This window comes from Schistocerca serialis, chromosome 5 (assembly GCF_023864345.2).
Source record: "Schistocerca serialis cubense isolate TAMUIC-IGC-003099 chromosome 5, iqSchSeri2.2, whole genome shotgun sequence".
NCBI classification, from domain to species: domain Eukaryota; kingdom Metazoa; phylum Arthropoda; class Insecta; order Orthoptera; family Acrididae; genus Schistocerca; species Schistocerca serialis.
Window position 1 is genome coordinate 838,718,340 of NC_064642.1, and position 121,896 is coordinate 838,840,235.

Here is a 121,896-nt window from a genome sequence, read left to right on the forward strand (position 1 = left end):
GATGCAATTTCTGTCTTTCATCGGCAATAAGAAGGTCCAAGGGATACAGTAAACCTGAAGTGAAGCATCGGAAACTAAACCTGGTCTCACAGGAATGGTTCAAAACATACACAGTAAGAGGAGTCCGTCTTCTTGTACGTAAGTCGGCATTGTGCCTTTCATATTTGTTTCCGATTCAATTTCTGTGTTTCATCGTCAATAAGAAGGTCCAAGGGATACATTAACCCTGAAGTGAAGCATAGGAAACTAAAACTGGTCTCACAGGAAAGGTTCAATTGATAGAATGTAAGAAGAGTCAGTCTTCTATTACTTAAGTAGGCATTGTGCCTTTTGTATTTAGTTCCGATGCAATTTCTATGTTCCATCGTCAATAAGATGGTCCAAGGGATACAGTAAACGTGAAGTAAAGCATCGGCATCTAAAACTGGTCTCACAGGATAGGTTCAAAACATAGACAGTAAGAAGAGTCAGTCTTCTTGTACTTATGTCGGCATTGTGCCTTTTGTATTTAATTCCGATGCGATTTCTGTGTTTCATCGTCAATAAGAAGGTCCAAGGGATACAGTAAACCTGAAGTGAAGCATCGGAATCTAAAACTGGTTTCACAGTAAAGATTCAGAACATAGACAGTAAGAAGAGTCAGTCCTCTTGTACTTAAGGCGGCATTGTGCCTTTTGTTTTTAATTCCAATGCAACTTCTGTGGTTCCTCGTCAGTCAGAAGGTCCAAGGGATACAGTAAACCTGAAGTGAAACATCGTAATCTAAAACAGGTCTCGCAGGAAAGGTTCAAAACATAGACACTAAGAAGAGTCAGTCTTCTTGTACTTAAGTCGGCACTGTGCATTTTGTATTTAATTTCGATGCAATTTCTGTGTTTGATCGTCATTAAGAAGGTCCAAGGTTCAAATGGTTCTAATGGCTCTAAACACTATGGGACTCAACTGCTCAGGTCATTAGTCCCCTAGAACATAGATCTAGTTAAACCTAACTAACCTAAGGACATCACAAACAACCATGCCTAAGGCTGGATTCGAACCTGCGACCATAGCGGTTTAGCGGTTCCAGACTGCAGCGCCTATAACCGCACAGCCACTTCGGCTGGCCAAGGTCCAAGGGATACAGTAAACCTGAAGTGAAGCATCGGTATCAAAACTGGTCTCACAGCAAAGGTTCAAAACATAGACAGTAAGAGGAGTCAGTCTTCTTGTACTTAAGTCGGCATTGTGCCTTTTTTATTTAATTCCGATGCGATTTCTGTGTTTCATCGTCAATAAGAAGGTCCAAGGGATACAGTAAACCTGAAGTGAAGCATCGGAATCTAAAACTGGTTTCACAGTAAAGATTCAGAACATAGACAGTAAGAAGAGTCAGTCCTCTTGTACTTAAGGCGGCATTGTGCCTTTTGTTTTTAATTCCAATGCAACTTCTGTGGTTCCTCGTCAGTCAGAAGGTCCAAGGGATACAGTAAACCTGAAGTGAAACATCGTAATCTAAAACAGGTCTCGCAGGAAAGGTTCAAAACATAGACAGTAAGAAGAGTCAGTCTTCTTGTACTTAAGTCGGCACTGTGCATTTTGTATTTAATTTCGATGCAATTTCTGTCTTTCATCGGCAATAAGAAGGTCCAAGGGATACAGTAAACCTGAAGTGAAACATCGGAAACTAAACCTGGTCTCACAGGAATGGTTCAAAACATAGACAGTAAGAGGAGTCCGTCTTCTTGTACTTAAGTCGGCATTGTGCCTTTTATATTTATTTCCGATGCAATTTCTGTGTTTCATCGTCAATAAGAAGGTACCAGGGATACAGTAAACCTGAAGTGAAGCATAGGAATCTAAAACTGGTCTCACAGGAAAGTTCAAATCATAGACAGTAAGGAGACTCACTCTTCTTGTACTTATGTTGGCATTGTGCCTTTTGCATTTAATTCCGATGCAATTTCTGTGTTTCATCGGCAATAAGAAGGTACAAGGGACACAGTACCCTGAAATTAAGCATAGGAATCTAAAACTGGTCTCACAGGAAAGGTTTAAATCATAGACAGTAAGAAGACTCAGTCTTCTTGTACTTAGGTCGGCAATGTGCCTTTTGTATTGATTTCCGATGCAATTACTGTGTTCATCGTCAATATGAAGGTCCTTGAGATACAGCAATACCAAAGTGAAGCATCGGAACCTAAAATTGGTCTCACAGGAAATTTTCATAACATAGACAGTAAGAAGAGTCAGTCTTCTTGTACGTAAGTCAGCATTTTGACTTTTGTATTTAATTCCGATGCAATTTCTCTGTTTCATCGTCAATAAGAAGGTCAGAGGGAAACATTAACCATGAAGTGAAGTATCGGAATCTAAAACTGGTCTCACAGTAACGGTCAAAAACATAGACAGCAAGAAGAGTCAGTCTTCTTGTACTTAAGTCGGCATTGTGCCTTTTGTATTTAATTCCGATGCAATTTCTGTGTTTCATCGTCAATAAGAAGGTCCAAGGGATACATTAACCCTGAAGTGAAGCATCGGAAACTAAAACTGGTCTCACAGAAGAGGTTCAATTCATAGAATGTAAGAAAAGTCAGTCCTCTTGTACTTAAGTCGGCATTGCGCTTTTTGTATTTAGTTCCGATGCAATTGCTATGTTCCATCGTCAATAAGAAGGTCCAAGGGATACAGTAAACCTGAAGTAAAGCATCGGCATCTAAAACTGGTCTCACAGGATAGGTTCAAAACATAGACAGTAAGAAGAGTCAGTCTTCTTGTTTTTAAGGGGGCATTGTGGCTTTTGTATTTAATTCCGACGCAATATATGAGTTTCATCGGCAATAAAAGAGTCCAAGGGAAACAGTAAACCTGAAGTGAAGCATCGGAATCAAAACTGGTCTCACAGGAATGGTTCAAAACATAGACAGTAAGAGGAGTTAGTTTTCTTGTTCTTAAGTCGGCATTGTTCCTTTTGTATTTAATTCCAATGCCACTTCTGTGGTTCATCGTCAGTCAGAAGGTCCAAGGAATACTGTAAACCTGAAGTGAAGCATCGTAATCTAAAACAGGTCTCGTAGGAAAGGTTCAAAACATAGACAGTAAGAAGAGTCAGTCTTTTTGAACTTAAGTCGGCATTGTGCATTTTGTATTTAATTCCGATGCAATTTCTGTCTTTCATCGTCAATAAGAAGGTCCAAGGGATAGAGTAAACCTGAAGTGAAGCATCGGAAACTAAAACTGGTCTCACAGGAATGGTTCAAAACATAGACAGTAAGAAGAGTCAGTCTTCTTGTACTTAAGTCGGAATTGTGCCTTTTGTGTTTAATTCCGATGCAATTTCTGTGTTTCATCATCAATAAAAAGGACCAACTGATACAGTAAACCTGAAGTGAAGCATCGGAATCTAAAACTGGTCTCACAGGAAAGGTTCAAATCATAGAATGTCAGAAGAGTCAGTCCTCTTGTACTTAAGTCGGCGTTGTGCCTATTGTATTTAATTCCGATGCAATTTCTGTGATTCATCGTCAATATGAAGATCCAATTGATACAGTAAACCTGAAGTGAAACATCGGAATCAAAACTGGTCTCACAGGAAAGGTTCAAATCGTGGAACGTAAGAAGAGTCTCTTGTACTTAAGTCGGCATTGTGCCTTTTGTATTTAATTCCGATGCAATTTCTGTGTTTGATCGTCATTAAGAAGGTCCAAGGTTCAAATGGTTCAAATTGCTCTGAGCACTATGGGACTCAACTGCTGAGGTCATTAGTCCCCTAGAACTTAGGACTAGTTAAACCTAACTAACCTAAGGACATCACAAACATCCATGCCTGAGGCAGGATTCGAACCTGCGACCATAGCGGTCTAGCGGTTCCAGACTGCAGCGCCTATAACCGCACGGCCACTTCGGCTGGCCAAGGTCCAAGGGATACAGTAAACCTGAAGTGAAGCATCGGTATCAAAACTGGTCTCACAGCAAAGGTTCAAAACATAGACAGTAAGAGGAGTCAGTCTTCTTGTACTTAAGTCGGCATTGTGCCTTTTGTATTTAATTCCGATGCGATTTCTGTGTTTCATCGTCAATAAGAAGGTCCAAGGGATACAGTAAACCTGAAGTGAAGCATCGGAATCTAAAACTGGTCGCACAGTAAAGATTCAAAACATAGACAGTAAGAAGAGTCAGTCTTCTTGTACTTAAGGCGGCATTGTGCCTTTTGTTTTTAATTCCAATGCAACTTCTGTGGTTCCTCGTCAGTCAGAAGGTCCAAGGGATACAGTAAACCTGAAGTGAAACATCGTAATCTAAAACAGGTCTCGCAGGAAAGGTTCAAAACATAGACAGTAAGAAGAGTCAGTCTTCTTGTACTTAAGTCGGCACTGTGCATTTTGTATTTAATTCCGATGCAATTTCTGTCTTTCACCGGCAATAAGAAGGTCCAAGGGATACAGTAAACCTGAAGTGAAGCATCGGAAACTAAACCTGGTCTCACAGGAATGGTTCAAAACATAGACAGTAAGAGGAGTCCGTCTTCTTGTACGTAAGTCGGCATTGTGCCTTTTATATTTGTTTCCGATGCAATTTCTGTGTTTCATCGTCAATAAGAAGGTACCAGGGATACAGTAAACCTGAAGTGAAGCATAGGAAGCTAAAACTGGTCTCACAGGAAAGTTCAAATCATAGACAGTAAGGAGACTCAGTCTTCTTGTAGTTAAGTCGGCATTGTGCCTTTTGCATTTAATTCCGATGCAATTTCTGTGTTTCATCGGCAATAAGAAGGTACAAGGGATACAGTAACCTGAAATTAAGAATAGGAATCTAAAACTGGTCTCACAGGAAAGGTTTAAATCATAGACAGTTAGAAGACTCAGTCTTCTTGTACTTAGGTCGGCAATGTGCTTTTGGATTGATTTCCGATGCAATTACTGTGTTCATCGTCAATATGAAGGTCCTTGAGATACAGCAATACCAAAGTGAAGCATCGGAACCTAAAATTGGTCTCACAGGAAATTTTCAAAACATAGACAGTAAGAAGAGTCAGTCTTCTTGTACGTAAGGCAGCATTTTGACTTTTGTATTTAATTCCGATGCAATTTCTCTGTTTCATCGTCAATAAGAAGGTCAGAGGGATACATTAACCATGAAGTGAAGCATCGGAATCTAAAACTGGTCTCACAGTAAAGGTCAAAAACATAGACAGCAAGAAGAGTCAGTCTTCTTGTACTTAAGTCGGCATTGTGCCTTTTGTATTTAATTCCGATGCAATTTCTGTGTTTCATCGTCAATAAGAAGGTCCAAGGGATACATTAACCCTGAAGTGAAGCATCGGAAACTAAAACTGGTCTCACAGAAGAGGTTCAATTCATAGAATGTAAGAAGAGTCAGTCCTCTTGTACTTAAGTCGGCATTGCGCCTTTTGTATATAATTCCGATGCGATTTCTGTGTTTCATCGTCAATAAGAAAGTCCAAGGGAAACACTAAACCTGAAGTGAAGCATCGGAATCAAAACTGGTCTCACAGGAATGGTTCAAAACATAGACAGTAAGAAGAGTCAGTCTTCTTGTACTTAAGGCGACATTGTGCCTTTTGTTTTTAATTCCAATGCAACTTCTGTGGTTCCTCGTCAGTCAAAAGGTCCAAGGGATACAGTAAACCTGAAGTGAAGCATCGTAATCTAAAACAGGTCTCGCAGGAAAGGTTCAAAACATAGACAGTAAGAAGAGTCAGTCTTCTTGTACTTAAGTCGGCATTGTGCATTTTGTATTTAATTCCGATGCAATTTCTGTCTTTCATCGTCAATAAGAAGGTCCAAGGGATACAGTAAACCTGAAGTGAAGCATCGGAAACTAAAACTGGCCTCACAGGAATGGTTCAAAACATAGACAGTAAGAAGAGTCAGTCTTCTTGTACTTAAGTCGGAATTGTGCCTTTTGTGTTTAATTCCGATGCAATTTCTGTGTTTCATCATCAATAAAAAGGACCAACTGATACAGTAAACCTGAAGTGAAGCATCGGAATCTAAAACTGGTCTCACAGGAAAGGTTCAAATCATAGAATGTCAGAAGAGTCAGTCCTCTTGTACTTAAGTCGGCGTTGTGCCTATTGTATTTAATTCCGATGCAATTTCTGTGATTCATCGTCAATAAGAAGATCCAATTGATACAGTAAACCTGAAGTGAAACATCGGAATCAAAACTGGTCTCACAGGAAAGGTTCAAATCGTAGAACGTAAGAAGAGTCTCTTGTACTTAAGTCGGCATTGTGCCTTTTGTATTTAATTCCGATGCAATTTCTGTGTTTGATCGTCATTAAGAAGGTCCATGGTTCAAATGGTTCAAATTGCTCTGAGCACTATGGGACTCAACTGCTGAGGTCATTAGTCCCCTAGAACTTAGAACTAGTTAAACCTAACTAACCTAAGGACATCACAAACATCCATGCCTGAGGCAGGATTCGAACCTGCGACCGTAGCGGTCTAGCGGTCCAGACTGCAGCGCCTATAACCGCACGGCCACTTTGGCTGGCCAAGGTCCAAGGGATACAGTAACCTGAAATGAAGCATAGGAATCTAAAACTGGTTTCACAGGAAAGGTTTAAATCATAGACAGTAAGAAGACTCAGTCTTCTTGTACTTAGGTCGGCAATGTTCCTTTTGTATTTATTTCCGATGCAATTTCTGTGTTTCATCATCAATATGAAGGTGCAATGGATACAGTAAACCAAAGTGAAGCATCGGAATCTAAAACTGGTCTCACAGGAAAGGTTCAAAGCATAGACTGTAAGAAGAGTAAGTCTTCTTGTAGTTAGGTCGGCATTTTGGCTTTTGTATTTACTTCCGATGCAATTTCTGTGTTTCGTAGTCAATAAGAAGGTCCAAGGGATACATTAACACTGAAGTGAAGCATCGGAATCTAAAACTGGTCTCACAGTAAAGGTTCAAAATCATAGACATCATGAAGAGTCAGTCTTCTTGTACTTAAGTCGGCACTGTGCCTCTTGTATTTAATACCAATTCAATTTCTGTGTTTCATCGTCAATAAGAAGGTTCAAGGGATACAGTAAACCTGAAGTGAAGCACCGTAATCTTAAACAGGTCTCACAGGAAAGGTTCAAATCATAGACAGTAAGAAGAGTCAGTCTTCTTGACTTAAATCGGCATTGTTCATTTTGTATTTAATGCCGATGCTATTTCTGTGTTTCTTCGTCAATAAGAAGGTCCAAGGGATACAGTAAACCTGAAGTGAAGAATCGGAATCAAAACTGGTCTCACAGGAAACTTTCAAAACATAGACAATAAGAACAGTCGGTCTACTTGTTTTTAAGTCGGCATTGTGCCTTTTGTATTTACTTCCGATGCAATTTCTGTGTTTCATCGTCAACAAGAAAGTCTGAGGGATACAGTAAACCTGAAGTGAAGCATCAGAATCAAAACTGGTCTCACAGGAAAGGTTCAAATTATAGTCAGTAAGAAGAGACAGCCTTCTTGTACTTAAGTCGGCATTCTACCTTTTGTATTTAGTTCCTATGCAATTTCTGTGTTTCATCGACAATAAGAAGGTCCAAGGGATACAGTAAACCTGAAGTGAAGCATCCGAATCGAAACTGGTCTCACAGCAAAGGTTCAAATCATAGACAAAAAGAAGAGTCAGTCTTCTTGTACTTAAATCGGCATTGTGCCTTTTGTATTTAATTCTAATTCAATTTCTGCGGTTCTTCGTCAATAAGAAGGTCCAAGGGATACAGTAAACCTGAACTGATGTATCGGAATCTAAAACTGGTCTCACAGGAAAAGTTCAAATCTTAGAATGTAAGAAGAGTCAGTCCTCTGGTTCTTAAGTCGGCATTGTGCCTTTTGTATTTAATTCCGATGTAATATCGGTGGCTCATCGTCAATAAGAAGGTCCAAGAGATACAGTAAACTTGTTGTGAAGCATCGTAATCAAAACTGGTCCCACAGGAATGGTTCAAAACATAGAGAGTAAGACGAGTCAGTCGTCTTGTACTTAGGTCGGCATTGTGACTTTTACATTAATTTCCAATAAAATTTCTGTGTTTCATCGTCAATAAGAAGTTCCAAGGGATACAGTAAACCTGAAATGAAGCATAGGAATCAAAAATTGGTCTCACAGGAAAGGTTCAAAATATAGACAGTAAGAGGAGGCAGTCTTCTTGTACCTATGTCGGCATTGTGCGTCTTGTATTTAATTCCGATGCAATTTCTGTGTATCATTGTCAATATGCAGGCCCAAGGGATACAGTGAGCCTGAATTGAAGCATCGGAATCTAAAACTGATCTCACAGGAATGGTTCAATTCATGGAATGCAAGAAGAGTCAGTCCTCTTGTACTTAAGTCGGCATTGTGATTTTTGAATTCAATCCCGATGCAATTTCTGTGTTTCATGGTCAATATGAAGGTCGAAGGAATACAGTAAACCCTCACTGGTGCATCGGAATCTAATATTGGTCTCCCAGGAGCCGCACAAAGCACAAATTCTTAGCATATTCTTTCTTCTAGTACTAAAGTTAGCATTGTGCCTTTGGTATTCAATCCCGATGCAGTTTTTGAATTTAATGGTAATTGTGAAGGTCCAAGAGATACAGGAAACCTGCACTGGTGTATTGGAATCTAATACTGGACTCCCAGTAGCCGCTGTAAGCACAAATTCTTCGAAGATTCACTCTTCTTGTACTTAAGGCGGCATTGTGCCTTTTGTATTCAATCCCGATGCAATTTCTGTGTCTCATGGTCAATGTGAGTGTCCAAGGGATTTACTAAACCTGTACTGGTGCATCGGAATCTAATACTGGTCTCCCAGGAGCCGGTCAAAGCACAAGCTCTTAGAAGATTCACTCTTCTTGTACTTAAGTTGGCATTGTCCCTTTTGTATTCAATCCCGATGGAATTTCTGTGTTTCATGGTCAATGTGAAGGTCCAAGGGATACAGTAAACCTGTACTGGTGCATCGGAATCTAATACTGGTTTCACAGGAGCCGCCCAAAGCAGAAACTCCTAGATGATTCTTTCTTCTTGTACTTAAGTCGGCATTGTGCCTTTTGTATTCAATCACAATGCAATTTCTGTGTTTCATGGTCAATGTGAAGGTCCAAGGGATTCACTGAACCTGCACTGGTGCATCTGAATCGAATGCTGGTCTCTTAGGAGCCCCTCAAATCACAAAGTTTTAGAAGATTCACTCTTCTTGTACTTAAGTCGGCATTGTGCCTTTTGTATTCAATCGCCATACAATTTCTGTGTTTCATGGTTAATGTGAAGGTCCATGGTATACAGTAAACCTGCACTGGTGCATCGGAAATAAATACTGGTCTCCCAGGAGCCGCTCAAAGCACAAACTCTTAGATGATTGACTCTTCTTGTACTTAAGTCGGCATTGTGCCTGTTGTATTCAATCCCAATGCTTTTTCTGTGTTTCATGGTCAATGTGAAAGTCCATGGGATACAGTAAACCTGCACTGGTGCATCGATATCTAATACTGGTCTCCCAGGTGCCGCTGAAATCAGAAACTCTTAGAAGATTCGTTCTTCTTGTACTTAATTTATTTATTTATTTATTTATTGATTTATTTAACCTGGCAAGATTAGGGCCATCATGCCCTCTCTTACATCTATCCAGGCATCCTACTTATTTTACATTCATATGTTTAAGTAGGCATGTTAAACTACATTTCTACAAAAAGTGAAATAAACAATTAGAAAGGTACACCTGGAAAAATATATACATATAGAGTTTATATTCGAAGATCATAAGTACTGTTATAATTAGACATTATTGAAGAGACAAATTTTAGATAGGAGTGCTGGCAGCAGGGAGTATGAGGGACACTCATTGTGAACGGAGGAGAAGAATACACATGATGAAACATAATTAAGGAAATATAAAGGAAAAGAAGATTGCCTGGCTAATAGAGATAGATGAATGGGAAGGCATCTCAGGAGCAAGATCGGAGACGCTAGCTTTGCTATTTGACAGATGAGAGGATTGGCCTGGTACATTAATTTTGTGGAGAACTTTATGAGGATGATAGTACGAAATGCTTCAACTTCTTCTTAAAAGCAGCAGGAGATTGATTTTTGCGCAAGGTAAGGGGCAGTTTGTTCCGGATGCTGACAGCGGCAACTGAGAAGGAGTTTGCAAAAGTTTTTGTTTTGTGAGTGGGCACAGTTAGGATACCAAATAAGAGTGACCTCGTGTTTCGATTATGATGGCACGACAGGTTTTTCATCTCTGAAGCAAGGTACTGGGGTGCTTGCGCGACGAAGAGTTTGTGAAGTAGACATAGAGTGTGGTAGTCACGCAATTTGTCCGGCCGCAGCCACTTTAGCTCGGAGTATGAAGCACTAACATGATCATATCGGCGAATGTTGCAGGTGTAATGCACACAGGCATTCATGGTTATCTCTAGCCGTATTTTCTTTTCACTACCCGTGCCTTGTTGAATCACATCACAATAGTGGAGGTTCGGTAGAAAGAGTGCTTGCACGAGCTGGCGTTTCAAGTCCAGTGGAAATATGTTCTGAAACTTTTTGAGAGCATAGAGACAAGCAGACGTCTTTCGGCACACTGCGACTGTATTCTCCGCCCAGTTGAGATGCTCATCCAAAGTTACACCCAATTTTTCACTGTTTTCTGATATGGTATTGGAGTACCATCGAGCAGAATAGAAGGTAGCCATTCGCGGAGATCTGAACTTATTAATTTCTGATGGGCTATTAAGATTACTTGCGTCTTCTTTGCATTTAGTTTAAGCCCCAGGCTTTTCGCCCATGTCACTACCGAAGACAGATCATCATTCATCTGAGCGTTTGCAGTGTTTACGTTTTCAGGTCTGACGCTTAGGTAGAGCTGGAGGTCGTCGGAATAGAAATGATATTTACAGGACAGAACCGACGAAATATAGTTGACATATAAAGAAAACAAAAGTGGTCCTAAGACTGATCCTTGTGGCAGTCCCGAGGAAAGATGTTTCCAGGAAGATTTTTCATTTACGCAGCCAACACATTGCTGTCTGTCTTTTAAGTAGCTTTCAAACCATCTCACTGCACTAACAGAGAAATTAAGCTGTTGCATTTTTTTGAGCAATATGTCAAAGTTACCAGTGTCAAAAGCTTTGCTGAAGTCCAGTAGCGTCAATATTGCTGCCTTTAGATTGTCAATGGCACATTTCAGGTCATCTAATACTTTAATTAGAGCAGTGTTTGTGCTGTGATGTTTACGGAAACCGGATTGAAATTTGTGATATAGGCTGAATTCGTGCAAGTGTTCAGTGATTTGGTCATGAACAATATATTCGAGTGCTTTGGAAACAGCAGGCAGTATGCTAATTGGTTGGTGCCTTTTGTATCCAATCCCGATGCAATTTCTGTGTTTCATGGTCAATGTGAAGGTCCATGGGATACAGTAAACTTGCACTGCTGCATCGGACTCTAATACTGGTGTCCCAGGAGCCGCTCAAATTACAAACTCATAAAATTCACTCTTCTTGTACTTAAGTCGGCATTGTGCCTTTTACATTCAATCCCGATGCATTTTCTGTGTTTCATAGTCAATATGAAAGTCCAAGCGATACAGTAAATCTGCACTGGTGCATTGGAAACTAATACTGGTCTCCCAGGAGCCGCTCAAAACACAAATTCTTAGAAGATTCACTCTTGTTGTACTTAAGTCGGCATTGTGCATGTTGTATTCAATCCCGATGCATTTTCAGTGCTTCATGGTCAATGTGAAGGTCCAAGGTATACAGTAACCTGCACTGGTGCATCGGAATCTAATACTTGACCCACAGGGGCCGCTCAAAGCACAAACTCTTAGAAGATTAACTCTAATTGCAGTTATGTAGGCATTGTGCATTTGGTATTCAATCGCGATGCAATTTCTGTGTTTCATGCACAATGTGAAGGTCCGAGGGTTACAGTAACCCTGCACTGGTGCATCGGAATCTAATACTGGTCTCCCAGCAGCCGCTCAAAGCACAAACTCGTAGAAGATTCACTCTTCTTGTATTTAGGTCGGCATTCAGCTTTTTGTATTCAATCCCGATGCACTATCTGTGTTTCGTGGTCAATGTGAAAGTCCAAGGGATACAGTTAACCCACACTGGTGCATCAGAATCTAATACTGGTCTCCCACGAGCCGCTCAAAGCGCAAACTCTTAGAAGATTCACTCTTCTTGTACTTAAGTCGGCATTGAGCCTTTTGTATTCAATCCTGATGCAATTTCGGTACATCATGGGCAATGTGAAGGTCCAAGGGATTCAGTAAACCTGCACTGGTGCATGGGAATCAAATACAGGTCTCCCAGAAGTGTCTCAAAGAAGAAACACTTGGAAGATTCACACTACTTGGACTTAAGTCGGCATTGTGCCTTATGTATTCAATCCCGATGCAATTTCTGTGTTTCATGGTCAACGCGAAAGTCGAATGGATACAGTAAACCAGCACTGGTGCATCGAAATCTAATACTGGTCTGCCAGGAGCCGCTCAAAGCAGAAACTTTTAGAAGTTTCACTCTTCTTGTACTTAAATCGGCTTTGTGCCTTTTGTTTTCAATCCCAATGCATTTTCTGTGTTTCATGGGCACTGTGAAGGTCCAAGGGATACAGTAAATCTGCACTGGTGCATTGGAATCTAATAATGGTCTCCAAGGAGCCGCTCAAAGCACAAACTCTTAGAAGATTCACACTTCTTGTACTTAAGTCGGCATTGTGCATATTGTATTCAATCCCGATTCAATTTCTGTGTTTCATGGTCAATGTGAATGTCCAACGAATGCTTTAAAGCAGCACTTGTGCTTCGGAATTTAGATCGGGTCTCCCAGTAGCAGCTCAAACCACAAACTCTGAGAAGATTCACTCTTCTTGTACTTAAGTTGGCATTGTGCCTTTTGTATTCAATCCCAATGCATTTTCAGTGCTTCATGGTTAATGTGAAGTTCCAAGGTATACAGTAACATGCACTGGTGAATTGGAATCTAATACTTGCCCCCCAGGGGCCGCTCAAAGCACAAACACTTAGAACATTAACTACAATTGTAGATAAGTCGGCATTGTGCCATTGGTATTCAATCGCGATGCAATTTCTGTGTTTCATGCCCAATGTGAAGGTCCAAGACATTCAGTAATCCTGCACTGGTGCATCGGAATCTAATACTGGTCTACCAGGACAAACTCAAAACACAAACTCTTAGACAATTCACTCTTCATGTATTTAAGGCGGCATTGTGCCTTTTGTATTCAATCCTGATGCATTTTCTGTGTTTCATGGTCAATGTGAAGGTCAAAGGTGTACTGTACAGCTGCACAGGTGCATCGGAATCTAATACTTTACCCATCAGGAATCGCTCAAAGCACAAATTCTTAGAAGATTCACTCATCTTGTACATAAGGCGGCATAGAGCCTATTGTATTTAATCCCGATGAAATTTCTGTGTTTCATGGTCAATGTGAAAGTCAAAGGGATACAGTAAACCTGCACTGGTGCATCGGAATTTAATACTGGTCTCCCAGGAGTCGCTTAAAGTAGAAACTCTTTCAAGATTCACTCTTCTTGTACATAAGTCGGCATTGTGCATTTTGTATTCAATCCCGATGTAGTTTCTGTGTCTCATGGTCAATGTGAAGGTCAAAGAGTTACAGTAACCTTCACTAGTGCATCGGAATCTTATACCTGACCCCCAGGGTCCGCTCAAAGCACAAACTCTTAGAAGATTATCTCTAATTGTACTAAAGTCGGCATTGTGCCTTTGGTATTCAATCGCGATGCAATTTCTGTGTTTCATGCACAATGTGAAGGTCCGAGGGATACAGTAAACCTGCATTGGTGCATCGGAATCAAAAACTGGTCTCCCAGGAGCCGCTCAAACCACAAACTCTTAGAAGATTCAATCTTCATGTACTTACGTCGGCATTGTGCCTTTTCAATTTAATTGCGATGCAATCTCTGTGTTTCATGGTCAATAGGTAGGTCCAAAGTATACCGTAAACCAGAACTGGTGCATCGGAATCTAATACTGGTCTCCCAGGAGTTGCTAAAAGCGCAAAATCTTAGAAGATTCACTCTTCTTGTAGTTATGTTGGCATTGTGCCTTTTGTATTCAATCCCGATGCAATTTCTGTGCTTCATGGTCAATGTGAATGTCCAAGGGTTACTGTAAACCTGCACTGGTGCATCAGAATCTAATACTGGTGCCCCAGGAGCCGCTCAAACCACAAACTCTTAGAAGATTCATTCCTCTTGTACTTAAGTCGGCATTGTGCCTTTTGTATTCAATCCGGATGCATTTTCTGTGTTTCATGGTCAATGTGAAGGTCCAAGAATACAGTAAACCTGCACTGGTGCATCGGAATCTAATCCTGGTCTCCCAGGAGATGCTCAAAGCACAAACTCATAGCAGATTCACTCTTCTTGTACTTAAGTCGGCATTGTGCCTTTGTATGCAATCCCGATTCATTTTCTGTGTTTCATGGTCATTGTGAAGGTCCAAAGGATACAGTAAACCTACACTGTGCATCGGAATGTAATACTGGTCTCCCAGGAGCCGCACAAAGCAGAAACTCTTAGAAGCTTCACACCTCTTGTACTTGAGTCGGCATTGTGCCATTTGTTTTCAATCCCGATGTAATTTATGTCTCTCAAGGTCAATGTCAAGGTCCCAGGGATTCAGTAAACCTGCACTGGTGCATCGGAATCTAATACTGGTCTCCCAGGAGCCGCTCAAATCACAAACTCTTAGAAGATTCACTCTTATTGTAATTAATGCGGCATTGTGTCTTTTGTATTCAATCGTGGTGCAATTTCTGTGTTTCATGGTCAATGTGAAAGTCCAAGGGATACAGTAAGCCTGCATTGGTGCATCGGAATCTAATACTGGTCTCCCAGTAGCTGAACATGGCAGAAACTCTTAGAAGATTCACTATTCTTGTACTTAAGTCGGCATTGAGCCTTCTGTATTCAATCCCGATGCATCTTCTGTGCATCATGGTCAATGTGAAGGTCCAAGGGATTCAGTAATTCTGCAACGGTGCATGGGAATCTAAAACTGGTCTCCCAGGAGCCACTCAAAGCACATACACTTGGAAGATTCACACTTCTTGTACTTAAGTCGGCATTGTGCCTTATGTATTCAATCCCGATGCAATTTCTGTGTTTCATGGTAAACGCGAAAGTCGAAGGGATACAGTAAACCAGCACTGGTGCATCGGCATCTAACACTGGTCACCAAGGAGCGGCTCAAAGCACAAACTCTTAGAAGATTCACTCTTCTTGTACTTAAGTCGGCATTGTGCCATTTGTATTCAATCCCGAAGCAAATTCTATGTTTCATGGTCAATGTGAAAGTCCAAGGGATAAAGTAAACCAGCACTGATGCATCGGAAACTAATACTGGTCTCCCAGGAGCCGCACAAAGCACAAACTCTTGAAACATTCACTCTTCTTGCACTTAAGTCGGCATTTTGCCTTTGGAATTCAATCTCGATGCAATTTCTGTGTTTCATGATTAATGTGAAGTTCCAAGGGATACAGTAAACCTCGATTGGTGCACTGGAATTTAATACTGGTCTCCCAGGAGCCGCTCAAAGCACAAACTCTTAGATGATTGACTCTTCTTGTACTTAAGTCGGCATTGTGCCTGTTGTATTCAATCCCAATGCTTTTTCTGTGTTTCATGGTCAATGTGAAAGTCCATGGGATACAGTAAACCTGCACTGGTGCATCGATATCTAATACTGGTCTCCCAGGTGCCGCTGAAATCAGAAACTCTTAGAAGATTCGTTCTTCTTGTACTTAATTTATTTATTTATTTATTTATTGATTTATTTAACCTGGCAAGATTAGGGCCATCAGGCCCTCTCTTACATCTATCCAGGCATCCTACTTATTTTACATTCATATGTTTAAGTAGGCATGTTAAACTACATTTCTACAAAAAGTGAAATAAACAATTAGAAAGGTACACCTGGAAAAATATATACATATAGAGTTTATATTCGAAGATCGTAAGTACTGTTATAATTAGACATTATTGAAGAGACAAATTTTAGATAGTAGTGCTGGCAGCAGGGAGTATGAGGGACACTCATTGTGAACGGAGGAGAAGAATACACATGATGAAACATAATTAAGGAAATATAAAGGAAAAGAAGATTGCCTGGCTAATAGAGATAGATGAATGGGAAGGCATCTCAGGAGCAAGATCGGAGACGCTAGCTTTGCTATTTGACAGATGAGAGGATTGGCCTGGTACATTAATTTTGTGGAGAACTTTATGAGGATGATAGTACGAAATGCTTCAACTTCTTCTTAAAAGCAGCAGGAGATTGATTTTTGCGCAAGGTAAGGGGCAGTTTGTTCCGGATGCTGACAGCGGCAACTGAGAAGGAGTTTGCAAAAGTTTTTGTTTTGTGAGTGGGCACAGTTAGGATACCAAATAAGAGTGACCTCGTGTTTCGATTATGATGGCACGACAGGTTTTTCATCTCTGAAGCAAGGTACTGGGGTGCTTGCGCGACGAAGAGTTTGTGAAGTAGACATAGAGTGTGGTAGTCACGCAATTTGTCCGGCCGCAGCCACTTTAGCTCGGAGTATGAAGCACTAACATGATCATATCGGCGAATGTTGCAGGTGTAATGCACACAGGCATTCATGGTTATCTCTAGCCGTATTTTCTTTTCACTACCCGTGCCTTGTTGAATCACATCACAATAGTGGAGGTTCGGTAGAAAGAGTGCTTGCACGAGCTGGCGTTTCAAGTCCAGTGGAAATATGTTCTGAAACTTTTTGAGAGCATAGAGACAAGCAGACGTCTTTCGGCACACTGCGACTGTATTCTCCGCCCAGTTGAGATGCTCATCCAAAGTTACACCCAATTTTTCACTGTTTTCTGATATGGTATTGGAGTACCATCGAGCAGAATAGAAGGTAGCCATTCGCGGAGATCTGAACTTATTAATTTCTGATGGGCTATTAAGATTACTTGCGTCTTCTTTGCATTTAGTTTAAGCCCCAGGCTTTTCGCCCATGTCACTACCGAAGACAGATCATCATTCATCTGAGCGTTTGCAGTGTTTACGTTTTCAGGTCTGACGCTTAGGTAGAGCTGGAGGTCGTCGGAATAGAAATGATATTTACAGGACAGAACCGACGAAATATAGTTGACATATAAAGAAAACAAAAGTGGTCCTAAGACTGATCCTTGTGGCAGTCCCGAGGAAAGATGTTTCCAGGAAGATTTTTCATTTACGCAGCCAACACATTGCTGTCTGTCTTTTAAGTAGCTTTCAAACCATCTCACTGCACTAACAGAGAAATTAAGCTGTTGCATTTTTTTGAGCAATATGTCAAAGTTACCAGTGTCAAAAGCTTTGCTGAAGTCCAGTAGCGTCAATATTGCTGCCTTTAGATTGTCAATGGCACATTTCAGGTCATCTAATACTTTAATTAGAGCAGTGTTTGTGCTGTGATGTTTACGGAAACCGGATTGAAATTTGTGATATAGGCTGAATTCGTGCAAGTGTTCAGTGATTTGGTCATGAACAATATATTCGAGTGCTTTGGAAACAGCAGGCAGTATGCTAATTGGTTGGTGCCTTTTGTATCCAATCCCGATGCAATTTCTGTGTTTCATGGTCAATGTGAAGGTCCATGGGATACAGTAAACTTGCACTGCTGCATCGGACTCTAATACTGGTGTCCCAGGAGCCGCTCAAATTACAAACTCATAAAATTCACTCTTCTTGTACTTAAGTCGGCATTGTGCCTTTTACATTCAATCCCGATGCATTTTCTGTGTTTCATAGTCAATATGAAAGTCCAAGCGATACAGTAAATCTGCACTGGTGCATTGCAAACTAATACTGGTCTCCCAGGAGCCGCTCAAAACACAAATTCTTAGAAGATTCACTCTTGTTGTACTTAAGTCGGCATTGTGCATGTTGTATTCAATCCCGATGCATTTTCAGTGCTTCATGGTCAATGTGAAGGTCCAAGGTATACAGTAACCTGCACTGGTGCATCGGAATCTAATACTTGACCCACAGGGGCCGCTCAAAGCACAAACTCTTAGAAGATTAACTCTAATTGCAGTTATGTAGGCATTGTGCCTTTGGTATTCAATCGCGATGCAATTTCTGTGTTTCATGCACAATGTGAAGGTCCGAGGGTTACAGTAACCCTGCACTGGTGCATCGGAATCTAATACTGGTCTCCCAGCAGCCGCTCAAAGCACAAACTCGTAGAAGATTCACTCTTCTTGTATTTAGGTCGGCATTCAGCTTTTTGTATTCAATCCCGATGCACTATCTGTGTTTCGTGGTCAATGTGAAAGTCCAAGGGATACAGTTAACCCACACTGGTGCATCAGAATCTAATACTGGTCTCCCACGAGCCGCTCAAAGCGCAAACTCTTAGAAGATTCACTCTTCTTGTACTTAAGTCGGCATTGAGCCTTTTGTATTCAATCCTGATGCAATTTCGGTACATCATGGGCAATGTGAAGGTCCAAGGGATTCAGTAAACCTGCACTGGTGCATGGGAATCAAATACAGGTCTCCCAGAAGTGTCTCAAAGAAGAAACACTTGGAAGATTCACACTACTTGGACTTAAGTCGGCATTGTGCCTTATGTATTCAATCCCGATGCAATTTCTGTGTTTCATGGTCAACGCGAAAGTCGAATGGATACAGTAAACCAGCACTGGTGCATCGAAATCTAATACTGGTCTGCCAGGAGCCGCTCAAAGCAGAAACTTTTAGAAGTTTCACTCTTCTTGTACTTAAATCGGCTTTGTGCCTTTTGTTTTCAATCCCAATGCATTTTCTGTGTTTCATGGGCACTGTGAAGGTCCAAGGGATACAGTAAATCTGCACTGGTGCATTGGAATCTAATAATGGTCTCCAAGGAGCCGCTCAAAGCACAAACTCTTAGAAGATTCACACTTCTTGTACTTAAGTCGGCATTGTGCATATTGTATTCAATCCCGATTCAATTTCTGTGTTTCATGGTCAATGTGAATGTCCAACGAATGCTTTAAAGCAGCACTTGTGCTTCGGAATTTAGATCGGGTCTCCCAGTAGCAGCTCAAACCACAAACTCTGAGAAGATTCACTCTTCTTGTACTTAAGTTGGCATTGTGCCTTTTGTATTCAATCCCAATGCATTTTCAGTGCTTCATGGTTAATGTGAAGTTCCAAGGTATACAGTAACATGCACTGGTGAATTGGAATCTAATACTTGCCCCCCAGGGGCCGCTCAAAGCACAAACACTTAGAACATTAACTACAATTGTAGATAAGTCGGCATTGTGCCATTGGTATTCAATCGCGATGCAATTTCTGTGTTTCATGCCCAATGTGAAGGTCCAAGACATTCAGTAATCCTGCACTGGTGCATCGGAATCTAATACTGGTCTACCAGGACAAACTCAAAACACAAACTCTTAGACAATTCACTCTTCATGTATTTAAGGCGGCATTGTGCCTTTTGTATTCAATCCTGATGCATTTTCTGTGTTTCATGGTCAATGTGAAGGTCAAAGGTGTACTGTACAGCTGCACAGGTGCATCGGAATCTAATACTTTACCCATCAGGAATCGCTCAAAGCACAAATTCTTAGAAGATTCACTCATCTTGTACATAAGGCGGCATAGAGCCTATTGTATTTAATCCCGATGAAATTTCTGTGTTTCATGGTCAATGTGAAAGTCAAAGGGATACAGTAAACCTGCACTGGTGCATCGGAATTTAATACTGGTCTCCCAGGAGTCGCTTAAAGTAGAAACTCTTTCAAGATTCACTCTTCTTGTACATAAGTCGGCATTGTGCATTTTGTATTCAATCCCGATGTAGTTTCTGTGTCTCATGGTCAATGTGAAGGTCAAAGAGTTACAGTAACCTGCACTAGTGCATCGGAATCTTATACCTGACCCCCAGGGTCCGCTCAAAGCACAAACTCTTAGAAGATTATCTCTAATTGTACTAAAGTCGGCATTGTGCCTTTGGTATTCAATCGCGATGCAATTTCTGTGTTTCATGCACAATGTGAAGGTCCGAGGGATACAGTAAACCTGCATTGGTGCATCGGAATCAAAAACTGGTCTCCCAGGAGCCGCTCAAACCACAAACTCTTAGAAGATTCAATCTTCATGTACTTACGTCGGCATTGTGCCTTTTCAATTTAATTGCGATGCAATCTCTGTGTTTCATGGTCAATAGGTAGGTCCAAAGTATACCGTAAACCTGAACTGGTGCATCGGAATCTAATACTGGTCTCCCAGGAGTTGCTAAAAGCGCAAAATCTTAGAAGATTCACTCTTCTTGTAGTTATGTTGGCATTGTGCCTTTTGTATTCAATCCCGATGCAATTTCTGTGCTTCATGGTCAATGTGAATGTCCAAGGGTTACTGTAAACCTGCACTGGTGCATCAGAATCTAATACTGGTGCCCCAGGAGCCGCTCAAACCACAAACTCTTAGAAGATTCATTCCTCTTGTACTTAAGTCGGCATTGTGCCTTTTGTATTCAATCCGGATGCATTTTCTGTGTTTCATGGTCAATGTGAAGGTCCAAGGGATTCAGTAAACCTGCACTGGTGCATCGGAATCTAATCCTGGTCTCCCAGGAGATGCTCAAAGCACAAACTCATAGCAGATTCACTCTTCTTGTACTTAAGTCGGCATTGTGCCTTTGTATGCAATCCCGATTCATTTTCTGTGTTTCATGGTCATTGTGAAGGTCCAAAGGATACAGTAAACCTACACTGTGCATCGGAATGTAATACTGGTCTCCCAGGAGCCGCACAAAGCAGAAACTCTTAGAAGCTTCACACCTCTTGTACTTGAGTCGGCATTGTGCCATTTGTTTTCAATCCCGATGTAATTTATGTCTCTCAAGGTCAATGTCAAGGTCCCAGGGATTCAGTAAACCTGCACTGGTGCATCGGAATCTAATACTGGTCTCCCAGGAGCGGCTCAAATCACAAACTCTTAGAAGATTCACTCTTATTGTAATTAATGCGGCATTGTGTCTTTTGTATTCAATCGTGGTGCAATTTCTGTGTTTCATGGTCAATGTGAAAGTCCAAGGGATACAGTAAGCCTGCATTGGTGCATCGGAATCTAATACTGGTCTCCCAGTAGCTGAACATGGCAGAAACTCTTAGAAGATTCACTATTCTTGTACTTAAGTCGGCATTGAGCCTTCTGTATTCAATCCCGATGCATCTTCTGTGCATCATGGTCAATGTGAAGGTCCAAGGGATTCAGTAATTCTGCAACGGTGCATGGGAATCTAAAACTGGTCTCCCAGGAGCCACTCAAAGCACATACACTTGGAAGATTCACACTTCTTGTACTTAAGTCGGCATTGTGCCTTATGTATTCAATCCCGATGCAATTTCTGTGTTTCATGGTAAACGCGAAAGTTGAAGGGATACAGTAAACCAGCACTGGTGCATCGGCATCTAACACTGGTCACCAAGGAGCGGCTCAAAGCACAAACTCTTAGAAGATTCACTCTTCTTGTACTTAAGTCGGCATTGTGCCATTTGTATTCAATCCCGAAGCAAATTCTATGTTTCATGGTCAATGTGAAAGTCCAAGGGATAAAGTAAACCAGCACTGATGCATCGGAAACTAATACTGGTCTCCCAGGAGCCGCACAAAGCACAAACTCTTGAAACATTCACTCTTCTTGCACTTAAGTCGGCATTTTGCCTTTGGAATTCAATCTCGATGCAATTTCTGTGTTTCATGATTAATGTGAAGTTCCAAGGGATACAGTAAACCTCGATTGGTGCACTGGAATTTAATACTGGTCTCCCAGGAGCCGCTCAAAGCACAATCTCTTAGAAGATTCACTCTTCTTGTACTTAAGTCGGCATTGTGCGTTTTGTGTTCAATCCTGATGTAATTTATGTGTCTCAACGTCAATGTGAGGGTCCAACGGATTCAGTAAACCTGCACTGGTGCATCGGAATCTAATACTGGTCTCCCAGGAGCCGCTCAAATCACATACTCTTAGAAGATTAACTGTTATTGTAATTAATGCGGCATTGTGTCTTTTGTATTCAATCGCGGTGCAATTTCTGTGTTTCATGGTCAATGTGAAGGTCCAGGGGAGACAGTAAGCCTGCATTGGTGCATCGGAATCTAATACTGGTCTCCCAGCAGCCGTACATGGCAGAGACTCTTAGAAGATTCACTCTTCTCCTACTTAAATCATTGAGCGTTTTGTATTCAATCCCGATGCATCTTCTGTGCATCATGGTCAATGTGAAGGTCCAAGGGATTCAGTAACCCTGCAACGGTGCGTGGGAATCTAAAACTGGTCTCCCAGGAGCCACTCAAAGCACATACACTTGGAAGATTCACACTTCTTGTACTTAAGTCGGCATTGTGCCTTGTGTATTCAATCCCGATGCAATTTCTGTGTTTCATGGTAAACGCGAGAGTCGAAGGGATACAGTAAACCAGCACTGGTGCATAGGAATCTAATACTGGTCACCAAGGAGCCGCTCAAAGCACAAACTCTTAGAAGATTCACTATACTTGTATTTAAGTCGTCATTGTGACTTTTGTATTCAATCCCGATGCATTTGCAGTGTTTCATGGTCAATGTTAGGGTCCAAGGGATTCACTAAACCTGCACTGGTGCATCGGAATCTAATACTGGACCAAAGGAGATGCTCAAAGCACAAACTCTTAGAAGATTCACTCTCCTTGTACTTAAGTCGGCATTGTGCCTTTTGTTTTCAATCCCGACGCAATTTCTGTGTTTCATGTTCAATTTGGAGGTCCAAGGAATTCAATAAACCTGTACTGGTGCATCGGAATCTAATACTGGTCTCCCAGCAGCTGCTCAAAGCACAAACTCGTAGAAGATTCTATCTTCTTGTACACTCCTGGAAATTGAAATAAGAACACCGTGAATTCATTGTCCCAGGAAGAGGAAATTTTATTGACACATTCCTGGGGTCAGATACATCACATGATCACACTGACAGAACCACAGGCACATAGACACAGGCAACAGAGCATGCACAATGTCGGCACTAGTACAGTGTATATCCAACTTTCGCAGCAATGCAGGCTTCTATTCTCCCATGGAGACGATCGTAGAGATGCTGGATGTAGTCCTGTGGAACGGCTTGCCATGCCATTTCCACCTGGCGCCTCAGTTGGACCAGCGTTCGTGCTGGACGTGCAGACCGCGTGAGACGACGTTTCATCCAGTCCCAAACATGCTCAATGGGGTACAGATCTGGAGATCTTGCTGGCCAGGGTAGTTGACTTACACCTTCTAGAGCACGTTGGGTGGCACGGGATACATGCGGATGTGCATTGTCCTGTTGGAACAGCAAGTTCCCTTGCCGGTCTAGGAATGGTAGAACGATGGGTTCGATGACGGTTTGGATGTACCGTGCACTATTCAGTGTCCCCTCGACGATCACCAGTGGTGTACGGCCAGTGTAGGAGATCGCTCCCCACACCATGATGCCGGGTGTTGGCCCTGTGTGCCTCGGTCGTATGCAGTCCTGATTGTGGCGCTCACCTGCACGGCGCCAAACACGCATACGACCATCATTGGCACCAAGGCAGAAGCGACTCTCATCGCTGAAGACGACACGTCTCCATTCGTCCCTCCATTCACGCCTGTCGCGACACCCCTGGAGGCGGGCTGCACGATGTTGGGGCGTGAGCGGAAGACGGCCTAACGGTGTGCGGGACCGTAGCCCAGCTTCATGGAGACGGTTGCGAATGGTCCTCGCCGATACCCCAGGAGCAACAGTGTCCCTAATTTGCTGGGAAGTGGCGGTGCGGTCCTTTACGGCACTGCGTAGGATCCTACGGTCTTGGCGTGCATCCGTGCGTCGCTGCGGTCCGGTCCCAGGTCGACGGGCACGTGCACCTTCCGCCGACCACTGGTGACAACATCGATGTACTGTGGAGACCTCACGCCCCACGTGTTGAGCAATTCGGCGGTACGTCCGCCCTGCCTCCCGCATGCCCACTATACGCCCTCGCTCAAAGTCCGTCAACTGCACATACGGTTCACGTCCACGCTGTCGCGGCATGCTACCAGTGTTAAAGACTGCGATGGAGCTCCGTATGCCACGGCAAACTGGCTGACACTGACGGCGGCGGTGCACAAATGCTGCGCAGCTAGCGCCATTCGACGGCCAACACCGCGGTTCCTGGTGTGTCCGCTGTGCCGTGCGTGTGATCATTGCTTGCACAGCCCTTTCGCAGTGTCCGGAGCAAGTATGGTGAGTCTGACACACCGGTGTCAATGTGTTCTTTTTTCCATTTCCAGGAGTGTATTTAAGTCGGCATTCTGCCTTTTGTATTCAATCCCGATGCACTATCTGTGTTTCATGCTCAATGTGAAAGCCCAAGGGATTTAGTTAACCCACACTGGTGCATCAGAATCTAATACTGGTCTCCCACGAGCCGCTCAAAGCAGAAACTCTTAGAAGTTTCAGTATTCTTGTAGTTAAGTCGGCATTGTGTCTTTTGTATTCAATCCTGATCTAATTTCTGTGTTTTTTGGTCAATGTGAAGGTCCAAGGTATACAGAAACATGCACTGGTGCATAGGAATCTAATACTTGACCCCCAGGGGCCGCTCAAAGCACAAACTCTTAGATGATTAACTCTAATTGTACTTAAGGCGGAATTATGCCTTTGGTATTCAATCGCGATGCATTATCTGTGTTTCATGCACAATGTGACCGTCCGAGGGATACAGTAAACCTGCACTGGTGCATCGGAAACTAATACTGGTCTGCCAGGACAAATTCAAAGCACAATCTCTTAGACGATTCACTCTTCATGTACATAAGTCGGAATGGGCCTTTTGTATTCAATCCTGATGCATTTTCTGTGTTTCATGGTCAATGTGAATGTTTAAGCGCTACAGTAAATCAGCACTGGTGCAATGGAATCTAATACTCGTCTCCCAGGAGGCGCTCAAAGCACAACCTCTTAGGAGATTCACTATTCTTGTAGTTAAGTCGGCATTGTGCCTTTTGTATTCAATCCTGATCCAATTTCTGTGTTCCTCGGTCAATGTGAAGGTCCAAGGGATACAGTAAACCTGTACTGGTGCATCTGAATCTAATACTGGTCTCCCAGGAGCCGCTCAAAGCACAAACACTTAGAAGATTCACTCTTCTTGTACTTAAGTCGGCATTGTGCCTATTGTATTCAATCCCGATTCAATTCCTGTGTTTCATGGTCAATGAGAATGTCCAAGGAATGCTGCAAACCTGCACTTGTGCATCGGAATTTAATTCTGGTCTCCCTGGAGCAGCTCAAAACACAAACCCTTAGAAGATTCACTCTTCTTGTACTTAAGTGGGCATTGTGCATTTTGTATTCAATCCCAATGCATTTTCAGTGTCTCATGGTCAATGCGAAGGTCCAAGGTATACAGTAACCTGCACTGGTGCATCGGAATCTAATACTTGACCCCCAGGGTCCGCTCAAAGCACAAACTCTTAGAGGATTAACTCTAATTGTACTAAAGTCGGCATTGTGCCTTTGGTATTCAATCGCGATGCAATTTCTGTGTTTCATGCACAATGTGAAGGTCCGAGGGATACACTAAACCTGCATTGGTGCATCGGAATCAATAACTGGTCTCCCAGGAGCCGCTCAAACCACAAACTCTTAGAAGATTCACTCTTCTTGTACTTAAGTCGGCATTGTGCCTTCTGTATTTCATCGCGATGCAATTTCAGTGTTTCATGGTCAATAGGAAGCTCCAAAGTATACAGTAAACCTGAACTGGTGCTTTGGAATCTTATACTGGTCTCGCAGGAGTTGCCCATAGCACAAATTCTTAGAAGATTCACTCTTCTTGTACTTAGGTCGGCATTAAGGATTTGGTATTCAATCCCCATGCGATTTCTGTTTTTCATGGTCAATGTGACAGTCGAAGGGATACAGTAAATCTGCACAGGTGCATCGGAAACTAATACTGGTCTCCCAGGAGCAGCTCAAAACACAAGCTCTTAGCAGATTCACTCTTCTTGTACTTGAGTCGGCATTGTGCCTTTTGTATTCAATCCCGATGCATTTTCTGTGTTTCATGGTCAATGTGAAGGTCCAAGGTATACTGTAAACCTGCACTGGTGCACTGGAATCTAACACTGGTCTCCCAGGAGTCGCTTAAAGCAGAAACTCTTAGAAGATTCACTCTTCTTGTACTTAAGTCGGCATTGTGATTTTTGTATTCAATCCCGATGTAGTTTCTGTCTCTCATGGTCAATGTGAAGGTCCAAGGGATTCATTAAACCTGCACTGGTGCATCGGAATCTAATACTGGTCTCCCAGGAGCCGCTCAAATCACAAACCCTTAGAAGATTCACTCTTCTTGTACTTAATACGGCATTGTGTCTTTTGTATCAAATCACGGTGCAATTTCTGTGTTTCATGGTCAACATGAAGGTCCAAGGGATACAGTTAAGCTAGAATAGCGCATCGGATTGTAATAATGGTCTAAAGGGAGCCGCGCAAAGCACAAAGTCGTAGAAGATTCACTCTACTTGTACTTAAGTCGGCATTGTGCCTTTGAATGCAATCCCGATTCAATTTCTGTGTTTCATGGTCAATGTGAAGGTCCAAAGGATACAGTAAACCTACACTGGTGCATCGGAATCTAATACTGGTCTCCCAGGAGCCGCTCAAATCACAAACTCTTAGAAGGTTCACTCTTATTGTAATTAATGCTGCATTGTGTCTTTTGTATTCAATCGCGGTGCAATTTCTTTGTTTCATGGTCAATGTGAAAGTCCAAGGTATACAGTAAGCCTGCATTGGTGCATTGGAATCTAATACTGGTCTCCCAGTAGCCGTACATGGCAGAAGCTTTTAGAAGATTCACTCTTCTTGTACATAAGTCAGCATTGAGTCTTTTGTATTCAATTCCGATGCATTTTCTGTGCATCATGGTCAATGTGAAGGTCCAAGGGATTCAGTAACCCTGCACTGGTGCATGGGAATCTAAAACTGGTCTCCCAGGAGCCACTCAAAGCACATACACTTGGAAGATACACACTTGTTGTACTTAAGTCGGCATTGTGCCTTATGTATTCAATCCCGATGCGATTTCTGTATTTCATGGTAAACGCGAAAGTCGAAGCGATACAGTAAAATAGCACTGGTGCAACGGAATCTAATACTGGTCATCAAGGAGCCGCTCATAGCACAAACTCTTAGAAGATTCACTCTCCTTGTACTTAAGTCGGCATTGTGCAATTTGTATTCAATCCCGAAGCAAATTCTATGTTTCATGGTCAATGCGAAAGTCCAAGGAATAAAGTAAACCAGCACTGATGCATCGGAAACTAATACTGGTCTCCCAGGAGCCGCACAAAGCACAAACTCTTAATACATTCACTCTTCTTGCGCTTAAGTCGGCATTTTGCCTTTTGAATTCAATCTCGATGCAATTTCTGTGTTTTATGATCAATGTGAAGTTATAAGGGATACAGTAAAAATCGATTGGTGCATTGGAATCTAATACTGGTCTCCCAGGAGCCGCTCAAAGCACAAACTCTTAGAAGACTCACTCTTCTTGTACTGAAGTCGGCATTGTGCCTTTTGTATTCAATACCGATGCATTTTCAGTGCTTCATGGTCAATGCGAAGGTCCAAGGTATACAGTAACATGCACTGGTGCATTGGAATCTAATACTTGCCCCCCAGGGACCGCTCAAAGCACAAACACTTAGAAGATAAACTACAATTGTAGATAAGTCGGCATTGTGCCATTGGTATTCAATCGTGATGCAATTTCTGTGTTTCATGCCCAATGTGAAGGTCCAAGTCGTTCAGTAAACCTGCACTGGTGCATCGGAATCTAATACTGGTCTACCAGGACAAACTCAAAGCACATACTCTTAGACGATTCACTCTTCATGTCTTTAAATCGGCATTGTGCCTTTTGTATTCAATCCCGATGCATTTTCTGTGTTTCATGGTCAATGTGAATGTTTAAGCGCTACAGTAAATCAGCACTTGTGCAATGGAATCTAATACTGGTCTCCCAGGAGCCGCTCAAAGCACAAACTCTTAGAAGATTCACTATTCTTGTAGTTAAGTCGGCATTGTGCTTTTTTGTATTCACTCCTGATCCAATTTCTGTGTTTCTTGGTCAATGTGAAGGTCCAAGGGATACAGTAAACCTGTACTGGTGCATCGGAATCTAATACTGGTCTCCCAGGAGCCGCTCAAAGCACAAACACTTAGAAGATTCACTCTTCTTGTACTTAAGTCGGCATTGTGCATTTTGTATTGAATCCCGATGCATTTTCAGTGTCTCAAGGTCAATGAGAAGGTCCAAGGAATGCTGCAAACCTGCACTTGTGCATCGGAATTTAATTCTTGTCTCCCAGGAGCAGCTCAAAACACAAGCTCTTAGAAGATTCACTCTTCTTGTACCTAAGTCTGCATTGTGCCTTTTGTATTCAATCCCGATGTTTTTCTGTGTTTCATGGTCAATATGAAGGTCCAAGCGATACTGTAAAGCTAGAATAGTGCATCGGATTCTAATACTGGTCTCCAGGGAGCCGCTCAAAGCACAAAGTCGTAGAAGATTCACTCTTCTTGTACTTAAGTCGGCATTGTGCCTTTAGTATTCAATCCCAATGCAATTTCTGTGCTTCATGGTCAATGTGAGAGTCGGAGGGATACAGCAAACCTGCAGTGGTGCATTGGAATATAATACTGGTCTCCCAGGGAGCGCTCAAACCACAAACTCTTAGAAGATTCACACTTCTTTTACTTAAGTCGGCATTGTGCCTTTTGTATTTAATCGAGATGCAATTTCTGTGTTTCATGGTCAATAGGAAGGTCCAAAGTATACAGTAAACCTGAACTGGTGCATCCGAATCTAATACTGGTCTCCCAGGAGCCGCACAAAGCAGACACTCTTAGAAGCTTCACTCTTCTTGTACTTGAGTCGGCACTGTGCTTTTGTATTCAATCCCGATGTAATTTACGTCTCTCAAGGTCAATTTGAAGGTCCAAGGGATAAAGTAAACCAGCACTGATGCATCGGAAACTAATACTGGTCTCCCAGGAGCCGCACAAAGCACAAACTCTTAAAACATTCTTTCTTCTTGCACTTAAGTCGGCATTTTGCCTTTTGAATTCAATCCCGATGCAATTTCTGTGTTTCATGGTAAACGCAAAAGTCGAAGGGATACAGTAAACCAGCACTGGTGCATAGGAATCTACTACTGGTCACCAAGGAGCCGTTCAAAGCACAAACTATTAGAAGATTTACTATTCTTGTACTTAAGTCGGCATTGTGACTTTTGTATTCAATCCCGATGCATTTTCAGTGTTTCATGGTCAATGTTAGGGTCCAAGGGATTCACTAAACCTGCACTGGTACATCGGAATCTAATACTGGACTCCAGGAGATTCTCAAAGCACAAACTCTTAGAAGATTCACTCTCCTTGTACTTAATTCGGCATTGTGCCTTTTGTTCTCAATCCCGACGCAATTTCTGTGTTTTATGTTCGATTTGAAGGTCCAAGGGATTCAATAAACCTGCACTGGTGCATCGGAATCTAATACTGGTCTCCCAGCAGCCGCTCAAAGCAGAAACTCTTAAAAGCTTCACTATTCTTGTACTAAAGTCGGCATTTTGCATTTTGTATTCAACCCCGATGCAATTTCTGTGCCTCATGGTGAATGCGAAGGTCCAAGGGATACAGTAAACCTGCATTGGTGCATCGGAATCTAATACTGGTCTCCCAGGAGCCGCTCATGCACAATCTCTTAGAAGATTCACTCTTCTTGCACTTTAGCCGGTATTGTGCCTGTTGTATTCAATCGCGATGCCATTTGCTCAAATTCATGATCAATGTGAGTGTTCAAGGGATACTGTTAGCCTGAACTGGTGCATCGGAATCTAATACTGGTCTACCAGTTGACGCTCAAAGCTCAAACTCTTAGATGATTCACTCTTCTTGTACTTAAGTCGGCATTGTGCCTTTTGTTTTCAATCCCGATGCAATTTCTGTGTCTCATGGTCAATGTGAAGGTCCAAGGGATACAGTAAACCTGCATTGGTGCATCGGAATCTAATACTGGTCTCCAAGGAGCCGCTCATACACAAAATCGTAGAAGAATCCCTCTTCTTGTACTTAAGTCGGCATTGTGTGTTTTGTATTCAATCCCGATGTAATTTCTATGTCTCATGATCAATGTGAAAGTCCAAGGGAATCGATAAACCTGCACTGGTGCTTCGGAATTTAATACTGGTCCCCCAGGAGCCGCTCAAATCACAAACTCTTAGAAGATTCTCTCTTCTAGTACTTAAGTCGTCATTGTTCCATTTGAATTCAATCCCGATGCAATTTCTGTGTTTCATGGTCAATGTGAATGTCGAAGGGATACAGTAAACCTGCATTGATGCATTGGAATCTAATTCTGGTCTCCCAGGAGCCGCTCAAAACTCAAATTCTTACATGATTCACTCTTGTACTTAAGAGGCATTAAGCCGTTTGTATTCAATAGCGATCCAATTTCTGTGTTACATGGTCAATGTGACAGTCCAAGGGATAGAATAAACCTGCATTGGTGCAGCAGAATCTAATACTGGTCTCCCAGGAGACGCTCTAAGCACAACCTCTTAGGAGATTCACTCCTCTTGTACTTAAGTCGGCATTCGGTGTTTTGTATTCAATTATGATGCAATTTCTGTGTTTCATGGTCAATGTTAAAGTCCAAGGGACACAGTAAAACTGCACTGGTGCATCGGGATCCAATACTGGTCTCCCAGTAGTCGCTCAAAACTCATATTCTTAGATGATTCACTCTTCTTGTACTTATGTCGGCATTAAGCCTTTTGTATTCAATCCCGATGCAATTTCTGTGTTTCATAGTCAATGTGAAGGTCCAAGGTATACAGTATACCTGCACTGGAGCATCGGAATCTAATACTTTACCCATTAGGAGTCGCTCAAAGCACAAACTCTTAGAAGATTCACTCATCTTGTACATAAGGCGGCGTAGAGCCTATCGTATTCAATGCAGATGAAATTTCTGTGTTTCGTGGTTAATGTGAAAGTCGAAAGGATACAGTAAACCTGCGCTGGTGCATCGGAATCTAATACTGGTCCCCCATGAGCCGCTCAAATCACAAACTCTTAGAAGATTCATTCTTCTTGTACTTAATTCGGCATTGTGTCTTTTGTATTCAATTGCGGTGCAATTTCTGCGTTTCATGGTCAATATGAAGGTCAAAGGGATACAGTAAACCTGAACTGGTGCATCGGAATGTAATACTGGTCTCCCAGGATACGCTCAAAGCAGAAACGCATGGAAGATACACTCTTCTTGTACTTAAGTCGGCATTGTTCCATTTCAATTCAATCCCGATGCGTTTTCTGTGTATCATGGTCAATGTGAAAGTCGAAGGGATACAGTAAACCTGCATTGATGCATTGGAATCTAATACTGGTCTCCCAGGAGCCGCTCAAAACTCAATTTCTTAGATGATTCACTCTTCTTGTACTTAGGTCGGCATTAAGCCGTTTGTATTCAATCCCGCTCCAATTTCTGTGTTACATGGTCAATGTGACAGTCCAAGGGATAGAGTAAACCTGCATTGGTGCAGCGGAATCTAATACTGGTCTCCCAGGAGACGCTCTAAGCACAACCACTTAGGAGATTCACTCCTCATGTACTTAAGTCGGCATTGGGTGTTTTGTATTCAATCCCGATGCAATTTCTGTGCATCCTGGCCATGTGAAGGTCCAAAGGATTCAGTAAACCTGCACTGGTGCATGGGAATCTAATACACGTATTACAGGAGCCACTCAAAGCACAAACATTTGGAAGATTCACTCCTCTTGTACTTAAGTCGGCATTGTGCCTTTTGTATTCAATCCTGATGCAATATCTGTGTTTCATGCACATTGTGAAGGTCCAAGACATTCAGTAAACCTGCACTGGTGCATCGGAATCTAATACTGGTCTCCCAGGAGCCGTTCAAAGTTCAAAATCTTAGAAGATTCAGTCTTCTTGTACCTAAGTCGGAATTGTGCCTTTTGTATTCAATCCCGATCCAATTTCTGTGTGTCACGGTCAGTGAGAAGGTCCAAGGGATACAGGAAACCTGCACTGCTGCATCGGAATCTAATACTGGTCTCCCAGAAGCCGCTCAAAGAACAAACTCTCAGAAGATTCACTCTTCTTGTACTTAAATCGGCATTGTGCCTTTTGTATTCAATCCCGATGCAATTTCTGCGTTTCATGATCAATGTGAGGGTCCAAAGGATTCAGTAAACCTGCACTGGTGAATCGGAGTCTATTACTGGTCTCCCAGGAGACGCCCAAACTACAAACTCATAGACGTTTCACTGTTTCTGTACTTAAGTCGTAAATGTGCCATTAGTATTCAATCCCAATGCAATTTCTGTGTTACACGGTCACTGTGAAAGTCCAAGGGATACAGTAATCCTGCACTGGTGCATTGGAATATAATACTGGTCTGCCACGAGCAGCTCAAACACAAACTCTTAGAAGTTTCACTCTTCTTGTACTTAAGTCGTCATTGTGCCTATTCTATTCAATCCCTATCCAATTTTTGTGTTTCATGGTCAAAGTGAAGGTACAAGGCATACAGTAAACCTGCACTGGTGCAACGGAATCTAATACTTTACCCCCAGGAGTCGCTCAAAGCACAAACTCTTAGAAGATTCACTCTTCTTGTACATAAGTCGGATTAGAGCCAATTGTATTCAATCACGATGGAATTTCGGAGTTTCATGGTCAATGTGAACGTCCAAGGGATTCTGCAGACCTGCACTGGTGCATCGCAATCTAATACTGGTCTTCCATAATCTGTATAAAGCAGAAACTCTTAGAAGATTCACTCTTCTTGTACTTATGCCGGCATTGTGCCTTTTGTATTCAATCCTGATGCATTTCTGTGTCTCATGGTCAATGTGAAGGTCCAAGGGATTCAGCAAACCTGCACTGGTGAGACGGAATCTAATACTGGTCTCCCAGGAACCGCTCAAATCACAAACTCTTAGAAGATTCACTCTTCTTGTATTTAAGTCGGCATTCTGCCTTTTGTATTCAGCCCCGATGCAATTTATGTGTTCCATGTCAATCTGAAAGTCCAATGGATACAGTAAACCTGCACTGGTGTATCTGAATCTAATACTGGTCTCCCAGGAGCCACTCAAAGCACAAAATCTTAGAAGATTCACTCTTCTTGTACTTAAGTCGTCATAGTGCCTATTCTATTCAATCCCGATCCAATTTCTGTGTTTCATGGTCAATGTGAAGGTACAAGGGATACAGTAAACCTGCACTGGTTCGTCGGAATCTAATACTGGTCTCCCAGGAGCCGCTCAAATCACAAAGTCTTAGAAGATTCACTCTTCTTGTACTTAAGTCGGCATCGTGCCATTTTTATTCAATCACGATGCAATTTCTGTGTTTCACGGTCAATATGAAAGTCCAAGGGATACAGTAAACCTGCACTGGTGCATCGGAATCTAATACTGGTCTACCAGGAGCCGCTGGAAGCACAAACTCTTAGAAGATTCACTCTTCTTGTACTTAACTTGGCATTGTGTGTTTTGTATTCAATCCCGATGCAATCTCTGTTTTTCACGGTCAATGTCCTGCAAAGTAGTGTTCCACGGCCTGCACAATCTAGAGAACATACTTGTCCGCCACTAATCCTGTGAGTGACCCAGGTGCAAGACCTGTCCCACAAATCCACCCACCACCTCCTACAGCAGTCCAGTCGCAGGCATCTCCCACCATATAAAAGGCACGATCATGTGCAAAAGCAACCTGTTAAAAATCAGCTATGCTGCAATTACCATACAATTTTCCATGTAGGGATGACAAGTAACCAACTGTTCACTCGCAGTAATGTCTAGCACCAAACTGTGGCAAACCACAGACTTGACATTGCAGTTGCCAAGAGGCTGTACACCACTTCAACAACTGCTTCACTAGACATACCATTTGGATATTCCCTTCCAGTGCAAGTTTCTCTGAACTACACAGGTGGAAATTGTCTCTCCAGCACATCTAGTGCCATTCACCTGACCTAAACCTCTGCTAATTTGTTTCCCACTGTATCACTTTACCTTTTCCCTTCTCTCTTCTGTACCCATCAATCTTTTCCCATTCAGACCATGTACTGTCTTCTCCAATCACTCTGCCCCCCCCCCCCCCACCCCTAGCAGCTACTGCGGGTGTGTACATTTGGCTGTTTGTGTGGTTTCCAAACTAAACCATGTGCATTTTAGATATGTTAGACCCATATACTTTACCTGAAACTAATTCTCTGAGGTACTGAGACTACTGCTTCCTGGCTCAGGGTTTCTATTTTCAGCTAACACAGTAGTATTGTCTACAAACAAAAGTGTATGGGACAGGATATTTACCAGTGAATCATTCACACTGGACACCAAAAAGACTGTTGTGGGGCATGTAGACAACCCCTGAGATGGTGCACCAAGGCTGTGTGACTGCAGGAGCAGACAGCAAAAACTCTACACAAAAGATGGTCTAGCACGTCTCAGAGCTTACAGTCAAAAATTATCAGGCAAGGTGTCCATATTATGCAAATTAACGTAGGATTAACAAGTGACAAATGCAGTTACCAAAGCAAATTAAATGATGAGCATGCCATCAGTATTATAGCTCTAAAGGAAATGCATTTAGGTGATAATTCAGCAGCTACATGCAAGATTACGCAATATAAAGCAATATCAATACTCCTCTCAATTGTTAGGTGCATCCACAATAAATGAAAAAAGAAACAGCTCTTGGATTATGCTGGCTTAAGCTGTCAGAAAATTAGTGATGTAGAAGTAATTAGGATAAAACTCAAAGGCCTGGTTATTACATCAGTCCACAAATCACCTAACGGAAAGTGTCTGACACTAGTCTTACACTCAGCAACTAGACAGCACGTATATGTTTAAGATTTTAATTCCAAAACACAACCTGGAGATACATAAATAGAGACAAAAATAGAGAACCATTGTTCGAATGGATCAACACACAAGAAATTATCTAAGTTTGATGCCAAGGAATTTAAAAAGTTTTGGGCAGGCAGATGGAAACTGATACAAAACCTGACCCATCCATCTTTTCCACTGATGAGAACAAATTACCACTGAATCACTCAATAGTAGTACCTAAACATTTTTCAAGGAGTGTACATTGGCTCACAAAAGTTATCATTGGTGCTGAAATATCAGTTACAAAATACATTGATAAACCCTCACGGAAATTTGAAAAAGCTAACTAGATACAATACACCCAGGAAGTGGAGAGCAACCCACACTGGACACCTCAAAAGTCAGAACATTGGGAATTATTGTAGATGTAGCTAAATGGAATATCTGAAGGGAAGTAACAAAATAATGTGTACTAGGATGGGACAAACCTGCCCAAGTCCTCTACAAAGGATACCAAGTGTCTAAATAATGTTTTGATAACATTTTGTATTTAAAAATATGTGTGTGTATAAATTGTTCATGTTGATGTAAATTTGACAATTTAAGAAATGGTCACGCTTAGAAACAATGTAAGAAATAGGTGTTATGTAAAAACCAGTGTGCTTTTGTTTGAAACGAAAATGGCTGTGGCGCACGGAAGAGGTGCGAAAGGCGAATTGGCGTGCTACCTTGAGCAAGTTCGGGAAGTAAGTCACACAGTCTGAAGGCAGCAGTGATTGAGGTAACTCCTTTGTGGAGCAGAAGCTTTGCCTGCAAATTTTCATAAAAATGCCTCGGTTGAAGACTGCAAACAGCTTACAGCATAGCTGCGAGTTGTTGAGCTACTGTATGTAAAACTGAATGAAGCCAAGAAGAGAAATTGAGCCCATACAGCAAGAAACTTGCAGGCCGTAGTGTGGGTAGTGTAGCCATCATAACTGTTCACCACACTCAAGCCTACAGCCACCAGATAAGATTTTTTTCTATTTTTACCTTTGTACAGCATGAACCATTAATTTAAACTGTGTTTTAATAATCATTCTTGAACTTTACGGAAACTGGCTCACCCTGTTATTTCATCCTAATCATACATCTGTATAGGGTTCCTTCCTGGTGTTTGATTAATCCGAGTGTCCTGTTTTACAGACTTATGAAGTGCCAAGTTAATATAAAGAGGCACCATTTAAATTGCTTTAGTGTAAATAATAAAAATGTTTTCTTAACTATTGCAAAGTGTTATGGTTTGCTTACATAAAATTCAATCAGAGTGAAGCCAAGTTACTAGAACCTGTTAGATGGCTACACAGAATTATTTCAAACAATAATAGCTTTTGAAAGTAAATTCCACCAAGAAAGAGGTTTTCTTTAAGTGAAATGTTCAGTTAAAAAGTGTGTGCTGTAGTGTCTAAGTATTTAAGTTTCTTGATTATGGAAAGTGCTTTTCTAAAGGTAGTCCCCCCCACCCCGGCTAATTTTTTTTACCTTCCTTGAAGTTATCTACTGGGCTTTTTCTTTTTTAAAAACATAATGTATAAAGATGCAGCCCAAAATTGTTTAAGTGGGGTAATTTATTTGAAGAGCCAAACTAAACAGTAACAAGAAAGTAGGCAAAATTCACATTTCTGCTTCTCCAATACTTCACTATTTCATTGCCAGGATAGGTTGGTGACCATTAAGTACATGTTTTAAACCACTAAATGAACTTGGAAATGAGTTTTCCTAGCTTCAGTATATTATTATTCATACTGTGTTCCTATCTTGCCACTGGGTAAGATCTTAGGAAAAGAAGTGAATAGTCCAATTTACTTATCCATTAGACGCAACACACGGTAAATCCTGTAAGAAGGATAACTCTATTGATTATCTTTTCCTGTAAACAGGACTATCCTTCGATAGTGTATTTTATTTTAAAACTAAACTAAATTTTAGTAAGAGGGTTATACGTGGCAACATAGAGACAGGGTTTCTGTTATTTACGTAAAAGCATACTAATATCATAATGGTAGTGTTATAAGGTCCTATTAATGTGTGGTCATGACATTTATTAAATGTCTCACCACATTCCTATTGAAACTACTTACTCTTCTTGTAAATAACACCTATGACAATTTTATACAAATGTCCACTAAGACTTTGCCCGTCAACTTTCATTTAGGTAACAGCGATCTTTTAGATGTATTTAAATCAGTACTGTTAAGAAATACTGACTAGCTTTATTTTCAAGAATCTCAAGTTTAAGTTATACATACTGTTATCCTCCAATAAGAATCATTGGCCGATTCTTCATCTTTGACAGGTTCATCATGCCTGCAATGCAAAACATTATCTTTTGTATTAACAGATGAAATCCAACTTTTTAAATTTAATAAATGCTTATACAAACATAAAGTTTCTTCAAAAAATGTATTTATGACAACTTCCTGTCACAGATAATTTTCACTGAATGTTGCAACCCAGTTATAATGCTGATGAGAAGCAAATGTTGTTCTTTTCCCTCTCTTCCTTCACCATCTCCTGTTTTGTTCACCTTGACATATTTCTACCAAACAGACTACCCCAATGGATCCACTGCTTATATTTAACACACAGTAAATTCAGTGCAAATATTTCCTTAACACAGGATGTGCATTGACGAGCTTGAATTAATCAGAAAAATATAAACAGATACTAACCGTTCCACAGCTCTTACAAAATACTTGCATTAAGTAATCATCAAAGCTACTTTTTGTATAGCAAGAGGACTAAAAGTCAAAATGGTGCTACATGCTACAGGCAGTGCAATACAATTTATTTTACTCATTGCTACAGCAATAAATGTACTTATAAAAATATTCAGACTTAGACTATAATCAAATACAGAGAGAGAAAATATTCTAACTAAAGAGATATAGCAGCCATAGGCAGAAACAAATAAAAAAACTGATACTAATCTTAGCTTTGAGGACCAAAAGTTTCTTCATCTGGAAAACACAAAAAGGGAAATGAGACTGTTCAAGAATTAAGGGTGAAAATTCAGGATCTTGAGTCAAGGAAGATGGACATGATGAAATTCAGTTGCGAAAGAGCAGCAGATGATGTAATTTTAAATGCTGAGAAATAAGATCTCTTCAAGAGGAGCCACCAAAAGGTCAAATAAGTGAAGAACAAGCTGAAAATACCGGTAAATGGGCTAAAATGGCGGCAAATAGATAAAGGAAACAGAAAGAAAGTGCTGAAGAACAGGCAACCAAACAACAACAACAACAATAATAACAGCACATTGTAGCAATATATAATAGCAGTCCCACAACATCTGGAGGAAGATTTTCCACTAACAGAGCAATAAATTCATGAAGCCATCAAATCTTCCAAAACTTCAAAGCAACAAATGAAGACTCCACTACAGCAAAATTATTGAAATAGTCAGAACACACAAATGATCTACAACTGCTGTTTGAGAACATTTGGAAAGCTGAAGAGATTATTGAAAGCATTAATCCACAGCTATGAAAAAAAGGGGACACTCAAAATGTCAACAATGGCAGAGATGCCTCACTTCTGCCAGTGGTATACAAAATATTATCAAAAATTCTCTGGACAGAGTTGTAGAAACTTTAGACAAATAACTGGGAGAATCTCAAGGAGCTCTAGAAAGGGAAGACCCTGTACAGAGCAGATGTTTATTAGAAAATCGATAATCCTCCACAGACTGCTAATCACCAAACCTATAATAGTATCATGTATTGGTTTCAAGAAAACTTTTGATTTGGTAGGCAGAGAAATTATAGGTAAAATCATCAAAGAATTTTGTATTAAAGCAAACATAATCCTCAAAACACTAGCAAATAGGATGACTGAAGCTAAATTTATGGGAGAAGTATCTCAACCATTTGAAATAAAAACTGGTGTTAGACAAGGGGACAGTTTATCACCTTTACTGTAACACTGCATTCTAGAAAAAATAGAAAGTATCTGGAATTTGGAGAAAAAAAAATTACAAAATTGAACCAATAATTTTAGGACGAATAACAAATGGAATTAAGGTAAACTGCCTGGCTTCTGCAGATGATTCTGATATACTTTCAAAAAATCTGACAGACAGTTATTGAAAGAAATCTTTTGGAAGAAATAGCAAAGAGAGCTGGTCCCAAAATTTCAGCCGAAAAAACAACATTGATGACAATTTCAAACAATGCATCAACATTCTTAGAAAAACAAAAATGTAAAATAGCATTAGTAAGTAAATTTAAATATATTGGACAAACTGTACAACAAAATGGACTAGAAGAATTAACAGTAGATGCAAGAGTCAGCAAACTGGAGAGAGCAAATCGTTTTACAAAGGATATTTACAACAAGAAATGTACAACTAAAAAAACAAAACTAAAACACTATCCCACAGTGGTATGACCAGGATGTTTATATGGATGAGGATGCCTAATGATGAACTATAAGCTGGACAGAACAGAGGTTCCTCAAAGGAGCATTATTAGAAAATAATGGTTGCAATACAAGCTACAGATGGCTGGAAAATGAGAAGTAATGAGGAGATCTACAAAAATTTTGAGAAAATATCAGAAGTAATGGCTAAAAGAAGATTATTCTTTTTTTAGAGACCTCTACTGAATGAGTAGTACTGGAAGAAGGACTCAATGATAGCATGGATTACAGAAATAAGAAAGAAACAACATCAAACAATCAGAAATAATAGAAAGAAACCTTTTTACAGATAAAATACTGAATTTAAAAGGATCATCACCTCTCCAAGATCAAAATTAATTTCATCCCTCTCAATAAGACCGTGAAAACCGGAAATAAAATTCATAAATATGATATTGCGAAGATCAAAATCAATCAAAACATATTGGAACAATGCCACCAGTAACTGACAGTTGAATCCCATAAATGGGCAGACATTGCCTCCATGATCCAACAAGCAGCTAATACTACAATCCTGACAGCTAAAAAGAGGAATCATACATGGTGGAATGAGGTTTGTGGTGAGGTGGTGGCCTAAACAGCAAGTGCATGGAAAAAGTGGAATTCTACCAGGAGTCCTGATGATTTTGATGTATTCCATGAAGTTCGAAAATATGCAGCCAGAACTCTATGAAGGTCTAAGCAATTGCATGAGAAACAGCAGTTAGAATAGATCGATCAGCGTTTCCAGATAAACAATGTCAGAGACTTCTATCAGACGTTCAAATCGAACTTGAAAGGATACCAAGCCCCTAGTTTTTGTTTTAGAGACGAAAATGGAAAGCTCAGTGTTGTGTACATAGTTCTGCATATTCAGCGCGTACACAAATTTCCCACTAGAGTGCGCCCCGCTAAGCAAAACAGCGCAGGCGCAGCGCTCGTCCATCTCCGCACTATGAGATGGCGCTGCCATAGAGACGGACAAAATTCTGCTTCCGCCGATCCGCGTATTAATATGTAACGCAGCCAATGAGATTGCTGCTAACATAGAACATTTTCTCCTCGCGCATCACACTCGCGCAGTGATACATGAACGTGCGAGGTATTATAACGAGTGTAAAGACCTTCGATCAGTCAGTCTGCATTTGTCTGCACCAGTCTGTATGAGTCTGCATTAGTCTGTACCAGTCTGCATTAGTCTGTACCAGTCCGTCGAGTTCTACAATTGTCTGTACCAGTCCATAGTCAAGATTCAGTCTGCGCCTGATAAGATTACCATATTCCTGTACATAGCCATGAAGATAAATGTATAGACACTTTTGTCAAGTATCTGAGATATATGTGAGAATAAGATTAACGTACCAATCCCAAAGAACTTCAGATTGTCAATTGTAAATAGCATCCAGAACCAAGTTAAGTAATTTTTATATTTGTTATTATTTTAGTAAATGTGTGTGAAAATTAATCAAATTCTGTTTAAAGTTGGTCACCGTCAATCTGCTACTCTAAGCATGCAAGTGGCATTTCTATCATCTGACCGAATGGCAGAAGATAAACACACCATGATAAGACCACGAGACATATTGCTGACACTCGCTTACTTCGTTAGAGCAACAAGTCAAATAATCTGATGGTGTGTGTACTGAAGGTCTTACAGTATGCACACCACACTCGGCCTGACCAACAAAGAAAACTGCAAGATCATGTCTCGTTACTTTGAAAACCTACTTAATTGTGATGAACCGAAAGAAAGATTCCCTGCATGTGCCCCAATCCACAAACTACCCCTAATCTCCATCTAGTAAAGAGGAGACCAAAGAGATCATCAACAACTTTAAGAATAATAAGGCAGCTGGAGAGGATTCAATAGTGGTGGAACTACTGAAGCTGGCAAATAATGAAACTCTAGATATACTAGTCCAACTTTTTGAGGAGATCTGGAGAGCTGGGATGATACCAACTGAATGGCAGTCAGCTTTAATCCATCGTCTACACAAAAAAGGTGATAAATAGAATGTCAATAACTATAGGGGTACCTCATTAGTATCTGTTCCATATAAGATTCTCTCCAAAGTGATACAGAATAGAATAGAAGGTCATTGTAACCAACTGATTGGGGACTATCAAGCTGGTTTCCGAAAGGGCGATTCTTGCGCAGAACAGATCTTTAGCCTGAAGAACATCATCAGGTCCAAAAAACTGGAAGAAATAACTATGTGGTCATGTTTGTTGATTTTCAAAAAGTATATGACTCCATCGACTGACAGGCATTAATGAATATTTTGGAAAAGTTTGGGATGGATAATACCTCAAGAAAGCTGATCAAACAAACTCTTACTAACACAGCGTCAAAATTTAAATTTATGGGTGAGGTATCTAAACCCTTTACAATCAGAACGGACATAAGACGAGGAGATGGACTATCCCTCTCCTTTTCAATTGTGTCTTGGAAAAGGTCACTCGAGAGTGGAGAAAGTTATTAGCCCAAGAAGAAACAAATGAAGAGTGGTTCAGACTTGGTCCTAAGAACAAAGGGGTGTGCATTGACTGCTTAGATTTTGCGGCTGACCTGGCCATTTTTGCTAACAACATAGAGTCAGCAGTCAACAAGATAAATAGGCTGTCAGAAATTGCTGAAAAAAGTTAGACTCCAGATCTCTATTCAAAAGACAAAATATATGACGAACATCTGTGATGGACCTGAATGGATGATAACCAACCTGGGAAAAAATCGGATGAGTTAAGAATTTCAGGTATCTCGGTGAAGTCATCCACCAGGAGAATGGATTAAAAGAAGAAGCAATTGCCAGGATGAGGAAGTTAGACCAAGCATACCAACTGACAAAGAATACTTATAACAAAAAGTCTATGAGTATGTGGGCCAAGTTCCAACATTATAATACAGTTGTAAAACCTGAGGGCTTATAAGCATCCAAAACTTTGACCACGAATAGACAAGGTCAAGCTGAGCGGCTGGAAAAGCGTGAGTGTAGGATATTAAGGAAAATCCTAAGGTAATAGATGGGTCGATGGACAATGGCGAATGAGAGCAAATGAGGAATCGTGCAGCAAGACAGAACCTATCACAGCATCCATTACAAAGAAATGATTGTTATTTTATGGTCATCTCATGAAAATGGACGGTGATCGACTATCAAAAAGAATACAGAGTTTCATCCCATCTAAGAAAACGAGGCCGAGATGGTTCAAAGAATGTGAAAAAGATCTTAAGCAGATTGGTATCTCAGAGAGAAATTCCTGAAAGGAACAAATTTAGAAGATTGGTGACCAACTACCAAGGTTTTAACATGGCATCAACATCCGAAAGACAGTGAGGACCCTTATCTGAAGGGCATAAAAAGGTACTTCTTGGAGGGGCTCAGAAGATACTGGCAGGAAGTCAAAGCTGGAGCAAGAACAAGACCTGGACACTACAGTGAAGTCGGTTGTTACCACGCAGTCCATAAAGACTCACCTCGATAAAAAAAAAAAAAAATAAAAATAAAAATAAAAGGCTTTCGATGCAGAAGAAATAGGGGATTGAGAACAACACGAATAGAATAAAGGGGGAAAAACATGAGGAGGAGATGGATGAGTACTGGAAAAACAGGAGACGACAAGGGAAGAAGAAGAAGTGAAGTTATTACATGATGAGAGATGGTGATTGCATTTGATTTGATTCAGTTTTCGTTACATACACCGAAAAAATGAGATGATTCTCAAGGGTGTGGAACATGTCAGAATGTATAACACAAAACATTTTAATATAATGAATACTACCCTGATCATTTGTCACGAGATTGTCAAAATAGGTGAATACAATACAGTAAACTGGAGAAGCTAATATTTACAGAATTAATACGCTGTCAGAATGAAATATTGTTGTTGTTGTTGTTGTTGTTGTTGTTGTTGTTGTGGTCTTCAGTCCTGAGACTGGTTTGATGCAGCTCTCCATGCTACTCTATCCTGTGCAAGCTTTTTCATCTCCCAGTACCTACTGCAACCTACATCCTTCTGAATCTGCTTAGTGTATTCATCTCTTGGTCTCCCTCTACGATTTTTACCCTCCACGCTGCCCTCCAATACTAAATTGGTGATCCCTTGATGCCTCAGAACATGTCCTACCAACCGATCCCTTCTTCTGGTCAAGTTGTGCCACAAACTTCTCTTCTCCCCAATCCTATTCAATACTTCCTTATTAGTTATGTGATCTACCCATCTAATCTTCAGCATTCTTCTGTAGCACCACATTTCAAAAGCTTCTATTCTCTTCTTGTCCAAACTATTTATCATCCATGTTTCACTTCCATACATGGCTACACTCCATACGAATACTTTCAGAAATGACTTCCTGACACTTAAATCTATACTGGATGTTAACAAATTTCTCTTCTTCAGAAACGCTTTCCTTGCCATTGCCAGCCTACATGTTATATCCTCTCTACTTCGACCATCATCAGTTATTTTGCTCCCCAAATAGCAAAACTCCTTTACTACTTTAAGTGCCTCATTTCCTAATCTAATTCCCTCAGCATCACCCGACTTAATTAGACTACATTCCATTATCCTTGTTTTCCTTTTGTTGATGTTCATCTTATATCCTCCTTTCAAGACACTGTCCATTCCATTCAACTGCTCTTCCAAGTCCTTTGCTGTCTCTGACAGAATTACAATGTCATCGGCGAACCTCAAAGTTTTTATTTCTTCTCCATGAATTTTAATACCTACCCCGAATTTTTCTTTTGTTTCCTTTACTGCTTGCTCAATATACAGATTGAACAACATCGGGGAGAGGCTACAACCCTGTCTTACTCCCTTCCCAACCACTGCTTCCCTTTCATGTCCCTTGACTCTTATAACTGCCATCTGGTTTCTGTACAAATTGTAAATAGCCTTTCGCTCCCTGTATTTTACCCCTGACACCTTTAGAATTTGAAAGAGAGTATTCCAGTCAACATTGTCAAAAGCTTTCTCTAAGTCTACAAATGCTAGAAACATAGGTTTGCCTTTCCTTAATCTTTCTTCTAAGATAAGTCGTAAGGTCAGTATTGCCTCACGTGTTCCAGTGTTTCTACGGAATCCAAACTGATCTTCCCCGAGGTTGGCTTCTACTAGTTTTTCCATTCGTCTGTAAAGAATTCGTGTTAGTATTTTGCAGCTGTGACTTATTAAGCTGATAGTTCGGTAATTTTCACATCTGTCAACACCTGCTTTCTTTGGGATTGGAATTATTATATTCTTCTTGAAGTCTGAGGGTATTTCGCCTGTTTCATACATCTTGCTCACCAGATGGTAGAGTTTTGTCAGGACTGGCTCTCCCATGGCCGTCAGTAGTTCCAATGGAATATTGTCTACTCCGGGGGCCTTGTTTCGACTCAGGTCTTTCAGTGCTCTGTCAAACTCTTCACGCAGTATCATATCTCCCATTTCATCTTCATCTACATCCTCTTCCATTTCCATAATATTGTCCTCAAGTACATCACCCTTGTATAGACCCTCTATATACTCCTTCCACCTTTCTGCTTTCCCTTCTTTGCTTAGAACTGGGTTTCCATCTGAGGTCTTGATATTCATACAAGTCGTTCTCTTATCTCCAAAGGTCTCTTTAATTTTCCTGTAGGCGGTATCTATCTTACCCCTAGTGAGATAGGCCTCTACATCTTTACATTTGTCCTCTAGCCATCCCTGCTTAGCCATTTTGCACTTCCTGTCGATCTCATTTTTGAGACGTTTGTATTCCTTTTTGCCTGTTTCACTTACTGCATTTTTATATTTTCTCCTTTCATCAATTAAATTCAATATTTCTTCTGTTACCCAAGGATTTCTACTAGCTCTCGTCTTTTTACCTACTTGATCCTCTGCTGCCTTCACTACTTCATCCCTCAAAGCTACCCATTCTTCTTCTACTGTATTTATTTCGCCCATTCCTGTCAATTGCTCCCTTATGCTCTCCCTGAATCTCTGTACAACCTCTGGTTCTTTTAGTTTATCCAGGTCCCATCTCCTTAAATTCCCACCTTTTTGCAGTTTCTTCAGTTTTAATCTACAGGCCATAACCAATAGATTGTGGTCAGAGTCTACATCTGCCCCTGGAAATGTCTTACAATTTAAAACCTGGTTCCTAAATCTCTGTCTTACCATTATATAATCTATCTGATACCTTTTAGTATCGCCAGGGTTCTTCCATGTATACAACCTTCTTTCATGATTCTTAAACCAAGTGTTAGTTATGATTATGTTGTGCTCTGTGCAAAATTCGACCAGGCGGCTTCCTCTTTCATTTCTGTCCCCCAGTCCATATTCACCTACTATGTTTCCTTCTCTCCCTTTTCCTACACTCGAATTCCAGTCACCCATGACTATTAAATTTTCGTCTCCCTTCACAATCTGAATAATTTCTTTTATTTCATCATACATTTCTTCAGTTTCTTCGTCATCTGCAGAGCTAGTTGGCATATAAACTTGTACTACTGTAGTAGGCGTGGGCTTCGTATCTATCTTGGCCACAATAATGCATTCACTATGCTGTTTGTAGTAGCTTACCCGCATTCCTATTATCCTATTCATTATTAAACCTACTCCTGCATTACCCCTATTTGATTTTGTGTTTAGAACCCTGTAGTCACCTGACCAGAAGTCTTGTTCCTCCTGCCACCGAACTTCACTAATTCCCACTATATCTAACTTCAACCTATCCATTTCCCTTTTTAAATTTTCTAACCTACCTGCCCGATTAAGGGATCTGACATTCCACGCTCCGATCCGTAGAACACCAGTTTTCTTTCTCCTGATAACGACATCCTCTTGCGTAGTCCCCGCCCGGAGATCCGAATGGGGGACTATTTTACCTCCGGAATATTTTACCCAAGAGGACGCCATCATCATGTAATCATACAGTAAAGCTGCATGCCCTCGGGAAAAATTACAGCTGTAGTTTCCCCTTGCTTTCAGCCGTTCGCAGTACCAGCACAGCAAGGCCGTTTTGGTTATTGTTACAAGGCCAGATCAGTCAATCATCCAGACTGTTGCCCTTGCAACTACTGAAAAGGCTGCTGCCCCTCTTCAGGAACCACACGTTTGTCTGGCCTCTCAACAGATACCCCTCCATTGTGGTTGCACCTACGGTACGGCTATCTGTATCGCTGAGGCACGCAAGCCTCCCCACCAACGGCAAGGTCCATGGTTCATAGGGGGGGGGGGGGGGGGGGGGGGGGGGGGGGGGGGGAACATTGTTATGCACTATTAATAAATTTATGTTATGCACTATTAATAAATTTAGCATACACAAAATACCTAATATTGACTGTTGCAACCAAGTACTGTCAAAACTTAAATCTAACATATTTTTACTTACGCTGGCCTAACAGTCTCTGTTAGGAAATTCATCTGTAGAGTAGAAGGCATTGCCTATCAAAAAGTCATTCAAACTCTGTTTAAACTGTGCTTTATCTGAAACCAAGTTTTTAATGGTTGCTGGTAATTTATTGAAAATGTGTGTTCCTGAATATTGGGCCCCCTTTTGGACCAACATAAGTGATTTTAGGTCTTTATGTAGATTGTTCTTATTCCTAGTATTGATAATATGTATTGAGCTATTTGTTGGAAATATAGATATATAACTTGCATCAAATTTCATTGAGGAGTAAGTATACTGAGAAGCAATGGTTGGAATTCAAAGTTCCTCGAATAAGTTCTACACGATGTTCTTCAAAGACTGGTCCCAGATACTCCATTGCACCATTCACCGAACCTGATAACCCCGAGCCGTCAGTAACAAAAATTAAGTCTTGCTTAAGAGATTTACAGCACTACATGCACTTGTTACCAAAGTCTCATTTACTTTTAGAGCTATCTGTTCCACTTCCTTTTTGGCCCCACTTCTCTCTGTCTTCACTATATCCCATACAGTTCTTATTTTGTTGCCAGATACAATCATCTTTTTCTCTTAATAAAGTTACTTCGATTTCTGGATTACTTGATTCAATATTTTGCAGTATTCTTTGCAATGCATTACAATTCTAATATCAGAAATGTTCCTAGATAGTAGATACAGTCTCCTTTTTGCCCCACATGATATCTTTATTCCTTGTGTAATCCATGGTTTATCTTTTGACTTCTGTGTGATCTGAGTTACCTTTAGGGGAAAACAATTTTCAAAAGAGGAGGTAACTTTATTAATAAATGCTTTGTATTTTCCATTTGAGTCAGGTAAACATCTCTCCAGTTCATGTCTTTGAGCAATTTCCTGAATTCCTCAATTTCTGGCTTATTTATTATCCTCCTGTACTCAGATTTAATATTTTTTATCCTGACAAGTTTCAACATTTAACACAAGATGCTGCACGTCGTGATCAGATAGTCCATTTACTATTGGTTTTGTGATATGACTTTTTTCCCCTAGATTTGTTCATAAAGATATTATCAATAGCAGTCTCAGAGCATTTACATATCCTAGCTGCAAAGTTCACAGTAGGAACTAAATTGAATGATAGTGTTAAAAACACCAGCAACCACTATTTCCTCTTCTTTTTTTTTTTACACAAGCTATTCCTTTCGCTTTGTGAAATGAAGCACTGCCTAGTTCCAAAACACAGGACTACTATGACAAGGTGAAATGTTCTCAGAGTGCTACATGTATGATAGTAAATGTAATCCGCACTATAGTTGTTTTCTGAGTAGTTATGCTGTGTGTGTTTCATTCAATCAGATGAAATGGAATAAAATCATCAATTTATTTATTTTGGCTCTTTATCACCAAGATACATTCAATGTTGGTTGAGGTTTATCTTTTGAATTCACTCCAGTGTAGATTGTCAAAATTTTATCAGTTGTCAAAGTACTTGTAACACAGTTTCCGAATTTACTGCCATCCAGGAAAGTTTCCCACTCAAATTATTCTCAGAGACTGAGAGCTGGCTGAAACCCAGAGTAGAAAGCTCTCACATATTTAGTGATTAATGGAATATATATCGGAAAGGCAGGTTAGACACTGTAGGAGAGGGAGTGTCCATTGTCTCTATTGAGGTCAAAGCTGATTGTGACAGTGAAGTTACCTGGTTGCCTATAACAAGTCTATGTGAAATCACGTTAATTAATGGATGTTTTAATCATCCACCCAGTTCTGCTATGACAGTTTTGGAGCCATTCAAAGAAAGTCTACAGACAGTAGCACGTAAATACCTAGATCATGCAATGCTAGTTGGAGGTTAATTTAGCCTACTGAGTATAGATGGTAGCCTATGGCTTTATTTCAGGGGGTGCAGTCAATCTTGTGAAGCACTTTTGAATGTGGTTTTCGAAAATTGTCTTGAGCACCTAGTTTGGCATGCCACATGCAATGGAAATATCTTAGACCTTGTAGTTACAAACAGCCCAGATATCATCAATGGCTTCAGCATAGAGATGGGGATTAATAATCATGATAACATCAGAACAACTAAGATTACAAAAATTAATAAATCAGTCAAGAAGGCTAGGAAAATGTTCATGCCAGAAAGAGCAGATAAGCAGATGTTAGCATCTCACTTAGACAGAACTGACATCACTTAGTTCCATTAAGATGGACATAGAGAGATTATGGTCAAAGCTTAAATAGATCGTGAATTGCACTCTCAACAAGTCTGTACCTAGTAAACGAATTATGGATGCAAAAGAGCCACTGTGGTTTAACAATGAAATTCAGAAAATACTGAGGAAGGAAAAGCTACTGCACTCTTAGTTCAAAAGAGAATGCCAAATGCCAACAAGGAAAGGTTACTACCACTGTCATACCTCAGCAAAAGATCTGGCTGAGAAGCAGGGGAAATTATTGTCCTATGTAAAATCACTAAGTGAGTCAAAGTTTTCCATCAAGTCACTTGACCAGTCTGGTGTGGCAGTAGGAGATAAATGTTTTAAATTTTGCATTCAAGAAATCATTCATGCAAGAGAATCATATAAACATACCGTCATTTGACAATAGCACAAAGACACCTAACAACAATCACCACAAGAGGCCAGCGCTAGCACAAGTTGTTCACATGATATTCGTTGGACTGTTGCCTGTAAACACATGCCATGTCAGTGCTCTTGGAAGAGAGCTGTGGCAGTGACACGGCTCTGTTGTTGTTCCTGTGTAGTGATCTGCAATGACGAGACGGTACAGGGGGGGGGTCGAGATTCAAGCAGTAATTAAGAACTTCATAAAGAAAGGTATGAAAGCGAAGGACATTCATGCCGATTTCCAGAATACACCAGGGGACTCTGCTCCTTTGTCTTCAACTGTTGCCAAGTGGATAAATGAATTTAAATTTGGTCAGGAGAGCTTAGATGATGATCATCCATGAATAGGTCAGCCAAGATGTGTCACTACTCTAGAAATCATTGCAAAAGTGCGCATAATGATCAAGGAGGATCACCAATTTAGAGGGCATGAAATTGCTCACGCTTGCCAGATGTATCTGAAAGGTATTCACAAGATGGGTGCCGCGACTCTTGACGCTGGGTCAAAAACGCATGAGAATGGACATATCACAACAATGTTTGGCCTGTTTTAGGAGAAACAAACAAGATCTCTTGTGCTGGTTTGTGACAACGAAGAAACTTTGTTTTACTACTATACCCCAGAGACAAAGCAACAATCAAAGCAGTGGAAACATGCTGAATCTCCGCCGCCAAACTCCTTCAGCGGGGAAGGACTTGGCGTCAGTGTTCTGGGATGCGCCACCAAATTCCTTCAGCGGGGAAGATCATGGCATCAGTGTTCTGGGATGAGAAGGGGATTCTGTTTGTACATTGTCTCCCCACTGGGCAAACAATTACTGGAGAATACTATGCTAACCTTCTGGACAAATTATAACAAAAGGTATGCGAAAAAGGCCAGGTTTAATAAGGAAGAAAGTCATCTAGCATCAAGCCAATGCACGCTCACACGCGTGTGCCATCGCCATGGTAAAATTACACAAACTAAGGTATGAATTGTTGCCACACGTGCCTCTTCCCTAAACTGAAAATTTTTCTTTGTGGATGAAGATTCACTTAAATGAAGAATTGGTAGCCTGAGTTGACAACTATTTTGTAGGCCTGGAGGAAAATCATTGTCGAGATGGGATCAAGGTATTGGAACACTGCTGGACCAAGTGAATTAATCTACAAGCAGGGTACATTGAAAAACAAAAAAGTTTCAGTGACATAAGTACTTTTTTTCTATTCTGTTTCAAGAACTTTTCAAACCACCCTCGTAAGCATCCCTGACACCTGAAATAATTAAAAACAAATAAGTCGCCAGTTGCAGATGGAATCTCAATTTGGTTTTACAAAGAGTGCTATATGGCACTAGACCCTTACTTAGCTTGTATTTATTGTGAATCTCTCACCCAGCAGAAAGACCTAAGCAACTGGGGAAAAAAATACAGAGGCGTCTCCTGTAAATACGAAGGGCGAAAGAACAGACCTACGAAATTACAGACCAATCCGTAACATCAGTTTGCTGCAGAATTCTTGTACATATTCTGGGTTTGAATCTAATCAGTTTCATAGTGACCAATAAGTTTATGTCCACAAATCAGTACAAAGCATCACTCATGGGCAACTCAGCATGCTCTTTTGTCATACGACGTCTGTTCAAAAAATTCCAGAACTTTGTCCACAAAATTTTCTATGCTTATCTTTTAGTTACTATGGATTGTCTCCTTCGAAATACTCTCCTCCACAATTGATACACTGCTCCCAATATCATTTCCACTTCCAGGAGCAGTCTTGACACACCTCTTGCTGGGTCGCATAAAGTGCTGTCTGCGAATTTTCTTTTATCTCATCTACCATTGCAAAACTTCATCCTTTTCAACTTTGGAAATAAAAAGAAGTCTGCAGGGGTCATACTATTCTCACATGGAACATCTCATTCTCTTTTGTGAGATCCAAAAAGTTTTTTTGGTTTTGACTCATGAACCGTGGAATGAACTTGGCGGCAACACAATGCATTCCAAGATGCTGTGTCATTTCATAACATGATCCAATTGAAATGTTACATTCTTCTACAATCTCTCGGACAGTGAATCTTCGACTGGCACACACAATTTCGTTGACGTTCCTGACACAAGCGTCATCAGGGGACATCTAAGAGCGTCCTGAACAAGGATCATTTTTGACTTTTGTAAAGCCATTTTTAAAACGTGTGAATAATACGTAACACCGAGTATGGCTTAAGCACTCATCGCTATAGGCTCCCTGCATCATTTGGTGTGTCTCTGTAAAGGTTTTCTTGAGTTTCACGCAAAATTTAATGCAGATGCATTGCTCCTCTAACTTTGCCATCACAAAATTCACAAACCCAGATTCCATATTTCTTGATTTCCGAGAAGCATTTGACATAGTGCCTCACTGCAGACTTTTAACAAAGGTACAAGCACATGGAATAGGTTCCCAGACATGTGAGTGGCTCAAAGACTTCTGAAGTAATAGAACCCACTACATTATCCCGACGGTGAGTGTCCATCAGTGACTAGGGTATCATTAGGATCGTTCCAGGGATGTGTGCTAGGAGCGCTATTACTCATATTTTCTATGTGCATAACTGATCTGATGGACAAAGTGGACAGTAATCTATGGTTGTTTGCTGATGATGATGTGGTGTATGGAAGGTGTCATTGTTGAGTGATTTAGGAGGATAAAAGATGACTTGGACAAAGTTCCCAGTTGGTGCAATAAATGACAGCTAACCCTAAATGTAGAAAAGTATAAGTTACTGCAAATGAGTTGGAAAAACAAATCCATAATGCCAGAATCCTGCATTAGTAGTGTCATGAATGAAGAAGTCATATTGTTTCAATATCTGGACATAACTTTGCAATGTGATATGAAATGGAACAAACTTGTGAGGGTCATGGTAGGGAAGGTGAATAATCATCTTTCGTTTGTTGGGTGGATTTTACTAGTGTGGCTCAGCTGTGATGGACATCACATATAGGGTGCTAGTGTGATCTCTTCTTGAGTACAGTTTGAGTGTCTGGGATCCACAAGGGGTCAAATTAAAGCAGACATTGAGGTATTTCAGAGGCAGGATACTAGATTTGTTAACAGTAGGTTGAAACAACAACATACAAGTATTATGGAGATGTTTCTGGAACTCAAATGGGAATCCCTGGAGGGATTTTGAGGAACACTGTGCTGACTGCAGAACAATTCTGCTTGCACCAACATACATTACGCATAGGGACCACGAAGATAAGAGATGACAAATTAGGACTCATAGAGAGGCATATAGACATTCACTTTTTCCCCACTCGATTGGCAGATGGAACGGGAAAGGAACTGACTACAGTCGAATTAAAATTACTTGATAGTTGGCACTTCAAACGCCAATAAGAGTTGTCAGCGTCACACTTGAACTGTCTGCTGTTGCCAAACTCCACCAAAATTGTCCAGTCACTTCCAATTCCTGGTACAGCATTCTTTCTTGATGTATTTGTATCCCGAATTATGAGCCCGACACTTTTATTATGTATTTCATGACACATGATAACTACACCAAAAACAACACACATTAACAATGCTAATGAAAGACACATATTTCATTCATAGCACTAACCAAACACTACTGAATAAATCAGCACAAGGTGTAATTCAGTATCATACTTATAGTTATCATATTCACAGAGATCATCTTACATTAGATAAGCTTTTCACTATACTGCGTGAAACTGAAATTTTTAAGGTTGCAATTCATAGTTGGAACTGGGTCACTACATTCACATATATAAATACTTCATGCAGTGCTGTGGCATAGCACAATGGTTGGCAGATTAATCTAATGTGTAGCATGTCGTAGGTTTGAATCTCATCAATGTAGCAAAATTTTTAATTCTAAATCTAACCAAATGAGTGTGATTATTATTTTCATTCAATTAATTGGTTTAAATGTATTTTTTTATTTTTAATACTTCGCTGCATCATTTTTCATCATTGTTTTGACTGTTCTATTTGGTCTTATTTTTCATCTTGTCATTATTTCTTCATTTGGAATCTGTCTCAGTCATCTATAATCCACGACTAAGGGCCCACACGGACTGTTCACTGGTTTCAAACATGGCAGCATGTGCAGCTAGTTTAAGGATAGTTACAGGTAACAAATGACACGGAGAAATTTCAATTTGCTTTCAGCCCTGAAATTGAGTTTTTGTTGTCTTGAGTTTACCCTTAAGGGTTAGCTTTAATTGCCATGAACAAAGCGATAATGATATTAGTACTGCTGCAGACTGTTGACCACAATTTTCTCAGCTGGGTTAGGACACAAGTTTACAGTCAGGGATACAAAACGCGTTGTCTGCCCCAGTTCAGTCACTGGTCACTTTAAATCAATAGTCAACAGAGTATCCAACATTTCTGACATACCTTGCACCAGCCACTAGAAAAATTGCTCTGTGTTAAACATTTAACATAATTTGTGAAGTGAGCCGCTTGTTTGTTGTCACCTGTAACCAAATGGTAGCTGGTAGCCAATATGGCAACATTGTTGCAGCAAGTGATTGATGTCAACTATCAAGTAATTTTATTCAGACTATTGTAGTGAGACAGGGTACCTTCAGCCATGCACCATATGGTGGCTAGTGGAGTATGTATGTAGATGTGGAATCAGTCTTTCCTTCTCATCCCATCTGGAAAGTCTCCCCTGATCTGCAGTTCTGGGTAACTTTCTCAAAATCTAACCTTTTTCCTAGACCTATCCTTCACCCCTCTTCCTTCCACTTCAACCCTTCTGCCTGAAGAATGAGCTACTGGCTCTGAAAGCTCGCCTAATTATAATCTTCTTTTATGTGTGTGTTCTGCCGCCACTTAGCGAGTAGATTGTTTATCTATCCAATTCAATTATCATGTAATCAAAAGCTGCATTTAACACGCCAAGTCTCTTTTACCAATCATTTTTAATATGTCCTACAGAATGTGCTGTCTACCCTGTCCTTTTTTGAGATTACTGTTTTGCTGTACTTTTCTACAGGCATCATCTTACTTATTAGGAGTCAGTTCATTCATGTTATTGTTGTTGTGGTCTTCAGTCCTGAGACTGGTTTGATGCAGCTCTCCATGCTACTCTATCCTGTGCGAGCTTCTTCATCTCCCAGTACCTCCTGCAACCTACATCCTTCTGAATCTGCTTAGTGTATTCATCTCTTGGTCTCCCTCTACGATTTTCACCCTCCATGCTGCCTTCCAATGCTAAATTTGTGATGCCTTGATGCCTCAAAACATGTCCTACCAACCGATCTCTTCTTCTAGTCTAGTTGTAGAGCTGCATGTCCTCGGGAAAAATTATGGCTGTAGTTTCCCCTTGCTTTCAGCCGTTCGCAGTACCAGCACAGCAAGGCCATTTTGGTTAATGTTACAAAGCCAGATCAGTCAATCATCCAGACTGTTGCCCCTGCAACTACTGAAAAGGCTGCTGCCCCTCTTCAGGAACCACATGTTTGTCTGGCCTCTCAACGGATACCCCTCCATTGTGGTTGCACCTACGGTACGGCCATCTGTATCGCTGAGGCACGCAAGCCTCCCCACCAACGGTAAGGTCCATGGTTCATGAGGGGAGTTCCTTCATAGTCAACAGTTAAGGAATGGGTGGCTGAATTCATATGTGGCATATGTCTGTAAGATGACTCATGAACAATTTCCTAGAATTACAATCAAATATGAAAATGCTGAGAAAGAACACAGTGTGATATTGCAAGATCAGTAATTAAAAAGATGTGCAAAACAGTTGATACCGTGGCTGTACCAGAAAGTGAGTGGCATATCTGTTGAAGCCTCACTACAACCTAATGTGAAAAACAATTTGGGACAATCTGACACACAACTGATTCTACGCACCAATCTGTTCCCGTGGATGAGAGATGACCGAAATGAAACAGCAGTTGCACAAAAATAGCCAAGGTGACTTCATCAGAGAGAAAGAGTGGTCATTGTTTTCTAGGATGCAAAAGGGATTTGTATTTTAGATTAGCTTGCAAGACTGAAACAATACCTCACAAATACTATGCAAGTATTCTGACTCAACTGGATGAAAAAATATGGAGCCAAGACCCAGGGGGAAAAAAAAAAGTTTATCGTCAGTCAAATGCATATGGTCACAAAGGCACTTTCACAATAGGAAAACTGGGAGTTTCAAGTGTGAAGTCTTCAAATATCTATTCCATTCTCCAATTTTTTCACATTCTGACTTTAGCTTCTTCTTCTTTTCTTTTTGTATGAATGATTCACTTAAGACTATATGCGTCACAGCTCAAAACCATTTTGTGAGTCAACAACTGGATATGTTTTCACTGCTCTGTCTCTTGTAACTCCGTTGGACATGGAGGTAGCAAATGAGGATGTAGGATGTTCATGACATACTGCTGTGCTGTCAGAGTGACCTGAAGTCATATCCGATGCTGCCCCACACGCCCTCTCCCTATGTCGTTGTCATACTGACTGACAACTGCAATCGCGGGTCTTGCAGAATGTGACTCACTGCTGATCACATGACAGGTGCAGGTGTGAAAGGGTTACAATGTGCTCAGTGTACATTACAGCGATTCTCCCATGGGCTCGTCAGACACGGTCAACTGGAAGCTTGCTGACAAGCACGCTGCCCTTACGTTCCCAAGCAGTCCAACATGGGGCCACTACCACATCTGAATGTCTCACAAATCTGCATATTGCATAATTCAATCAGCCTGGCAAATGGAGACACACAATTAGGCCCCTTCAAATTTTGTTACATGCTGATAATGCTGACTCACAGAAGTACAGGGCATCTGTGTCCTTCACAGGGATCACTCAACATCTTACACTCTTCACATCTCTTATAGCTCCTACCATTCATGGTAACAATCCAAGACACAAACAAAGCTAATGCAATCTGGTGGCCTTTGTATCCATTTCAGAGAGTTGCGACTCTCATAATTTACCACTGGTATGCACACTCGTGAAACTACGTTGCTTCAGGGAGCTTCCCTTTTTTTTCTTCAAGCAGTTTAGTTCTTTGAATCCATTTTTCTTGTAGCTCAGAATAATTATTTTATTGTGTAGCAAACTTACAGACTAGCATTCTGCTCTGAGCTGTCGGAGTTGGCGGTCATGTGTGTGTGAGGTGTGCTTGCTTGTGTGAATGAATGGTGTGTATTTCTATTTCTTTTTCTGATGAAGGTTGTGGCCAAAAGCTTATGTGTAAGTGTCTTAACTGTGCCTGTCTGCATTTTAACGTGCCATCTTTATGGTAATTAGCACTCTATCTTTTCCTACACTGCTGATATTCCAACCTGGAGTTTCCATTGTTTGAACTTACGGTCTACTGTTTTATTTTGCAGTGCACTTCTACAAGTGTAATACACAAATGTTGCCTTAGGAAAGAGTCACAATAACATCCATGTCTACCGTTTGCTATTTTTTACTAAATAGCATGTCACACTCGAAATTTAACTTAGCCAATGAAATAAGTTTGAAGATTTATTGTGTGTAAAAGACACTATGGCCCACTGTGTGGGAAATGTGGGAAGTTCTGTGCAGAGACGGAGTTATCCACAGACGTGGTAAGTCTGGGGAGCTATACGGGTGTTAAAACATCGCCACCTGCTGGGATGAGGGGCCACTTACTCTGTGGTGGCGCTGTGCCAGCAACGAGCTCGACCCATTGATTAGCACCACACATGACAATGACCAACCAGCTGCTTCTCTGTGCAGAGATATAAAATTTATCGATTTTGGACGTCGGGTGACAATCTGTCACATGGAGAACAATGTTTACTCTGGCAATTTTAACACTAATCTAGTGTTCTGCAACATATTAATGTGAAATGTTGTCTATGATGTTGAAGCGTGTAAGTTAAACTGATATCTGAGAATTTGTTGTTTTTGTGGCACTATCTGCAAAATGACCTCTCTTGCAGCTCCAAGCATAAATGTCAAGTGAAGAAGAATAATTAGCACAGCACACTGGAACCGAGTAGGGATCCGGTTTACTGCTCGGCCACTAAATTAGCATATTGTGAGTACACCAGAATAGACGCTGTACACACTTGCATATACTACATACACAAGTACAAGCATCGATCAAGCTACTGTGAAACTGCACTCTGTGTGACTCATCACTACATCAGAATACTGTAAATGTAGTGATTCCAATTTCTTAAGGTCTCTTCCTGTTTGTTTTCATCAGTTGGATCTTATTTTTCAAGTATGTGGGAATCCAATGAGCTGCCTGTTTGGACACATTCTTTCTGTATGTCCCACAAGTTGGATTCTTTGGAGACACATTGTAACAAGAGTTTTTTAGGAATTTGATGGAGATTTCACGCTGGGTTCTGTGTGATGTGTTCCATCTTTTATTCTTGGGCCTAAGATTTTTACTACAATTTTACATTCTTCTAATTCAGTTTGCTGTTTTCATGTCTTGTGTTGGACAAAGAGTCTCTCTCATGCATAAAGAAATTCTAATTTGATCACTGTTGTACAATGTTAGATTTTAAAGTTCCAGGAAAAATACTTTTAGTTAACTGAGAGACAGTTTGTATTTTCTGAAGTCTGTATTCTATGGCCTTCTTTTCATTATGATGTTCAGTGGTCTTTTTCACCTAATTATTTAAACTCTTTAACACCAAATACTATGTTGTTGCCTATATAAGTTCAACTAGTGCCATTTTGGTATCAGCCAAGAATTTTTTCTCCAGGTGAAATTAGTAGTCCAATTTTCCTAGCTTGCTCCCTTAATATTTCAAATTGCTTTAGCACATCAGTAATGTTTTTGTCAATTAGTATTATGTCATCGGTATAGGTTACACAATATAATTCTATCTTTAAGTTTACGTTCTAGTCAGTGTAATAGTGCACCTGCTCTTCTCCATTACCTTACCATTTTCTTAGGGGCATAGTTGAATAGCAATGTGATATGCCATCCCATTTTCATATTCTTATGTCTGTCTTAAATTACACTGCTTGAAAAAAAGTGAGACACTCAGAAGGTGGGGAGAAAACAAATTGAAACATAGCGAATTTAGAGGATATGTGATGTTATTTCAGTGATAACAAAACAGAGTCAAATTTACACAGAACTTATCAGTTTGAGCCCACTTATCAATACAGCAATGCACCCTGTCTGGCCTGGACAGTGCGGGAGGATGTCGTAAAGCTGCTGCATACCCTCCTGAGAAAGGTGATCCACAACTGTTGTAACTGGACATTGCAATCATGGATACAGGCAGTGGGACGGAGTTGACGTCCATGTTGGTCCCATAATGTTCTATCGGGGACAGATGTGGGGATTTTGCTGGCCACAGGAGTATATCAACATCACACAGACAATTTAAAGAGACACATACTACATGTGGACAAGCACTGGCCTGTTGAAAAATAGCACCACAATACTATTACACACTGCTGTACCATCAGAGTTCCCTCGGCCATTACAAGCCGTGACTTGAAGTCATACCCAATGGCTCCCCACACCATGGGACTCCTTTGTGACCCCCCCCCCCCCAAAAATGTGGAAGAATGGGACCTCTCCCAATCTCCCCGGGTCACTGTCAAACTTCTCCACGATAGTCATTTGGAGCAGTGCAGGACTGGGACTCATTAGTGAACATAATGTGACACCATTCATTAGCAGTCCATACTTCTCGATCATGGCACCACTTCGCATGCAGTCATTTGCTTAAGTGTTAATGGCAGCCTATGTGCAGGATGGCAATGCCATAGTCTGGCTGCTCCTAGCTGTATGACACAGCATGTTGCAAGGAGTCTATTACAGTGAACTCCTGTTTATCCGAAATGATCAGGACGGTGGCCGGTTCCGATAACGAAAATTTCAGATAAATCAAAGTCCCCCTGTTTTCACATGTGAACACTACAAATTGTGTCAATATTGCGAAATACGATCGTAAAACGTGCGTAGGGTATGTAAAACGTTTCTGATACGGTTGCAAATAACCCTGTACTTTTTTACTGAAAAAATTGTGTTGACATGTTAAAAAGGCACCAAACTATGATTGAAAACTCAAAGTTTTTAAATGCTGTATAACAAAGCTCGTTTATTTTGCATTCTTACAGAAAAAAATCTCCCTTATTTGGCAGCAGGAAAAAACAGGAGTTTTAATTTTATTACCTGCTCTTTTGAATAAAAAATAAACTACTGAACAAAATTGTGAAACAAATCTAGAGATTACTCAAAGGAACGAAAAGTCTGTCTAGAGGAACTTTCAAGAAAATTAAAAAAAAGAAACCTTTTAAGTTATGGACATAGAAGTTCTAGGATGCTTCATTAGAGTTTATTTTTTGGTAACGAAGTCACGAATGTCTTTTTTTTTGTTTTTTTGCTTGAGAAACTATTGCTGCAACAATACATCTCCAACATTGAAATCAAACTATTTCAGGATAAATCGTCTCCTCCTGTTGGCTGATGTACTCCAGGGCAGTTTGGATCACTTCGTAACAGAATGTGTGAGGAATATTTTTCTCTGATTCATCATCAGAAACATAGTCTTCTAACGCTTTATGATCGGTCACAATTTGGACGATTTCATCCTCAGTCACATGAAAAAATGCCATTTTCCATCCACTCTTCAATGTCTTCGAAGTGTGTGTCTTTACAACCAGCTTCTCCAGTAAATTCACCAAAATTATGTCAGCTTGAGTTTCGGTGTTGCCTCCTCCTTCCCACCACTTAGGTTGCCTTACGATCTAAGAGTTTTTTCCAAGACCTAACAAGAGGAACTGGAGGAATTAGATTCCAAGCTTCAGCAATCAATGAATGACACTTAAAACATCGATTTTTTTAAGAGCTTCCACAAAATCATCTGCAGCATCAATCACACCTATTAAGTATTCCAGCATCTTGCGTCTGTAATGTTTTTCTATCGCCTCAAGAATACCTTGGTCCATCGGTTGACATAGAGATGTGACATTTTGTGGGAGAAATACAACTTTGATATCCCCATCTTGCAGATCACCTGGGTGATAAGGAGCATTATCCACAAGAAGTAGCGCTTTTCAAGGAAGTCCTTTTCCTTCCATGTAATTTACTACAGCTGGAACAAACTCTGCCTGGAACCACTCTCTGAAGATGGCACTGTTCATACATGCCTTAAGACTGATTCGTGTACCTCAGTGGCAAAGCTGGTTGGTTGGTGTCTAAATGCTCTTGGTGTTTTGGATTTGCCAATTAAAGTAAGACACAGTTTATGATTGCCAGTGGCATTCCTGCAAGTGAGGACAGTAAATCTTTCTTTGATTTTTTTGTACCCGGAAGCCATTTCTTCTTCTTTAGAGGCAAGGGTTTTCGTTGGCAGCATTTTGTAATTCAACTCAGTCTCATCACATTTGTAAAGTTGATTGCCAGTATAACCTCCTTTGTCAATGATTGTGTGCAGTTTCTTCTTAAAATCAGCGTAGCAGCTTCATCCCCAGATAATGATTTGGCACTGATGGCAATTTCATGAATGCCATGCCGCTTCTTGAAACAATCCTGCCGGCCATTACTTCCGAGGAATTCTTGCTTCTTTCCTTCAATCAGCTCATCAGCTCATTTTGACAAAGTAGAGGACGTGAAACTGACACATCTTTGGCTCTTATTTATTCGTGCCACAAAAATAATGCCTCTTCTAACTGAGGATGTGCACCTTTTCTCATTGTTTTTCAAGATTTCACTGTGCTGCCCAATGCTTGGATGGAACAAAATTTTTCAATTCCTGATCGATTTGTCTTCCGATCAGTAATTGTACTCCTACTCTGCAGCAACTTTTGTGGGTGGCTCACCAGCATCAATTCTCTGCAAAGTGTGAAGCTCTTTTTCCAACAAGATCACATTCGTTTTATGTTTTGTGCCCGTAGTCACGTTCAGTGTTCTTTTTACAGACACTCGACTGAGTCCTTTATGGTTTTTGGCCCCTTTTATCTCTGGACACTTTAAGGCACATAGTGGGAGCACAAAACCTCAAATCAGAAACACACAGATGCAAAACTTGACAACACTCGAGATGCACTAGACAAACTTTTGATTTTTGAAACCAGGCTGTGGCAGCCATCAAATGAAAGCATTCGATACATCTATGCCATTTCCTCTGTTCTACCCAAGCCCACGTGGCAACACAACAGGGTGTTGTACGTTCACTGTTAAACACTCAGCTTTGGTGTACCGACAACAAGTGGAAAGTGTTAGGCGGCGCACTCTAATTGTCGGTTTCGACAGGGCTACGTTGCGCTGCATAGAACAATACTGTATGTACTGTACTTCCAAGGAGTTCCAATAGATGGCAGTGGCATACGAATAAGAAACACACTAGAGCTTCAACCAACACACGCACGAATTGATGATACTTGGACTTTTGACAAGCACCAGTGCACTGATTAGCAGTAGATTGCCAAAAAACACTAGCAAATGCTTGGCTCCAGGTGCATGCAAATTGAAACTTGTCAAGCGTCAATCTAGCTAGCCAAAAGTGTAGCTGCACGAGAGTTTACTGTACTTGTTCTCAGATGGCAGTCACAGACATGAACAGATTACAATGTACTCAGTACACTACACAGTGATGCTCCCTTGTAGCGGTCTGATGTAGTCAACTGGAAGATTGATGATGAGTATGCCCTTACTTTCCAACATCAGGCCACTGTCAGATCCAAATACTCCAAAAATACAGATGTTGCAAGGTTTAACCAGGCGACCAAATGGACATCCACAATGAGGTTTCTTTCAAACTCTCATCAGATAATGCTGTCTCACACCAATATGCAGCACCTTCATATCCTCCAGAGTGATGATTCAACATCTGACGCTATTCACATCCCTTATGTACCACACGATGCTTGCTAAACAGCAATAAAAACAAAGAACACTAATGAATAATGAAGGAAAAGACAGACTGTTACTTACCATAAAGAAGATACCTTAGGCTGCAGATGGGCAGAATTAAAAGAAACTTACACAAAGCTTTCAGCCACAGCCTTCATCAGTAAGTAGTAATCTGTCTTTTCCAACATTGTTGATATTCCTACTGGAGTTTCCATTGTTTCAAGGACACTGACGCTTTTCTGTGAGTGTTTCCTTTATGATGTTTTCTGCATTTTAGCTATTTTTAAAAAAAGAAAAAAAAAAGAAAGAAAGAAAAAAAAAAGATTTGTTGCTGGAAAACTTCTGAAGTCCAATAAAGGAGTTACAACAGCCATATATGGTTATCTGGTGGACCTTGCAGAACCAAATTCTAGGGCTGAAATGTACTGTTGACCAATGGGCATTAATCAGAATGAATACTAAATAAAAAATTAAATCCAATTTTACACAAAAAACTCAGGTTCTATCACTGTTGTTTTTCGTTCTGTTTTGCTCTTATGTTTGCTATGACTTGTTAAGCAGAAATTTTCTTTCTATCTATAGAGTTACATTTGCTGTAATGTATCTTACCTGCATGTTGTTTCTTCTTTCTTCTCACTGCTGCCCCAATCATGGCAAGCAAGTCATCCTCACTGCATTTGCTTCGTATTGCATCTCTGAAACAACAGTTAAAACACCCGTTAAACAGTACCAGGCCAACACCACACAGTGAAATGTTGGTACACTAAAAAGGAAGAAAAACTTTGCAGAAATCTTCAACAGTAATCTTGTAGTCTGCAGTAGGCAACAGCAGGATAACAAACCCACTGGACAAAAATGGGAAAGTCATGATAGAAGTTACTTTTATTTTTATAAATAAACAGGTATCTTACACAAATGCTCAAGAGTATACATAGGATCTCGGGCTGAAGAGGTGGAGCAGAAACTGACATTAGTTTTGTTGAAGAGGGAGTAGTGGAACACAGCACAATTTCTTGCAAAATGAAGCCAAATTTATTGATAAACTGTTAATTAATTGCGAAGCTCACTAATGTGACCATTTTACAATAGGTACTTACTGCTTGGAGTATATGTGGCTTTTCAGGCTTGCCTGATAGATCTGTTGCAAAAACACTTTGGGTTCCCCACCAGATAACATTATGCAAGTCCCTCCCTCAATATTTCAGTGACACAACGTTTTGGCATCTTCAGGTGATGGTGATTTCCACCATCACTGCTGCAAGATGGAACTGGCAATTTCCACATGACAGCTTTGAAATTTATCATGTGGATGACTATGACCATCATATTTAGAATTCAGAGGATTTCATAGAATACCTGAAAATGCTTAAACTAGAACTTTCAGATCTTTTAGTTAGCTCAAATGTTATATCATTACTTACAAAAGTGCCCTGCAGCCCTCATTAGAGGTTATTAGCAGCAAGTTTGAGAAAGAAATTGTGGTGCTGTTTAAAAATGTGCATACCTCATCCTATTTCTTATGTAACACCAACTACTTTAATCAAGTGGACAGTGTTCCCATGGGAGATCCTGTATTTCCCTTAGTAAATATCCAACATTCCTCCTTCTGGCAGAATGCTGAAGAGACATTTGTGGTGTGGCCCACATAATACAGACACTACCTATGTTCCTGCAGCATTTGCACTCGGTCCATCTAAATATTCAGTTCACTGTGGAAGTACAAAAAGATAGCAGCTTACCATTCCTGGATGTCACGGTTAGAAGAAAAGCTGACAGAACACTGGGGCTTAGTCTCTACTGCAAACTGATACACGCAGAGTTATATTTGCGGTCCAAAAGTTGCCGTCACCCTGCACAATGTGGTGGTGTCTTACACTCCCTGGCACATAGAGCACACGTGTTCTCAGATACCGACAGTCTGCCTGGTGAACTGTAACACCTAAGAACAGTGTTCCAGCAGAATGTTTATTCTTGTAAACAGATTTGCAATGTGTTCTGAGCAAAGCAAGTTCAGTGTAGGGATGTAAATGAAGTTACTTAGACAAGCACTGCAAATGGCTTTCCTACCATATTTCAGCGGCATGTTTTCAAAAATAGAAAGAATCACTAAGAGAAACAGAATCAAGTGTGTTTTTTGTCTACCAGCAAAACTAAGGAATTGTTTGTGTTCAGTTAAAGACAATCTTGACCTTAGAAAACACAGATCATATATAAGATCTGATGCCATTATGGGAAATCTTATATAGGGCAGACACCTCACATTGTGCAAGAACACTGTGTTCAACAGCGCTGACAAAAATGCCACCCAGTAAATTAGTGGTAGCAGAGCACTGCCTGAATACAGGGCACCACATGTTTCCCAAGAGGACTGAAATTTTATTCTCAGGATCATCACTCTAGGATTGTGTTTTTAAGAATGAGGCATGTATCCATACGGTGGGCAATCTTACCAACAGGAATATGGAATTTTGACTAAGCACTGCCCAGAATCCAGCACTGACTGCCATGAAATTAAAACAGTAGAAACCAGATCCTCCGATGTATGACCTGATGCAGCACCTTGCAGAGAGTTAATTCAGCGTTTAACCACACGAGTGTCCAGAAGTGCAGTCATTGCCCACAACACATAAGCAGAAGGCTACTATGAATGGCATTTCCATCCAACTGGGAGTGCCTTCGTACTCCTGCTTCTAGCCTGACAAATTTCAATTCTGCTGTGCAAATATCACCAGTCACATCTTGCAGCAGTGATGACAGGACCCACCACTACCTGAAGATGACGAACAGTTGTGTTGCTGAAATATTGTGAGGCTTGCACAAAGTTATTCAGTGGAAAATCTGAGAAGATTCGTATACATTATTTTTCTGTGACGCAGGTAATGTGCAGCCAAATGTGATAATTTTCTGCATTTGCCTTTTTGTACATTTCAAAATACCCCAAAAATTGGCGAGAAACACTGAACATATGACATAACCAGATGACATACCCCACAGCATGTGCAGCAGTCGGGGTTGAGTGTAAAGGAATGATTGAGCAGTGCAATACTTTCATTTGAGCAAACAGAGCAAATTTCGAAAACATTTTGTAAATATGATCTGTTGTAAATGTAGATGTTACAAAATTACTGTCCCTGCTGTAATCAAGCAAAAGCAGTTCTGATTTTGTGTTTTTTGCTTCTGTCCTCTTTTTGTTTACAGACATTAGTTAGTAAAGAAAACATAGGTCATTTAATGGCAATGATGCTATTCTGAAGTTTATACTCATCTACTTTTTATGCAATACGGTAGGTTTTGATTTCTACTGTACTTTGCAAGAAATCAAGGAAACTGCAAGATCGGTAAATAAAATAATAAACTTCAATATAAATACATAATTGTTAAACACAATGAAAAAATACTGCCTGCCAGATGCAAGACTCAAATCCTGAACGCCATCACTAAAGTCGCACATGTGTGTCCGTAGCCACAATGATATGAATACTTGACTTGGGTTGGGATGATCAAGTGTGACAGACCGAGAGGCTCTACCACTGCAAGCATGACAAGGTACATCATCTGGTGACATTTATCATTCACTTTTGACACATTTCCCAACATTTGTATCGTATCCAACATTTGTGATCCCATGTGTCTTGTATTAAATTACTTGTCTCAGGGTCATCTACAGTGCTTTGGAGGTTTTTAAATGTTAATACGCATCACCCTGTCTGTGTGTGTGTGTGTGTGTGTGTGTGTGTGTGTGTGTGTGTGCGTGTGTGTGTTTATATATATGAAACAAATACTAACAAAGAGATAGAGGGCCTGGCCAGTACTTACCTCAGCTCAGTACAGCCGATACATACACAAAACAGAACAGAAAATTGACGTATCCTAGCTTTCGGAACTTCGTTCCTTCATCAGGGAGGAGAGAGGGGAAAAAAGGGGAAGAAGGGAAAGTGGATTCAGGTTTTGCATCGGGGTCGGTTACAGGGGTAGGAACCACTGGGTAGAGAAGGTGGTCTGGGAATATTGTAGGGTTTGACAAGGATGATACGGAGGTTAGGGGGTTGGCAAAAGGCAACTCTGGGTGGTGTGGGGAGAATATTGTCAAGGGATGATCTCATTTCAGGGCTTGACTTGAGAAAGTCATATCCCTGGCGGAGTAATTAGTTGATGTATTCGAGGCCAGGATAATATTGGGTGACAAGGGGGATGCTTCTGTGTGGTCTGGGGGTAGTACCATTGTTGTTGGGTGGGGAGGAATGTATTGCTTGGGAGATCTGTTTGTGGACAAGGTCTGCAGGATAGTTGTGGGAGAGGAAAGCACTGATATATAACATAATACAGGGAAACATTCCAAATGGGAAAAATATATCTAAAAACAAAGATGATGTAACTTACCAAACGAAAGCATTGGTATGTTGATAGACACACAAACAAACACACACACAAAATTCAAGCTTTCGCAACCCACAGTTGCTTCATCAGCAAAGAGGGAAGGAGAGGGAAAGACGAAAGGATGTGGGTTTTAAGGGAGAGGGTAAGGAGTCATTCCAATCCTGGGAGTGGAAAGACTTACCTTAGGGGGGAAAAAGGACAGGTATACACTCGCACACACACACACACATATATCCATCCGCACATATACAGACACAAGCAGGGTATATGTGTGGATGGATATGTGTGTGTGTGTGTTTGTGTGTGTGTGTGTGTGTGTGTGTGTGTGTGTGTGTGTGTGTGTGTGTGTGTGGCATACTGATCTGATCTGAACTATGCAGCCTTAAAATGGAAGTTTTTTGATCACTCCTTATTTTGCTCCCTGCCACCTTGGCAATATGTACCGCAAATCATCAGACAGACGACCTTCCTGCATGCTTCATGTTGTGTCTAGACAAGACAGCCTAGACACAATGAGAGGAAGCCGAAAGGCATGCTCTAAGTTAAAAAAGGAGGGCGTGAGGTCTGAAACAGGATACATAATGAATGCTATAAAGAAAAGTACGTAGCTTCTGGAATACTTAACTTTAATCCATCCTTTTGGTACATCTGGAGATTGTGGTGATACAAGTGAGACTCTTTATATACATGCAATGTTACTAATGGCGCCTTGCTAGGTCGTAGCCATTGACTTAGCTGAAGGCTATTCTAACTATCGGCTCGGCTAATGAGCAATGCTTCGTCCATGTAGTCGCTAGCAAAGTCGTCCGTACAACTGGGGTGAGTGCTAGTCCGTATCTCGAGACCTGCCTTGTGGTGGCGCTCGGTCTGCAATCACACAGTGGCGACACGCGGGTCCGACATGTACTAATGGACCCTGGCCAATTTAAAGCTACCACCTAGCAAGTGTGGTGTCTGGTGGTGACACCACATTCCTCCCCTGCAAATCGGCGAATGGTCGTGTTATAAGGCTTCCGCCCGCCGTGGGGAGAACCCCATGTTGACGTATGCGATGAGGTGGGGAGCCTAACAACAGGCGAGGCTGTGCCACCCGCACGCGGCCATTCGGTCCAAGGGGAGCTAGGAAACACCTGAAAACCTAGTCCAGGGTGCACGTCAACATGCGGTGTATGTGCCCGTAAAGAGACAGGAGAGGCCGAAGGGTCGACCTCCATTGCGTCGGGGTACCCGACGCGCGAAGACGCCATGTGGTCCGGAGCGGGCAAGAGTTCCATGGCGGAGGACAGCTGGTCACGGGAAGCGATCGGCGGCGTGTGACCCAGGGAGGCGCTTGGTGGCTGCAGCGAAGCGTCCACTGCGGGCGGCACCAGCTGGACAGGCGGCGGCGGCGGAGGCGGCAGCGGCGCGTCGCCATGGGGCAAAATGGAAGGCATCGTTGGTAACACCTGGGGATGAGGCGAGCCAGTAGATGGGTCCCCAGGGCGCTGACCGGATGGCACCGTCACTGAAAGCAGACGGGGAGCGGCAGAACCCGTGCGACGACAGAGGTGCAGCTGATTGAGATGCCGACGCACCTCACCAGAGGCCCCCAAAACCAAATACATCACGCGGCCGAGGCAGCAAAGAATGTGCACTGCGAGCCAACGCCGTGAACCTCGATAGTTGCGATAAAATACAATGTCGCCTGGAGCAAAAGCAGAAGTCTGCCGCTGCACAGGAACCTGATGCGGCGGGTGCAGCAAAGACATCAAGGTTCGATGAGGACGACTGTGGAGCAACTCAGCTGGCGAGCGACCATCTCGGGGCTGAGAGCGATACAAAGACAAAATGAGCAACAACGCGTCCTCCCGAGAATGCGACTCTTTCAACTTCAACATCTGTGACTTGAAAGTCCGGACCAATCGTTCAGCGGCACCGTTTGACTGAGGCGAAAACGGCGCGGATGTCAGATGTTGAATACCATTGGCCTGGCAGAATGACTGAAATTCTGCGGACATGAATTGTGAGCCATTGTCGGAAACAATAGTCTGCGGAAGACCTTCAATGCAAAAGATGCAGACAACGCTTGGATGGTGGCAGTTGATGTCGTGGAAGACATCCGGACAACAAAAGGAAAATTACTGAAGGCATCTACCAGAACAAACCACCGAGCATACCAGAATGGACCAGCAAAATCGATGTGCAAGCGTTGCCAAGGGGAAGTGGCTTTTGGCCATGCAAAGACTTTCCGCGGCAGTGCGGATTGTTCTTTGGCACACGCCACGCAAGAAGAACACATATTCGTAATCGCAGCATCGATTCCGAACCAAGTACAGTGCTGACGAGGAAGTTGTTTCGTTTGCACTATACCCCAATGTCCTCGGTGAAGAAGCCGTAAAACAGAGGACTGTAACGAACGTGGGACCACGATTCTGGACTGATCATTATCAGAACGCAACAACAAAACACCGCGTCGAACAAAAAGTCTCTCCTTGTGAGCAAAAAATCAGCAAACCAACGGATCCTCGATCCGAGACTTTGACAAAGGCCATTGCGTAGCAACAAAATGCAAAACGGTAGCAAGGACCGGGTCAGCAGCTGTGGCTGTAGCTACACGACGAAAATCAATCGGAAACGAGTCGACCACGTCATCGGTTTCCGAATCAATGAACATGCAAGCAAGTTCAGAAGAATCGAATGCTCTATCCTCAGCAACAGGCAAACGGGACAACGCATCGGCGTTTCCGTGCTTAGCAGTGGACCGATACAAGATATCGTAGCGGTACTGCGAGAGGAAAATAGACCAGCGAATGAATTTCTGCGCTGTACGCGGAGGTACAGGCTTGTTCGGATGAAAAAGCGACATCAAAGGTTTGTGGTCTGTGATGATGGTAAAGTGACGACCATACAAGAAATCATGGAACTTAGTAACACCAAACACGAGAGCCAAAGCTTCTTTCTCTATCTGTGAATAATTTCTTTGCGCAGACGAGAGCAATTTGGATGCAAAGGCAATAGGGCGATCATGCGACCCATCTTTGTGCGCAAGCACAGCACCGATCCCGAAATGCGATGCATCTACCATCAACAAAAGGGGTTTCTGGGGATTGAATGGTGTAAGGCAAGTATTAGAAAGCAACGCCGATTTCAACTGGCGAAAGGCGCGTTCGCATTCCGTCGTCCAGACGAACGGAACACCCTTACGGCGTAAGCTATGAATCGTAGCTGAAATGGAAGAGGCATTGCGCAGAAAGCGATGATAATAGTTAATTTTACCCAACACACTCTGTAGCTGCTTCAAATTCTGCGGCAAAGGCAAGTCTTGTATGGCACGGAGGTGCTCTGGACTCGGATGTATGCCTTGGGCATTGATGACATGTCCCAGGTATGGTAAGTCACGAGCAAAAAACACACATTTGTCCTTCCGCAAGCGAAGACCATTTTGTCGCAATACCTGAAATAATGTTCGTAGGTGTGCTAAATGCTCGTCTGCTGTCTTTCCGGAGATCACAATATCGTCCAGATAGTTCGCAGCAGTTGGGACTGATGCACAAACAGTTTGTAAATATTGCTGAAACAATGCAGGGGCGGATGCACACCCGAATGGCAGTCTTTTGAATCGGTACAAACCAAGATGCGTGTTAACCACCAAGACGCGCTGGGATTCTTCGTCCACTGGTATTTGGAAGTACGCATCTGTGACGTCCAACTTTGAAAAATATTTACCCGGGCACAGTTTGTCAAAAAGATCTTCCAGGCGGGGTAATGGAAAAGTTGCAAACACTAGTTGTGGATTCACAGTGGCCTTGAAGTCCACACAAAGTCTCAGTTTTCCGGAAGGTTTGGGCAAAATTACTAATGGTGAGGCCCAGAGAGAAGCCTGCACACGTTCAATTACACCTTGTGATTCTAAATTGTGTAATATTCTTGCAACCTCATCATGCAATGCGTGAGGAACATTGCACGCTCTGAAAAATTTCGGTTGCCCGTTGACTTTCAGTTCCAAATGTGCTTCATAGTTTTTAGCGCAACCTAAGCCCAGCGCAAAAATGTCTGCAAATTCTTCACACAGACGAGAAACACTGTCTGAAGGCACAGTCTGATTCACTGATAGGACCTGATTTACTATAGACATGTTAAACAACTGAAGTAAATCGAAACCAAACAAGTTCACTGCAGTAGAAGAACGAAGAACGTAAAATGAGACAAGTTTTGTTTGTCCCTTGTATGTTGCAAGAAGGCTGCACTGTCCTAACACAGAGGATATTCTGACCTGAATAACTATTTAACTTAACATTTGCGGCATGCAACGGAGGTTTGCCCAGTTGTTTGTACGTGTCGTGATTGAGCAACGAAACTGCAGCTCCGGTATTGAGCTGGAATGGTATGACCATTCCATTAAAATCCAAATCTACAAAAAGTTTATTGTCCTGCTGACGACAAGAGCAACTGTCTCGTGCAATTTGAACTGATACAGGTACAGCATTACTTGCTAATTGACGTGATTTCCGGCGACGTCGACGCACACTTTGTGTGGGACGAACACTGTCACTGTTTGAGAAAGTGGCACTGGACGGGGTGGAATTCACTACATGAATGTCCATGGGCGAAGGTCCACGAGCCTGAGTGTCCTTGGTTCGATTCCGGCGCGAAGCAAAAGGCCTGGAATGGTTGTGATTGTCTGATCTGAGCTTTTTCTGGCAAACACTTTGAACATGTCCTTTCTTATTACAGAAAAAGCAAATAGCTTGGCGTGACGGGCAATTTTCACGCGAATGTCTAGTAGCACACCGCGGGCATGATTTTACTGCAGTTGTATGCTGTCGCGGCACACCTGGTTTAGAGCGTAGTGGCAGCTGCGTGGACGTGCGCGAGGGCAGTTTACCGGGCCGTGCAGCGCGCCCGGCGGGCTGGTTAATGTTACACACGGCTGGCGAAGTTGCAAATGATTCCTGAGCAAAGTGAAGTGTGTCTTGTCTATCTAATATGTCTATCACTTGCTGAAGGGAGGGATTAACTAGTTTCAAAATCTGTTCCCATATACGAACATCAGAAACGTTCTGTGCAATTGCATCACGGACCATTGTATCTGAATAAGGGAGTCCACATTCACACTCAAAAGCACAATCCCTTGTAGGCCTTGCAATGTTGCAACCCACTCCCTATTAGTTTGACCGGCCGTACGTTTTGTACGAAAGAACGTATACCTTTTTGCAACTACATTAACTGTTTCCTTGAAATAGGCATCTAAAGCAGACAAAAGTTCTTCGTAGGACAGAGTTGCTACGTCGCATTGGGGAAATAATTTCACTATCACACGGTACGTTTGCACCCCTACACATGCCAATAAATGAGGCTGCCGCTCGTTACCTTGAATTCTGTAGGCGGCGAGATGAAATCCAAACTGGCATGACCACTCCGTCCATGTTTCCTTAGCTGGGTCAAACGGCCTAAAAGGCGATGCAACTGCGAGTTGTGGCTGCGGTAGTAGTAGAGCGGTGGCTGCCGCATCGTTGTGCAGTTCACGTTGACCCTGGACGAGCCGTCCAAGGGCATCCAATAACGCCTGCGTCTGCTGATTCTGCAAGTGATAAAATTCGGACAGTACATCTGGCGAAGCCATGACACAAGTAAATGTAAGCAATTTGAAAGAACAAGACCCTTTCCGTTGACTTGTCGCCAAAAATTGTTGTGTCTAGACAAGACAGCCTAGACACAATGAGAGGAAGCCGAAAGGCACGCGCTAAGTTAAAAAAGGAGGGCGTGAGGTCTGAAACAGGATACGTAATGATTGCTTGTGTGTTGTGCCTGGTGCAACTTTGTTTTCTTTATGGTAAATAGTGATCTATCTTTCCCTGCACACACACAGAGAAAAAAAACTGCCAAGTCCAGCAGCTAGGGGCAAGCTGCTGGAGTTGGCAGTCATATGTGTGTGACATGTGCTTGCCTGTGTGTATGAATGTGTGTGTTTCTCTGTATCTCTTTTGCTGATGAAGGCTGTGGCCGAAAGCTTTGTGTAAGTGCCTTTTTAATTGTGCCTGTCTACAATGTAACATGTCTCCTTTACAGTAAGCAGCAATCTATGTTTTCCTATATTTTTCATTTACACAGATGTAATTAACAAATCAGAGTCTATTTATTCCAGAGAAGTGACAGTTTGTTCATGACAGTTCAGCACAAATCTGATTTTTTATATACAGCAAGGCTACCTATAAATTATTCTGTGTGCCAGTATTCATGCTGACTATAGGGATTCACACTGATCATGTGTAATTTGACACCTGGTCCTGTAAAGTTACTTCTGCTCAACGTGAAAAATTCTCCAATTCACATTTTGTAATTAACCTTAACATATCAAATAATGCACCCTTCGATATAACTGCTTATTGTCCACTTCCCATCACTCTATTCCCAATGTCAACCCAGCTGACCTCTACTTCTAATCCAAAAACCATGGTTGACTCAATGTTTGCTATTGCAAGCTATTGCTATTGCAACACAAAAGTGCCAGAGGCACCAGTAATGATATACAATTAAAAATACTAGAAAGTAAGGCACACCGGTTAGTACATGCTAAGACAAACACTACAAGTGTCTAAGACACTGCGCTCTCACACAACAAGTACGAGGTCTGAATACATTACAGTTATGATACACTAAACTGTTTCATTCACAGTGGCTATATACATACTCTCTCCCCAATAAACAGAATAGTTATAACTCAATTGTTCACAAGTGTATATTATGACTCTTGCCACAGCCACACAGTCAGTATGCCACAGGCGTGCCATAGAAAGCGATCAGGTTCAATTCCTTGTAGAGCCGGGAAATTCTGCTCGGTGGACAGACTGGAATAGGGTACACTCTGCTTGTAGTTCCAGCTGAGGAGATACTCAAGTGAGAAGTAGTGTCTTCAACTTCTGGAAGTTGATAACAGCCTGGAGAGTTGTATACTGACCCCCTAACTCTCCATAGATTTATAGTAGAGGACATCTCTCGAAGAGCATTGCGTGGTCTTCTGGGCCCAATGCAGAGTTCCTTTATCTATGTATATTGTATATCACCACTTGTACACACTCATCAGCACAGTATCATATTGTCCCTTCACATGGCAAATTTTTATTCCCTTGTTTCCAGATCAAGACTTTTCCTCTTCCTCTTCTTCGTTTTTTTTTTTTTTTTTTTTTTTTTTTTACTATTACTTGTACCACACACATTCCACACGGTTTATGCTCACTCCTTCAATGATACTTCCCATCCTCCTCTAGTGTGCGAGTTGTCCCTGCTTTCCTGCGTGTTTCTTGGTTTAAACACCCTTGTTTCAAAAGAGAGTGACAGCTTAGATACAGTCTTGTCAACATTTTGTAATTTTATTTAGCAATTATTGTTTGAGCCTTATAGGCGAATGTCACAAGATATTGTCAACCACTGGATTCACTAGATTGGAATGGGGTTCATGGTAACTTATCAATTCATTTTTTAAGTTGCTGTTATCTTTTTCATCCTATCTTGGACTAGCTTTTCCATACTCCCACTCTATTTTACGTAGCCAAACAGTTATCTGCCCTTGCAAACTTGCTCCTTTACTACCAAGTTAACTAATACTGGGCAGCCTAACAGAAGTTCCAATATCCAGTCTTTCACCACAATTCACCTACACACACTTTTCACTCATTGATTTTCTTTTTTCAATGTCATAAATATTTTGCTTTCACAGGCTGCTGTGCTTTGAACATAAAATTGTAGGAACATCTGCCTCACATGTCACTTTTTTTTTTTTATTAAAGAATATGTTCCTTGCTTATTCCTATTTGCTTCTGATACATTTCCATTCTCACTTTTATTTTCTTTTGATCCATTTCTTTTTTCTTTGATAGACAAGTCAAACAACAATGGCAATATGTTGCAGCCCCCTGTGTTTCACCCTACTTACTACGAACTTACTTTTCTTAGCTTCCAATTTTATTAGTCATTTGGTTTTTAAGATACTTAAATTAATTGTTTGACCCTGTATTTTTATATCTTATTTTACCTTCGGTTGATAAAGGATTTCTGGTATGCTCACAAAGAGAGAGCTGATTTTCCCACCCCTCACCCCCCTTACCTTGTCCTGAAACAAACTTATCGCCAAGTATCTTGCAGTTTTTTTCCTATTATTAATCTCTTAGTCTAGTCATCAATTTAAAAGTGTCAGTTGTTGGTCCCATTGTCTAATAATTTGTACATTTATACACATGAAGTTCCAATTTTTATTTGGAACATATAGACTCTGATAATCATGAATCACAGTTCAAATGGCTCTGGGCACTATGGGACTTAACATCTGAGCCAAGGCAGGATTCAAACCTGCGACCGTAGCAGTCGCGCAGTTCTGGACTGAAGCGCCTAGAACCGCTCGGCAACGGTGGCTGGCGAATCATAGTTACCATCACACGGGCAGAAATACTGTGTTAACTTTAATACAACATAGGGACATAGCTAAAAATGTCTTTACATAATTTCCAGTTCTGATTACTTTCCTTTAATTTAATCTAACAAATAGGTTAGTGTAACATGATGTTGACAGAGGCAAATTATATATACTCACAAATTATTTAGCTAGAGGTATCTGGTTTGTATGTCTGGGAGGGAGGAGGGTGCAAGCTGAAAACTTCAAGAAAAGATTACTCATTTCATACCTGCTGGATTTAACTGCAGTTTATCTCTTCCATATACCAACCACATACCTAATGTGCATGGCAAACAGTTTGAAAGTATTATTCTATACTCAGCATTTGGAACTATCAGTTCCTTCATGAGAGAGGAAAGAGGGATAAGTTTCTGAAGGTCTGGAAGGTCACTCGGACTCCACAACTAATGTGAGGACAAGAGGAACAAATGTGTCTATAAGAAGTTTTGGAATTTCACCTCCTGAAGGTAAAATACTGATCAGTCTGTCAGTCTTCTAGTAATTTTATGGTTTCCTCGCATGAATTTTCACTTGGACGTGATTATTCTATGTTTCATCACTCACCTGAGAGATATCTCTGAATTCCCAAAGAGACACACCTTCAAATTGCCATCAGCTGTTATCGGTAAACGGTTGCACGTGCCACAGAAGTGTTCACTCATTGAGGTAATAAATCCCACACGTCCCTTGAAGCCCGGGACATGGTATGCCTGCAAAAAGAAATTGTAAGAAAATAGGTACTGCTGTTGTGAAAATACTATAAATGTGTTGCTCACCAAGTGGAGGAAGGAGAAAATGTGCATTAAGGGGAGTTTGAACGCCCTATCCTGACAATGTTACATTTAGTGACTTAACTTTCCCGTACTTCAGGAACAACTGTAGCCATTGACAAGAAACTTTTACAGGACATTAAACTATATGTTCTGAGTCTTACAATAATTGCATTTCAGCCACTGCTTTTGGAAATACAATTTTTTAATTACACAGTTAAAATTTTGTGTACCTTTTTGTATGTTATTCTAAATAATTTTATTTATACATAACATTATGTTTTTCTTTTAGTTCAGAAGACTCAGGATACATATGTCATTACTCCCTGAAAATTTGAATTCGCTACTTGCCGTAGTTTCGGAGATTTAGGGAAAAATGCAAGAGAAAATGTAAATTTTCAGGAAGAGTTTTTAAAGTTTCAATAGACTGTAACTCAATATATGCTTAACATTTTATTTTTAGTCACTCAGAAGCACCCTGCACCATACTGTATATCATCCTCTTGATCTTTTTTAAGTTTTTTTTTGTTTTCTTCTTTCTGGACTCCGTAGTGGCCAACTGTGCTGCATACTCTGCTTTACCAGTGCAAACCTTGTCCATCCCTTCAAATTCTCTGATGCAGTTTGCTCCAGAATTAATTCCCATATGTTGTAGCACTTTCACGCTACCAATGTTGCCATCATTAAAAGCAATAACAGCATGACTGACCCCCACTTTAGTGTCTTCATTACAAGAAAAACATTTTTTGGTCTACATCTACATCTACATCCATACTCCTCAAGCCACCTGATGGTGTAGGCTACCTTGAGTACCTCTATTGGTTCTCCCTTCTATTCCAGTCTCGTATTGTTCGTGGAAAGAAGGATTGTCGGTATGCCTCTGTGCGGGCTCTAATCTCTCTCATTTTATCCTCATGGTCTCTTCGTGAGATATACGTAGGAGGGAGAAATATACTGCTTGACTCCTCAGTGAAGGTATGTTCTCGAAACTTCAACAAAAGCCCATACCGAGCTACTGAGCGTCTCTCCCGCAGAGTCTTCCACTGGAGTTTATCTAACATCTCCGTAATGCTTTCATGATTACTAAATGATCCTATAACGAAGCATGCTGCTCTCTGTTGGATCTTCTCTATCTCTTCTATCAACCCTATCTGGTACAGATCCCACACTGCTGAGCAGTATTCAAACATTGGGGGAACAAGTGTACTGTAACCTAATTCCTTTGTTTTTGGATTGCATTTCCTTAGGATTCTTCCAATGAATCTCAGTCTGGCATCTGATTTACCGATGATCAACTTTATATGATCATTCCATTTTAAATCACTCCTAATGCATACTCCCAGATAATTTATGGAATTAACTGCTTCCAATTGCTGACCTGCTATATTGTAGCTAAATGATATGGGATCTTTCTTTCTATGTATTCGCAGCACATTACACTTGTCTACATTGAGATTCGATTGCCATTCCCTGCACCATGCATCAATTCGCTGCAGATCATCCTGCATTTCAGTGCAATTTTCCATTGTTGCAACCTCTCGATATACCACAGCATCATCCGCAAAAAGCCTCAGTGAACTTCTGATGTCATTCACAAGGTCATTTATGTGTATTGTGAATAGCAACGGTCCTACGACACTCCCCTGCAGCACACCTGAAATCACTCTTACTTTGGAAGACTTCTCTCCATTGAGAATGACAGGCTGCGTTCTGTTATCTAGCAACTCTTCAATCCAATCACATAATTGGTCTGATAGCCCATATGCTCTTACTTTGTTCATTAAATGATTGCGGGGAACTGTATCGAACACCTTGCGGAAGTCAAGAAACACAGCATCTACCTGGGAACCCGTGTCTATGGCCCTCTGAGTCTCGTGGACGAATAGTGCGAGCTGGGTTTCACACGATCGTCTTTTTCGAAACCCATGCTGATTCCTACAGAGTAGATTTCTAGTTTACAGAAAAATCATAATACTCGAACATAATACATGTTCTGAAATTCTACAACTGATCGACATTAGAGATATAGGTCTATAGTTCTGCACATCTGTTCGACGTCCCTTCTTGAAAACGGGGATGACCTGTGCCCTTTTCCAATTCTTTGGAATGCTACGCTCTTGTAGAGACCTACGGTACACTGCTGCAAGAAGGGGTGTAAGTTCCTTCGCATACTCTGTGTAAAATTGAACTGGTATCCCATCAGGTCAGCGGCCTTCCCTCTTTTGAGTGATTTTAATTGTTTCTCTATCCCTCTGTCATCTATTTCAATATCTACCATTTTGTCATCTGTGCGACAATCTAGAGAAGGAACTACAGTGCAATCTTCCTCTGTGAAACAGCTTTGGAAAAAGACATTTAGTATTTCAGCCTTCAGTCCATCATCCTCTGTTTCAGTACCTTTTTGGTCACAGAGTGTCTGGACATTTTGTTTTGATCCACCTACCGCCTTGACATAAGAGCAAAATTTCTTAGGATTTTCTGCCAAGTCAGTACATAGAACTTTACTTTCGAATTCATTTAACGCCTCTCGCATGGCCCTCCTCACATTACATTTCACTTCACGTAATTTTTGTTTGTCTGCAAGGTGTTGGCTACGTTTATGTTTGCTGTGAAGTTCCCTTTGCTTCCGCAGCAGTTTTCTAACTCGGTTGTTGTACCAAGCTGGCTCTTTTCCATCTCTTACGATCTTGCTTGGCACATACTCATCTAACGCATATTGTACGATGGTTTTGAACTTTGTCCACTGATCCTCAACACTATCTGTACTTAAAACAAAACTTTTGTGTTGAGGCATTAGGTACTCTGATATCTGATTTTTGTCACTTTTGCTAACCAGAAAAATCTTCGTACCTTTTTTTAATATTTCTATTTACGGCTGAAATCATCGCTGCAGTAACCGCTTTATGATCGCTGATTCCCTGTTCTGCGTTAATTGTTTCAAATAGTTCGGGTCTGTTTGTCACTAGAAGGTCTAATATGTTATCGCCACGAGTCAGTTCTCTGTTTAACTGCTCAAGGTAGTTATCAGATAAAGCTCTTAAAAAATTTCACTGGATTCTTTGTCCCTGCCACCCATTATGAAAGTTTGAGTCTCCCAGTCTATATCCGGCAAATTAAAATCTCCACCCAGAACTATAACATGGTGGGCAAATCTACTCGAAATATTTTCCAAATTATCCTTCAGGTGCTCAGCCACAACAGCTGCTGAGCCAGGGGGCCTATAGAGACATCCAATTACCATGTCTGAGCCTGCTTTAACCATGACCTTCACCCAAATTATTTCACATTTCGGATCTCCATCAATTTCCTTCGATACTATTGCACTTCTTATCGCATTAAACATGCCTCCCCCTTCACTGTCCAGCCTGTCTCTGCGGTATACATTCCAATCTGAGTTTAGAATTTCATTACTGTTTACATCTGGTTTCAGCCTACTTTCTGTCCCTAGTACTATGTGGGCATTGTGACCATTTATTAATGAGAGCAGTTCTGGGACCTTTCTATAGACGCTCCTGCAGTTTACTATTAGCACATTAATATTGTTATTCCCTGCTGCATTTTGTCTACTCCTACATTGCCGCATCTCAGGAGGTGTCTTGTCGGGCCTAGGGAGGGAGTTCTCTAACTTAAAAAACCCACATGTGCACTCCACACATACTCCGCTACCCTTGTAGCCGCTTCCTGCATGTAGTGCACGCGTGACCTATTCAGGGGGACCCTACATTTCTGCACCCGATAGCGGAGGTCAAGAAATTTGCACCCCAGATCTCCGCAGAATCGTCTGAGCCCCTGGTTTAAGCCTTCCACTCGGCTCCAAACCAGAGGACCACTATCGGTTCTGGGAACGATACAACAAGTAGCTAGCTCAGATTCCACCCCGCGAGGCTTTCCGCCTACACCAACTCCGCTAACTGCCTGTACGAACTGAGGATGACCTCTGAACCCAGACGGCAGGAGTCATTGGTGCCGACATGAGCAACAATTTGCAGTCGGGTGCACCCAGTGCTCTCTATCACTGCCAGCACGGCCTCCTCCACATCTCGGATGAGACCCCCGGCAAGCAGACAGAGTGAACACTGACCTTCTTCCCCGACCTTTCCGCTATTTCCCTAAGGGGCTCCATCACCCGCCTAACGTTGGAGCTCCCAATAACTAATATACCCCTCCCCCCATGTGCCTCCTCGGACCTTGCTGAAGGAGTGGCCACATGTCCACTCACAGGCAGAACGGGCGATGCCACACGGCCAGCCTCCACACTGACCCTCCGCCTCATGCGCCGCGAATGCCGCTGAACCCGCCACTCCCCTTGGGAAGAGGGTGGCCCAACCGTGCCCGGTAGCCGCAAAGATGTCTTGACAGCAGGGTCAGTGGGTGAAGCATGTAATGTAACACCTGGTGTGTACCATGCAACGCACCAGACTCCCCACTGCCGCTACACTCTGAGGCAGCAGCCTGAAGATGGCTAACCGCGGCTTCAACACATTCAGCTGTTTGCGAACAGTGGCCAGCTCCTCCTGTGTCCGTACACAGCAGTCACACATCCTATCCATCATAAGAAATCAATTTACTGTAGAGAGTTAATCAACTTATAACTAGACTGCTAATTCACTAAAGGCGGCTGATAGTTGACTAAACTGTGGTTACTAGACACTTCCTGTAGAAAACAATGAAAATAGCACTACCTGTCTCTGGACTGTATTGAAAACAAACACTAGCACTACTGGCACTATGGCTGACTAAACGGACTCTCTCTGACTGTATTCAAAACAAACACGAAATCTATGGAACACTATTACTAGCACCCGACAATTAAAGCTTCCTAAAAGCAAAAACACACGGAAAAGGAAGTGACAAGTAAGAAAAATAGAGTTAATACTTCAATTAGCATAGCTCGCTGCACAGCAGACGTGACGCAGATGGCAGTTACAACGACACTGACACAATAAGATTATTGAACGACTCACTGGGATTTTGAGTCTGACAATGCAGACACTTCTTCAATAATTCAGGATTGCCAGGTCTCTGTAAACAGGTTTTATGATATCCACAACTGCTGCTGGGATAGAATGTTTATGGCTGTATGACCTGTTTGAGTACTGGGCATTGCGGTAATTGCACCATGAACCAGATCTAGGAGGGCAAAGATGGTGTACTGGTTTATCATCAGCTGACAGTCTCTGGAAGAAGGTAGCCCATACTGCCTGCTTCATTTTCAACAAATCCTCAGTATTATTTCTAATGGCAATCTCATAATACTGTTGTAGTTCATCAATCATGTTGTCTGTCAGCCTGCTTCTTATGGTCTTACCACCTGAAAGTTTCTTGTCTCTCAAACTTTGTTTCAACTTCCTCAATCTGGTATCCATCCTCTTCTGGACATGAGCAACACATTCCAGTTCTGTGATAAGCTTCTCACCATAAGGCTGAGTGGCTACTACACTGTTATATGCATTTGAGTCTGCATAACCTAAGAACTTAGTGTAACACACTCACCTTTAGTTTACAGATCGATTATAAATTTCAACAGCTGCACAGGCCTCCGTACGACTAGTTGTCCTTCATAATTTCTGTCACAGATATGCCCTTCTTCATTCCCTGATTTATACTTATAACAATGTTTGGTTAAAATCTGGAAATCTATTAGCTTTCCAGTATCAACACTGGTCACTGTAGCAACAGAATTCTTAGAACTGCAGCTGCGCTTCTACCAAGTGCCCCAAAAGCTACTGATATGACAATCATACCATCGTTTATTTCAGCAGCTTCATTTGTAGCACCCTTAATTGACTCACATGCAGTGGATTTCACAGCAGCTCCAATAAATCCTGCATACTTGTCCATTTTACAAAGTGGGCGTGGCATATACATCACGACACACATTGTTTCTGCTGCAGTGTGTCCTTTGCCAATAGCTCTCAATCCATAAAACCACCTAACATTTACGTCAAAATAATTATCTTTACACTTATCAGAATTCCAAAATGAATGAGTGTATTTACAAATGGCAGAATTAATGGTAAGTTTCCTGGCTAGTCCATTTGATACCTCAATGTCTTCATGTAAACTAACTGGCCCTCCACATACATACAGCACACACATTCACATAACACCCCTGTTAGGATGTGTAAATGTATCAGAATATAACCTAACCTACCGTTTACATGAGTTTTGTTTTGAGATAACTGTGTTATCACTATGTTTTATTTTAATCTTCGAAGCACTAATGGGTGTTTCGCTAGATACTCATGAGTTTGCCAGTATTTCATTGTCTGCAACTTCACACACCACATGCTGAACACAATGTTTCTCTTTATTCAAAAATTTATTACCATGAAACCCACATTTCTTAAAAACACTTCATTTTGGAGTCATACTTTTTGAGAGATTTACCAGTCTATTCATCACTTCTCCTCGGAAAACGTTAGCACTTTGATATACAAAGCATGTTTATACTATGAAAAGATACGATACTATTTTTGACAGTGCTACCAATGCAAACACATAATTTAACCTTTATAACACAGCAATCCACAGCTTTCTACAGGGTAGTCCATTGATAGTGACCGGGCCAAATATCTCACGAAATAAGCATGAAATGAAAAAACTACAAAGAACGAAATTCGTCTAGCTTGAAGGGAGAAACCAGATGGCGCTATGGTTGGCCTGCTAAATGGCACTGCCATAGGTCAAACTCATATCAACTGCATTTTTTAAAAATAGGAGCCCCCATTTTTTATTACATATTCATGTAGTACGTAAAGAAATGTGAATGTTTTAGCTGGACCCCTTTTTCACTTTGGGATAGATGAAGCTGTAATAGTCAAAAATGGTTCAAATGGCTCTGAGCACTATGGGACTTAACTTCTGAGGTCATCAGTCCCCTAGAACTTAAAACTACTTAAACCCAACTAACCTAAGGACATTACACACATCCATGCCCAAGGCAGGATTCGAACCTGCGACCGTAGCGGTCGTGCGTTTCCAGACTGTAGCGCCTAGCACCGCTCGGCCACTTCGGCCAGCTGCTGTAATAGTCACAAACATATAAGTATGTAGTATCACATAACTTTCCGCCAGTGCGGACGGTATTTGCTTCGTGATACATTACCCGTGTTAAAATGGACCGTTTACCAATTGCGGAAAAGGTCGGTATCGTGTTGATGTATGGCTATTGTGATCAAAATGCCCAAGGGGCGTGTGCTATGTATGCTGCTCGGTATCCTGGACAACATCATTGAAGTGTCGGGACCATTCGCCGGATAGTTACATTATTTAAGGAAACAGGAAGTGTCCAGTCACATGTGAAACATCAACCATGACCTGCAACAAATGATGATGCCCTAGTAGGTGTTTCAGCTGCTGGGGCAGCTAATCCACACATCAGTAGCAGACAAATTGCGCGAGAATTGGGAATCTCAAAAACGTCGGTGTTGAGAATGCTACATCAACATTGATTGCACCCGTACCATATTTCAATGCACCAGGAATTGCATGCCAATGACTTTGAATGTCATGAACAGTTCTGCCACTGGGCACAAGAGAAATTACGAGACGATGAAAGATTTTTTGCATGTGTTCTATTTTGCGATGAAGCATCATTCACCAACAGCGGTAACCTAAACCGCCATAATATGCACTATTGGACAACGGAAAATCTACGATGGCAGCGACAAGTGGAACAGCAGCGACCTTGGCAAGTTAATGTATGGTGTGGCATTAAGGGAGGAAGGTTAATTGGCCCCCATTTTATCCATGGCAATCTAAATGGTGCAATGTATGCAGATTTCCTGCGTAATGTTCTACCAATGTTACTACAAGATGTTTCACTGCATGACAGAATGGCGATGTACTTCCAACATGATGGATGTCCGGCACATAGTTTGCGTGCGGTTGAAGCAGTATTGAATAGCACATTTCATGACAGGTGGATTGGTCGTCAAAGCACCATACCATGGCCCGCACGTTCACCGGATCTGACGTCCCCGGATTTCTTTCTGTGGGGAAAGTTGAAGGATATTTGCTATCGTGATCCACCGACAATGCCTGACAACATGCGTCAGTACATTATCAATGCATGTGCGAACATTACGGAAGGCAAACTACTCACTGTTGAGAGGAATGTCATTACACGTATTGCCAAAGGCATTGAGGTTGACAGACATCATTTTGAGCATTTATTGCATTAATGTGGTATTCACAGGTAATCACGCCGTAACAGCATGCGTTCTCACAAATGATAAGTTCACAAAGGTACATGTATCACATTGGAACAACCGAAATAAAATGTTCAAATGTACCTAGGTTCTGTATTTTAATTTAAAAAACCTACCTGTTACCAACTGTTCGTCTAAAATTATGAGACATATGTTTGTGACTATTACAGTGCCATCTATCACAAACTGAAAAAAGTGGTCCAACTAAAACATTCATATTTCTTTATGTATTACACGAATATGTAATAAAAAATGGGGTTCCTATTTTAAAAAACACAGTTGATATCAGTTTGAGCTATGGCAGCGCCTTATAGCAGGCCAACCATTGCGCCAGCTGGTTTCCCCCTTCGAGCTAGACAAATTTCGTTCTTTGTAGTTTTTTCGTTTGACACTTATTTCGTGAGATATTTGGCCCGGTCACGATCAATGGACTACCCTGTATATAAAAAATTACCGATTTTATTAGGTCTTGAAGTAATGCATGTAAAAATTTTAACATTTTCAACTGGTGTATATTATATTTTAGAAAATAAAATGAAATACTTCTCACACAAGTTTATAAGTAATATACATATCATTTTATTTGGAAAATGGCAAATTATATAATCAGATAAAAACCCGAAAAAGTGAAAAAGAATGTTTTCCCCTTCTAACTCCCCTTAAAGTTATGGAAATGTGTAAGCTTTCGGAGCCAGTGGCTTCTTCTTCTGGCAGAAACAATAAGGGGAAGGAAAAGGGAAGAAAGAAAAGGATTGTCAAGGTTTAGGAAATGGGGAGAGTTGCAGAAAAGCTGCAGAGAAACCCAGGCCAGGACAGACTTACTGAATGGGATGAGAAATATGTAACTAAACTAGTCTATCTCTCATACCACCAGCAGATATGAAGTATTCTTGTGATTGGTAGTAAGTCATAAACATTAAATTATTTTCAATGTATGTTCATACGTATTACTGCACGTACCTTTGAGGTATCATTGGGCCCATTGGGAAGAGGATCAAAATTAGGCCACTGCTTTCTAATTATTTGGAGCATTTCACAAAATGAGACCATCTTCCCATCATTCCATTTGTTGCCGCTGAAAGGCATGTACTCGATAAATCTTACATCAACATTTTTCTCTTTTGTTAACTCCACAAAACTGCACACTTCATCTTCATTAAAACTTCGCATTACAACACAATTTATCTGTGGAAGAAAGACACCATTAAAAACTTGGTATCAGATAAAGCATGGTTTAAACAGAGTTTGAAAGACTTTTTGATAGATAACTCATCCTACTCGATAGATGAATATCTTAACAGTGGCTGTTAGGCCAGCTTAAATAAGAATGTCTGTTAGATTTCAGTTCTGAGAGCACTTTGCCATAACAGTCAAGATTATGTACTTTATGTTTGATAAATTTATTAATAGTGCATAACAATGTTTCAGTCTGACAGCGTATCAATTCTGAAAATATTAGCTGTTCCAGTTTGTATTGTATTCACCTAGTTTGACAATCTCCTGACAAATGATCAGGGTATTCAAATGTTTTATATTTTTTATGTTATACTTTCTGGCATGTTACTCACCCATGAGAATCGTCTCATGTTTTGGGTCTTGGAACAAAAGCTGAATCTAATCTAATCTAACCTACAAAATAATGGTTCTACAAGTCTGTTGTTATATTTGTATACCTCACTGATTCTGTTAAATTAATCTTTTTCTCTCTTTTTAGAGAATGTCTGAATTTATCTTAGCATGCCAAGCTGTTAACCTTCTTAACAATTTATGAAAATTAAACTACATACATCTTCAATCTTTTTCCCCACTCCAACGCACACATCTTTTGCTGAAGGTATTATTTTAACTATTACATGAAATTAAGAAGCTTTCTTGAAACTGTGCTGCCATTTGTGAAACAAAGTTAAAAGTGTTCTCAAGATAAAAGGTCTTCACAAAAGGAGCATTTAGTATCTGTGCAGGTGGTAATACTGACAGCCATCATATAAACAAGCCCAAATGGTAGAACATCCTGCTTTACACATACACGCAATGGCAGAAAAAAGGAAAAGAGCACACCTTTCATTCAAGCATTGAATATATAAACTGATGAGACAAAACACTATGACCTCATGTTTGATAATGTGTTTGTCCACTGTTGGAACACAATACAGCAGTGATTTTGTGTGGGACAAGTTCAACAAATTTCAGGTATGTTCCCAGCATTATGTGAGGTATGTTCCCAGCATTATGCAGCACCGCATGTCTAAGCACAGGTCATGTAATTCCCATAAATTGCAGATCAGTGGTTTCTGGGTGCAGAACTGGTATCTGATAGCATTGCAGATGTATTCCATCAGATTCAGAAGGGGTGAATTTGATTCTGGCCTCGTGTCACTGAAAGTCATATTGTTGAAACATGTCACCTTCATTAGGGACAGGGTGCGGACAGTGCACAATAATGTTCACACAGAACAAAGCTGTTATGGAGCCTTCAGTTACTACCACAGGACCCATAGAAGACCAGGTGAATGTCCTCCATAGCATAATATTGCTCCCACTGGCCTAAGTCTGAAGCAAAGTGCACCTTTCAAGCACCAATTCACTCTGTTGACAGTGTATGTGCACAAAACCGTCACGCAGGTGTAATGCGAAACCCGAATGATTCAACCGGATGACACATTTCTATTGATTCACTGCCCAATCTCAATGCTCCTGAGCCACAGAAATTGTAATTCAACTGTGTTGTCAACATGGGAACATACAGGGGTTGTCTGCAGCAGAGCCCTATGTTTAACAATGTGCAATGGATGGTGTGCTCTGAAATACTCGTGCTTCCACCAGCACTGTGTAGCTTCCTCAGCTGAATGTCATCTTTTTCAAAGGAACCATCCCAGAATTTGTCTTAAATCATTTAGGGAAATCAAGGAAAACCCAAATTTTGGTGGCCCGGTGGGACTCGGGTCCGTTGTCCTCTCGAAGGCAAGTCCACTGTTTGACCACTGTGGTGGCATGACCTAGTCTTAATTAAGCCAGAAAATCTTGGGAAATGCTGACAGATTTAAGATATAACAATTTAAAACAATCCTTTCATGAATTTCACTACAATTTTCTGCTCTTTTGAAAAACAATTTCTTTTGACTGTTTTGATGTTGTTTAGTATGTTTAAATAATGATGGCAGGCTCTATAAAAGGGCAGTTCAGCTTTTAAGTTTAGTTATACTGTTTTAAACTACATCCTTCATCTATTTGTCCACCCAGAAGTGCTATAGGATGTAACTTGAAGACTATGGTGAGGTGGTGGGGGACAGTCATGTGTTGAGGAGGAGGTGCTGCCAGAAATGAAGTGTGTGAGGTGACGTTATTGACACTGCATACAGGGAGAATAAAAATACTCTATTCCATATTCATTCACAATCTACGTCTGCCCCCATATGGTTTTACTTTTCTCCAATAAGAAAAAAGAAATTGTCAGTAACTGTCTCTATAAGGTCTTAAAAGGAAACAAACAATAGAAAATCTAGGCTGGAATAATGACCATATTATAAAAAAGATCCATTGCTATTCACTGTACACAGGAAATGTTAGGTCACAGACAAGCACAACAAAAAGACTACTAAACACGTAAGCATTCGATCAGAAAGTCTTCTTCGTAAGTGGACAAAACACACACACACACACACACACACACACATATGACTGTTGTTTCTCCCATGATGCGCAGTTGCTCCCAGTCTGGCCCTAGCAGCCAGAGACCGTGGTCATGTATGTGTGATCTGCATTTGCGCGCATGTGTGTGTGTGTGTGTGTGTGTGTGTGTGTGTGTGTGTGTGTGTGCGTGTGTGTGTGGGAGGGGGGGGGAGGGGGAGGTTTGCACCAAAAGCTTACGTGTTTAATGGGTGGTGTATTTTTTTTTTTTTTCCCCTGCCTGCAACACAACATCTACACTATACAGTGAGTGCCAATCTATCCTTTTCATAATACTGTCGTTACCACCTTGCCAAGAGGCATATTGTGGAGTAATCCGAAGGGCTCTACTAATTTGTACAAGAGGAAGGAGAGCACAATCTCAATGTAAGTTTTTAGAAAACTGGTATGTGCATTACTTCTGCAAACCTTTCAGAAAGGACACAGTATGCACTTCATCCAGCAAGATGAGTAATAAACAATATTAGCAATACTGCATCAAACTTGTTCACTTTCATCTTTGGATTAAACATTTGATTTCAGAGAGTACAGAATTTGGCAGAATCAAATTTTGGGGATATGTGGAACTGGGACAACGGCATATTTTTTACCCATTCACAAACTAAGCACTGCTGATTGCTACTTTTATTGTGTCTGCTGCTGCAATGCATATATGAAACTGTAAGTGCAGCATCTATGATGGAATAAAATGTTATACAAATGAAACAAACAGGCACAGTGAAATAGAGTAGTATGGCTCATCATTTCGGTCTCACAGATTAGCAGGTGTTGACTTGAAAGATAATACTTAAGAAGTTGAATCCAAAGGAGAGGATGTACCGTATTTACTCAAATGTAAGCCCCATTTTTTCTGGTTTTTGTAATCCAAAAAACCGCCTGCGGCTTAGAATCGAGTGCAAAGCAAGTGGAAGTTCTGAAAAATGTCGGTAGGTGCTGCCACAACTAACTTTTGCCGTCGAATATATGTAGCGCAACACAGGCATGCTTCGTAGGCACAAAGATAAATACTTGCGCCAAAACCTCTGCGTCAGTAAATAAATTAAAAAAAAAAGGTGGAAGACGATTTTCACACATTATCCAACGAAGTAAATATAAATTCCGTATTGTTCATCTTCGAATGTAGCAGAACTTCAATGTATTACGAAAATCCGACTGGCAAGACTGTTTCAGATGTTTGTCAATATGGCCAACTCTACGTTCTGAATTTTTTCCTACCTGTGAGAAGAGATGGTTGCTTATAGGAACCTGATGAAATGTGAATCACATGCAGTATTCTCTTCATCATAAGAGTAATACGAATATAAACATGTTGCCACGTATTCTTTCGTGTTTGCTGCTATCTTATTTAAATCCTGTCTGCCTAATAAACTACGAAACTAGAGTGAGACAACAGCAAATGTGGAAGAATATACGTATCGTGTCATGTTTATATTCGTATTATTCTTATGCCTAATAGTGATACAGTCAGAACTGAAGCACGGCAACTGACTAGATTTTTAAATCTAAGATGACTCTAATTTCTGTGCAGAATTTGATGTACTAAAGAAGCGGCCGCAAAGATTTTCAAACGGAGATAAATTTTCGCCTAACTCTCGTTCAGAACATGTTCTATCATACGCAGTCTATTATTTGGTTCTTGTTGATCATTATCAAAGAAAGCAGCAGTGTAAGTAACAACAAATAGTCTCTTGCCATTGTTTCGCTAATGAGATGATTTCTCTCTCTTTTTTTTTTTTTTTTTTTTTTTTAATTGTAGGCGGTGGTAGCGTGCATAAAAGCAAGCCATGCCGCGAGTGACGACAGGCCGCAAACACGCACTATCAGAATGCGACAAACAATGCATGACACAGTACAGTAATGTATTTTCAGCTTAGAGTGACATAAACGCCTATAACAAGGAAAACGGCACTTATCAGATCAAAGCAAAATAAGCAATTGATTCAAACCAGACGAAGCACGTGAAAAAGGAAGGGTACCAGTATAAATACGGACGGAGGGCCTGACGCATAGCAAAGGCTACCTGGTAAAGCTTAAGTGCTAAGCTTACGACTCGAACCAAACTACTGTAGCTGTATCGTCATTCATTCGACCTAAATTGTGTCTCATATTACAATGGACCGACTTTGTTTTGATTTGGAGGTGCAGCCTAAAACTTTTCTCTCCCCTTGAACTTCGAGTCTCAAATTTCAGGTGCGGCTTAGATTCGGGAATTTTTTTTTTTCCTTCCTTTATTTCGAGTCTCATTTTTCAGGTTTGAGTGCAGCTTAGATTTGAGTAAATACGGTAGGTGGTATTTCACCTAATTCTGACTATGAAATAAAACAAAGTACGGCAGGGAGCTCTGACGAATCAAAGAGCAGCGATGAAGATTCTGATGAATAGTAAAGTATGAGTTAAGAAACAAGATGCTACTGAGATCGTAAATTTTTGTTGTGTTGATGAATCTGTTAACAAACATATTCAAAAATGCACTGAAACATTGGCACATGTAGTGTTGGGAGGTGATAAACTGTCATAACGGTTAGAGGAGCTACGTATTTCTTGCTGTTCTACTCCTACATGACACTGTATCTGAAGGTACAGAATGAATCTTCACTGGCTAGAGAAATGGGTAACACAATTTTACAAGTCTCTGCTGTCATGTAATCTCTTCAGGGAAATCATGACTGTACTGAGATTCGGTTTGTGGTTGACAAGGTCAGAGTCATTAAGAAATGCAAGGCAGCTACCATGTCAGTCCTAGAAGAGAGAGACGTAGCAAACTGTCAAAGCATGTACATTCCCGGTCCATATGTTTGTGGTGATGTAATAACCAAGTAATACTGAAGTGTGATCCAAGTCGCACAAATATGGCTTTAATAATAACCTCCGAACAATATGCCTCTAAGGACTCAACAAGACACAGAACACTGATGTGCACATTACAAACTAGAATCACACAGAGAATCAGTCAGCACTGTTCCACACTAATATATGTGCGAGTCACCAGCAGATGGCATGGCAGCGACCGCGCCACACGCTTGGCTCCCAGAGACAGAATCCAGCAGCCAGCCTGCAATGATCAGTGGGTGACCAATTTAAAGACGCATGTACGGCAACACCACTCTCGGTGCACTCACACTGACATGTACTAGTAGCACGATACAGCAGTGATGAGCAGTAGTACCCCTCCTGTCTTGCGCGCCTTTTATCTGGCTCTACAATTTACTTTCCTAGACCCACACAAATGCCTGATCCTCCTAATTCAATTTGCTCTGCAGACTATTTAAAATTCACAAAGAAAAAGGAGCCAAAATTGCACTTTGTGTGCCAGTTACTTTCCAATACATTGCCACCAGCTGATCTTATTTAAGAATACTCAACTTTCGTAGCCATACTTACAGCACATCCTTTGCTTCCTGGCCTAAATCCAAGTTAACTACCAGCCCCCCTGCCCCCTCCCCCCCCCACACACACACACACACGCCCCTGCCCCCCCCTCCCCCCCCCCCCTCTCCCCCCTTCCCAATCAGCTAGTTGTGTGCTGTTATCTCATGTCACACCCTAGTCTATGAGTGCCCAGCTGTCTGTCGCCTGACCCCTCTACCTGCACCCCTAGCTAACCCACAGATGGCTCCCCACTCTCCCACGAGCCACTAAATGCTGCCCTCCAAACCCCTCCCATCTCTCTCCATCCCTCACATTGCCTCAACCCACCCCATCCTACCCCACTCTAAAGCCCTACCTCACTCCAGAACACTCACCATGGGCCAGTAAAGAGCTGGCAGTTGAGCGACCACAACATAAGGAGACATGCATGTGCATGTGAGTGAGTGTGTGTGTGTGTGTGTGTGTGTGTGTGTGTGTGTGTGTGTGTGTGTGTGTGTGTGCACGCGCGCGCATGTTTTCCCTACAGCTAGAAAAAGAAAGTGCATTCTGGAAGCTCGCCAAGCAACGTACCTTTTAGCTTGGAAGGTAGAAGACGAGGTACTGGTGGAAGTAAAGCTGTGAGTACGGGTCGTGAGTCATGCATGGATAGCTCAGATGGTAGAGCACTTGCCCACAAAAGGCAAAGGTCCCAAGTTTGACTCTTAGTCCGGCACACACTTTTAATCTGCCACGAAGTTTCATATCAGTGCACACTCCACTGCACAGTGAAAATCTCATTCTACAAACCTTTTGTTCGTGTGCCTATCAATGAGACAGTGCTTCTGCCTTTTGGTGAGCCATCTGCTTTATTCCTAAATAATTCGTAATTTTCAACAGAAACTTTCCGTACGTTATTATTGCATCCTACATTACAATATGCAATTTCCACAATATGTGGTCATCTGTGAATATAATGGGGGTAACAACTGTAGGAGACCAAAAACTGACTGCAGTAAGCAAGTTCAAGTTATTGTACGCTGTAGTAGTTACGCAGAGGTGAAGAGGGTCACACAGGATAGGCTAGCATGGGCAACTCCATGAAACCAATCTTCAGATGGAAGATCACAACAATAAAAACATTTGATTCAGCATACACCAGACTCCAAACAGCGTACACAACCTGTATGCTCAGAAACACAGAAAATCATATTGGTTCCATCAGCAGGAAACTTCAACCCGTAATTGTTGTGGAACACTGTGGCGATTTTGTTCATTAATAAAACCCAAAACTGGGGAGTAATAAGAAAGTATTGTTGTAACTTCTTATCAACCTCATTACCAAAATACATATTAAGAAGACTGGTAAATTTTTATTTTAAAGGGGTCACTCCAAAGCGCCACGAAAGTATTTGAGCAATGTATAAAATTAGAGAATAGGTGCACAATATTGAAAGCCTATCTACATTATCTATATCTGCATGACTAGTCTGTAATTCACAATTGAATGCTGGCAGAGGGTTCAGAGAACCACCCTCAACCTATTTATCTACCATTCCACTCCCCTACAGCATTTGAGGAAAAACAAACACTTCAATATTTCCGTACAAGCTCTGATTTCTCTTATTTCATTACAATGATCATTTCTCCCTATGTAAGAGGGCTCTAACAAAATATTTTCACATTCGGAGGAGAAAGTTGATGATTGAAATTTTAAGAACCTGCTCCAGCAAAATGCTTTTGCTTTAATGACTGCCACCCCAATTCACATGTGATATCTGTGGCATGCACTTTCCTGTTTCCCAATAATACAAAATGAGCTGCCTTTCTTTGAACTTTTAAATGATGTCCTCTGTCAGTCCAATCTGGTAAGGATCCCACACCATGCAGAATACTCCAAAAAAGGACAGACAAGTATAGTTGTAGATAGTCTCTTTAGTAATCCTAATCTTCTAAATGTTTTACTATTAAATCACAGTCTTTTGTTTGCTTTGCCACCGCATTATCTATGTGAGCATTCCAATTTAAGTTATTTGTAAATGTAATTCCTAAGTATTCAGTAGACTTCACAGCCTTTAGATCTGTGTGAATTATCATGTAAACAAAATTTAGTAGATGCCTTTTACTACTCGTGCAGATGACATAAAAATTTTTATTATTTAAGGTCAGTTACCACTTTTTGCATCATATGGATAGGTAGCCTAAATCATTTTGCAGTTCATTTTGATCATCTGATCACTTTACAAGACAGTAAATGATTTGCGAGACTGTAAATGATAGCATCATCTAAGAGGACTGCTCAGATTCTCTCTTAAATTGTTAATGTAGATCGGCAACAGCAGGTGGTCTATAACACTTCCTTGAGGAATGTCAGATATCACTTCTGTTTTACTTGACGATTTTCCATCAATTGCTATGAACTGTGACCTTTCTGACAGGAAACCACACATCCAGTTGTACAACTCAGACAATACTCCATAGGCACACAATATGATTAGAAAATGCTTGTGAGGAACTGTTTCAAAAAGTCTTCTGGAAATCTACAAATATGGAATCAATTTGAGATCCCCAGTCGACAGCACTTATTACTTTGTGTGACTAAAGAGCTAGCTGTGTTTTAAAAGGTCGATATTTCTGAATCTATCTTAGCTATTTATCAATGAATCATTACCTTTGAGATAATTCAAAATATTCAAACACAATATATGTTCCAAAATCCTAATGCAAATCAACATTAGTGATATGAGTCTGTTATTTAGTAGATTACTCCTCTTTTCTTTCTTGAGCATTGGTGTGACCTGAGCAACTTTTCAGTCTCTAGGTATGGATCTTTATCAAATGAGCGGCTATATATGATTTCTAATGGAGCTATTGTATCAACATTCTCTGAAAGAAACATAAATGGTTTATGACACTGAGGAGAGCTACTACTAAGTTACTCACAGTTGCAGTTGTTCTTGATTTGAATACTGCAATATTTACTTTGTTGTCTTTGGTGAAGAAATTTCAGAAATCCGTGTTTAGTAACTCTACTTTAGTAGCACTGTCATCAGTAACATTACCACAGCTATTGCGCAGTGAAGGTATTGGTTGTGTCTTGCCATTGGTGTACTATACATTCAACCAGAACCTCTTTGGATTTTCTTCCAGATTTCAAAACGAAGTTTCACTATGGGAATTATTAAACACATCTTCCACTGAAACCCACCCTAAGTTTCGAGCCTCAGTAAAACATCGCTAATCTTGGAGATTTTGCATTCTTTTAAATTTTGACATGCTTTTTTTCATTGCTTCTGCAGCTGAGTTTTGACATATTTTGTGCACCACCCTTTTAATTTATTTGGTATCCATTCAATTTATTTGGTATATATCTCTTAATTGATGTCAATACTATTTCTCTGAATTTAAACCATCTCTGGTCTACACTTACATAGTCAGACTTGAAGGAGTAGAGACTTAGTAGAGACCGTCACCTTGGAAGGCATCAAGTTAATTTTTATCTGCTTTCTCATTAAATGCCCTATTGTGTACGGCTGAAAATTAATAGAGATAAGGCAAACAGAATGTGCAAAGTAAGTGGAAATTACTCGTCTCTTCCCCGATTACAGTGCAATAGAAGATACTACAAGATGTTGACAGATTGCCATATCTCGGTAGCTTTATATGTAATAATGAGGTCACAGATGCAGAAATCACCAGCAGAACTGGAAAATCAGTCCATATGGCAATTAGGTCTGTAATATGTCAACAAAGCTTTGCCTGTACTCCTTTATTGTTTATATTTGTGAGACTTGGAAAATGTCAGTAAAATCAGCACACAGTCTCCATATTTTTCACCAACAATGCTAGAGATGAATTCTGAAGATGTTAACCCGACCAAGTTACAAACGATGTAGTGCTGAGAATACGAGGTCTACACAGCCTGCACAAAATTATTGTTGAAAGAAGACTGAAGATTGCAGGTTATGTTCTACACATGTAAGGTGGAAGAATCCCAAAATCAACACTGTTGTGGAAATCAATGGACAGATACAGATGTACAGGAAGACCTTTTAACACCTGGAACTTTTGCAATGAATCTTCAATGCATGGACACAAACTTGGAGGAAGGTGAGAACTTGGCAGCTGATTGAGTGAACTCTGTGAAACCAGTTCCTTGTATGGTACACAGCAAATCTGAGTAAGTTAGTAAGTAAGTAAGTAAAGTAAGTACAACTGGGGATTTTGCAAAACTGTTGGATGATCGATATTATTGTCTAGATTTGACACTGTTGGACTTCTACCTTTTCCTTGATGTGTATTCTTCAAATTGTGAGTTTTATGAGAAAGCTGATAGGTACTTACCAATCAACCTTCCCTCACATGAACTGACATTGTCTCTTTATAAATTCTACTGTGCTAACAATTATCTACTGAGAATCCTCGACTAGGTCTCCACAGCTCAAATGAGCCAGTTTCTTTTAAATTTCTGTCTTTGGCTATAATTGTCTTCCAAGTATGGTGACACAACATCCTGTCATGAAACTTTTGCCTTTACATTTGTTTACTTTTCTGGACACTGCCTTTTTCTGCACTGTGCACCAAATACACTATGTGAGTAACGCCCAAGCTCCAACAACCAATCGTGAGCTGTAAACAGTTGTACACTCTACCAGGGCACATAACAAACAATTAACATTTGTTTTTTAGTGTTCTAAGCTGTGAGGTCATCAGCGGACAAATAATTTAGTACCTATTCCTAGGCAGCCGGAGTGGCCATGCGGTTCTAGGCGCTACAGTCTGGAACCGAGTGACCGCTACGTTCGCAGGTTCGAATCCTGCCTCGGGCATGGATGTGTGTGATGTCCTTAGGTTAGTTAGGTTTAATTAGTTCTAAGTTCTAGGCGACTGATGACCTCAGAAGTTAAGTTGCATAGTGCTCAGAGCCATTTGAACCTATTCCTGACGTGCAGTTGTTTGGAACAACGACTGACATGATCCAAAATATTACTTTCTTTTATTATAGCTTCACTTTTATTTTGTCTAATGATTACTAATTTCAGTATCAAATTCCATCATCAAGCCACTATATGATCAGAAAGCATAGTGTATCATTAAAATATTGTTTAATAAACAGATTACCATTATATCATCATTCCTTAAAGTAATGTCCAAACTGGAAGGACAGATGATTAATTTTGAGTATATACAAAAGTCAGAGTACTGAACCGGATATGAAAGAAGGAAAACCAGAAGGGCAGTGAGAGACGGGTGCCTTCTATCACCTTACTTCCTTAATATGTTCATCAAGGAAGTAATAACAACAACAAAGAAAAGATGACAAGAATCAAAAGGTAATTTCTGGAATACTCCAAGGAAATGTGATAGGGCCATTACATTTACAATGTATATAAATGATCCAGTAGAAAGTGTCAGAGGCTCCTTAATATTGTTCACAGGTATTACACTTGTCCATAAGAAAGTGTCAACAACAGAAGACAGTATCAATTTGCACAATGACCTGCAAAGGATTGGTGAATGATGCAGGCTCTGGCAGTTGACCCTGCACATAAATAAATGTAACATATCACACACACACACACACACACACACACACACACAGGAAAAGAAATCCAATACTGTACAACTACACTATTAATGACAAATTGCTGGAAACAGAATCTACCACAAAATATCTAGAAGTAACTATTCAGAGCAACCTTAAAGCGGAATGATCACACAAAACAGCAATAGAAAAGCAGATGCCAGACTAACATCCACAGGAAGAATCTTAAGTGAATGTAAATTACCCCTGTGTCCTTACCCTGTACGACTGACAGAAGAGAGAAAGAAGATCCAATGAAGTGCGGAGTGTTTTGTCACAGAATCATTTAGTCACTGTGAGATCATTACAGAGATGCTCAGCAACTCCAGTGGTAGATGCCATAAGAGAGCAGTTGTGCATCACGGAAAGATTTACTACCCATGTTTCGAGAGAGTAGTTTCCGAGAAGAGTCTGACAACATAATAGTTTCTCTCATATACAATTCACGAAATGATCACGAGAAGAAAATTTGAGAAGTTAGAGATAATACAGAAGCGTACTGACAGTCATTCTTCCCAAACACTGTTCACAAGTGGAACAAGGCAGAGGGGGTCAGTTGGTGGCATGAGACGTACCCCCTGTCACACACAGTTAGGTGGTTTTTGGAGCATGATGTCGATATGGAGACTTAATTGCATGCATATACACTGCAGACTGACGACATCACAATAGTAAATCAGAATAGGAACTAAATAAAATGTTTCAGGCCTTAAATCAAGAAATGGTAAAACTAAAGCTAAAAATGAATACAAAGAAGACAAAATTTATGGCTACAGACAAGAAAGGAGGTGGAGGCAGGACTGACGCAAGAACAGGCAATGAGCAACTCAAGAAAGGAACTGAAATTCACTATCTCAGTAGCATTTTGCAAGAAAACAATCAATATTTCAAGGCATTCAAGAAAAGAATAGCACAGGTGAAGAGTTCCTTCCAAAATAAGAAGAAGCTGCAACTGAATAAACATATCAGCTCCCACATTAAGAAAATATTTGTAAAGACCTTTGTGTGGAGTGTTCTGACACACAGATGCAAAATCTGTACATTAGAAAAGCCAAAGGAAGCTCACCTCAAACCTGCTGAAATGTGGTTCTGGAGGAGAAGTACAAGAACTAGCTGCATTGACAGAAAAATTAAAGGAAATAGGAGAGAAGAAGGAACCACTGAAAGTTATAGGCCAGAGCAAAGCAAAATACACTGGACACTTAACTGGAGATGGTAATCTTTTAAAAAACATTTCTGAAGGCAAGATCATAGGTAAGAAAACAAGGGGATGACTGAGAACATCCTACTTAAACAATATGATCAATGAATGGGATTTTCTTCACACATGGAGATGAAAACAACTGCTGAAGAGAGGAAGCTGTGGCTGCAGAGACAAGGTTTAACCTTTTGGAAGAGTAAGGACAAACTAATACAAAATATGATTCTGCATGGCAGCTACATATGGAATAAATGACAACTTCTTGTGTGCATTCATCAAGTCACTTACCCCAGTAGGTGTCTTATCTACTAAAAGTAAAGGTCACTGTTGTGCTTTCAATAGATGTGAACTGCACCCTGAAAATGGTATGTCTAGTTTGCAGTTGTACAGAAGCTTTTTATTTTGCAAAATGGTTCAAATGGCTCTAAGCACTATGGGACTTAACATCTGAGGTCATCAGTCCCCCAGACTTAGAAGTACTTAAACCTAACTAACCTAAGGACATCCCTGCCTGAGGCAGGATTCGAACCTGCGACCGTAGCAGCAGCATGGTTCCGGACTGAAGTGCCTAGAACCGCTCGGCCACAGTGGTCAGCTTTTATTTTGCAAAGAAATTTTTGATAATAAGATGAACTGATGCTGGTACTCGCTACTGAAACCAGTAGTACTTAGACACAACAAAAGTGTGACTACAGAATTAAGAATAATTTTTCCAAACAATTGAGTATTTTTTTCAAAACAACACCACAATAGAGGAAACTTATTTTAAACTAAAGACACAAAAGAAAAAAAGAGAAACTGTAAAGATCTTGAGTCTCATAAGACTCTCTTGGGAGGAAAATATAAGATATTTAATAGGTAAACTTGCAAGGCATACTTTTTTATGTTGTATAAACTACGAAACTGTTAGCATCTTCAGCTAAAATTTACTTCTTCTGTCTTAATATACCTTCCTTCACTTTCAGCTGCAGTGTGGAGACAGGGGTGAGGGTGGGAGCGGGGATGGAGTCGAGGGTGAGGGCGTACTGCTTTAAAATGGTGATTCTTGTATTGATATTCTTAACAACAGATTTATATCTCTTGCTTATGAAAGTCTGCATGCGATGACAGCTGCACTAGTAATACCTTCACAGGGTCGTATTCAAGTTGCAAGGCTAGATCTATGCCAGCCATGGCACGCTCCCAGCCTTTCCTCCTCGTGATCTGGTTGTAGCATTGGGACTGCAGGGTGTCTAAGCAGATGTTCAGACCGTCAAGCCCTGCCCTCTGCAAGGCAACCAGCTGTCTTGTCAATATGAGGCCATCGGTTGTCATTAAGACACTTTCGCGATCTTTTATTTTTTTCAGGGCACCTGTGAAACAGCAAAACTGAAACAAATAATTTGTAACATTTCTGCTGCATATGAAACAAAACTCCAGTTGATAAATTGAAAATACAAATTCCTTAAAAGTTAACTGTACATTTGCCCTAATACAAAGAGATAAGAAGGGTTAATAAACTGAATTGAAGAATGCAAGTTAAGATAGCAATGAAAAAATAATTAGAGGCATAAGATCACCTACTGAAACAGAGAAATGGGAATCAATATGAACCATTACCACTACTATCAACTGATTCCATGTCTCCATGCACACTGTATAAACCACTGTGGGTTTGTCCGACAAAGTACATTGTTGTACCACACATTATGGTTTTTCCCCATTCAGTGCTCATGTGGAGTGTGGGAAGAATGATTCTTTAAATGGTTCTGTGCATGCTGTAATTAATCTTGCCTTCATGGTCCCTATAGGAGTGATACATATGCGGTTATTGTATAATCCCTAAATACCTCGCTTAATACATGTTCCTGAAATTTCATAAGTTGGGTTTTGTCATATATTTGGCGTCTATCTTCACTTGTCTGGCATTTCCAATTTTTAGTAGCTTCTTGATGCTCTCCCATGCATCAAATAAATCTATGATCAATCATGCTACACTATTTTGTATACATTCAATGTCTGCCATTAGCCTTATTTGTTATGGGTCATACTTAAGCAATATTCTAGAATGGGCCACACAAGTATTCTGTAAGCAATGTCCTCTATTGACTGATTGCATTTTCCAGTATCTTACCAACGAATTGAAGTCTGCATTCTGCTTTGCCTACAAGTGAGTCTATGTCACCATTTCATTTCATCCAGATATTTGTATGAGTTGACCAATTAAAACTGTGATTATTTGATAATGTAGTCATACAATTCTGTCTTTTATTTGTTTTGTGATGTGCTCCAATTTACATTTCTGAAAACTTAAACTCAGTTGCCCATCTTTGGACCAATTTGAAATGTTATGATCTGACTCAAATTTGTACAGATCTTTTTCAGGCAATAATTCATTATAGACAACTCTATCATCCAGGAAAAGTATGAGGTTCCTTATAATATCGTCTTCCAGAACATTAAGGTACAACATTAATGTAATGGTATAAATTACTATAACTGTATAAATAAGTTTATAAGTGTGTAAAATACATTGAACTATTTGTTACAACAAAACATTGTACTGGTATACTCAGCAAGATGTTAAATCAGCAGATAGCTATATTTTATGTTCAACATTTTGTGTACAGCATATATGCTGGAAAGGATTTATACCCAAATTAAATAAATCTGAAGAAATGGTAGTGTGTCTCTGGAAAAAAAATCCATAAAAACTCATACAGTCCAATTTGCTATTATGTCACTGTTACTGAAATATAATACAAAGTAACTGAATTCGATGAACATTCTCAGAGTGCAATATGCCTCAGAGTGAAATGCACAGTAATGTCAACATTATTTTTCAAGGCTATGTTTGTGAAAATGGATGACAGCAAACCGCACATTTTGTTCTCAATCTGAGGAAGCATTATGCACTGTAAAACACTGTACTGCTGTTCTACATAAAAGCTGTCTCATTGCCAACATCTTTCCCCTGCTGGCTGTTCTACACTTCTCATCACTGATTCAACATGTTGTAAGGTATTTTATGCTGTATGACACCACAGTCCAATCTGGTAAGGATAGCATAAAAATAATATATGAATTTCAGTATTGAAACTGGAACAGCAGAACAGCTCTCATCACACTGGATATCAAATCGAGGTTGGATTACAGCCATGGGTACATTAATTCATGCTACTCAACTGTATGTCATATGTCAGAGTTCATCAACTGTAGTGGTTGGCGACTGGTGGCTGGCGACTGGTGGCATACCCATCTCTTGGCATCCTGTGAACAGATGTTCTCCACAGGTGACAGATTTGAAGAAAATGCTGGATATGGCAACAGTGGAACACTCTCTGTATCGAGGTAGCTCAGTACAGCTCAGGTGATGTGTAGTCTTGCATTATCTTGTTAAAAGATAACATCATGGAGCCCTTGAAAATACGGCACAGCGATAGGCCTTAACAAAACACAAATGCAATGGCTGCTGTCCAAATTACTGGCTATGTGAACCACAGGTTGTGACATGTATCCAGTTGCACCCCATACCATCACATCACATGCTGGACCCGCATGGGAATAACAGGTACAATCTGGCCAGGTCTGTTGGCATCAGAGCCTCCACACACAAGTACATCAATTGTGACGATGTTACAGAACCGAGACTCATCTGGTACGATGACACAGTGCCATTCCTGTGTCTGGCATTGTTGTTAGTTGCACCGCTGTCAGTTCACCTCTCTCTAGAGCTGCATTAAGGGGTTGACAGTCTGTGCTGCTCCAGATGCCATCACATTGTCTGTGTGGATACTTGTCTCACTGTATACAAGCCCACTTCCTGACTAAATGTACACAACTTCACTGCAGGATCACGTACGCATGAGCAAACACTTGTCTGCCCTCTCAGGTGCTAGTTGGGTGGCACTACTGAGGCCCTGCAAGGCATTTAGCATGGCCCTCCTGAACCTACCAATTCTATGTTCGCACAAAATGAGATTCTGAGCAATGCAAGCAGCAATATAGTGAAACAATAAACCAGAGTCTCAGCAGACCATGAGCCTGCCACTGCCAAATCTGGAATGCTGATAAACATTTCTCCTTCTTCCATTATGCTTAACACGGTCTTCGTGTAAACAATCAACACCGAAATAGAATTTCTGAATGAGAAACCTGCTCCATAAGCTTATCTTGCATACAGAATATGCGTGGGAGTGCTGAAAAGTAATGCCTCTGAATTTTTTATTCTGTTCTCAATATCGGTCGAGGTATGACACGTCACACATATTACTTGGTCAGCTTTCCCACTTCACTGACTCGTGGCACACCCCCCTCCCGCAAACAGATGGAGTCACAATAGGCAGCCCACTCTGACCAGAGATTGTGGATATATTTACGGTGCACTTCGAGGAAGAGGCCCTGATGTCATCCAAATGGAAATCCTTCTTCTTCTTCTTCTTCTTCTTCTTCTTCTTCTTCTGTTATGTGGATAACACACTTGTCATCTGGCCTCATGGAAGAGACAAACTTCTTGACTTCTTTGTACATCTGAACTCCACATGCCACAAAATCAAATTCACTATGGAGACCAAAGAAGAAGGAAGACTACCATTCCTGCACATCATAATCAGGAGAATAACGGACAGCACCCTGCGCCACAGCGTGTATCTGACTCTACAAAACACATAAACTCAGTTCTCCCTATGGCACTGTGAATAATTTCAATAACAAAAAGTGTGATGAATGTTGCAGCGTACATTTAATTTCCACTTAGGCTTTGCATTCAAGATCAGTCTTACCTGAGAGTGCAACATTACATCTTTGGTTAATTTAATTATATGTTCATTAGATTTTGGTTATAAGGCACGTTTTGGTGCCTAATGTTTCATCTCCAAATGCTGGAAACAATCCATGGAGGAAGAGGAGTATGTAAGACATTGGTGGACCAGGTTGGAAGAATCTGTGAATTTCAATACTCTGTAGAAGAGCTCAATCATTTGAAAATAACTTTCAGACCTTGTGGCTATTCTAACAGATATACATAAGGCACTACATTCTAAAATATTTGCATCTTTCACTGAAAAACAAGCAACTAGAGGAAAAGTTCTCTTGCCATTTGTAAAAACAGTCGCAGATCGCGACCTCCGAGTGCTATGAAGAGAAGGTATTGACGCAGTGCTTAAACCAAACTGAAGACCACAACAGCAGCCATACTCAAGTAAATTGCTATGCAGTAGTTTCAGTGAATTTGACAATGATGTGGCTGCTTTCATGGTGGCCCAGTCATGTTGTGGGGATAGGGAATGCCAGTGACAGGGCTGGAATTGTAGGTGACAAACTGATTTTTGGCAAAGCCTTGTATCAATACCTCCTTAATTATTGAGCTGAAAAACTGTAAAAAACATTCATACAGTAAAATCACACAAAAAAATTTCCTATTTCTGCAGGTATTGTGCCTTCTGTTTCCTTTTCATTACAAAAACATATTGATTCAAATTTATAAAGTCACAACTATGTCGCTGTGATTTGTGTAACACACATTCTGGAACATGTTCCAGGAATGTCATGAAACAGACAGCTTTAAATACTTACTCTAGCTCATCTTTCAAGACTTGCATGCCAACAACAACACCATCTATCCAATCTGTTTTTATTTCTCTTTCATGTAAAGATTTCTCCACAAAGGATATCATCTGCCATGTAGGCAGTGCAAGAGGAAATTCCACACTCGCATTTGGGTAATCAAGTAGAGTCTGTGTCTTGTCAGAACCAAGTACAATCAACCCAATTTCATCTTTCCCACTGGTAAATATCTGGAAACATATTAAATGGTAAAAATAAGTTTTGTTTATAACAAGTTGTATACCAATAAAAACATGACACACAGAGACTCTTTATAAAATTATTTAATTGGATAGATAAAAAATCTACTCGCCAAGCAGTGGCAGAACACACACATAAAAGACTGTTGTGATAGGCAAGCGTTTGGAGCCAGTGACTCCTTCTTCAGGCTAAAGGGTTGCAGGGGAAGCAAGAAGGGTGAAGGAAAAGGACTGGAGAGGTCTAAGAAAAGGGGTAGATTTTGGGAAAGTTACCCAGAACCGTGGGTCATGGGTGACTTACCGTACAGGATGAGAAGGAAAGACTAATTGTTGGGGACTGCATCGGGCAAGATTCGGAAACCTGAGAGCTTAAAGGTGGAAGACAGGGTAATATGCAAGACAGAGATTACTACTAAAACTGTACATGAGTTAATAAGAGTGAGAAGCTAAGCGTATTGTATACAACAGCTGCGGGAGGGGGTAGTGAAAATAGACGGGAAAGACAATGAAAGATGTAGAAAGCTAAAACGGAGTGAAGCAAAGAGTAATTACAGTGAAGAAAGGCTGAGACAGCAGAAATTAACGTAAATTAAAGCGAGGTGGGTGGTGAGAACCAAGGACACGTTGTAGTGCTAGTTCCCACCTGCGGAGTTCTGAGAAACTGGTGTATGGCGGAAGAATCCAGGTGGCATGTGTGGTGAAACAAGTGTCGAGGTCACGTATGCCATGTTGTAGAGCATGCCCTGCAACAGGATATTGTGAGTTTCCAGTATATACACTATGCCTATGCCCATTTATCGTAACTAATAATTTGGTGGTAGTCATGCAGATGTAGAAAGCTGAACAGTGTTTACATAATAGCTGGTATATGACATGTGTCATTTCTATTTTTCGCCTGATCCGCAGTTCTGGGTGACTTTCCCAAAATCTACACCTTTTCCTGGAACTCTCCAGGCCTTTTCCTTTACCCTTCTTTCTTCCCCTTCAATGCTTCTGTCTGGAGGAGCCACTGGCTCCGAAAGCTTGCCAATCATAACAGTCTTTTATGTGTATGTTCTGCTGCCACTTGGTGAGTAGATTTTTTATCTATTCAATTAAATAATTTTATCAATAATATATTGTTTTTGTTGTTATAGTCACTCTTTATAACCTACTTAAAATACATCACGTACCCTCCTCTCCACAATTCTTCGAACACATAGTTTTGCCTTTTGTAAAAAATCACTGCGTTTCTGTATAACATACTTGGAATCAACGTGTCCAACATCTATTACAATCATAAACAGAAGAAAGAAAGTCATTGTATTTATTGGCAGTATTACGCAATCAAATATTTTGAAAGAGTTCCAGTGGTATAAATTTACAAAATCTTACAAATAAATATATACGTTTATTCTTTAAATCAATTCTTAGCAATAACATAATAGTATAAATTGCAGAATCAATATAGCCAATTTTAATGTAATGACTGCAATACAAATACAAAATAACAGCGGTAAGGTATAACAAATGAGAGAGAGAGAGAGAGAGAGAGAGAGAGAGAGAGGCATTTAGACAATGTTTCATTACAGTGTGAAACTTATTAGAATTAAAATGAAGCCATAGTGAATTATTACATTCCAAAAATAATAGTTATTGTGCTCTTTCACCCCAAAATACTACCTTCATTAGGTAATATATACTTTTAATTTCAGAAATTTTTACAACAGCTCTGGACTTCACTGCCTCGATGAATTTATTACATGTGTCAATGAATGAGGGTTGATAACACTGCTTTAGTCATTCAATTGTTCATCATGTGATATTCACAATGTTCTTAATAACTTCTTATGTAAAGTTCTATCATGAAAAAGATAATCTACGTAAGTTTTAAAAGTCGCGAATCTTTAAACAACAACTTGATAATGGGTATATCAGTATTTTGTATACATTCTAGCATTGCTAGATTTACTTTTAAATTTTAAAGTATATGAGCAGATTGGCAACTTTCCATCCAGAAAATTTGCTGTTGGCAAGACCTCACTACAAAGAAAAATGGTCTTTCCGGAGTCAAATGCTAAAGAATTCATAAATACCAGCAGTGTAAGTGATACAAACAGGTATTAAGCAACGGTCATAAATATCGTTCTGCTAGACGAGAAAAAAAGTAGGTAGATGAAAGAGTAAATTGGGTGCAAGGATTGAACATAAACTCACCCAAATTACAAAGGATCTTTCTTTTTTTTTTAAAAAAAAAAAAAAAAAAAAGTGTCACTGCTCAAGAATTGAGAACTGCCCCCACCCCCCTTTCTTTTACAGGCTTGCTTTCACTTCTCAGATGAGACCATGTCCCCAATATAAGAAGAAAATAGCCAATATGTAAAGAGAATTACAGTTAAAGAGTTTTCTAGAATGAGACTTTCACTCTGCAGCATAGCGTGCACTGATATGAAACTTCCTGGCAGATTAAAACTGTGTGCTGGACCAAGGCTCAAACTTGGTGATCGTAACCCCAGACCTGTGTTGCCGTTTTCGGAGGTAAATCTCGTATCTGGAAAGAGGAGATGACAGTTAGGGTACCATGGGCGAGCAGCTGCCATCAATTTTTGATGGTGCAGAACCCACAATAGTGGAACTGCTGCCTAGTCCAAAGGCACCTGTTACCAGTCTTACCCCACAATAGTGTATCGAATCCAGGCGTAATGTCGTAGCTGATAAAAAGTCATATGAGAGATTCCTGTAATCTAGGTGTGACTGCACCAATGCTGCATACAGCCATATCAAAGTAGAGTGGACCACACCGCTGAGGCATAGAAGAGCATTCAGGTGCGACCTACATGTCTGCTTTAGTTGACAAAGACGGGGAAGCCATGTCAACTAGGCATAAAAGACCGGTCCTAAAAAACACAATGGCAGAAATGCATAACGTAGGTCATGGCAGCCAAAAAATGGATGCTATGAGTGAAAGCGCAGGATTGTGCTTAGTGTATTGCTCCCTGCATTCTGCCTCCAGCAATAGCCGTCGAGGATGAACAAAAAAGATGGGGACACCATATGTCATGCAGCTGCCGCCAGATCATTGATAGCCACATAAAAGAGAGCGGCACTCAAAACAGAACCTTGTGCAAGCCCCGTCTCCTGCAGGGGGGGATGCTACAGGAGGCACCAACCTGTACCCAAAAAGTGTGACATGGAAGAAAGTTCTGGATAAAAATCATGAGTGGACCATGGAGGCCCCACTCCTTTAAGGTGGCAAGGACGTTATGGCACCATGTGGTATCATAAGATATATATGCAGATCAATGAAAACTGCAACAAGGAACTGATGCTGAGCAAAAGCTGTTCAGATAACACACTTCAAGTGGACTAAATTATCTTCAGTAGAGCGCCCTTGGCGAAAAGCACACTGGATCGAAGCCAAAAGACCCGGGGATTCAAGGACACAATACAGCCTTCGACTAACCATATGTTCAAGTAACTTGCAGGACACTGAGTAAACAATCTGGACGACAGCTGTCCGTTTGAAGAGGCAATTTATCTGATTTCAAAATTGGAATAACAGCATTTTCTCGCTACTGGGAAGAAAATTCTGCATTGCACCAGGGATGGTTAAAGAAAGGCCAGGTACACTGACGGAAAAATTTGCAACACCAAAAAATAATTAATGTAGAGTAATGAAATACCAGGAATATATTTGTTGAGACAACATATGTAAAGTGATTAATGTTGCAGGATCAGGGATCAATGTAAGTGTGAGATAAGCCACAGCAAATGTAAATGTAAATTCTGGTACGCTGTAGTACACGTGTCATGTGTCAGTTTGTGGAATGGAGTTCCATGCCTGTTGCACTTTGTTGGCCAATATAAGGACAGTTAATGATGTTTGTGGATGCGTTGAAGCTGTCATCAGATGATGTCCAATATGTGCTCGATTGGAGGTAGAGCTGGTTATCGAGCAAGCCAAGGCAATATGTTGACACACTATAGCATGTTGGCTTACAACAGCAGTATGTGAGCAAGTGTTATCCTGTAGGAAAACACCTCCAGGAATGCTGTTTGCGAATGGCAGCACAACAGGTCAAATAACCAGACGGACATACAAATTTGCAGTCAGCGTTCGTGGGATTCTACAAATGTATTGTTTAGCTTGCCAAGGCAAGTGTAATTGTGTACTTTGACCAGTGGGAAGCCAGTCGGTGTAGTGTTCTGCGTAGCGGCTGGGGTAGTGTTGTGTAGTTGAGGTGCTGCAGAATTGTTTGTATGGTCCCTCATATTACCGATGCTCGGAACTGGTGTTGGTAAAAGCACGCTGCATTTGCCGTGTGAGTCAGTAGGCTCAGTTGTTCGTGTATGTTGCTGCTGATTGCATTTTGGACCCACCAGCTTCCAAGGTCCATCTTTGTTCCACGGAGCTCACACTTCCAGCTCGAGGACTACTGCGGTGATATTGAGGGCCTCTCTAGTATATTCACTGGTGGTGTGACTGGTGTTGGTGTTGCTGTTGCTGTTGTGTTGCTTCCACCCGTCAGTTGGACAATGAGCTCATGCTGTCTCCGAGCCATTGCTTCTTGATTTGTGGCAGCAAAGTCCAGATTTAGCTGGTTCATCACTTACTGATAGGTGGCAAAGCAAGACAGAAACGTCGAAGGGAACAGATGGCACTCCTGCCTCTTGTGCTGCAGTCTTGCTACGGGGGGAGTGACGATTTGTTATTGTTTCCACCCTCCCTCGCCCAGCTTCCCTCAAAAATGCAACTCGCTAGCAACCTCACTGTTAGCATACGACAGACATCTACAATTTTAATAACAATAATAAACACACAAAAATATATTAAATTATTCAATATAATAGTAACAATACAAATAGGTGGATCAAAGAAGGAAGAAAACATAGAACAAACAAAAGAACTTCAGAAAGTGTACAAACTGACATGGACACACTATAATAAAAGAAACATTTCAGTACAAGGCAAACACATGCACTACAATACAGTTATAGTATCAGAAGCACTCTTCGCATCAGAAATGACCACAATCTGAGGACCAGGCACCACAAAGCAGAAAGAATACAATGCAAAATCCTCAGAAAATTTTTAGGAGCAGTGCACAGAGATGGTATATGAATGAAGAGATCAACCAGAGAATTATATGAACACAGAGGCAGACTCAGTCACAATCAGAAAACACCGACTAACATTCTGTGGACACATACACACAATGAATAGCGACAGATTCACAAAGGGATTTAGGATGTAGTAAATGCCTTAATCAAAAAAACCAGTTGGTTTCAAGAAATAGAAGAAGGCTACAAACAAGCAGGAATCAGAATGGAAATGATGAATGAAAGAGACAAATTCAGAAACAAAATTATGAACATAAAACTTGAAGTAAAGGAAAGGAAGAAAACAGAGAAAATATGTACATATCAAAGGAAACAAGAACACAGTCAAAGAATGAAAAGATTTTGGGAAGAGAAAAGGGAGGAGGAAAGAAGGAAAAAGCTGAACAATCACGTAACAACCAAGTTGAACTCTGTCAAAGTGTGTGCTCACCATCATTATTTCAATAAACATTATGACTGAACAGAGGTCTGCAAACACATGTGAATGAGGGGAATACTGTTTCTATCAGTGATTTCCAACTGTGTTCGGGAAGTCATTCTTTCTGTTGTTGTTGTATCGGATCTGTTGTTGACAGCTGGTATGTTCAACCCAGTGGTGTGCAGCTTTACCCAGCTGGAATGTTGTCAATCAGACCAAAAGCATGTCCTTGTGGGCAGACCCTAGCACGAGCAACTGAAAAGTGTCCTTTATTACATGTAGCTTGTCATTGCTGGAAGAACTTGGCATTTTTGACACACTTCTGTTTCCACGCTACCTCCTTCTCCAAAAGTTATGTGTGCATTTGGAAATTGGTGAAGTAAAAAATATAAAGACATCGTGTCATTCTGCCACATCTGTCTGTAGTGTGCATTTTGCAGTGCATGTACGATACAAGGCATTTAGGTATGGTGAGGTTACTTAGCCATTAGTGTTCACAATGGCTGGCATAAAGGAAACATGACAAGTATTACATTAGAAAGCAACAGCGATAGCTTTCCGACCGCATAAATTCTACTAGGCAGAGTCAGAAGCAGACGCAGTGGCCTGTGCCAGATACGAGGGTTGGAAGTGGCTGAAATGTGAGTTGTGGGACAGAGAGAAAGAGAGAGAGAGAGAGAGAGAGAGAGAGAGAGAGAGAGAGAGAGAACACACAGACAGCACCATAAAACATTCCCCATCTCTTTCTGCACAGAATGCACCACACTGCTGCCTTCTTAAGGGCACCTCAGTATAATATGTTGTTTGGGAAGTGTTTGGTAGTTATCATCATTGCTATGACCTCCACTTGTATCCACTCCTGCAAGATTGTGAAATCTACAGCCACTGAGGAGATTTATGTGAGATGTTCCTATCAACTTTATGTAATATTCATATTGCACACTTCTGCAGACAAAACAGATTTTCGACCTTAGCTTAGGAAAGAAAAGAATCATCACAGATCATTAAGGTTCAAAGAACTTGTCTTGAACACTGTAAGGGATCCGTGATCCCACAAACATAGATGCTAGTATCTGATGCCCAGGTCGATAGCGGACAGGAGTCGATTGTCGAGTGCTGCAGTAGGCAGTGAGACTAGTGCTGAGTGCGCAGTAGTATGGTAGAGTGTCGAGTGAGAAGTAGAGTGGGAAAGACGGGCAAGAATGGTGGTCGAGTGAGTTGTAAACGGTAAAATTCACTGGAGTATGACGAGTGAGCACGTCCCCCTGATCGTCGTGGGGTTGACTCTCACTAATGCCGATTCGCGAGTGATAAGAAACAGAAAGTGACAAGTGCCGAATTACGTGTTTCACGTCAACCGCGTCGGCCAGCAACAACCATGGATTGCAGTGAGGATTGTTGTGAATGCTAACCATCAGCATTGCGTGTGACAAAGTACTGAAAATCAGCAATCAGTAAAAAGAGATAACCGCAATTAGACGTGTAAGGCAAAGGTAACAACTGCCTCAGAATTTGTGTGTTAGTAGGAAATATATATCAGTTGTACATCGCAACCTTTGTGATACTTAATAATAGACAAACTTTCAATCATTAGCTATTCTGTCTCAGAACAGCCGCATTCGCAGAACAACCAATAGCCTTTCATCCATTAAGCACACGGTCATATATCATAATAATTAACTGTTTGGTGGCTTCGGTAAATTACCCAAAATCCAGTAAAGGAATTAATCGGGGGTGTTTCAACACAAATGCTTAAAAATTCTTTTGTAGTTAACCTATTTTCAGATTATGAAGAGTTCTTTGTTACAGCTTGTATTTTTGTTCCAGGTGGCACTGAACTTGATGGCTGTAGTGATGTCATGAAGGCACAGAGTTGGAAGTTGTTAAACCTTCAGAAACAAGATTTTCAAAAGTACTTCTTCTCAGACACCAACATTTCGCCCCTGTTTGTGTTGGATACACAGATGTCTCAGTTGTTGTCACATAATTTGAGTGTAGTGACTGAATCTAGAAAACAGTTTCTTTTGCTTCCCTGTACCCCAAGCATTATGTGCAATGCAGGACTCCTAACAAGACAAACACACAGAGCACAGCCCTCTGTCTTCTCTTGCCGTTTCTGCAGTTTGGGAGCACAGTCTGGAAGTCTGACTCATGTTGACCGGACCGGCAGGGCGAAAATGGTCAACGTGGGTTCGAAGCTGGTGACAGAACGGACTGCTACAGCATGAGCAAAGGTTTTTGTGGGACCCGAACTGATGAAACTCGTACGAGAAAATGGCCTGAAGAAAGGTGACGTACTTAGCGTTGCTCGCCTGGTGGGAATTGTGGGGTCCAAGCAGACGTCCAGTTTTATCCCTCTGTGTCATAATATATCTTTCTCCTCTGTGGCTGTGGACATTGAACTGGACTCTGCTCTCAACTGTGTGATTATAACTGGCACAGCAAAGTGTAGAGGGCAGACAGGCGTGGAGATGGAAGCTCTCACTGCTGTATCGGTGTCTGCCTTAACAGTGTACGATATGTGCAAAGCTGTGAGTCATGACATTGTGATATCTGAAATAATGCTTCTGACCAAAAGTGGGGGAACTAGAGGAGACTTCCACCGGACATGAGCATCTGTGTGGGTCAGTGAAATAAGTTAAGTATACCTGGTGTGACGTAGGCAAATTTCAAAGTCTGTTCGTAGTTATCATAAATTATACACACATCGAATTGGCCTGAATATAAGTTGCACCTTTAATTTCGAAAAAGAGAGAAACTTAATTAAAAATAATTTGTCAAGTTGCCCATTTACAAAAGCTTTTCAAAATGTGATTTACCCTTAACCACTTTTTTTTGTAGTACACTGTAGATAAATTACACACCAAAACAAAGCTTTCAGTTGCAGTTTTCATGTAAGACACTCTTAACTTCACTAACATTCATTGTTTTGTCACTGTCAGTATTTTTGTCACTCTCCTCCCAAAGTACAGTGCCGTCGCTACAATCCCGGGCATTGCATGTGCAGCATTTCTTGAACCGTACCTTTAAAAAGCACATCTGTTAGATGAATAACTGTGAGTTTGAAATTTGCAACGTAACTGTACGGAATTCCAAAATTTTCTCTCAATGTTGTGCTTCATTGGTGAAGAATAAATTATATTCTTTAGTTAGAGAAAAACTGTGCCTGTCCCATTGTCTAAAATAGTGAAACTGTGAGAATGGTAATACAGAGGGGTCCAGAAAAATGTAGACTCTCTTTGATAGTCAATATTGATGGAACAAAATGGCATAGTGTCAAAATTCTTGCATGGGAGGAAGATCATTTTGTGTGTTCAAAGTGACACCTGTTAGCAGCCAAGCAACATCAATGTTGCTGAATTGTTGACTGAAGTACAGCTGTCAGTGTTGCCAGTGTGGTAGCTGCACAGAATGTCTTGATGGTTTCTCATATCTCATTCAGTGTAGCTGGGTTCTGTTGGTAAACTTTGTTTGTCGAGGTCCCCCATTGGTAGAAGTCGAGAATTGTAAGGTCCCGTGACCTTGGTGGGCACTTGACAGCTCCTCTTCGACTTATCCGTCACCCACGTAGATTTTCATCTAAGTAGAATCTGATATCTCTGTGGTGGTGAGGCGGAGTACAGTCTTGTAGGTAAAAATCTTTTGTTTCCAAACACCTCTTGGATGGCTAATAAAATCAATGTTTGCAGCATATGATACACCTCACCAGTTATGTACCTTCAAAGAAGAATGGGTCAGAGAAACAATACTATGACGGACCGCACCACACATTAACACCATGTGAAGTAACATGTTTGTCCATGTGAACATGAGGATTTTCAGCAGCCCAATACATGCAGCTATGACAGTTTACATTACCATTCAGGTTGAATTGTGCCTCATTAGGCCAGATAACCTTCCCTGCAAACCATCATCTTCGTGAAGCATGCCTTCAGACCACTCGTAGTGCTCCATCCTTCGATTCGGGTTGTCCTCATTCATAGTGTGAAATAATCTTGGAATGTACACTTTCCACTTTGCAGTCTTCAGAATTTATCATGCACTTGATCAGCTTACCCCACTTCCCCATAGATCCTGCTTCATAGATTTTTGAGATGATCTAGAAAAATGTTGCAATACAGCAGTGCTGGAACCTGGAGGTTGATGTTCTTGTTCGGAGGACCTTTCCTTGTGCACATTTTAAACAGTATTGTCTGCTTAAAATTTATACCAAATACAATAAATTGTTGTTTCAGTACATCCTTGCATTGCTCAAACAATAGTTGTATTTCATTCAGTGCTGCATTGTCATCTGCTGGAAACCCACACGACAAGATCTGTTGGGAAAACAGTGGTTTATGCTACCACTCAAAATTGCAGCCATATAACACTTTGTTCCAAAGGTAATAACAATCAGAAAATGTCTACACTTCTCTGGATCCCTCTGTAGTCACTACCTAAATGGGATAGCAACAAAGAGAATGTTTGCATTGCTACCTCATACACAACAATTGATTTACAAACTGTAGTGATATTTTTGTTTCATTTCAAACTTAAGAAAAAGCACTACAGTTGAGGTTTCTATGATTCATAAAAGTCCCAGTTTTTATGGGAGATTTTTTGTAGAAATGGTGTATCTTATATTCAGGCCAGTATGGTACCCGTTTCCATCCTGTTTTAAGTCTTAATTCAAAATATTTATCTTTCTTTTTCCAATACCTGATCAGTTTGAGAGAGATATTTAAAACAAAAAATAAGCACTAGCAAGTACGTTAATTTGCTATTGTTAAAAACTTTTTCTCGTGCATGTTCTCTACAATTTTGATATGACACCACCTGCACTCTTATCTTGTTGCCAGTAAAAAGTGAGTAAGTAGGTCATTAAACTCTCTCTCTCTCTCTCTGTGCCCTCCCCCAGCTGTGTGGTAGTGTCCTCTGTGTTGCTCTATTGTTTCAATTTTTGATGGTCCCGTGCTGTGAAAAGTTGAGGTGAAGTGTTCATTCTTAAATAAATAGTGTGTATCAGCTCTTTTCTCCTAGGATCAGGTTGTCATTGCTGTGTTCATTGATGTAAAATGACACTTTTTTAACAGTTCCTAAAAGGTGCACCACTTCATTGACATTTTTGCTCAGGTGTAGAGCATATTGGCCAGACCAATTTACATGTTTCAGCTTTACACTGTATGGTATCCTCTTTTTTAAAGGCCTATTATCTTTCTTGTGTGTGACTTGTCCAGAGATTGAAAATGTTTTATTTTGTAAGTTACCAATCCAGAACAGGTTTCTGTCAATTTAATTCTTCAGGTTTTTCCAGAAGTTTGCTGAAATTCCTGAGTTGTCCTTTGCACAGTCGGACATCATTGTCTTCCTCGCATATTTCGGTGACATTAGTTGTTGCTTTTACAAAGTGCTACTTGAGACTGACCGTCAGATGGAGCAGGTCTGTAATTTGTTCCCTCTGCCTTCGTGCTTCATCTGCAATCTGCTCTGACAGACACCATCCTCGGGTATCCGTGTTGCGTGATATTCCGAGTGTCATCTACACTCACGGGCACGATTCTTGTGTGTTATGTTTTCAGTCCAAGCTGGTTGGTAGAATTCTGTTTGCGGGCTGTCCCCGTTTGGGGACAAGGATCGGCAGGGCATGAAACCCTAATCTTTCATCTTTCAGTTAACTCAAATGTCGAGTGTCACTTTTTTCATGTACTGTGATTACAAATATAAGAAAATACAAAATGAAAATTTCTCAACATAGTCATGTTTCTTTTCAGTATGTTTCTCAGATCAGTACACTGCAATGTAAATATTCCATTAAAAGAATATATTTTTGATTGTTTCTTCAGTCAAAGATGCATTGCCTTTCTGACTTAACAATCAATGTCAAATCATTGTCCCTCAAACAATCCTGCAGGGGTTTGACAACGTGAGACCATGGCTTTATGGAGCATGACGTTGACCTCCACCTGTCCAATGGCCAACTTCACACGTCCGTCCACATCAAACCCACCAACAAGCAACAGTACCTCCATTATGACAGATGCCACCCATTCCACATCAAACGGTCCCTTCCCTACAGCCTAGGTCTTCGTGGCAAACGAATCTGCTCCAGTCCGGAATCCCTGAATCATTACACCAACAACCTGAAAACAGCTTTCGCATCCCGCAACTACCCTCCCGACCTGGTACAGAAGCAAATAACCAGAGCCACTTCCTCGTCCCCTCAAACCCAGAATCCCCCACAGAAGAACCACAAAAGTGCCCCACTTGTGACAGGATACTTTCCGGGACTGGACCAGACTCTGAATGTGGCTCTCCAGCAGGGATACGACTTCCTCAAATCCTGCCCTGAAATGAGATCCATCCTTCATGAAATCCTCCCCACTCCGCCAAGAGTGTCTTTCCGCCGTCCACCTAACCTTCGTAACCTGTTAGTTCATCCCTATGAAATAACCAAACCACCTTCCCTACCCTCTGGCTCCTATCCTTGTAACCGCCCCCGATGCAAAACCTGTCCCATGCACCCTCCCACCACCACCTACTCCAGTCCTGTAACCCGGAAGGTGTACACGATCAAAGGCAGAGCCACGTGTGAAAGCACCCACGTGATTTACCAACTGACCTGCCTACACTGTGACGCATTCTATGTGGGAATGACCAGCAACAAACTGTCCATTCGCATGAATGGACACAGGCAGACAGTGTTTGTTGGTAATGAGGATCACCCTGTGGCTAAACATGCCTTGGTGCACGGCCAGCACATCTTGGCACAGTGTTACACCATCCGGGTTATCTGGATACTTCCCACCAACACCAACCTATCCGAACTCCGGAGATGGGAACTTGCCCTTCAGTATATCCTCTCTTCTCGTCATCCGCCAGGCCTCAATCTCCGCTAATTTCAAGTTGCCGCCACTCATACCTCACCTGTCTTTCAACAACTTCTTTGCCTCTACACTTCTGCCTCGACTGACATCTCTGCCCAAACTCTTTGTCTTTAAATATGTCTGCTTGTGTCTGTATGTGTGGATGGATATGTGCGTGTGTGCGAGTGTATACCTGTCCTTTTTTCACCCTAAGGTAAGTCTTTCCGCTCCCGGGATTGGAATGACTCCTTACCCTCTCCTTTAAAACCCACTTCCTTTCGTCTTCCCCTCTCCTTCCCTCTTTCCTGATGAGGCAACAATTTGCTGCGAAAGCTTGAATTTTGTGTGTATGTTTGTGTTTGTTTGTGTGTCTATCGACCTGCCAGCGTTTTTGTTCGGTAAGTCACCTCATCTTTGTTTTTATATATAATTTTTCCCACGTGGAATGTTTCCTTCCATTGTATTGATACAATGTAGTCCAATTTTTTGCTAATACAGAAATAACATTTTGTGATTTATGTTGTGTACTCTTCAAAAGATCTAATGATGTCCTCATTCCTTTCTTATAAACAAAACAAGAAAAAACTGACAGTAATTGTCGTTAAAATAAAACACAGAACAGTGTCTCCATAGCATCAATGAGCACATCCTTTCAGCACCTTTGACCCAGGCAGTGAACACAGCAGCGGTCAGTCTATGACTTGCAGCAGGTGAATCCCAGTCAGCTGCATTGTTCATGCACCCCACATAAATAATAATAAACAAAATCTAACAATACACATAACCAAGGCTTGATTTGTGACAGTATACCGCTGATGACGAAAAAAATTGGACCCAAAGATTTTGAGATGTGGTACAATAGAACTTTTGCTCTAGTTGAAGTGGTAAGATGCAAATGTTGTATTCACACTTTTAAAAAGCTCAGAAAAGTGTTATAACTTTTTCAGAAGTCTAAATCAAACTACGGAAACTCTCGGTAGGAACTTAGAAATATAGGAAATGATAGAGTGCTACTTACCATAAATACATGTTAAGAAGTCTATTTTTTTTCTTTTAACAAATCTAGCACTGCATATTACTGCCAAATTAGTCATTACCTGTGATTGCCCCAGTGGCAGACGTATGTATAATAATGTCAAAACGTTTGTGACACTACACACTAGGAGAAGCTCAAGTTTCAGATACACATTGATTGCGTTCTTGATGATGCTATCCACATGTTCATCCACACTCTGCAAACCACTATGAAGAGTATGACAGAGGGTACATCTCACTGTACGAGATATTAAAGCTTGTTCATGTTTCAAGACCATTTAAATCTTTCTCTGCATGCTGTAATTAATCTAATATTGTCCTCATAGTTCCTATGGGAGCAATAGTTACAAGGTTGTAGCTTATTCCTAGCGTCGTCTTTTGGTAAGCATACTTTCTTAGGATAGTGTACATCTTATCCTGAAGCGTCTGCCAATTCAGTTATTTCAGCATCTCTGTGACACTCTCCCTTGGGTCAAACAAACCTGTGACCATTTGATCTGCCCTTCTCTGCATGCGTTCAATTCCCCATTAATCCATTTTGATACAGGTCCCACACATTTGAGCAATATTCTAGGATGGATCATACAAACGATTTGTAGAATGACTGCATTTCTATGGTATTCTACAAAAAAAAATCTCACTCTTTCGCCTGCCTTACCACTGAGTAGGCCCATATGACTGTTCATTTCATATCCCTACAAAGTGCTTCACCCAGGTAATTGTACGAATAGACTTAATCCAAGCAAGACACCCTGATACTGTAGTCATACCACACTGCGTTTTCTTCACTTTGCAAAATGCACGATTTTACATGTCTGAACATTTAAAAGAAAGTTTGAAATTATCAAGATCTGACGAATGTTTGTACAATTTCTTTCAGACTGCACTTTATTCTAGATAAATGCACTATTTGTGAAAAGAGTGCTTTACTATTAATATTGTCTGCAAAGTCATTAATGTACATGAACATGAACAGCAATGGTCACAACATACCTCTCTATGACACATCTGAGGTTACTTCTACATCAGATGATGACTCCCCAGCCAAGATAACATGTAAGTCATTCCTACCAAAATATCCTCAATTACAGTGACAAATTTCACTCGATATCCCTCACGGTAGCAATTTTGATAATAAGCATCAATCTGGCACTAAGTCAAAAGCTGTTCAGAAATCGAGAAATACTGCCTGCACCTGTCGAGTCAGGAAGACGAAAGTTTGAAGGTCAGGTTGACAAAACAGATTTTTAATACTCTTGGAAAGAACCCTAAAGTTTCTGACATAGTTCAGGGGAATGACAAAGGGATCTTTGACAGGCTGGATTAAATCTAGGCGGCGTCTCAGACCGACCAGAGTTACAACTTTAAAGGCTTCTACGCTGAGCAAATACAACGGGCTGTTGGAGGAAGAATGCAAAGCCAGCTTCTAGTAATGTGCAATTGCTATTCTGCGTGGTCTTTAATGGCCGTTATCAAATTTTAAAAAATTAAGAATAACAATAACAGTACACAACAGGAAGGGTACAGCGGACTTTTCCTGATTGTTCCTTACATTACCTTTCCTTGATTTTTTTTTTTTTTTAATGATAATGTTTCTAAGTCTTTCCTGGTTTCCATTGAAAGGTTTGGATTGTTTCAAAGATTAATTTACACATTTTTTAATATTTTAATGTATTCTAGGACAGGAACTCAAAGAGCACAAGTATAAAAAAACTGCATGTAGGACATTCATGTAAAGCTTCCCATTTTTAACTGCAAGGTAATGGCAGTCTATTTTGTTACAAGAAAATGAATCGGGACTTAGTTCTCCAGAGCTGATACTATTATAAGGAGTTGTGATGGAAGAACATGAGTTCCAAACAATGGATGCCTTGGATCTGTTTGCTGCTGCTTCTTTTTAATCTCTGCTGCTAATCCCATGAGTGAAAGATCTCTACCAATGAAAAAGTAGATTTGAATGACATCAAGTTTCTTCTCTTGTCAATAGTTGTTTCTACTGAAGAGAAATGAGTCTGGTCATCTTTGTCCATTTGCAGTAATTCAAAGGTGTCGTGGCACCTGACATGTATGCTTGAAAATAACAAACGATCAATATTGTAATTAAGAAAAGTATTGACAGCAGTAAGCTGTATTTATCACATCCAAAAAGTTTGTAAAAGCTGTGGACCCTTGTTTTATCATGTCAATCCATTTGTGCCAATGGCTAACAGAGTACCATTCACCATCATGTCAAGTGGCAATAACAGTTTGCTTGCATCATAAATATTGAGTGTCAAAAGTTAATTCCAACAATATGAAATAGGACAGATTGCTACTAACCAGTTAGAGCAGGCAATGGGCAGCAGACAAGCATACTGAAAAAAAAAACTGTCAGATACTATATACTCAAAAAAAACACTTAGGTACTGAAGGAATTATCCAAATACCAAATAGGGCTGAAATCAGTAAATGTGACATACATGTGAAGACAGAAAAATAATTACAGTTTCAGAAAAAACTGGATGATTTATTCAAGAGAAAGAGCATCACAAATTGGATGAGATGGTCCACCTCTGGCCCTTATACAAGCTTGGCTCTGGCTGATAGAGTTGTTGGATGTCCAACAGAGGGACATCATGCCAAATTCTATTCAAATGTCACGGTAGACAGTCAAAATCCCGAGGTGGTCTAATGGCCCTGCCCATAATGCTCCTTACATTCTCAATTGGGGAGAGATCCAGCAACTTTGCTGGCCAAGCTAGGGTTTGGCAAGCACGAGGACAAGCTGTGTGCGGACAGGCATTATCTTGCTGAAATGTAAGCAATGTATGGCTTGCCAAGAAGGGAAACAAAATAGGATGTACAGTATTGTCAACAGACGACTATGCTGTAGGGGGGGCATCCATGTCACCCCTACAGCATAGTCGTCTGTTGACCAAAAGGGATCTGTTAGGAAAAGAAATCGCACCCCAGATCATCAGTCCTGGTAGTTGGACCATATGGGATGTGACATTCACGGTGGCATCCCACCGTCTGGGGCGTCTTCAGACACATCTGTGCTGATCATTGGGGCTCAGTTCATAGTGGGATTCATCACTGAAGCCAATTATATTCCAGTCAATGCAATTCCAGACCAGGGACGTGCCTGGGGGCACACCAGATAGCAGTGCGATACCAACCTGGCTGCTGGCTGCCATACAGCCAAACGAGGACTGATGGTCTACTGTGCCATTTCTTTTCATAACAGGACCCCTTTGGTTGTCATCTGTGTCACCATTACAACACAGACATCTGTTGACGATATTATAAACCCCATTTTGTTTCTCTTCATGACAAGCCATCATTTGCTTACATTTCAGCAAGATAATGCCTGCCCACACACAATTCGTCTTCATACTTGCCACACCTTATCTTTGCCAGCAAGGTCACGGGATCTCTCCCCAACTGAGTATGTCTGGGGCATTATGGGCAGGGCCACCCAACCAGCTCATGATTTAGACAATACAATGCGCCACTTGGATAGAATTTGGCTTGATGTCCCTCAGTAGGACATCCAACAAATCTATCAATGCCAAGCTTGCTCAAGAGTCAGAGGTGAACCAACTTGCTCAATTTGTGAAGCTCTTTATCTTGAATTAATCAATCAATTTTTCTGACATTGTAATTTTTATTTTTATTTTTTTTTTTTTTGTCTGTGCACGTACATCACATCTACATATTTCCATCCCACACAGATAATTCTTTCATGCTGCATAATGTTTATTTTTATCTTACGAGTGTAATCTAATGGACAGAGCCCACCTCAGCATAGGGAGTCTCTGCTGGTTGGGAGTGTGGAGGTGGACAGACAGAGAGAAGTGTACTAGGGGGACAGTAACAGTGTGTGAGATTGGAATGGGAGCAGGGGAGGGCATTGAGGTGTGGGGCCACAGGAACGAAACCTAGACACTTTAGCTGCGGCATATTCTTCACTCCTGTAAACCCCGTTATGTAAACCTTTGCTAGTCTCTCTGTCTCACCTGTCCTTTACCTGCTCCCACCCCAGCCTCACACCACCACACCTGCTTGATGAGGGCTGTCCCATACTTTCTAATATCTAAAAATCTTCCATCAATGTGCCAGTCTGCCACTCAGTGTCTTCTCTAGGTGGGGAGCAGAAAGCTATCCTATTTCATATTATTGTTATTCCATCCCAGATTTCCCAATGTTTAAAAATTAATTTTACGCTTACCGTAAAGTATTACACAAACACTAAGTGGTGAGTGAAAATCTCATTCTGGAAACTAAGTGGTTATTTTTTCTGATATTCAAATTATATTTTACTCTCATTTTTGTCCCTTTACCTAATCAACTTTGCAGTGTGACATTTCTGACGAAAGTACGAGTTATTCAGAAAGTAGGTAAAAAGTAGTGAATTCTTCCTTTGAATCACTCTCACTTTGTCTCAGGCGCGAGCAAATGTGTGTACCCGTATATGCATTTAGCTGTATCAAATTATCTTCCCCAACACACAAAATGGGGGTCATTATTCAATTTATCTTGAAAGTATGTGTGAAACGCACTTTCCACAAAAAGGCTCAGATGTATAACTCTCAAAATATGTGTTTGCACAATAGGTCTGGAATTTTTAAAGACAAGGCGAAGAAACCATTGGATTGTATAATTTTTTTATTAATCACAAAGAACCAACATGATTCAAAGACATCAACAACAGCAATGGACGTTCAAGTAAAAATGGAAATGTCGTGTGGCTAGGGCCTCCCGTCGGGTAGACCGTTCGCCTGGTGCAGGTCTTTCGATTTGACGCCACTTCGGTGACCTGCGCGTCGAGACGTTCAAGTGAATTGTCTGCCTCCAATTCAGATCACAGAGAAACACTCCAATAGGAGAGAGGGCACAACATCCTGCTCCATTTTCAAAAGCTGCAATGTCAAATATTACAACCTGTAACAAAAAAAGGTCATGTGATAA

The 121,896-nt window shown here is 40.9% G+C and overlaps 1 protein-coding gene across 1 annotated transcript; it reads right to left on the reverse strand.

Annotated features, from left to right (window-relative positions):
- Positions 1-37,206: 37,206 nt before the first annotated feature.
- LOC126482264 (molybdenum cofactor biosynthesis protein 1-like) lies at positions 37,207-118,866 on the reverse strand. Its single transcript, XM_050106245.1, has 8 exons — positions 118,768-118,866; positions 103,322-103,542; positions 102,529-102,548; positions 98,894-99,120; positions 84,912-85,136; positions 75,533-75,678; positions 62,773-62,858; positions 37,207-37,286 (listed from the first exon to the last, which is right to left on the reverse strand). Exons 1-8 carry the CDS (start codon positions 118,864-118,866, stop codon positions 37,231-37,233), a joined length of 1,080 nt encoding a protein of 359 aa, XP_049962202.1. The 3' UTR covers positions 37,207-37,230.
- Positions 118,867-121,896: the final 3,030 nt, after the last annotated feature.

What these genes read in the sequence shown, in the direction of transcription:
- LOC126482264 (XM_050106245.1), bottom strand. Translation starts at nt 118,866, where the DNA reads ATGGGATTAGCAGCAGAGATTAAAAAGAAGCAGCAGCAAACAGATCCA. An exon ending in ATGTAATGTTGCACTCTCAG is followed by an intron (nt 99,121 to 102,528) that starts GTAAGACTGATC and finishes GCTGTTTCACAG; the next exon opens with GTGCCCTGAAAAAAATAAAA. An exon ending in AAAGAAGAAACAACATGCAG is followed by an intron (nt 37,287 to 62,772) that starts GTAAGATACATT and finishes TTTGCATTGCAG; the next exon opens with GCATGATGAACCTGTCAAAG.